This window comes from Triturus cristatus, chromosome 2_1 (assembly GCF_964204655.1).
Source record: "Triturus cristatus chromosome 2_1, aTriCri1.1, whole genome shotgun sequence".
Taxonomy (NCBI): Eukaryota; Metazoa; Chordata; class Amphibia; order Caudata; family Salamandridae; genus Triturus; species Triturus cristatus.
This window is the reverse complement of record NC_140581.1, coordinates 132,069,064-132,213,242: the sequence shown is the minus strand read 5'-3', so window position 1 is coordinate 132,213,242 and position 144,179 is coordinate 132,069,064.

Below are 144,179 nucleotides of genomic sequence, written 5' to 3'. Positions count from 1 at the left end.
TTGGACAATTGATGTGTGGTTCGAGTTATCTACTGGCCGCAGCTCTCTTGAATAAACGAATTTGGCAAATCACTTACCAGTGGTGCGGTGTCTTCCTCAGCAGGCAACTCGTGCGGTGTTTGATGTTGAGCGGCTGGCCTGAGCCGCGGAAGACGCTCCGATGCTGTTCCAGCATTCCTGTTGGTCCGGCGGACTGGCTAATGGCACTGGCGCTGTTTTTCACGAGATCCAAAGCTGTGACAAGGACAATAACTTTGTGCCACGATCCACTGGGATGAGATTTTATGAATTGATCGAGTTAGCAGCGGGCAGCTCACTTGAGAAGAATAGCGGCACTACAAGTACCAGCAGGCCTTCGTGTGAGGGCCACGCCCACTGAGGCAGGGTATTTGAAAGACAAGAGTTGCCGCCAAAAGTGTTCTGCTGCTCCACTCGAGTCCAATGCCCCTGATGAAGTGCATCACGAAACGCGTCGGGTTGGACTATTGATGTGTGGTTCGAGTTATCTACTGGCCGCAGCTCTCTTGAATAAACGAATTTGGCAAATCACTTACCAGTGGTGCGGTGTCTTCCTCAGCAGGCAACTCGTGCGGTGTTTGATGTTGAGCGGCTGGCCTGAGCCGCGGAAGACGCTCCGATGCTGTTCCAGCATTCATGTTGGTCCGTCAACCGGCGGACTGGCTAATGGCACTGGCGCTGTTTTTCACGAGATCCAAAGCTGTGACAAGGACAATAACTTTGTGCCACGATCTACTGGGATGAGATTTTATGAATTGATCGAGTTAGCAGCGGGCAGCTCACTTGAGAAGAATAGCGGCACTACAAGTACCAGCAGGCCTTCGTGTGAGGGCCACGCCCACTGAGGCAGGGTATTTGAAAGACAAGAGTTGCCACCAAAAGTGTTCTGCTGCTTCACTCGAGTCCAATGCCCCTGATGAAGTGCATCACGAAACGCGTCGGGTTGGACAATTGATGTGTGGTTCGAGTTATCTACTGGCCGCAGCTCTCTTGAATAAACGAATTTGGCAAATCACTTACCAGTGGTGCGGTGTCTTCCTCAGCAGGCAACTCGTGCGGTGTTTGATGTTGAGCGGCTGGCCTGAGCCGCGGAAGACGCTCCAATGCTGTTCCAGCATTCCTGTTGGTCCGTCAACCGGCAGACTGGCTAATGGCACTGGCGCTGTTTTTCACGAGATCCAAAGCTGTGACAAGGACAATAACTTTGTGCCACGATCCACTGGGATGAGATTTTATGAATTGATCGAGTTTGCAGTGGGCAGCTCACTTGAGAAGAATAGCGGCACTACAAGTACCAGCAGGCCTTCGTGTGAGGGCCACGCCCACTGAGGCAGGGTATTTGAAAGACAAGAGTTGCCGCCAAAAGTGTTCTGCTGCTTCACTCGAGTCCAATGCCCCTGATGAAGTGCATCACGAAACGCGTCGGGTTGGACAATTGATGTGTGGTTCGAGTTATCTACTGGCCGCAGCTCTCTTGAATAAACGAATTTGGCAAATCACTTACCAGTGGTGCGGTGTCTTCCTCAGCAGGCAACTCGTGCGGTGTTTGATGTTGAGCGGCTGGCCTGAGCCGCGGAAGACGCTCCGATGCTGTTCCAGCATTCCTGTTGGTCCGTCAACCGGCGGACTGGCTAATGGCACTGGCGCTGTTTTTCACGAGATCCAAAGCTGTGACAAGGACAATAACTTTGTGCCACGATCCACTGGGATGAGATTTTATGAATTGATCCAGTTAGCAGCGGGCAGCTCACTTGAGAAGAATAGCGGCACTACAAGTACCAGCAGGCCTTCGTGTGAGGGCCACGCCCACTGAGGCAGGGTATTTGAAAGACAAGAGTTGCCGCCAAAAGTGTTCTGCTGCTTCACTCGAGTCCAATGCCCCTGATGAAGTGCATCACGAAACGGGTCGGGTTGGACAATTGATGTGTGGTTCGAGTTATCTACTGGCCGCAGCTCTCTTGAATAAATGAATTTGGCAAATCACTTACCAGTGGTGCGGTGTCTTCCTCAGCAGGCAACTCGTGCGGTGTTTGATGTTGAGCGGCTGGCCTGAGCCGCGGAAGACGCTCCGATGCTGTTCCAGCATTCATGTTGGTCCGTCAACCGGCGGACTGGCTAATGGCACTGGCGCTGTTTTTCACGCTATCCAAAGCTGTGACAAGGACAATAACTTTGTGCCACGATCCACTGGGATGAGATTTTATGAATTGATCGAGTTAGCAGCGGGCAGCTCACTTGAGAAGAATAGCGGCACTACAAGTACCAGCAGGCCTTCGTGTGAGGGCCACGCCCACTGAGGCAGGGTATTTGAAAGACAAGAGTTGCCGCCAAAAGTGTTCTGCTGCTTCACTCGAGTCCAATGCCCCTGATGAAGTGCATCACGAAACGCGTCGGGTTGGACAATTGATGTGTGGTTCGAGTTATCTACTGGCCGCAGCTCTCTTGAATAAACGAATTTGGCAAATCACTTACCAGTGGTGCGGTGTCTTCCTCAGCAGGCAACTCGTGCGGTGTTTGATGTTGAGCGGCTGGCCTGAGCCGCGGAAGACGCTCCGATGCTGTTCCAGCATTCCTGTTGGTCCGTCAACCGGCGGACTGGCTAATGGCACTGGCGCTGTTTTTCATGAGATCCAAAGCTGTGACAAGGACAATAACTTTGTGCCACGATCCACTGGGATGAGATTTTATGAATTGATCGAGTTAGCAGCGGGCAGCTCACTTGAGAAGAATAGCGGCAATACAAGTACCAGCAGGCCTTCGTGTGAGGGCCACGCCCACTGAGGCAGGGTATTTGAAAGACAAGAGTTGCCGCCAAAAGTGTTCTGCTGCTTCACTCGAGTCCAATGCCCCTGATGAAGTGCATCACGAAACGCGTCGGGTTGGACAATTGATGTGTGGTTCGAGTTATCTACTGGCCGCAGCTCTCTTGAATAAACGAATTTGGCAAATCACTTACCAGTGGTGCGGTGTCTTCCTCAGCAGGCAACTCGTGCGGTGTTTGATGTTGAGCGGCTGGCCTGAGCCGCGGAAGACGCTCCGATGCTGTTCCAGCATTCATGTTGGTCCGTCAACCGGCGGACTGGCTAATGGCACTGGCGCTGTTTTTCACGAGATCCAAAGCTGTGACAAGGACAATAACTTTGTGCCACGATCCACTGGGATGAGATTTTATGAATTGATCGAGTTAGCAGCGGGCAGCTCACTTGAGAAGAATAGCGGCACTACAAGTACCAGCAGGCCTTCGTGTGAGAGCCACGCCCACTGAGGCAGGGTATTTGAAAGACAAGAGTTGCCGCCAAAAGTGTTCTGCTGCTTCACTCGAGTCCAATGCCCATGATGAAGTGCATCACGAAACGCGTCGGGTTGGACAATTGATGTGTGGTTCGAGTTATCTACTGGCCGCAGCTCTCTTGAATAAACGAATTTGGCAAATCACTTACCAGTGGTGCGGTGTCTTCCTCAGCAGGCAACTCGTGCGGTGTTTGATGTTGAGCGGCTGGCCTGAGCCGCGGAAGACGCTCCGATGCTGTTCCAGCATTCCTGTTGGTCCGTCAACCGGCGGACTGGCTAATGGCACTGGCGCTGTTTTTCACGAGATCCAAAGCTGTGACAAGGACAATAACTTTGTGCCACGATCCACTGGGATGAGATTTTATGAATTGATCGAGTTAGCAGCGGGCAGCTCACTTGAGAAGAATAGCGGCACTACAAGTACCAGCAGGCCTTCGTGTGAGGGCCACGCCCACTGAGGCAGGGTATTTGAAAGACAAGAGTTGCCGCCAAAAGTGTTCTGCTGCTTCACTCGAGTCCAATGCCCCTGATGAAGTGCATCACGAAACGCGTCGGGTTGGACAATTGATGTGTGGTTCGAGTTATCTACTGGCCGCAGCTCTCTTGAATAAATGAATTTGGCAAATCACTTACCAGTGGTGCGGTGTCTTCCTCAGCAGGCAACTCGTGCGGTGTTTGATGTTGAGCGGCTGGCCTGAGCCGCGGAAGACGCTCCGATGCTGTTCCAGCATTCCTGTTGGTCCGTCAATCGGCGGACTGGCTAATGGCACTGGCGCTGTTTTTCACGAGATCCAAAGCTGTGACAAGGACAATAACTTTGTGCCACGATCCACTGGGATGAGATTTTATGAATTGATCGAGTTAGCAGCGGGCAGCTCACTTGAGAAGAATAGCGGCACTACAAGTACCAGCATGCCTTCGTGTGAGGGCCACGCCCACTGAGGCAGGGTATTTGAAAGACAAGAGTTGCCACCAAAAGTGTTCTGCTGCTTCACTCGAGTCCAATGCCCCTGATGAAGTGCATCACGAAACGCGTCGGGTTGGACAATTGATGTGTGGTTCGAGTTATCTACTGGCCGCAGCTCTCTTGAATAAACGAATTTGGCAAATCACTTACCAGTGGTGCGGTGTCTTCCTCAGCAGGCAACTTGTGCGGTGTTTTATATATATATATATATATATATATATATTATCCACTGGTGGTCGCCAGTAGATAGTTATAGTTAGGACCGTGTTTCCATAGGAAATCTGCAACATTCTATTTGGAATAACTTTGGCGCCGGTTGACGAATCCTCGCAAAATTTTCAAAATTGGTGGGGTGCTCCGCTCCGCTCCTACCCTGAAAGTCTCGGGGGTATTTGTCAAGCGGGGGCAGAGAAAAAAGGGGGGTCCCAAAACGCGTTTTCACCATGCAGTTTTCCATAGGGACCTTTAGTCCAAGGTACAGCCCGAACGGCTGAACAGAATTACTTGAAATTTGGCAGAGAGGTAGTCCTCAGGTCAGGGATGTGCCTTTTGCAGGTCTGGTGTCAATCTGTTCAATAGTTCCTGAGAAAATCAAAAGTAAAATCATATATATATGTGGGCGGAGCCTAACCACACATCTGAGATCCTGAGATCTGATTGGCTGTCAGCACTTCATCCAAGAAGTGTTGGCAGCCATCTTGGGACCAATATACATGATAGCACCTCATTAAAAAGCATTGCAGTTAATAGAAGGTTTTAAGACTTTAGTTACATTATAAATCATTTGTTGATGGTACCATACTCATTTTAGGAATTGTGGTATGTTCTAAGGTGATTTCACCATGTGAAAAAGCCTTCTGCTAGGATATCATGATTTTTTTTTTATTTTTTATTTATAAGCATTTATTATTTAATGCAAGCAAGGTACAGCAATGTATAATGAAAAAAAAGAAGCCAGTAATACAGTCCACAAATACACTTGATGGTACAGAAAAAAGAAAAAACCAAGTACATTACTTAGGTCCAATTCTCTAAAGGACTCCAGAGTTCTTCACCCAACCTTCTCTTTTTCCTACTTTTAACACGATATATGGCCTTTTCCAAATTATACTTAGCAAGTAAACATGCTCTCCAGGTAGGAAAAGTGGGAGAATCTGGGCTCAACCAGGCTTGAGTAATGCATGCCCTCCAAGTGGACATACAAATAAAAAGAAAATTTGTCTGTCCCACAGATAGCTCAAATGGTGTCAGACCTATTATTATTAATTCTCCTGTCAAAATAATTGTCTGATCCATCAATATTGTTAAAAATGTTTGGATTTCTGACAATACAGGAGACAAACGGGGGCATGCAAAAAACATATGGAGAGCGTCTGCTGCGTAAAGTCCGCATCGACTGCACAGTATACCTACAGTAGTTGACCATTTGCTAATTTTGGCTGGTGAATAATATAGATCGAATAAAGCCATATAGTGCTGTGTACGTGATCTCCCAGTTATTAGTATTGTGTTGGCCAAATCTATTGATTCTTGGATTTTGGTATTTGTTAACCCCAATTTTTCATTCCATTTTTTTTGACATAGCAAAATATCATCAGGCAATGAGGCCAAAAGAAGATTATAATATGTGCCGATCTTTTTTTTAGTGAAAAGACTGTCTATAAGAGGGATCCTAGTCAGCCGTGTGCGGACTGACGGGCAAAGGGTATTAAAGAAACTATGTATCTGCACATATTTAAAATAATCATTACAGGTTAGGTTGTATTTGGTCTCTAACACTGAGAAGGGGATTAACTGACCGTCCTCACAAAGATCGCATATACAGTTGATACCTAAGTTACGCCAACGTATCATGACTGTATCCTGAAAAATTGCAGGAAAGATATTAAATGACTTGAATGGTGTATACACCAAGATTTTGCCGATACTCATTTGCTTTTTAATTAGCCGCCAAGTACCGAAAGCCGCACTCAAAACCTTGAACTTTGTTTTTTTAAAATAACTAGGTTCGACAATTCTCAAAAAACTACCATGACAATCTGTACCCATTGCAAATTCGTAAATAGAAGGTGTGTGGCTAGCTGGAATACGTAATCGTGGCCCTATTATCAAAGGTGAAATAAACTGTAGCACTGCAGCAAGATAATAAAAAAGAAAATGTGGGATTCCCCAGCCTCCTCTTGATTTGGGAAGAATCATTTTTTTGTATGACCTACGATGACCTCTATACCCCCAAAGAAATCTTGCCGACATCCTTTCCAGCTGTTGAAAAAAAGTCAAGGGAAACGGTAGTGGGATTGTTCTGAACATATATAAAAATTTGGGTAAAATCAGCATTTTCAGAACGTTGCATCTGCCAAATAAAGATAAATGGAAATGATCAATACGTTCTAAAGATGACTGCGCTTTTTTAAGTATGGGCGTAAAATTAATTTCAGGAATGGCGCCAACTGGGGATGTAATTTTTATACCCAAATAAGTAGCAGCTGAGACTATATTTAGCTGTTCTGGGGGATTCGGCCCTACAAATAAAATTTGTGTTTTTTGTACGTTTAATCTATAGCCAGAAAAGTTACCACATTGCAATGCAAGGTCTTGTATTATTGGCATTGCCCCCTTAATATCTGTTGTCAATACAACAATGTCATCTGCATATGCAAGGGCTCTATATATTGTGGCAGACACTTGAACTGGTTTTATGTCCTCTGTATTATTAAGTCTATTTAGAAAAATATCAATATATAGGGCAAAGAGAAGAGGTGAAACAGGACACCCCTGCCGAGTCCCGCGGTTTATACTGAAAGGCAAGGATTTCTTCCCAGCAATACTAATACAAGAAAAAGGGGCAGCATAGAGTGCTTTTAGGGCTGTAATCATTTTAGGGCCGAAGCCTTTTCGAATGAGAAGATCTCAGAGATATGGCCAGGCCACCCTGTCGAATGCCTTTTCGGCATCCAACAGGGTGATACCCAAATCTATGCTTGAAGCGTGGGCCCAGTCCATCAAAGCAATCACTCGTCTGACATGATCAGAGGTATCTCTATTAGGAATAAACCCGTGCTGGGAGTGTGAGACTAATGTAGAAATAACCCCCGAAAGGCGTGTTGCTAATATTTTAGAGTAAATTTTGCTATCGGCATTTAAAAGAGATATAGGTCTATAAGAGGATGGTTGTAAGGGTGGTTTCTCCTTTTTAAGGAAAGCCATAATGATGGATTCACTCCAAGAGGGGGGTGTAAACCCTTTCTGTGCTTCCAAGCATGTTAAGAATAGTGCCTGCTTTAACACATGTCTGAAAATTTTATAGAATTCAAGAGGAATTCTGTCCGGTCCCATAGCCTTACCCGCAGGTAGAGAGAGAATAGCTACTTCTATCTCCTCCCAGGTTATATCTTTGTCTAATGAAGCTTTCAACATAGGCGACAGCCTGGAAAACTCATTATTGACGAGAAAATTTGAAAGTGATTCCGTTGAGTACGTGGTCACCTCCTCCATATACAAATTTTTGTAAAACAAACGAAACACCTCCAATATTTTGTCTGGCTGATCATACACCTGACCAGATTCATCCTGTATTTTATTTATAGTGTTTAAGCTGGCTTTTTGCCGAATTTTCTTTGCCAAAAGATGTCCAGACCTCTCGCCCATCTCATAAACCTGTGTTTTGAAAACAACAAGTTGTTCTGCGAGTTTTGAGGCAAAATTTTCATACAGCCGAGACTTAGATATAGCTAAAGTGGCATTGATTTTTTTGGTATCTAAGGAGTTCTTAATAGCATCCACTAGTGCTACCTCACAGTCCTGTATATCATTATAATAAGTTGTTAACTTACGCTGGTATTCCCTTTGCTTATTGATTGAATAAGATAGAGTTTCTCCTCTCACCCCTGTTTGAAGGCATCCCATACCATCTGAACAGTCGTTGAACCCATATTAAGTTCAAAAAAATCCTTAATCCATCTTTCCATATGTGCAATGTAAGATGGATCTACTAACAACCTCCGTTCAAATGACCATGTTGTTGCTTTGCCAGATAATATAAAATCTGTTTTAAATTCTGTTACTATGGGATTATGGTCCGATATTATTTTTGGAAATATCTCATACTTACAGTTGGATATTAATATAGATGATATGAAAAAATAGTCCAACCGAACAAATTTTTTGTGGGGTGCCGAGAAGAAAGTATATCCCGGAAGAGTACTTCTTTTACTGAAGCCCACATCCTGAAGACTAAATTCGGAGACCAAACCATGTAATGCTTTAAAGATCTTCCTTTTTGAACCTGTATAGACTACTTCGTGAGTAATATCGTAATCAGGTTCCAAATGAATGTTTAGATCCCCGCAGAGAAGAAGAGTAGAAGGCCAGTCAGTAAGCTCTACACTTAAAAAATTCAGCAGATCAGGATCGTCCGTATTTGGACCATACATGGAGCAAAGAGTCCACGAGGTACGCTCTACTATAATTTCGGCTATTACCCAACGACCATATTGGTCGGTCTTGATTCGTTTCAGAACAGCCTGATTTCTTCTACTAAGTATAGCTACCCCTTTGGTAGTAGTGCCTTGATTAGTGCAGCCGAGCACATACATGCCCAAGTCAGCCAGCCAAGCTCTATTGTCCCATTTAAGATGAGTTTCCTGTATACAGAGGAAATCTAGTCTCATACTCTGGATTATTTGTGCACATATACCACGTTTCTTTTTATTATTAAGGCCACAGACGTTCCAAGAACATACTCTGATGCTAGTCATCGCGACAAGTTAGTATCTAAGCAGTAGATTGTCATTTGACATATGGGATACATTGAATACTGAAGAAAAATTGAACCATCAAAAAATAGAAATAGGTACAGGCATAGATCAGAAAGTCCTACAAAATCATGCTCACAGTAATTCGTAAAGTAACTAGAGCTGTCCTTGCTTGCCCCCCCACAAAACACCGCAATCACCCACCACCCTTTGAACCCCCTCCCCCCGCCCTTCCCAGCACCCACCCACACGGGGTATAGGGACTGAGCAGTCCCTAAGATGATGATGAAAAGAAGAGCTAGATGTAGCTCACCGCATGTTTCCATCTGCCTAGGGTATCACAAAAAAAAAAAAAAAAAAAGGGAGAACAGATGAGGATGGTCTATATATCACCTAAGGTACGATCCTTCAAGAGTAAGGGAGAAGAGAAAAAAAAAAAAGGAAGAGCAGACTTATTTCTCTATCCATCTCGTTGCATCGACCACCCTTCTGATTCTACTTAACCCTTGTATGCTTTGCACATATCTACTCAATTCATCTCTAAACAAAACATAAAATACATGATACCCATAATAATCACATGATGCCCCTAATATGCCAGATAATTGACTGTTGTGATGAAGACTTTATAATAACATCAAAGTGAGTGTAAACAGTCTTTAGCAGTTTTCTCAGTAGTCAAAAAATATATTTTCTCCTTATTAACCACTTTAAGCTTTGAAGGGTTAAGTAAATAGGCCTGGGCGCCTTTGGCTTGGAAAAGGGGAATTAATTGGCGTAGCTGCCAACGTAGTTGAACTGTGGCGTGGCAGTAATCTGGTCGAACAAAAAAATCTAAATTTTTCCCCTTGCGTTTTCGATCTGGACGAGCCAGATTATATAGAGCCTCCCGTGCCAAAAAATTATTGAGAGTTATTAAAATAGCTCTAGGCATCGCTTTTGAGGCATCCCTAGCCTTCCTCTGCGAAAAAGGGAACCTATGTGCTCTTTGTATCTCGACTTCCCACTGCCACTGGGAAAGTTCAGGAAATGCTTCTACAAAGAGCTCGACTACAAACTGCCGCACATTTGTCCCTTCACTGGATTCGGGAATTCCAAGAATTCGCAAATTGTTGCGCCGAGACCTATTTTCCAAATCGGTCAATTTCCAGTTAATGTCATCCTTTAGCGTGTTGAAAGTGGAAAGTTGAGATTTCTGTTCTACTATGACGTCCTCAATAGCCGAAATTCTTCCTTCTGCTTCCAGGACTCTTGCAGATGTTTCATTGCAAGTTCTCACCACTCTCCTGAAGTTATTCTGGAGACGTCGGACTGCACCTTGTATCCGCAGATTCTCGGTTTTGGACTCCTCTCGATGTTGCAGCATGAGCTGGTATAGCATATTGAGTGTAACCTCTGGGTTAGTTTGATCAGCCATGGCGCCTGCCGAGGAGACTGCCAGATCTTGAGAAGCCGGAGAGGGTAGCGTTGATGTTGAAGCTACAGGAGCCCTACGTACTGTGTGTTCTCCCTCACCCCACTCCCTTCTATCAGACAAAGGGGTTTCGTTGCAGTCCTCCTCTTCCATAGACGACTCCTGATCCTGGTCCTGATCCTGATCCGCATCTTGGAGTGAGAGATTCAAGCTGGTATCATCTCCCCAGTCCTGGGCCTCTACATCCATACTCCCGAACTCCAATGCGTTGAAGAGGTCGGACATTGAGTAAAAATTGCCTGCTGAGTCAACAGATTCAATATCTTGGTTGGATTCTGTATTTGGGAGACCCTCTGAAGCAGTGGATGCGGGATCCAGCAGCACATCAGGAGGTGCTAGAGAGGTGTCGTACGGAACCCCACCTAGGTCCGGGCGCTCACTCCCCAAACTGTCCCCCGACAGGGCCTCCAGTAAAGAAGCGGGTGAAGTCTCCCCTTTTTGCTCCGAGGTTTCAATGATAGTGTTACTATTATCGCTTGGCTTGACAGGTGGGTCAGATCTGTTAAGTACAGTAGTGAGAGAGGCAGTCTTGACAAGAGAGGAGCGCCGGGACTGCACCAAGGTCACATCTTTAACTATTTTAAACATACCTGGAATTTTCGGGGAAGCGCCAGAACTACATGCCCCAGAATGCACCACTGCAGCTCCGGTTTGCTTGGGAATATCCCGCTGGTGTGGTATAAGCAAAGATCGATGTCCGTTATAGTGGGCATCAAATGAACCTTCATCCCCGTTTTCTCCACGCATATTAGGTACTGAAGACTCTAGGGGAGTGACGGATAATGCCGCTCGTTCTGCAGCAGCGGTAGAGGCGTCCAACTTGGCTGCAAGGATATCTCTCTCAGAAGCTGTTTTCTGGGCTACAGCAGGAGTGGTGTGCGTCTTCGGCTTTGATTTTGCCTTCTTCGAGGCAGCAGAGCATTTCGGCGGCGGCATTATGCAAGGAGCCGTGAGGAGGCGCGAGGGGACGCTGTCTCGGAGTTGCAACAAAGAAGCGTCCGGAACAAGTGAAACGCTGACTGCAGTCCGCGCTGGAAGGGGAGAGGTAAGAAAAGTTCTTCGGCGGTCCACTGAATCGTTCTGCTAGATAACACTTAGGTAGCAGCATGTATCGCCAGACGTGTTGAATAGCCAATTTCTGGTATAACTTGGAGCGGTTTTCTTAAGATTAACAGCGTATGGAGGCCATAAGCGGTGAGCACATCACAGCTGCTCTAGCGGACAGAAAGCACGTCCGCCATCTTCCCCGTGCCTCCGCTCTAGTTGGGGCATGGCGGGCGGACATGAGGGCGGCCGGGCGGGGGAGGCAGGGGGCACTTTGGTACGCCACGTTACCCCCTTTGACTCTGGACTTCCTGATCTTCCTTGGAAGATGGACTTTTGGTACGCTTCATGGTTTTGGGGTTGGGGAGAGGGGCTGTACGGGGTTAGTTGGGGTTTTCTGTTTCTTTATTTCCTTTCCTTCTTTTCCTTCTCTTTCCTGTGTCGGGTCGGGGGGCGGTGGTTGGATGCCGGGGACGCACTCGGGTGGGCACGGGGATGCGCATAGCAAGTGGGTGCTCGCTGATGGATAGGAATGCCTCCAGTGACACTTAAGATCCTTACGCTCAATGTCCGGGGCCTGAACAACCCAATTAAGCGCCGTTCCATCATCTCCCTTCTTGCACAGTCAGGGGCGGAGATATGCCTACTCCAAGAAACACATTTACTCATGCGAGATACACATAGGATGCAGTCCAGGTCATTCCCCGTGCAGTTTTTCTCCTGTGACTCCTCGAAGCGGGCGGGGGTGGCGATCCTTCTCGCACCAAGATTTAGGGGGCTCTCAGTGTGCAAGGTGGCGGAGATTAAGGGCAGGCTGCTGGTCTATCAATTCCACATGGGAGACTACACATTTACAGCTGGTACGATTTATGCGCCCAACGATGGACCGGAGCGGTTCCTCCAGACAGCACTGACGAACTTATCGGCCTCCTCGGACCAGAGGTTGTTGCTTGGGGGTGACCTAAACCTGGTCTTCGACAACATGATGGACCGGTCGGCCCATCGCACGGGGCAGGTGGGGGCCTTGTCTCCGTCGGGACACACAGCGCTGCAGGAACTAGACATGGTGGACCTCTGGCGGCTACACAACCCCACGGCCCGGGAATACACACATACGTCGGGTGCGCACGGTTCATATGCACGCCTGGATTATTTTCTGGCCACCCGCGCGCTCGTTCGGGAGGCCTCGGGGGTGGAGATATTGGCGGCGTCCCTCTCCGACCATGCGGCGGTGGTTATGACGCTGACGCTCCCGCCTACGGGCGGGAGGATGCGCCAGTGGCGGTTGCGGGATTCGCTCCTGCTTCGCCCCGCGGTGGTCACACAGCTACAGGGGGTCATTGAGGAATACCTTCGGTTCTATGACAATGGAGCCACAGCCCTCGCCTCGTGCTGGCTTGCCCTGAAGGCGGTGGTCCGGGGTGCCATTATAGCCCTCTCTGCGGCGGAAAACAAAGAACGACAGGCGAAGCGTGCGGAGCTTTCGCAGAAAGTCCGGGAATTGGAACGTATGCATAGCCGAACGGGGGCTCCGAGAGTCTGGCGGCTGTTGAAAGCGCAGAGAGCACAGCTAGAAACGCTAGACCGCGACAAGGCGGAGTACGCAGCACTGCGCCTCCGGCACAGCTATTATGTGGGAGGTGATAAATGTGGCGGCCTTCTGGCCCGCTGCCTGCGGGAGCGCCGACAGCGAGAGGGCATCAAGGAGATAGAGGACTCCCATGGGGCCCTGCATACAGACGATGGGGAGATTGCCGCGACGTTTCGGGATTTTTTCGCCCGGCTCTATGACGCGCAGCCCCTCGACGGTGGCGGGATGGACGCGTATCTGGAACATGCGCGGGTGGAAGGCCTGTCCTTACTCCAGGCTGAGCTGCTGGAATCACCGATTCGGCCGGAGGAGGTGATCTCGGCCATAGCGAAGCTCAAGGTGGGCAAGTCCCCAGGCCCGGACGGCTTCTCGGCCATATTTTATAAACAATATTGCTCACTGGTCACTCCACTCCTCACGCGCCTTTTCAACTCGTTTGACACGCTCGGGGAGCTGCCCCCATCCCTACTGGATGCGGCAATCGTGGTGATCCCCAAGCCTGGGAAGGACGGCAAGCAGTGCGGCTCCTACCGGCCTATTTCCCTCCTCAACGTGGATCTCAAGCTGTACACGGGGATCTTGGCGGCTCGTATTGCGCCCCACTTGCCGAACCTCATAGACCCGGACCAGGCGGGCTTTATCCCAGGCCGCCAAACGAGCGACCACACGAAACAGGTCCTGCATCTTATAGAGAAGGCCTCCCGCTTCCCGGCCGATTACGCCCTGCTGGCGGTAGATGCCGAGAAGGCATTCGATTGGGTGCACTGGCCCTATCTCGAAGCGGTCCTGTGCCGGTTCGGCTTCCGGGACAAAATGAGGGCACGGATACTCAACTGCTACCGCGACCCCCACGCATCGGTCCGAGTTAACGGCCACACGTCATCGCCCTTTCGGATCTCCCGGGGAACTAGGCAGGGCTGTCCCCTCTCCCCGTTGCTCTTCGCCATGTACATGGAGCCCCTAGCGCAGCACATACGCCAAAACGGCCAGATCGCCAGCGTCCAGTTCGGGGGGGACACCCACAAGATCTGCCTTTATGCCGACGATGTCCTACTGACCTTCAGGGAGCCCTTGACGTCCCTAGGAGCGATCTTGCAGGAGCTTTCGGTGTTCGGGGATATATCAGGCTTCAAAGTTAACATCGCTAAGTCAGTGGCGCTCTCCCTCTCTCTCGCGCCGGGCACGGTGGCGGACCTCCGCACGAAATATCCGGTCCCCTGGGCGACGGGCCCTGTCCCTTACCTCGGGGTGCAGCTGGCGCCCACGATCCCAAGCATTAGGACCATGAACTACGACCGTCTTTCCTCCGCCGTTAAGGCGGACCTATACCGCTGGCGCCGCCTGCCGATCTCGTGGCTTGGGCGGATTGCGGCCATTAAAATGACGATTTTGCCTAAAATCCTGTACATGTTCCACACGCTCCCCATATATCCACCGAAAGGATGGATCAAGCGGGTCCAATCCGACCTGGCACAATTCATTTGGCAGGGCAGGAAGCCGCGACTCAAACGCCAGATTGGCGCGCTTCCGCCGGAGCACGGGGGCGTTGGCGTCCCGGATCTATTGCTCTACTTCCAGGCCGCCCAGCTACGGTACCTGGCGGAATGGATGAAGCCCGTGTCCGAGAAGCATTGGCTGTTCCAGGACTGGGCGGTGGCGGGGAGGGCCCTGGCCGCGGTCCCGTTTCTTCGGCGGGACCAACGGCCACCTAATCTGTATGCCTCGTGGGTGACCCAGGCAACGGTGCGGATCTGGGACCAGACGGGTGAGAGACAGGAGCTGACGTCCTTCCCCTCGCCTCTCACCCCTTTGTTTGGTGATTCCGACTTCCCGCCGGGGCTTCCGGAGTCAGCGTTCCCGGGTTGCCGCTACTCCGGCTGCAGAGCGCTGGGGGTCCTCTACGACGCCTGGGGGTTTATCCCCCTAGCACAGTTGGCAGCCGAATATGGCATTCCGGCCACGGACCGGATCGGGTACCTGCAGGTTAAACACTGGGCCACTCGGCCGAGGGAGAAACTGGCAGCGCAGCGCCGGCTCACCCCGTTCGAGCGCTGGCTGATCACTCGCCAGACTGACAAGAAATTGACATCAGATCTATACAAGATGCTCCTGTCGACACACTACCACTCATATCACGCAGGGAGGGCACGATGGGAGAGGGATTTGGGAAGGGACCTGCTGGCGAAGGAATGGGAGGGCTGTTGCTATAGGGCCAGCCACACAGCTACACACACAGGGCTCACCGAGACATTTACTAAACTGGTGACGTATTGGTACTACACACCGGAGCGTTTACACCGCATGGATAACTCATATAGCGGGGTCTGTTGGAGAGGGTGTGGTCAACTGGGCACTCTAGCACACATCCTTTGGGATTGCCCCTTGTTATCTCCCTACTGGCGTCAAATTCTGGATGAGGTGGACAAATACTTTGACACGGAGCTGCCCAGATTCCCTGCATACATCATACTGGGGGTCCCCAATGCCCTGCCTCCTGGCTTGTTGGAGAACACCCCGCGTACCCACGCATCTAGAATGGCTGCATCGCCTCTGGCACATCTTGGGGATGGAACGCATCTCTTTGACACTGGCGGGGAAGGGCGATGCTTTCCCGGAACTGTGGCAGCCGTTCAGGTCATTGCTAGCGCAGGACTTCAGTGAGCTGACGTGTCCCCGATACCTATGCCTCCTACGGCTCAGCGATGACCCGGTAGATGGGGCAGCCGCATAGCCGCCTTGTTTGGCCATCGGGTTTGGGGCAGGGCGGTGCATTAGCCTTCTTGGTCCCTTCGTTCCCGGGGCAGGGTCTTTACTCCTTCATTTCTCCCTCTTTCCTTTCTTTCTTTGTCTCTCTTGATGGTGGGTTGGGGGGGGGGGAGGTTGGGGAGTTCCGGCGGGAGGGGTGTTGCGGGGGGGGGATAGGTTCGGGGGGGGGGTGTAACTGATAGCGACTGTAAGGGCCTGGAAGTGCTTCTTCGGTTTCCCCTCCACCTGTGGTGGGGGGGGAGACCTCAGCTGCAGCTGCTCCCGCCTGGGCCGGGAAAGTGTAATGGCTTGCCGTTATTGGTTCTTTGATGAAAACCTTTAATAAAAGATTTAAACCTAAAAACAACTAGAGCGCTTACTGTCTTCATTGTGACAAAAGTATGGCACACCTGAAGCCATCTTGATTGGAATAAACTGGTAACACTTAAAACATTTAATTTAAAAAGGAACACAATGAGGGGGTTCATTTTGTCATAGAAATTATGAATAATGCTGAAGAAAGAAAATGAGGGCACATTTTGAGTGACTTCTCAAATCCTCTTCTATTTCATTAAAAAATTCTGACATGCAGACTGAAACATGCACTTTTAATACCAGGAGCAGACTTCCATGGTGAACAGTAGTTTTACTACAGTGATCTAATGAGCAACTAGAGTGCTAACATTCAGAATTTATGGCAAATGTGTGACATATCTGAATACCTTCATGATGGAATCAAAGTTAAAAACTGAAAGCATTTACTACTGAGGAGACTGCAGTACATGAGGAAATTAGGAAACTTCATAACAAATAAATCTCCCAAGATGGCCACCGGAGACAAAAGAGCCCAAATGTAGCCCAAAATCACCCAGATGTAGCCCAAATATAGCCCAATGACAGAAGTGTGCAACACACTTATTATTTTGTGTTTTTGCAGTGTTATATAGTGCAGACTTGTCAGGTATTGGAGTGCTTTACATGAGCATTGGTTACATCACAAAAGAACAAATTCATTTTGGTTGTAGACATGGGGAGACTAAGTGATTTGACCAGAATCACAGAATTTCAAGCTGAAGCAGAAACTCCAACCTGGTTCCCCAGCTGCAAAGTCTGCAGTTATGGAAGTAACACCACATCCTCTCCCCTAAGTGCAACATTTAATCAATCGGTCAACTGGATAAAAAAACATAAAGGTAACAAATAATTTAAAAGTGCTTTGTCGCTATTTGAAAACTCAGAAAATATGTCCTTATTTTAGTCTTTTAGAGCACTAGCCATAATTTTGATGCCAATAAGACCCTCTCATGTATGTAATTTCTAAAGGAAATGCTCTAGGTATTACAGTTTTGATTACATCAAGATGACGTCAGGCGTTCCACACTTTTGTAATAAATATAGAATGTTAGCAATCTAGTTGTTCATTAGGATACTGTTGAGAGGCAGAGGCCAGGGGCACGGACTCTGAAAATTGAAGGCAGATAGGAGGGTGCAAAGGCTACAATTTAACCACACTGAGCAGGCAGGAAGGGCCGTGGCAGCACAACAGACTATGGAGGGCAGTGGAAAGGGGGGCAGGGGCAACAAACCAACAATACAGGACTTGCAAGAGAGGCTGTGGCAATGTAATAGACCATTGTGGGCAGAAGAAAGAGACAATGGTAGTACAACCATACATGCCAACAGACCCGATTCAGCCAGGAAACGGCCAATGTTTTTAAGCTCAAATGGGCTTTATTTGATCTGTCTCCTGTCTACAATCTCCTCTTTTTCAATGTACCTCAAAGGGGAAAATCAATACCCCAGTTTTTTTTCAAAATCTCCCTCTTACCAAGTTCAAAATGTTCGCAAGTATGGTACATGTGATGTCATGAGTGATGTCACTGACCATGTCATGAGTGATGTAATATGTGACGTCATCAGCAGTGCATTGCGGGCGCGCGAGTTATAGTTAGCTGAACTAACTATAACGGGGGAATTTCAATGGTTTTGTACAAGTGAAAAGTCCAGCTAACTATAACACCCCTGAAACCTATGTTTTTTTTAGTGAATTTCTGAGGTTTTTTAAATGCTAATTCCTAGCTATAACGTGCCTGAAACCTATGTTTTTTTTTGTGAATATATATATATATATATCCAACGAAAACACCGTGGCCCAAACTTCCTTCAAGCGTGATTTTATTTACAGCAAAGTCACCCTACGCATTTTGGAGCGCCCGCTCCTTGCTCACGAGTAGTGTGAATGCAAAAACAATAAAGTTTTATAGGAAAATCATGTCACATTAGAAAATCATAATAAGTGAAAACAGACTTCCTAACACTTGTCTTTTAGTTGTACATCATTGGAAGATCATACAAGCTTATCTGCCACAATCAAATCCCCATAACGTTATTGGCAACATTACCATTCTTGTGTTTACGAATGTGATATTCTCATTATTTACAATATTTACAACTTTGCGATCGCAAGTGTGTGTCACGTATTCAACCGGAAATCCCATTGGCCAATCTCTCATCTATTGAAAAGAAGAAAATAAGCATATATAAATCAATTTAAAAACATTTAAACTCACACAAATAGCTAGCAAAAATAAAGCTAATGGCCTCAATCTCTGCAGATGACCAGAAAAGTAACATTTAAAATGAAACTTACATTTTTTTTTATCCAACAGAAAAGAAAGCACCTGCTCCACATTAGAACACCTCCACAGGAAAAGATGCAAAACTGTGTGAAACATCTAAGCAGAGCATACATGCAAGTGTACCAAATAAGATGAGTTGTATATTTTTACATGTAAATAACAAACATACAAATTTCAAAATATTATAGATATTTATACTATTACACTACTTTCAGATAGAGTGGCAGAGGCTGCAAAGAATATCACTTCACAGAACGGAAAGCAGATACAAAATCAGATGGGCTACACCCACAGCCAAGAAGGTGCATCATCACAAAATATAACCAGAAATGAACTAAATGTTATTCTGATGCATGCTATGGGAGGGCAACTACAAAAGATGAGAGAGATAATAGAGCACAACCATGCCCCAAATGTGACAGAAATAGAGGGATATCGCAGGATATAAGAGGCAAGCACTGGTTCCCAGGAACCCCCTAACAAAATTCTTAAAGGTATACTTCCTAAAGGCCCCGAACACATAACAAGCCAACAACCACCTATACCCACTTTAAAATGTTTAAATGCACGAACTAAAAAAGCCACCAGTGATACCCCAGCTGCCCCTAGAAGATACTAAAACATACACATACTTGAACATTTAATAGTTATACATAACAAGGAGCCTTCCCTTTTACATGACAACCTAAATAATTAGAAATGAGTCCTACTATTCTCTACAGCAGATAACTTAGTAAACCTTAGCCAGTGTCAAACACGGATGATAGATGGGACCTTGAAAATGTGTCTCAAACCATTCACACAGATACACACCATACATCATGAATATCAAAACACAAACAGCCCTTTTATATACGCCATACTACTAAATAAACAAAGCAGCACTTACTACGACCTCTTAAACCAAATAAAACATAAAACAAATCACTACTACATCCAAAAAACAACCATAGACTTTGAGCAAGCCTTGATTCAAACCATTCTAAAAACGTACCCCCACTAAGGCATACAAGGCTGTTACAATCAAAGCATATGGAGACATCTTAAAAAATCTGCACACAGTGTAGAATATTCTAAATACAGCCGATTTGCCATTGAGATTAAAAACAAATGGTAGCACTGGCCTATGTCTCTGTCAGAGAAATAGCAAACAACTACAACAACTACAATTTACTAATGGAAAGCCCTTTCTACTGACAAAATGAAGACAAACTTAGGGGACAAACTTACAATGCGTTGCTACATGGCGATAGGATCTTCTCGCGTCCGCAAATGTTGACGTTAATATTTGTGTCATGGTGATAAAAATCTTGCTGTTAATGTGAAAAAAGTGGTGCCCGAAAAGTCAGCGCCCAGAAACACATGTTAGTCAGTGTCACATCACTTTTTTCACGCTTCGTGGGAAAAATAAACCACAAACAGCCCGCAAAGCACAAAAAAAAATACCTGGAAGCAAAATGTAGCAGCCTTGACCCATCTCAGTAGGAGTCCACAACCGCCCTAACCCGTCTAACAGCCAGGAAGACCAGACAAAGTACCAGGGAAAGAGGAAGTGGAAAATAGGATTGAGCCAGCAGGAAAATGAGATTCTGATTGCAGAGGTGACAGACAAAACAACACCACCTTTTTGTCAGCTCCAGGGTGTCATTGGGGATCAAAAATGCCATTTGGCAGTCCATCGTGACCAAGATGAATGCATTAGCAGAAGTCAAGAGGACAGTGGCCAACTGCAAGAAGCACTGACATGATACCAAGCACAAGACCAACTGCAAACTGTCCAAAAATCGGCAGGCAGCACTGCAGACAGGAGGTGGGAGTTCAGTCCCACATGAGCAGCTGGATGAATTGGAAGAACAGGTGTCCGCGATCATCTGTGAGGAGTCAGTGGTTGGAGTTGAGAGACAGGATAGTGCTGAATATGACCAGCTACATCATCAACAGAGTAAGTAACAACCAGGGGTAGGGGGTGGGGGGTGGTGACTAATGTTGTTTTTGTCCATTGAAGTACGTCACAGTGCCCACCCACACTGTGTGCAGAGCAAATTCCACTTGCATAGGTACTTGGGGGTATATCCACATGTCACTTCAGCTACTAAATATATATAAAGACACATAATGGTGGTGTAAGTGACTCGTAATCCAGTACACATGCACATATAAATATGTAAATATATAAACAATTGAACATTCATGTGTCACATACCTCTGGTCTACATGAACAAGCAAAGGGGCATATTGACTAGAGAAGTGGTGGGGCGCTGTATTACCCTCCCTGGCTCATCACTACTCTCTGCAAATTCTGGAACACAGGGCTGCATGTCATTGACAACAATATGATGCAGCCCTGTGTTCCACCCTGCACTGGGCAATAGGTTAGCAACCCACCACCAATGCAGGCACCCTTTCACCATAGTGCAAGTGTGTCTGTGTTTTGGGGAAGATTGTTCATATGGCAGAAGAGGGGCCTTCCTGCACATACACAATCTTACCCACAACACAGGGACCCGTGCACAGTGGAGCAAGGGTACCTGCATTGGTGATGGGCTGCTAAATTATTGACCAGCGCAGGGTGGAACACAGGGCTGCATTATATTGTAGTCAACATGGTGCAGCCCTGCGTTCCTAAAGCGTGGTGTTATCCCTCTTGGCTTAACAACACACATCACCACTCATTTGTAAATCAGTCACCCTGTGTCTATAATGTAGACATTTCCTATTGTCAAAAATGAAAATACTGGAGGTCAAAAGTGCTGTTCAAATATGCAGTGATAAGTACAGTGTAATGTATCTGCTTTTCAGAAATGTGATCCCTAAAATCACAACATGTATGTTCTGTTTGCCATGCTCCATGAAACACTAATTCAATGACACAATTTATTTATTTATTTATTTATGCTCTTGTATAGCGCTGGAAGTCAACCCCCGAAGGGGTATCTCCGCGCTTATGCGTAACCAAGAAGCCAAGATCTTAAGCTGAACAGAGAAATGAAAGGGGGAGAAGCCTAGCAGGCGACAAATAAAAACGTTTTCAGGGACTTCTTGAAGGATTGAAAATTGGTAATATTTTTGAGAGCAGGGGGCAGTGAGTTCCAAATGATGGGGACTTTGTAGGACAGGGCTCGCCCTCCCTGCCTAACTTTTTTTGTCCTAGGAACCTGAAGTTGTTGCTGACTGCTGGAGCGCAGGGTTCGGCTGGGTTTATAGAGTTTAAATATTTCTTTTAAATATTTAGATCCATTGCCAAACAGACATCTGTGGATAGTGCAGCAGATTTAAAATTTTACACGCTGTCTAATTGGCAACCAGTGGAGTTTTGTCAAGAGGGGGAGTGATGCAGACCTTGGCTGGGCATTGAGAATTAGTCTCGCAGCAGTGTTCTGGACCACCTGTAGTCTCTGTAGTTGTTCCTCGTTTGCCGAGACCAACAGGCCATTACAGTAGTCCAGTCTACTTATAACCAAGGCCTGGACGAGAGTCTTCCTATAAGGGTCTGATAGAAATGGGAAGATTCGTCGTAGCAGTCCAATGACCTGGAAGCAGGAACCTGCTACTTGATTTGTGTGCTCTTTAAACAAAAGTGATTTGTCTAAGCACACACCGAGATTTTTGACAGTCTGTTTGGGGCTTGGGGTTGGTCCTAAATCCGGTGGCCACCAACCCAGGACCACAAAAGTGTGGCTTCCCCAAACAGCATTACCTCAGTCTTGCCTACATTACACTGGAGGCGATTAGTGGCCATCCAGTAAGAAATTGCCCTCATTCCGTCCGCAAAAGATTTTTGTATTGTGGGCGTAAGGGTTTTAAAGTGGAACAAAAGCTGAGTGTCGTCAGCGTACGACACAGGGGTGAACCCATGAGATCTTACAATATTTGCCAAGGGGGCCACATACACGTTGAAGAGTGTAGGGCTTAGGCATGAGCCCTGTGGCACTCCCTTGGTGAGCTCCCTAGAGATAGAATGGTGGGAGCCCAATCTTACCTCTTGTTAGCGATCCGAAAGAAAGCTTTCTAGCCAAGAAAGAGCCACACCTTCTATTCCCCTCTCCCTCAGACGATCGAGAAGTATCTCATGAGACACAGTGTTGAAGGCAGCGGAAAGGTCTAACAGCACTAGAATCATTGAGTTTCCTCCATCCAGTGACATCTTGATGTTATCAGTCACTGAGAGGAGGGCAGATTCTGTGCTGTGATTGGGCCTAAATCCAGATTGAGAAAAGTCTAGGCCCTCCGCTGCCTCGATGTACTTAGACAAGTGAGTGTTTACGTGTCTCTCGGTCATCTTGCTGAGAAGGGGTAGGAGGGAGATGGGTCGGAGATTGGAAAGGTGGGTCCATGGAATTGTAGCGTTCTTTCGGATTGGGTTCACCACTGCTTTTTTCCATTCTGTGGGCACAGATCCTTCCCTAAGAGAATGGTTGATCAGTGTTTGAATATGGGGCCTAAGCAGATTTTGCAGAGAGGCAGTTATTTTAGCTGATAAAAAATCGTCTGGAGATCCAGATTTTATATGGCTCATAAGGGAGGTGAGATCTGAGTCATTGACTGCTGGAAATATCATAAGTGTGGTTTTACTCCGTGTGGGCAGGATGAAAGGGGAGAAAGAGCTGTAACTATTTTGATTGGAGACCAATAAAATTTTGTCGTAAATCAAATTGATTTTATTTTCAAAGAACAAGGAGATTTCATCGCATAGTTGTTGGGAAAAGTCATCAGGGCTTTTGCATGCGGATGGTTTTACAAACTCCTGAAGAATTTTAAATAATTCCTTGGATCGATTTCCGGCTTCTGCGAGTTGTTGAGATTGGCTATTCCTCCGAGCAAGTTTGATGTTTTTGTAATATTTATTCTGGGCCTCATGATGTGCTACCTTGTTTTCTTCGCGTCGTGTTTTTCTCCACTTCTTTTCCAACCTCCTACATTTTTGTTTTTCTGTTCTAAGCTCCTCGGTATACCATGTTTCCTGTTTGGTGGCAGGGTATTGTTTGTGTAGTTTTAGAGGTGCTATTTTGTCAATTGCTTCTTTGAGGGAATTGTTAAATTTGGTTAAAACAGTCTCTATACTGTCTGTCTCTGTAGGAATGGGCTGCTTCCATTCCTTTTGCAATTCCTCTACGGTGACTTTATGCCACTGTCGACGCCAGACAGGTGGTAGGGAGTTTTTATTGGAGGGCTTATCCACCTTAGATTTTACAAATTCCACGATGAGGTGGTCAGACCAAATTATTTGAACCGGGGAAAGACATTGTACCTTAGGGAAATTGGTGAATACCAGGTCAAGAAGGTGGCCACCTATATGGGTGGGCTCGTGGTTTTGCAAAGTCAGACCGAGGGAAGATAATTCAGAAACCAGGGAGATTGTTTCAGGGAGTGCGGGATTATCAACGTGGACATTAAAATCGCCAAGAAGGAGGAAATCTTCTTTTGCTTTAAAATGTGGGGCCAAGAGTTCCAATAATGCAAGGGAGAAACCTGTAGAGGGCCCCGGGGGATGATAGACTAAGGCTTCTTTCCAGAATCTGTTTGTGGCATATTGCATTTTAAAAATTATTATCTCAAGGAGAGGGCAGTGCTTCTGTTCTAGTGTTGTGATCTTCAGCTGTTCTTTATGCATGATGGCTAAGCCACCACCTATTTTCTCTGGGCGGTCAAAATGAACAAACTTGTAGCCAAGAGGAACCCCCACAGCAATAGCAGGGACCGTATGGGGTTTCAACCAGGTTTCCGTTAGGAAGCAAAGATCGGGTTGAGTAGTATGTATTAGGTCCCATACCTCAAGTTGATGTCTAGGTAGGGAGCGAACATTTAGGAGAAGACACTTTGTCCCCTTTATCCCTTTGGGTGGAGTTAGTTCCCATTTATCTAACATCTCAGTGCTGGGTTTTGTAGCAGAGGCTTGGTATTTGCAATATATGCAGGAGAAAGGCCCCTCAGGGCATGGCCGGGAGTCTCTGGAGCAGTCTGTAAGAGGGGTTGGTCTGAGGTGTAACAGAGTTTGTGCCGAATACCTGGTGTGAGGGGCCCTTGCAGAAGTGATAGGCGTGGGTGTCGGGCTCATGGCCCCTGGTCCCGTCCTGTCACGGACTGATGCAGACGGGCAGGACTCTGGCACGACTCCGGCGCAGATCCGGCGCGTCCACAGTACGCGTCCGCTGCGCGGAGTCATAGCCGTTCTTTTTAAAGCGCTGCTAGAGCGCGTCACCCGCCTGACCCACACCCAATTTGGCCGCCAAAAACCGGGAACCCAGCCCTTGGCGTCGATACTCGGCCGAGGGCGGTCCGGAGGCAGGGGAGGGGGGAAGGAACACAAAGCGCTTAGGAGCGCTATGGAAGTCTCTAAATCTCTCACGCTTATTAGTCAAGCGATGAGAGTCACACAAAGTTCAAATTCAGGTAAAATGCTAAATGCACAAAGTGAAGGAAAGAGACCTCCCGGCTTCCGCCTCAGGAGGGGAAAGGTTGCTTCTGTTGGTAATCACTGGAGCAGGCACACTATTTCCCTTTTAAAGCGCTGCTAGAGCGCGTCACCCGCTTGACCCACACCCAATATGGCCGCCAAAAACCGGGAACACAGCCCTCGGCGTCGATACTCAGCCGAGGGCGGTCCGGAGGCAGGGAAGGGGGGAAGGAACACAAAGTGCTTAGGAGCGCTATGGAAGTCTCTAAATCTCTCACGTTTATTAGTCAAGCGATGAGAGTCACACAAAGTTAAAATTCAGGTAAAATGCTAAATGCACAAAGTGTGGGAAAGAGACCTCCCGGCAACCGCCTCAGGAGGGGAAAGGTTTCTTCTGTTGGTAATCACTGGAGCAGGCACACTATTTCCCTTTTAAAGCGCTGCTAGAGCGCGTCACCCGCTTGACCCACACCCAATATGGCCGCCAAAAACCGGGAACACAGCCCTCGGCGTCGATACTCAGCCGAGGGCGGTCCGGAGGCAGGGAAGGGGGGAAGGAACACAAAGTGCTTAGGAGCGCTATGGAAGTCTCTAAATCTCTCACGCTTATTATTCAAGCGATGAGAGTCACACAAAGTTAAAATTCAGGTAAAATGCTAAATGCACAAAGTGAAGGAAAGAGACCTCCCGGCTTCCGCCTCAGGAGGGGAAAGGTTGCTTCTGTTGGTAATCAACAATGCATGTTCAATTAAGTATGACAATGAGTCACATTCACAATGGGGTACTAATGCATGTCATTTGGCCATGTGTTGCCCTGACATTATCCATCAAAAGGCAGTCATCCACATCAAAGTATCTACATGTGTCGCACAGTTAGCAGTATGTCAGTGCCATCATGTTACTGGTTTTGGATGTGCAAGACACGCTGACATGCATGGAAACTGTCCTTTAGTTAAAGTCACAAGTAGCAGTGAACATATGCATTGCTAGTGATGTATGGCAATATCCTTCCACTTAAAAAGGCATCCAATTACCCGGAGTACAACAGCATGTATCACTCATCCCTGTGAAGCACCAAAAACGTCTGATGTGCAACAATGCACAAATTTCATAAGCCTGCCGCAGAAACCTATGTCCTCTGGCTTGCAACAAATTACCATTGACAATGCACCAAAGTGAAAAGTTGAATGGTTAGAGGGAATGACTGACAATGAACAAGAAGGTGTCCCTCCCTGCACATCCACTTACTTCCATAGAAATGACATGTGTCAATGTGATTTCTCCTCCTTCAAACACATAGACACTTGGCATAGTATGGCAAATAAAGCACATCTACGTGTCATATCATGGTGTACATCACTGCTGGCCTGATTTTAAGTGCATGATTGCCATCCTCATGCCAAACAAACAATTAGGTGGCAGTGCCAACATCAAGGTGGTGTGCCACTTAATCTATAACTCAAAACATACGGGCATATTTACAAGCCCCTAACATTCCTGTGGCAATAGGGTCTTTGCCTCATTTACAAGGCAGTCTTAAGCCACTTAACATGGTTTAACGCTGCCTGGTAAATAAGGCACCCTTTCATTCTATACTTAGTGTGAAGTTGGAGGGCAATGGGTTTTGCAGTGGGCGTTCCACTGCATCACCCATTGATTCTGACCCTGCCACCTACTTACAAGGGTAGTGTAAATTGGAGGCTGCACCAGAATAAAGATCAGGGAAGAACAGGTCTTACCCTGGCGCAACAAAGAGAAATGTTTCCTTTTTCCTTGCTTCAGCTGTTTTCATGTGCATTGCGTTGTGCAGCACACATTAAAACAGCAAAAGGCCAATGATTGTTTATGTACAGGAATGTATGTTGCCTATGAGCATTGAATTAAAGACGTGTCAAAAAATGCATGATCAGTCTATTCATCAAAACGTAACCAGAGGGACATTTGAAAAAAGGTCATGTTGAGTCTATGTCCCTGATAGGCAGTTAGATACAGGGTATGATTGAAGTAGCCAATCCCTCACATCTCAAATACAACATTCTTGAAGGTAGTCAAACTTTCCCTACATTCCGGATGGGGAGAGGCAATTGCTTCAATGTTCAAGTCAGGACCCTTGACCCTGTTTTAGGCAGTGCGCTCCCCACGCCGCACAGCGCCACCTGTATGTCCATGTCCTCCACTGCTGCAGCCTGCTGAAGTGCTGAAGTTCGAGGCCCTCCTCCACCTGCAGGCTACCACCTGCGCCTCATCCCTGGTGGCCAGTGGTAGGCCATAAGCTCTTGCGCTCGCTCTGCCCTTTTTTCCTTGTCAGCCCTGCTGTGACTATGCTTCTGCTCCCCTTCTGTATTTAATTGTATTTCGGCTTTTTCCTTTTTGTACTGTTGTAGTGTTATTGTGCCGTTTTTGCCTTCTGTATCCTCTGCCCGCTCTACCCTCTCATTTTCCTGCCGCTGTGTCCCCTGCGGCCCCGCCCCCCTGCTCGCCCATTCGCCACCCTGCTCCCGCCTCCCAGCTGCTCCTCCCTCCCACCTCCCTTCATATGGTGGCCACTGCGCGGCTGCGTGCAGAGGGCACGCCACGAAGGTGCATCTAAGGCAAGCCCGTCTGCGCCACACCAAACGCCGCCACTACACCGCCAGCACCCTCCACGAACTCAACATCGGACGACAGCACACCTGCTTCCTGGCCGCCCGAAGCACACCAAAGGACCCTTCTCCAGCCAGAGCTGCAGCTTCACCAGCCTCCAAGCCACCAAACCGCCCACTGTGACAGGACGCAACCACCTCAGATGCATACTACTGAACACCCGCTCTGCACACAAACATGCCGTCGAATTCTGGGGCCTGCTTGACACATCCTCCCCGGACGTCGCCTTCCTGACAGAGACCTGGATAAACGCCTCCTCAGCACCCGACATAGCCATAGCCATCCCGGACGGCTACAAGATCACCCGCAGGGACCGCACCAACAGAGTAGGAGGTGGAATCATCATCAGCCACAAGAACACCCTCAGGATCTCGACCAGCACCAACGACACCCTCAGCACTGCCGAACACCTGCACTTCCAGATCCACACTGATCCCAACACCACCCTCATAGGAACTCTCATCTACAGACCCCCAGGACCCTGGCCTCAATCCTGAACTTCCACCTCGAGAACACCAACGACACCAACTCCACCACCCTGATTGACAACCTCGCCAACTTCGGTCTCAGACAGCTTGTCATAACACCCACCCACTCCGCCGGCCACACGCTTGACTCCATCTTCTCCGCAAGCCCCCATGTCCCTTCAGCCACACCACCGAACTCCACTGGACCGACCATCGATGCATCCACTTCACCTTCCAGAAACCCACCACACACCACTGCACTCAACAGATCCCCACCGCAGCTGGAGCAAAATCACCGAAGACCAGCTAAACTTTACCCTCGCCCGAAGCCCACCTGCCGACCCCACCGACACCGCCGCACGCAACCTCAGACGCTGGATCGACGACTGCGCCAACACTCTCGCTCCGATCAAGAAACCCTCCAAAAAATGCACTAACAAGAAAGCCAGCTGGTTATCTGAGGACCTCCAGGCCTCCAAGCAAACCTGCCGAAAACTAGAGAAGAAATGGCACCATGAACAGACACCGGACAGCTACGCAGTCCACAAGAACGCCATCCGAAGACACCATCGCCTTATCAGATCCGCCAAAAGGGCCTCCTTCAAGGACCGCCTCGACAACAACGCACACAGCAGTAAAGAGCTCTTCAACATCGTGAAAGAACTCTCCAACCCCAGCTCCAACACCAACGACATCCCACCATCCCAAGACCTGTGCGACTCCCTTGCCACCTTCTTCCATCACAAGATCACAGACATCCATGACAGCTTCAACAACCTGACTGCCCCGACATCCACCGACACCTCAGACCCCATGGCCACCACCCACATCAACCCCCTGCGCACCAGGACTAACATAAATGACGACGACACCATCAAAATCATGAGCACCATCAACTCCGGCTCTCTGTCAGACCCTTACACGCGCCAAAACTTCAACAAAGCTAGCGCCACCATCGCACCCCATCTCCATTAGGCCATCAACATCTACTTCAAGACCGCAACCTTCCCGGAAGCACGCCGAGATCAATGCCTTACTCAAGAAACCCAAGGCTGATCCGAGGGTACTCAAGAACTTCCGACCCATCTCCCTGCTCCCGTTCCTGGCAAAGGTCATCAAGAAAACCGTCAACATACAGCTGACCTGCTACCTCGAGGAGAGCAACATCCTGGACCCGTCCCAGTCTGGGTTCCGCAGCAACCACAGTACCGAAACTGCCCTCATCGCCGCCACCAATGACATCAGGGCCCTGCTGGACAATGGCAAAACCACGGCCCTCATCTTCCTGGACCTATCAGCCGCCTTTGACACTGTCTGCCACCGCACCCTATGCACACGCCTCCACAACGCAGGGATCCGAGACAAGTCTCTGGAATGGACCACCTCCTTCCTCTCTGCCAGAACCCAGAGCATCTGCCTCCCCCCTTTCCGTTTCAAAGCCTCCGAGATCATCTGCGGCATACCCCAACATGAGCCCAACATTGTTCAACGTCTACATTGCTCCGCTCGCCCACGTCGCCCGACTGCATGACCTCAACATCATCTCTTATGCCAACGACACCCAGTTGATCCTCACCCTCACCAAAGACCCCCTTAATGCCACAGCCAACCTCCATGAAAGAATGAAAGCCGTCGCCGAGTGGATGAAGAACAGCCATCTGAAGCTGAACTTGGACAAAACGGAGATCCTCATCCTCAGCCCCACCCCCTCAGCCTGGGATGACTCCTGGTTGCCGACCACACTGGGAGCAGCACCAACACCCACCGACCATGCACGCAACCTGGGGTTTATCCTCGACTCAACACTCTCCATGCCCAAGCAAGTCAACGCCGTCTCATCCTCCTGCTTCAACACCCTCTGCATGGTCCGCAAAGTCTACAGGTGGATCCCCACCGAAACAAGAAGAACGGTCACCCAGGCCCTCGTCAGCAGCAGGCTGGACTATGGAAACGCACTCTACGCAGGAGCCTCGGCCAAACTCCTGAAACGTCTACAACACATGTTATGTTATGTTATGTGAGATATTTTTGTATAGCGCACAGCTGCTCCAGTGGAGAGGCATCCCGGTGCTTGCGGCAGTGACCGTAGAAAGCTAAGGCTAGACCTTAGGGAAAAGGGAGGTTTTAATGGCCATACGGAATGATAGTAGGCAGTCAAGCCGCCAGATCCGGACAGGGAGGGAGTTCCAAAGTTTAGCAGCAAGAAGTCGGAATGACCGGCCCCCTGCTCTGAGACGCTTCACCCGGGGAATGGATGCAAGGAATTGCTCAGCAGAGCGTAGCTGGTGCGTAGGCACATACGGGACTAGCAGATTAGAGAGGATTTCGGGAGAGGACAGTTTTAAGATTTTAAAAGCCAGGCAAAGTACTTTGAATTGGATCCATTGGGGAACGGGTAACCAGTGAAGGCGTCGCAAGGCTCCTGAAGCTGAGCTGGTTCTGGGGAGCCTCAATAGGACTCGGGCGGCAGCGTTCTGTACTCGCAGGAGGCGGGTAACTTCAGCCCTGTTGGCGCCTAGCATGAGTGAGTTAGCATCGTCTAATCTAGACAGGATGGTTGCCTGGACAATCAACTGTAGGGTTGGGGGATCAAAGAAACCCAGCATGGGCCTCAAGCCCCGAAGGAGCCCAAGGGTGGAGTCAAACCATATCCCTAAGTTCTTTACTGCCGATTTAGGAGTAGGTGGAGGGCCCAGGGACTCCGGCCAACAGCTTTTACTCCAGAGCCCCATGTTCCTCCCAACCAGCAGCACTTCTGATTTTCTGGCATTAAGTTGAAGGCAGTTCGCAGTCATCTAGCGCGCAACTGCTGCTAGGCCACTCCCAAATCGCACGGCTCCCTGAGAGTGCTCATCGGAAAGGGCTACGACTAGCTGCGTATCGTCGGCGTACGAGACCATGGTCAAGCCATGATCTCTAGCCACCGCCACCAGAGGTTGGACGTAAAGAGTGAACAGCACGGGGCTTAACGCCGACCCCTGGGGAACCCCCTGTTTGATGGCATGGGCGTGTGAGAGGAAGGGGGGCCGACACCTGAAATGATCTGTCCGAAAGAAAGGAGCGGAACCATTCTAAGGCCAGACCCACCACCCCTGCCTCCTCAAGCCGATGCAGGAGGATCTGATGTAATACCGTGTCAAACGCGGTGCTAAGATCGAACAATATGAGCGCCGCAGTTTGACCCTCATCCAGGATGGTACGTAGATGTTCACTTACTGCTAGAAGTGCGGTCTCGGTACTATGACCGGGACGGAACCCATTCTGGGAGCAATCTAGGGCGCCAGTGTTGTTCAGATAGCCTGAAAGAACAGTATTGGTGTGGGCCTCTGCGATTTTAGTGACCACCAAAGTGGAAAATGAGGCATTGATAATCTGACGTAGGGGCGTCATAAGAGCAGGTAGTGAATCCCTGAATTGGGTCGGTCTCATGGGATCTATAGGGGAGCCTGATTTGTCTTTTTTGCTTGGAGAGAGGAACTCATCCTGGGAGATAGGGGGAATTGCTACCAGGGTATTGGTGAGTTGAGGATCTGCAGGGACCATGGGGTCCATAGGGCAGGTAGAGAAGGATTTATAAATAGCTTCAACTTTCTGGACAAAGAAAGTGGCCAGGTCATTGCATTGCTGCTCAGACGTGATCCACAGAGTGGAGGGGTCCTTCCTGGACATACAGAAAGCCTTGGTATGCCTGACCCTCGAGATTCCCCGTAACAGCCACATCACCCCCCACCTGAGAGACCCGCACTGGCTTCCCGTCAACAATAGGATCACCTTCAAGCCACTCACCGATGCACACAAGGCACTCCACAACACCAGGCCAGCATACCTTAACAGACGACTCACCTTCTACAACCTGAACCTCCAGCTCTGCTCTGCCGACCTCGCCCTTGCTGCCGTCCCCCGCATCCGAAGAGCGACCACCGGCAGCTGATCGCTCTCCCACCTCACCGCCAAAACCTGGAACACCCTCCCCATCCTCCTACGGCAGACCAAGGACCTACTAGCCTTCAGGAGGCTGCTCAAGACCTGGCTTTTCGAGCAGTAGCAGCACCCCTCCCCCCAAGCACCTTGAGACCCTCACAGGTGAGTATGCGCTTTACAAATGTATTGATTGATTGATTGATTGATTGATTGATTGATTGATTGTCATGCCACAAGAAGTGTCTTCACCTAGCTTTGCTAACAAGTCTTACTTGGCAGATCTACTCATAGTCAATGGTGTGGACAATGGTTGTAGTGATGGGTGTCATGCCATGAAACATCTCAAGATAGAGCACTCACCATATTCACAAAGATGATGAAGCATAGTGGTGCATATTTACAAGCCTCTATTGGCACCACAATGCCACTTTAAGTGACATTGTTGTGGCAATACGGTATTTTCCTTATTTACAAGGCAGCATTCAGCCACTTAACATGGCTTAACAACGCCATGTAAATAAGGCACCCTTTCATGCTAAATTTAGCGCGAAAGGGGAGGGCTATGAATTTTGCGGTGTGTGGTGCACTGTACCATAGATTTCAATGCTGCCCCATATTTCCAAGGGTGGCATGAATAGGAGGCAGTGCCAAAATTAAGGGAAAACCTCGTCTTACACTGGCATAACAAGGATGCCTGCATTGGTGCTTGGCAGCTGGCCTCTGCGCCAGTCTTAGGGGAAATGCAGGGGTGTGCAGCATTGTTTTGAATACGGCGCATACCTGAAGTTTCAGAATGAAGAAGTGTTGCTTTAGCAATGGTTGCTTAACGCCACCCTTCTCCATTCTGTTCTAAATGTGCACCAATGTCGCTTACAACTCTGTCAATTCCTCATAAGATGCTAAATATATCAGCAGACTATCCCTATGCAAGGGCATAACTCAAATTTTCCATCCTGAAATTCATTCGTGTTTCCTGAACACAAGCCAACAGCATCATGACAGTAGCCATTCCCTAAAAGATGATGTCATGACCACACTTAGACATTCAAATGATTGTTGTGTGATTGAATATGTTGTATCTAACTTCAAAATCACCACTCCATCAAATCACTTCAAACATAAGTGGAACCACAATACAAAACACAAATATTTTATTAAAACTCTACAAAATTACCTGAGTTAAACTAGCACTAATCCCTATAGCTAACCTAATCTAAACTTACTGATACTAACTAAATGTTACACTAAACTAACTACCTTATCTTACACTAAACACTCAGCAACATATATGAAACATCAATCCCCCTCCCCCTTAAAGCACATCATCAGATGGGACAAAGGCAGATTAATCTAACTATACATGTATCGTAGACAAATATATATATATATATATATTTATTTTTTTATACAAGAAAAATACATCAACCCCCCCACCCTAAGGAAAAGGAAACGTTGCCCATAACATTACATAAATAGAATAAAACATCTAAAACCTTATTTAAAACTTACACTAACTATTACTACTCTACAACTACACTTAGGGGTCCATTATGATGTCGGGCAGATCGCCACTGCCCGACCGGCGGTGGCGATCCGCCCGACATTTTTCCCCGCCTGCCCTCCATTTAACCCCTGCCATATTGCAATGGCGGGGTGACAGAGGAGGACAGAAAGACCATCCGCCACATTCTCGCTGTTCCGATTGCCTGCCGGGCGGAACTCATGCCTTATATTGTGGTGGTGTCTGGAAGACACCGCCATCCATATCAGGATGCCTGGCGGAGAAGGCCTTTCCATGACGGCAATGCCGCCATGGAAATGCATGCGGGAATTGCTTTGGGACCCATTGCGGGCCCTCGGGGGTGGCTGCACTATGGTACCCCCCTACATTGGCATGCACAAGGTGGCAGGCCCCGCACAGTGCCTGTCACATTGTGCATGCCAATGCACAACATGCACATTTAACATTGTGGCGGGTGCTGCTTACAGCACCGCCCGCCACAATGTTAAATGTATGGGATGCGACCGCCAGGGTGGCAGCCGCATCCTAATGGGCACAGCGGGACTACTGCACCTCTGGAGGTCGGTCCCATTCACCGTTACAGTCGGCATCGAAATGGGCCCCTTAATAGTTAAAAACCTAGACTAATAATGAAACTGTATTCTAAAAGGAATCGGGGGACTGTAGTAAAGGGAGAAGGCTCACAACCAGGGCTGCTCAAAATGGGAGCCCCAGGGCACCCTTGATGTCCTGGTGGTGGGTGTTGATTTTGGATACTTCCCTCTCCACTTGTGCCAGTTGCAGATTTATGTCCAGTAAGCACCGACAGTCCCTGTTCGTGAAAGTGACATCATGTGTCCGGGGTGCAGATGGTAGTGAGCCAGTCCCTTGTGTGGGTGATCGTGAGGTGGCACCTGTTTGTGTGCCTGAAGCAGGTGCAGCAAGTTGGCTGTGTGGTATCTGACTTGGAGTGGCAGATCGTTGATGATGTGTGGACCGACATCTGACAATAGAAGGGCCTGGTTTGGCCAGTGTGTCCCTGTGTAAGCTTTTGCATGCAAATTGGGCAGAGATTTCCATCTTCCAGTTGCCCGGTCCTTTCTATACCTCCCCACCATTGCATAATAGCCCTTGGTTACACGCGTATGTGCAGGTATCGTGATTTCCATATTTGGAACACCCGTGCCTCCTCAGGTTACATGTTATCTGACAAATAAGACAAAAGACAATATGTAAGTCCAGCTTGACAGGACCATTGCAGAGCCAGGCCATGCCATGACAAAAAATACATAGATGCATCTTCACAAGGTTGTGGCAGAGCATTGTATTGGTCCCCATGGCGTAATGCAACTCCCTGTAAATTCAGGAATGCAGTTCTACATTATATCCTGAACAGTATGGTGCAGACCTGTATCTGCCCCTGCACTGCTGCTAAAGTTTGGCCTCCTTGCGATTACGCAGGCACACTTGCACCATGGTGCAAGGGTGTCTGCGTTGATGTGAAGCTTGATCATGTTTTGGAGGGTGGCCCTTCCTGCACATAAACAATTTTGAAATGTTTTGTCACTCCTACATGTGCTGCATAATGCAGCACATATTGAAGATACAATGTGTTATTGATATCAAAGATTGGTCATGTGGTTTAAGGCGCACCTTCCTGCACAAGACCAATCAATGGTGTCTTGCTATTTCCATGTGTGCACAACGCAGCACACATTGGAACAGCAGAGATGACAACGAAATAAACCAATCTCACTACAGGGCATTTTCATATAAACATTTTGGGAAGGGTATCACACAACACGCACACCAACGTGTCCATGCAGGGCAAGTAGATTGTGGTCAGACCGCCCAAATGTTGGTTGTGCAGGTATACATTTCCCAACACTTGCACCCACAATATGGTATGAAAAGGTGATATAAAGCACTATTGGGCATCAATCAGAGTGAGCCATCTTAACACAGCATTGTGAATTAGGCAAAGCCACTCTTGATACCACAATGTTGTTCCAGGTAACGTTGCATAGGCAAATGGGTCCTTGAAATATGCACAAACATGTCAAAGATACAACACATCAGTGGAAAGACAGTGAATGAAGACTGGAATTAAACATTGGCACCTACCTATCTCTTATAGTGATGTTGACACCTCCAAAGAAGGTGTGACTCTGGCTCCTACAGCACTAACTATTTAATCATGTACACCAGATATCATATTGTGTATGTGACTGACTCTTTGTCCTAATACCAGTAACTCACAACTGGTGCTCAAATGAATTGATCATCATTAAAAACTATCAGTCCAGGCTGTATACGCATTACATGTCTGGTCATATCCATCACATGTCTCCTCTCCTGTATGTACATTGTGTGATCCACATGTATCGGCTGGAGTGGCATAGCCCTTCGGTTTATTTGTTATTAGTGAAGGTGTCAGTGTAACTTGACAGGTTTCATTTACTGAATCAGTCAATACAGACTGAGCAAATCACATGTCATTTAGCTGTCAACAAGCACTGTGAGCCTAAGCTGTCACATACACATGTTTCAATGCCAAGAAGGCATCTACACTTTGTGATTTGTACATGTATTCACACCTGAGATCACGGTATAATGCATTTCTTCTGGCACATTGTTTGACAGTTGCATACAGCATTTATCTGGGCATGAACCGCCACAGCACCAGCATGCAAAAAATTGAGGAAATTTGGGATGAATGAATTCCATTGCACCACACATCTGATGGTACAAAACTCAGATGGTCAACCTTAAGAATGTATGTTGTATTGTATTGACATGACAACATCTCAGGAATAGGGGCCAGACATGTTGCTAATGCATGTTGGCAAAAAGGGTGCCATGCTTAAAAGGAAAAATTGATTCGCATACACAAGTGTCCATTTGCCAGAGCAAGCACCAAAGCAGGCCCACTTGTCCATTTGTGGCAGATTGCCTACATTTTTGGCATGCCCATGATCAAGCCAGTGATAAGCAGGATATTTGCTAATACAGTGTGATTATGACTTTCACTAACTGGGTATGTGCACAGTTACATCAAGAAGACAAATGCCGTGCTCAATCTCAACTTCATAAATGTGTGCATACATCACACTTTTAAGATCCATCATCACACTAGAGGCGAAGCCCAAGTGATACACACCCAGACTGTACTACAACTACATACAGGAGCTTTTCCAAACATCAGAAAGGCATTCACCAGTGGCGTGTGGGTCCATGAAGACATTGATGTCTCCCTGAGTTATCAGTGGTCTTCCAGCTGTGAGACATTAAAAGAAACATGCGTTAGTATCAGACATGAATTTATACCTGTGTGATGTTCATCATCAGATTCGTCTGTATCCAATTCAATGTCCTGTAACAGTCCTGTCTCTGTTCATGTTGCATACATGACTGGATCTGCTTTGCCTGTCTGGCACACAAAACATGATCAATGCAGCCTTGTGCAACACAAGACAATCCTGCTACTATATGTGCTCATTTTGCGCACACTACTTGCGTGACACATTCCCATGGCCACATTTCCAGCCACAACATCATTTTCTCTATTTTGTGTAGACAATATTTGCTCAGCAGATTTCACAAGGGTGTGTTGACACAATTTATGTGATCTAATCCCACATTGTGTATGAGACAGACTGACACACCAAAAAATTTATAGGAGTCCCAATGCAAATTTATTTTCTCATTGGACCTTACACAAAATCAGCCATGTCATATTGCAATTTTGAATTTATAAGAGTGTGGCATACATGTGGTCCTTCACATACATTGGGAACTGTTAACAAATTATTAGACCCTTGCACAATGGGGATAGACACGTTTGTTCATCAGGCAGTGTGTTTTGTCATGTGTCCTGCATTGTGCAGCTCAAATGGCCACTTCATACACATTAAGGGTCCACACACATAAATCTTCGCATACACTATCTTAATATGATGCACTGCGTAGCACACATTGAAACCTGACACACCACTTCATTTATTATGTGTAGACATTTCTGCACATGGTCATACCTCATCATCAACACTGTCACAGTTGCACAATGGTGCAAGTGTGATTGTGTTTGAGCTGGCAGCTTGAATAAAAAAATGAATAACATCATCCTGTAGCATTTATTACATTGTATTACAGACTACATTTTTGGAGATGAAAAGAAAACTGTGATTTGATTAAACTTTTGTCATGTACTTACCACCTTGTCTGCCAACGATGACTCCTAGGTGGTCCATCATGTCACCCTCACAGCCCACGCAATCCTGTCATTGGTGCCTTCATTGGTGGACAGTCCTGTCCAACCCGAAGATCTTCATCTTTGACTGCGGATATGCTCCCACCTCACATTACAGACATAGACAGCATATCCCTGCAGGATCCGTCCCCCACTCTCAACCATCAGTGGCAGGTACAATTTAGCAAGCCAGAGGAAGCCTCCCAATGCCACCTCTGACATCCTGCCCTCCCTATCCACACCCTACATCTCCCAACACCCACCTAAACCCACTATGTAAAAAAAAATCCCCAAAAGGTTGCCCTGAAACAGTTATTAAGGAAAATGTATCCCTTGGACAGACACCCGACAAGATTTATGACAAGAAGCAAAACACAAGTAAAGACTAGTACACAGGACTTTACAGGGACAGTTCACAGGACACAATACCACTTTCTTCTCCAACCAAACCAGCACACAACTCAATCCACCTCCAACACTCTCCACAGACACTGACAGTGTGCTTGAAAGAGAAAGTGAAAGTGTAGTGTACTCCTCTATTACACAGAATGCATACTGACATCACTTCCTGTTTGTTTGTTGCCCAGTTTTGTACTCTGCGATAATATTGTACCTGCTAAGGGCTTTGCAGTAATTTTCAGTGCTGTAGCATGTATTTTGCGATTATTTTCAACGGCGGTTAAGAAAAAAATTATCGCTTTCGTATTTTAGCTGCAAAAGGTTTAATGCTAAGTGCAAGTTGTTCATCAGATGTACTAGACTTAATGAAATAGCATGACTGACACCATTTGTCTATGGGATGTGATCTGTGTTGTGTATGTGACTTCAGTCATTCTGATATGTCATGATTACAGTTATATATAGCTGTGAACATGCCATTGCTCCTCACATTGAAGCCTATCCACATCATGTGTGATAAGACATGCATGCATCGGTGTTAGACATTATGGTTGGCATAGGTTGTATGTGTGACAACATATGCGACTGTCACATTACACATTGCTCTGATGTCTGCACCTGTTTGACAGGCTTGCAACACACATGGAAATGAACATCAGGCATTCCCTACTTGTAAAACATATTTCAGATGCTGCAAACAATGCGAAGGCTTGACCACAGATTCACATTTGAGTATGTTCTCAGATAAAATTACAGATGTGCACATTTTCAATGCGCTGTGCAAATTCACTCAAGTGCTGGATTCAAGGAGGGTGTGGGACGCAATGTAGATTTAGCTAATCTGATGATGTTTGCTAAAAGTGTAGATCAGGCAGCTTAACCCCTTGCATGCTCCTGACGGAACCACTCCGTCATGAGCCACGGGCGCCGTGTGCTCATGACGGAGTGGTTCCGTCATGCTGCGGCTGTTGGCGGCCGCTCCACCCACGCGGCGCTGTTTCCCCGCCTGTGCCGGCGATCAGCGCAAGTGGGTGGAGTCATGACGGAACCACGTCGTCATGAGCACAGCTCGCCCGTGACTCATGACGGCGTGGTTCCGTCATGAGCATGGCGGCGCCGCGCTCACCCCAAACCCCCCCAGCGCTGCGGCGGAATTCGCACCACAGCGAAGGGGTTAATTGTCATGTTAGCAACATAAACACAATACAGTCTTACATGGCATGCTGAACAGTTTGTGTCAGGCTCAACTTCACATCCGTCTAGTGTAACAGCGATACACAGCTTGAAGCTAGGAGGGTAACAATATGACTGCTGAACAGGTGAAGAATCAACCATTTTCTGTGAGTAAGCACTGCATCAGCCTCTGTAGGCGACATGAGCTTGTGGTAGCAACGCTGATGTTGTTTGCAGAAATGTATGCACCAGAATGCAGAATGTAACAGCTTGGTGTAAAATATGCAGAGCTCAACAAAACACACAAAGACGTGTGAAAACATGTTGTAGAGCCTGAGTCTCAGGTGGACAGGCCATTGTTGGCTGGACACAACAAAGCAGCACTTTACATTGTGCACTACTTACAACAGCATGGTGTCCAATGGCAGTAAGCACAGACAGTCCCCACTGACTTGACTTAACACTCTTTTTATATTTAACCCATAGTGTTAGACACAGGTACTGCAGAGTTACTGCAAAATGACTTTGAAGGCTAGGCCTGTGTCATGCACAATCCTGTAGGCAGTGGCAGTGGTCATTGATGCATCAGCAATGACACTTAGTCGTTGGCAAAGTATGGCATGCCAGATGTAGACCCAATGCTGACAGGAGAAGCAAGCATGGTGCACCTTCTAGGGGTGAACAATCAAGGTGCTCCTGATTAGGGGTGGGCGGAATTTGCGGAATTAACCTTCGCAAATTATCGCGAGAATGTTTAAAATTATCGCAAACAAGCAGAAATATCGCGAAGATGCGGAAGTTTTTTTCCGGCATGTTCGCGCGATTTTCTGCATGGTTGCGGGTCGCCAACTTACCCATGTGGCTGCTTGCGGGCGCGGCCATCTTGTTTTGAGTTGTTCTCGCGGTGCATGATCGCGAGAAGAAAGACGTGATCGCGCGACGCATGACGTCACTGCGGGCGCGAACTGTCGCGAGACAGCGCAAATGGCTAAAAACAATACAACATCTCATGGAGAACGCGACCGGATCAAGAAAACTTGTCGGCGAACGCAGGGATTCAGGTAAGGCGATCGCGCGCGCGCGAGAATGTATCATTTTACAGCGCGAGCAAGAAACAAATTATCGCCAAGCTGCGGAAACCGGAATTTTTGACATTTTCGCGCTCTCCGCGGAACGCAAAAATGTCAAATTATCGCAATTTCCGCGAACGGAACGAAATTTTTGCCCAGGCCTACTCCTGATCATGTACAAAGGGCAGTCTGTATTGCATGGCACACACCAATACAACAGTGGGTTAACAGAGAAGACATCCTATTTTGTGCTGCCCCTTTTCACATCATCATATATGATGTTTTTTGTGCTGATCGTTAGCTGTGGAGGGTGAGGCACATGACCTTGACAAATCTTGTATGCAGGGGCCTGTGACTGAGTAACTTAGAGGGGCCATTTGCTTATCCAGCACCTGTGTGTTCCCCGGCACTGATTCTGAAAGTGCATTGTGTTTAGAGGCATTGTGCCATTGTCCATGGTTGTGAGATGTTCTTTTTTGGATCACTGACACAACATTGACTCCTATAATATCGAACTACAAAATTATTGAGTCACTAATATCGTATACTAAAATATAGACACCCAATACACAAACCTAAAATACAACAAACATCAATAAAAAAATCTTTAAATAAAATTTAGATGACAAAAATATCAACAACAAAAAAGGCCACAAAAAAATCGATAAAATTAAAATAACATATATCACAACAAAAACATTGATATATATAATATTGGCAACACAAACATCGATAAAATACATAAAAACTATATACAAACATATATAAAAAATAACATTTACACATAAAAATAAACTATTTTCAATAATATAATCAGATAACATATATCAAACATTAAAAACAAACACTAAATTACAAAATTCATAAAACTAAAACACAAACAAATACACTGAAAAATCAAAAACAAATAAATAAACAAACACTACAGCATAATAAAATATCACAACTATCAAAAAACAAACTTAAATATTACATATATAAAAAATATAACATTTATTTACGCATACATTTTAATAATACTACTAAACAAAATAAAAACAAATATTAAATAAACATAATTAACATTAAACAAATTAAATCATAACTGCAAAAAATTCAAAAAAAACTATCTAGACCAATAAATTTAAACTACACCAACACAAACCAATATAAAACTCTAACTAATTCAATAAACACTATAAAAGCAATCAAATAATTTACACAAAATTTACCGTAAAACAGATAAATACTCAAGATGCACAAAACTTTGTGAGACAGAAAACAGAAGGAAAAAGAACTACACAAACAACTAATCAGAAAAACTCTCATTAAAGTTAAGAACAAAACTTTTTAAATAAATAAATAAAATTAGCTTAAAAGAAAAATATATAAACAAATTAACTAGAACTATAATATGTTTTCCTTTATACTTCACAGATTAAACTTCACTAAAACTCCACCGAGGAAAATTCTAAGGGGGATATTCTCAAGGACTTATCGCCGAGTTAATGGCACTTTATCGCAGCCAAAGTGGTGATAAATTGATCGCACCATCCTCAAGCTGGTGCTAACAGCCAATAACACTGGTATGCCTGTGATAGCCGTCGCAAAAATTATCACCACAGATGATACTGCCAGCTAACGCTAATGATACACAGAGTAGGCGTTCCCGTGCAAAAAGCCGTGAAAAAACCACTTCGCAACATTCTCAATGACCAGACAGATCAGCGATAAGAACACAAAACATGCGATAAGGCGCGTTAGCAGTAGGGATTTAACACCTGCTCCGACCTGGTGTTCAGTCGGACGACACCCTTCACCATAAAGGGAGTCAAGCCCACAGCCACACCTGAAGAACAACAGATGCCATGGAGCCACTCATCATGCAGCTCGGAGCCCCAAGAGGGCCACAACACCCACTGCCACCACCCCCAGGACAGGCCCCCTGGACCACCACAGAGGCAGCACAGACAAAGACAGCGGACCTCCAGAAAACGCACCAGCCTCACAGACTGAACACCAGAGGATTTCACTGCCCACTACAGGCACAAAAGGACAACCATCCTACGCATTCTGACCATCATTGCCCACAGGCTGATGGTTCGAACACAGCGGACAACCAACATCCCTCTGAAGACAAAGCTGCTGGCTGTGCGGCACATGTTGGCTTCTGGGACCTTCCAACCAACAACTGCCAGAGTCGGAGGAGTCTCACAGCCAGGCTATCTAAGTTCCTCACACCTGTCTCTGATGCCATCATCAGCTTGGAACCCCAGTACATTCACGTCCCACACACTGCGCATGAACAGCTGGAAAGTAAGCAAGGCTTCCACACCATAGCTGCCTGTTTGCACATGTTGGGGGCAATCTACTGCACACATGTACTCCTCGTGCCCCCTGCCGCCACTGCACAGAATTACCACAATAGGAAGCACACGCATTTCATCAATGTGCAGGCAATAGTAAAACACTGTGGACCTTTCACCAGTGTCGTCGCCAAATACCCAGGCAGTGTGCATGATTCCTTTACCTTCCCACAGTCCATCATCAACCAGCGCTTTGAGGCTGGCACCTATGGGAATGCATTGCTTGTTGGTAAGTACAAAATGAACACACCACACACCTCAACTCCACAATCATGCAACTGACAACTCTGGGAATGCACACATTACAAACTCACACACAACATACCAAACAACATGCCCACCTACCAGACACAACAGCACAACTTACTGTGGTGACCTGGGCAAGCGATGTACATGAGACATCAACGGCATGGCACCTCAGCCACACAATAGCAGAATGTGTTGACAGGTGGGAACCAGACATGTGCGAAGGAGGCAAGTGACACACGAATGAGAATGTACACAATGACAAGTGTGGCGTGGATGTGCTGGACAGACTGCAGTTTGCAGACCACAGACATGTGCATGTCGACATGTACTGCTGGTGTCTGGAGTGTAGTGAACAGTTGACACAACCATGTAACGCCAGGCAGTGGGGAAGAGCGCAGATAGTAGCTCATTACGTTCCCCCTGCAAGCGTGAGTGGAGTGGGCTGGCCCGGCATACGCCAGGCAGCATAGGGGTGTGAATAAAAAGCCTGGGGCTCTGGGCATGGTTCTCTTCAGGAATGGCCAACATGTCTGCCAGGGTGGCGCCTCCAAGCACACTATGAGGCCGACGCCGTGAGAGGCGGTGCCTGTGACCATGTGCACCTGCTGCACTCCAGGCCGCAGGTCCCCAGACCCATCTTGGCCGCCCCTGTGCAACCAGGCCACACTGCTCATCTGCCGACACTGGCATGTGTGAAAGAGTGCCCACCACGTGCCTGTGCAAGCTCCAATCCTGAGGTCCGCGACCTCGGCAGCCTCCTCAGACCATCGCCGTCCTCCCCGAGAAAGGCCCGCAGCACTCCTTTCTCGTTGACGTTCTCTACCGGCCCACACAGTGGTCCAGTCGGTTACACATTTGGAACTGAGTCTTGATTATACAAAGGCCGAGTACACATATTAATGCAGCGTTTAAATCACAATACTCCCTTCGATGTGGGGACACCAAGTCTGTGTATGGTATTCCAACCAAACGTGTCTGTGGGCCCTTTATGACTACGCCTTCGACCTACACTGTGGTCAAGTAGGTCACACATTTGGAGCTGAGTCTTGATTATACAATGGCCGAGTACACATATGAATGCAGAGTTTACATCACTATACTCCCTTCGATGTGGTGACACCAAGTCTGTGCATAGCATTCCAACCACACGTGTCTGTGGGCCCTTGATGACTACGCCTTCGGACTACACTGCGGTCCAGCAGGCCTCACACCAATCCAAACCAGTCTGTACCAGGCATGACACGGCATCATCGCAGGCTGCACACCCGCTCAGCTCTGGTGCTTCTACCTCCGTCAACCACAAGTCATCTCCACATGCCATTTCAACATTGTGTGTTGGAGTTCCAGGAGGAGCTTGCCGTACCGCGATTGGCCCACGATGACTGCAGCCTTCGGTCTACACAGTGGTCCTGTAGGTCACACATTTGGAACAGAGTCTTGATTATGCAATGGCAGAGTACACACTTTATGGCAGAGTTTATAACACTGTACTCCCTTCGATGTAGTGCCACCATTTCTGTGCATAGCATCCGAACGACACCCATCTGTGGTCCCTTGCTGACTCTTGCCCTTGGCCTACAATGCGGTCAAGTAGGTCACACATTTGGAACTGAGTCTTGATTTCTGTATGGCAGAGTTCATATCATTGTAAGCAAGTAGAGGAGTAAGAGGAAGACGTGGTTCAGTCCTGAGGGAAAAAGGATCCTCGTTACGGAGGTGATCAAACACTACCAACAACTGCTCTGGTGCCACTAACTCTGTGCATCGCAAGCCAATGACATGTGGCTGTGGGCCCATGCAGACCGCTGCCTCCGACCTACACAGTGGTCAAGTAGGTCAAACATTTCGATCTGAGCCTTGATTTATTCATGGCAGAGTCTACATCATTGCACAGGCCTCATCACAGACTGCATCCCCTTTCAGCCCCGGTGCCCCTGACTCTGTGGCCCGAAAATCATGGCCACTCTCTGGTTGAACTTTGGTGGAATCTGAGTATTTGGCCTGGGGCTTGTCTTCATCATCATGTAGCTGATACAGACATTGTGGTAAAAAGGAGTCTATAGCATTCTACTCCTCCATTTGCCTGTTTCGGCTTGCTCCTGCCCTCTGCATCATGCCCTGGAAGGACACCTTCCACTGTCCCCCGTAACACTTCGCGATATTCACCTTCGACATCGACGAGGACCCGCTCAGTTCTCGTGGCCCTATCTCAGTGCACCACAAGTCACTTTTCCGTGGCAGTGTGCCTGTGCCGGCCGCGGTGCATCCGGGGCCACTAACTCTGTGCAGCTAAAGTCATGGACCCTGGCTGACTGACTATTGGATGGCCTCTGAGTCGATGGCCTGAGGGTCATCATCGCCATGTGTCTGTGGCCTTGTGCTGACCACTTCCTCCAGCCTCAACTACGGTCCGCCAGGGCTCCCACATCAAATCGTCCTGCGCTGCCTGGACGACGCATCACCGCAGGATGCACACTCCACCACCGCCAGGACCACCTCTGACCAACAACTGCCAGAGTCGAAAGGGTCTTTCAGCCAGACTATCAGAGTTAATCACACATGTCTTGGTACCCTGCTCAGCTCTTCAGGTGCCACTAACTCGGTGCACCACAACTCATGGACCCTTCCTAATCGATTGTTTTGCTGTGGACAGCTCACGCAACAATGTCACCTCAGGCAGTGAAGAAGAGCTTGGAAGATGATGTAGAAGAGGAGGCAGGTGTGCGGAGGTGTGAAGGCACAGACAATGGGAGGGCAGGAGGCAACAAGCAGAAGGCAGCAATGCAGACTGGTGGTTGTAGTCCAGCTACACACCAGAAGCTATGATTGAGGTACGTGCTGTGGACTGCGTACGCAACTATGTCACCTCAGGCAGTGGGGAAGACCTGGGACGATGATGGGGAAGATGTGGCCGGTGTAACACACCCTACTGCAGCTGCAGCATGATTATCCCCTAGGGACACAATCTTGGACAATTTCTTCACATGAGCACGGTCCGCTCTGGTGCCCCTACCTCAGTTCACTGCAACTCGCCGACCCTTCAGATTGAATATTGGGTGACCTCTGTACATGATGCTTCGCAGTTGTTAGTGTTATGTTGGTGTTTCCTGTCTCCGCTTTAATGGTGATCACTGTTTAAGTTGTTGCCAGCACCAACCACTCCCTGAGGGCTGGCTCACACTCACCCCACACCCATCCAGCATAGGTGTCACTGGTCAGGTGACCCTGGTAATAAAGAGTGGCCGGGCACACATGTGCATAGCCAGTTCAACTGACTCTCAAAGTGTGTCCGTGTGCTCATTACGTATGCATGATGGCCGCGGGCCCTACCACATTACATTATGCGTTGTACAGCGGATGCAACAATGTCAACCCAGGCAGTGGGTAAGACCTTGTACATGTAGCTCTGTCGTCCCCCCTTCATACATAAGAGGAGTGGGCTGGCCCAGCGTATGCAAGTCCAGCATAGGGGTGTGAATGATTGTCCCGGGGCTCTGGGCTTGGTTCAGTACTGGAAATGTGCAAATGCATGTGTCTCTGTCGCAGTGTGTGTGTCCGTTGGTGAGTGTAAGTGGTCCCTGATGGGAATTTGACAACCACATGTGTAATCAAGTTTGGCTGCCATGATTTCTAACACCAACGCACCTGTTCAGCCACCTTCTTCTGGCAGTCTGACACCTGGCCGTGGAATGCGATGAGTGCTTCGGTGAGTTGCTGGGAGCCAGCTGTGGTAATGGGTGCTTCCTGCTGTGTGGTCTGTACAGGGGGTGGGGTCTCCTGGATGCAGCTGGGCTGCACTGCTCCTGGAGGTGGGTTGCCTTAGATGTCCATGAGCTGTTGTAGGGCGTCGGTGTCGAAGGTGTGGAGGTCCTCTTCATCATCACTGATGAGTTGTCTGCTCTGCAGGAGGTGTTGATTGTCCCTCTGCTAAGTGAAGGGGAGATACATTTTAACATTGTGTTGAAATGTCTGTTGACGCATTGTTCATGTTTGCATCGGTACTGCATGACAATGTACATTGTGACTGTTTGGGAGGGGCTGACTGTTTGATGAGGGACAGTGGACATTTGTACTACATGACGGATGTGAGGCTGTACACGTACATTTTCATTTCACAGTTTCCTGCTATGCCAGATGTGATTGGCCAGTTTCTACGCACCAGCAGAACCAGTTGTGTCCTCTGTTTTGTGGTGAAAGTGTTGCAATTTGTACCTCATTGTCATCGATGTTGATGTGCCGTGTTTGCTATGTGTGTGTGCTGTAGTGTGCATAGGGGATCAGGGACATGGTCCAGAGTCATTGTGGGTGTGCTGTACTTATTTGTGCATGTGTGCATTTGTGCCCATATCCACCCGTCCCCCCAAGTCCCTGTTCGGTACTCACCCTGGTGCTGTTGTGTCCGTTCATGTCGAGCAGTGCCCGGACCCCCGAATCCTGCCACCGTCTCCCCTCTGATGACTGTGGAGACCATTTCCTCCATCTCATCCAGCTCCTGGTGTTCCGCTGGACTGCCACCTCCAGTCTGCATTGCTTGGTTTTGGCCTTCACATCCTTCCAACGCCTCTTGAGCTCTTCCATTGTCCTCCTCAACGCTCCATCTGCATTCACAGGTTCCAAGATAGTCTGCCTTAATTGCATCTTTGCTGCCATTGACACGTTGGACGTGACGAACAGTTGTTAGTAGTGTTCTGTCCCCTCCGTAACGGTGATCCTGTTTTCCTGTGGATTGAACCGCATCTTCGTCTTCATCTTGGCCTTACCCGACCCCAATATTCCTTGCTGGTCATCTGTGGGGCTTGTGGGGTTCGCGTTGTCCTCTGCACTCGGTCTGGGTACATCCATGTTACTACGCAGTTTATTTTTTTATGCTTTATTTTTTTGGCTTTTATGGTGCATTTTCCCGCATGATGCATTGGGATTACAGGCCTGTCGCTGCTTATCACTGATTTTTGTATCGTGGTTGCCCACATCGCCACTTTTTTCGCATTTTTCTGGCATCGCGTTCATTTCAGAGCGGTCATTTGGCACGTTATCTTGGGACTATCTCATGGTGCCGCCGTGTTGAGAATACAACGTCAACATGTTGTTATTTTCCTGCGATAGACTGCGATGTGCAAAGATGCGTTAAGCTAATTTTGCGATAGTTATCACAAGTACTTGAGAATTTCCCCCTACATGTTTACTTCTAAAACAACTACAAAATCAACATTAACGAAAAATATATGAAAACTAAATCATTTAATAAGAAAGCAAAACATGACTAACAAATACTTCTATTTCAATAGCTTCTACAGACTTCAACAAAACAACATCAATAAAATAAACATCATTAACTAAAAATAGTAAGTATTTTTTTTTACAACTGAATAACATTTTCCTTTCTAACCAACAGAAAAAAAGAAACAAGTGAATAAAACACGAACATTGAAAAAATATCCAACAAGAAAAGCAAAACAAGATATATGTCAGTATATTTTCAAATGTACTAATTATAAAAACATATTTACCCTTCAATACTTAATAATTAATAAATACATGTATATATAAATATATTCACAGATATACCAAAAAAAATGACAGAAGGAGTGAAGTTTTTCACCTCACAAAAGGTAAAACTACTTCTGTGCTACTTCTATGCTACATGGGCTATACTTACACGCAAGAGACAATAACAGGAAATAAAACCCATTGGAAATGTAGTAAATACTACTCCAATTCTTGCTATGGGAGAGCAACAACAGTTGAAACGAATGTTATTAATGTCAGGGAATACAACCAATGGTACATTTAAAGTTTGCCCTAAGCCTTTTTACCAACTCTATACCATCCATGGCGAATATGAAGACACTAACATCCCTTCATATACGCGCTACTGCCAACAAACAGAATACTACCTACATAGAACTCCTTACAATAATAAAACAACAGACCGACAAATACTTCCCACAAAAAATAATAATCGATTTTGAACAAGCACTGATTAAGTCAATTTTAAAAATATACCCACACACTGCAGTACAAGGTTGCTATTATCACTTCAACCAAAGTATCTGGAGACATCTCCAAAAATCTACTCTAAGAATAGATTATGCCACAAATAGCAACTTCGCTTACCAAATCAAAAAACAAAGATCCCTGGCCTATGTACCAACATACTGTAGCCAACCAGTATAATATACTTCTTGAAAGACCTTTCTACCAAGCCAATGAAGCAAAACTAACTCCCTTCCTTGACTACTTTGAAGACACCTGGGTAGGAATACTACATAGGTCAGGGCACCGAAGGCAACCAAAGCTCCAAATCCACTGGAGGAACGTCTATGATAGCACACTAACTCAAAGAGCTAAAACAAATAATGCAGTGGAAGGATGACATAATGCCTTCCAAGCCACAATAGGAAGAAGACAACCAACTTTACACAAACTAATCGTAGCCATCAAAAAAGAACAGAGCTATCAAGAACTAAGGCTAGAACAATCCCTCTCTAAAATAGGTCCTAAACTTAGAAAGCAAACAAAAACAATGTATAAATACCTAAAACACAAAACTCAACTCTTCCCAAACACCAAAGGACTAGAATACCTAGAGACAATAGCCAAATCTATACTTTAAAACAATAGCAAACATCATGCAGCATTTTAAAATGACAAAACATTTAAACAACATAATTCTACTGTTTTTTCAACTATTAATAATAATTATGTCATTTAAAAATTAAAAACGTACATAAGAATATATGACAAAATATAATTATTAAAAGAAAAATGAAACAAGCAAACCAAATGTTACAAAAAACATTTCCGACCCATAATAATGAAAAATAACTTACAGTTATGTTGCAGTAGATGGTCCTCAAAAACGATGAAATCCTTAGTAGATAAATCGAAACACATATCCATTCAAACAGAAGGCCTAAAAAAAATGTGATGAAGCAAACTGTAAAAAATCTATTTTTTCAAAGTTGTGATCCTGCACGGTCTTGTGGGATCATAAAAAATGGAAAGGGGTAGTCTATCTCTCTGCCTACTTTAGTATGCATACCTCACACTATAACTAGGAGTCTGAGCAGAGAGGTCAGACTGTCATCATACCCTACTACGTACACTTATCACCATGTTCAGTATTGTCAGCAGAGAGGCTAGCACCTCCCGTCACCCAACTACGCTCATCTGTTATCAAAGAGAGAGGTCTCAACAGAGAGGACAGTCCCTCCCCACATGCTGCTACACACACCCATCACCCAAGAGAGGTTTCACCGCTCTGCACCCAATACTATGCATGCCCGCAACCCTGGGGAGAAGTGTGAGTGGAGAGGCCAGTTTCTCCTCATACCCTACTATGCACTTCTGTCACTCTGGGGAAAGGCCTCAGTGGCGATGTCACTCCCTCCCCACACTCTAATGTGCATTGCTGTCACCTTAGGTAGAGGTGTAGAGGTGTCAGCAGAGACCAGTCCCTCCCATCAACCTACTATGCATGACCATCATCCTGGGGAATGGCCTTAGTGGAAAGACTAGTCCCTCCTACACCCTAATATGCATTACTCCTACATTGGAGAGACATCTCAGCAGAGAGTTCAGTCTCTCCTCAGATCCTATTATGTATGCTCATCACCCTGGGCAGAAATTTCAGCAGAGAGGTCAGTCTATCCCCACACCCTACTACACATACCTATCATCCAAGAGAGAGGTGTCAGTAGAGAGAGCAGTACCTCCCCACACCCTTCTGCCTACACCTGTCATCCAAGAGAGAGGTCTAAGTAAGGAGGCAGTCCCTCCCCTCACACCACTACACACATCCGTCTCCCAAAAATGAGGTATTAGCAGAGAGGCTAGTCCCTCCCCACAACCTACTACCCATATTAGTCATACAAAAGAGAGGTATCAGCAGAGAGGCCAGTCCCGCCCCGCTCCCTACTTCGCACACCTGTGAACCAAGAGAGGTCACAGTGGAAAGGCCAGTCCCTCCCCTTACCCTACTATGCACATCCGTCATCCAAGAGAGGTGCCACTCCCTCCACACACCATACTCTGTATTCCTGCCACCCTGAGGAGACGTCTGAGTGTAGAGGCCCCAGTCTCACCATACACTGCTATACACATCTGTCATACTGGGAAAAGGTCTCAGTGGAGAGGCCACTCCCTCCCCGCACTCAAATACACACACCTACCACCTTGGGTAGAGGTATCAGCAGAGAGACTAGTCCCTCCCTGCAACCTACTATGCATGCCTGTCATCCTGGGAAAAGGTCTTAATGGAGAGACTACTCCCACCCACACCCTAATATGAACACCTGTCACATTGGGGAGAGGTCCTATAGGACAGGCCATTCTCTCTCCAGATCCTACTATGCATGTCCATCACAGCGGAGAGGTCAGTCCCTCCCCACACCCTTTTACACATACCTGTCATCAAAGGGAGAGGTCTGAGCAGAGAGGCTAGTCCCTTTCCACACACTACTATACATGCTTATCATGCATGCTGCACTGGGGAGAGCTCTTTGAAGACAGGTTAGTTTCTTCCCATAACTTGTATTGGACAGTTCTCAGGCAGCCTGTATGGATAAGAAGTGTGAGTTCACAGACTCTTGGGGGAGTTGAACAAACAGATAAGGAGAAGGTGATGTTTGTGTGCCACCCTCTCCCATGATAGCCCCACGGGTGTTTAATTTAGGGAAAAAAGGAGTTTTAACCAAAACAGCTGTATACATACAAGTGTGGAGGTTCTTAAAAGAGCCTTTGTGTTTGTATTGTATAGTGTACAGTTAGATGTACAACTGGTTGCATGTCTTGATGTTATTAAGGAAGATCATGTTTCCTTCTGCAGTGAAGTGCACATCACCCTTCCTGCACACACCTGGCATATTTCAATGGATATTGTTATGATAAATGTAGCTCATGCCATAGTCACGGAGAAATGCAGAAATTGTTTTATTAACATGTTTGCTGGACTTCTTAATCTTAGGACAAAATTGATTTGACCATTGCCATGTTTGCCTGTGGAATATAAAAAGGCTGTGTGAGGAAAGAGACACATCAATGGAGAAAAGTTCTCCATTATTTGGATTTCAAGTGAAACCCCAGTGATTGTGTCTACTTCATTGTCACGAGAGTGCAGCATTCATGAGGCATGGGTGCTCACATTCCAAAATGTTCTGACTCATTGCTAACAATTGATGCCATCTTATACCTCAGTGGCCAATCCAAGTGATGTTCAAGTTTAGAAATACAAGATCTTTGTCAATACCACAATTAATGGCATACTCTCTGGCCCAGTGGCTAAAGCTGTGTACCGAAATCCAGAGTTAAACCATGATGTACTATGAGGTTGACAGTCACAACAGGAGTGTGCAGCAGGATGAGTGGCGTTGAAGAGGAACATGGAGTTAGATGAGAATAAATAAATGGGAGAGTGCCAAAAGCAGACATTGTACTGGTAGATTTTTATCTGTTAAAAGTATGTTAAGCTGTGAGAAACTGTTGTTTGTATAGTGTATATTTATTGGTTTCGAAATGTGAGTTTCATACAGGAGTGTGCATTTGGATGGTTGTCAAATTATATTACGATCTCGAGAGATTCTCGCAAGAGTAGATTGTAAGGTTCTGTAAGTGAAAATTGCTGTGCAGGTTTGTACAATCCCACAAGACTATCGTGAGAGTCACATGGAATATTACCGAATGACCCTTCCACGAGGTAATTTGCAATCCGGTGACAGTTTTGTGCAATCGGTTGGAGGAAACTAGAAAAAATGTCACACCAGCAGACATGTCATAAAGTGAATAAAACAAAAACAAAACAAAAGAAAGCACATGCTTTCAAGGTTAAGAATGACATCTAATTAAAAGGTTACGAAGTTCATCACAGTGGATTATGTGACAAGTAGTACATGTTCTGTGGTAGAGATATGTTTTTTTGTGTGATGAATGCAAGACTCAGGTAATATTAAAGTCAACCAATAGATGACGTTCCCATTACATGATTCGAAAAAAGCTAAGATGTGATTGGCTGCAAGGTTTGAAGGTTAACATACTTGTATCTCTTGTATAACCACAGTCCCCTGAGATTGCTCATGTTTATTTGGAGTTGAAGGAGGTGTAATCTCTTTGGCTTGTGCTCAGCAGAGGTCATTTTTTTTGGGAAACAAAATACATTGGTTTTTCAGTTGCATTTAACATACAGCTTCATTTGCAGGTGCTTAAAACATAGTGTAATGAAAGTATGGAGTCTGTGAGTAAATATTTCAATAATATGATATATTTGTTTAAACAATTAAAAATGTGTGCTTATTATGTGAGTGCTGATATTTTTGACAGTTAAAAAGGGATTGCCAAAATCTTTTCTAATGGAGAAATGTAAAATAATGTTACAAAATGAATATTGAAAATTAAAGAGAAATGTGGCTGTTCTGGTGGCAATTGGACGTTTGTCTTTTGATGTTTTGCATTTGTTTTTATTATGTTTGTTTCTTACAGAATTAAGTGCCATATATAAATCAACAGTGTTTCCTTAGCTGATTCTATATGTGGTATGCAGTTGAGTTCATAGGTGGTGATTGAGATATTTTAGTCACGATTTGCGGGTGTCTTTCAAAAGTGTTTGATTTATTTTGGAAGCAGTGTTATAAACTCTGTTCATCAACAAAAAAGTTGTTCTAAGGGGAGAGAGTACACAATGAAGCTTATAGCACTCAGGCATCACTCAGTAGAGAGGTGTCAGGTGAGAGGATATATTCACATAAATCTGAAGTATTCATGCTGTATACAGCACTAAAAAAGGAGCCAATGTTGTATGAAAGTGCAGTATAGCGATTGTGTACCCTAGTAAAATGTGAAAACAGATGGCATAGTGACTCTGTTATTATACCTTCTACATAGAGTCTTTGTAGTGATGCGTTACTGTAAAGGCTGCTTTTTACAAACCCCATTATGAACTTTGTTTACCAAAAGAAAGGATGTTTGCAGAGAGTTCAGTTTGCAACTAATGATTTTCACACCCATCCGTGAATCTTTGGACAGTAGATAGGCTGCTCTTCGTAAGCCTAATAATAGATGTTATTCACACAGAGTAAAAACCTTTGCCCAGGGATATGTTCAACTCTAACCCCCTTAACATCCAGCTTTTACCCTGTAGAGAGGTGTTAGTAGAGAGGGTATGTTGCCATGAAACTGAAGCATTCACCCTGTATCGAGTTGTATGAGAAAAAGTCAGTCTTTCATCAAACTCCACCGAATCTGCACCATGTTGAAATGTGAAAAGACAGGGCTAGTGTTTCTCTTAAAATCTTCTACACAGACCCTTTAGCCTGTTTGAAGGTGTCACTAGAGAGGCTGCTCTTTGTAAACACAATAAGATACCCTGTTCACTCAGAAAAGGTCTTTGTAGAAGGATACATTCCTCACTAAAGCCTTTCACACCCAGCCTTTACCCTGCAGAGAGGTCTCAGCAGAGGGGCCATCTTGTTATATAACTGAACCATTCAATTTGTATAGATTTGTAAGAGAAGCTGTAAGTCTTTTTTCAAACTCTACCATGCAGAATCTGCACCCTTTTAAAATGTGATAACAGAAGGCCTAGTGTCTCTCTAAAAATATTTTAAATGAACGTTTAGAGACCTCCTTTCCGGCGTCTCCAGAGAGGGGGCTCTTTGCCAAGCCAAGCATACACTAAGGGGCCAATTACGATGATGGACGGAAGCCCATCCACACTGGTGGCGGTGGCAGAAAACGTTCATTTCCCCGCTCTGGATGCGGTCACTGCGACCACCGAATCACAATGGTCCAACAGAGGCCATTTTCCATCCACCGCGGTCTTTCAGGTTCCGCACATTTTTTGCGTACGCAAGGGTGGCGGATGGAGCCAACAGAGCAAGACCTGTGTGCAGAAACACGTTTTGTCCGCCAACCAGATTACGATGTTGCAAACAGCCCTTCCCACTGTCACGTAAAAACCACCTTGTTGCAGATGGCGGAAACACAACAACGGAGAGGAAGAGCCGATACAGAACCCATCTAAACCACCAGAGCCACCATGGATCCTGCACTACAGGCCTTCGTGCTGCTCTACCTGCTGCACCACTGGCAGAGAAGACACTGTCGAGCTCAACAGCAGAGGTGCGTACCAATCATCTCCAAGCATGCAACCCCTGAACAACTCCAACTCCCAGCAAGCGTGGTGGTACCACGATGAATGTGGCAACCTGCCAAATGCAAAGTGCGAGGCCCACCCAATCCTCATGTGTGACCCTCAGAGCTCCTGAAGGCAATTGGTTCCAATGACGAGCCCCGCAGTTGCAGAGCGCGCACACCGCAATATCAAAAAACTTAAGCCGCCGAAGGCTCACATTGGCTGAGGGCTCATTCGCATAGTGTGTGCAACACCGCGGCGGGCTATATGCTGCGACCGCAATCCTGCAACATTCAATTGGGGCCAATGCGTGAAATCGCTGTGGATGCCAGCTATCGCGCATGAAAACACATACTGCATTTGCATTGTCGCCATGCGAATTGAATCACTCATCACAACTCATTCGCCTAAAGTGATTGGTGCACCCTGTAGGAGAGTAGGATCTGCTTCTTATAGTTACCCCTACTTTTTGCTGATGTGTCACTGTTTTCAACTTAGTCTGGCTGGGCTCCTGCTATCCAGGACCCCAGCCTAGCTGCGTTCTCTCCAAATTGATTACATGTACTTTAGGTACACTTCAGATTGGATTCTGGGGTACCCTTATAAGTCCCTAGTATATGGTATACTATGCACCTAGGGCATAGGTACCCCAGAGGCCTCTCAGGGGCTGCATCATGTATTATGCCACCCCTGGGAGACCATGCAAAATGACACAACAGGTCTGCTACAGCAGCCTGTGTAAGGTGGTGTATGCACCCCTTAATTAGATATAGGTTCCCTATATCTACCCATATCACTGCACATATGTTCTGTTCTGTTATAAAGCACTTGTATCGCATACGGATACTCAAGAGTGTCCTGGCGGGGAAGACAACTGCGGAAAGCACAGTTTACGGAGCAAAGGGGGACCTTCAGTCACCCCTATGGCAGACCTTATCAATCCTGAAGGCAGGGTGCTGGGTTTTATGTGAGAGCATGCCCATGCATGAGCAGAACCCCTCTGCAGCTTTCGGATCCTCTATTCCGTGGTTGTTTGTGATGCAGTCAACCATATACTCTTAAGTGCATTATAACCTCACGGTAAATTCTAACTTTAAAACGGCTGCATGGAAACATGTCATGTTTGGTGTCAAACACCTTGGAATCATAGCTCCACACCAGTAACTGGTGTGGGAGGTAAGATTACACCCTACTAGAGGGAGAAATATGACTACACCGGTAGATCCGGTAGCAGCTTCACAAACCCTGGCATCACAAAATGGATGCTGCCAGCCACAGAGACGAGTCTGCCCTCCTGCTGCTGGACAAAACTCCAGGAGGAGACACCTGAACAATAGGTTTCCTGTCACAGGGAGGTGTGACCACCTCCCAGACAGGCTTTAGTGTATTGGGGCTGGGTGGGTGCACTTTGAGAGTGCTTTGATGGCTGCACTGGGTGCACATTTGGTGTCCCTGTGCATAGTCCAGCTCAAACTGGTTGCAGGGGCTCTCAGCGTAGCCACCCCTCTGTCCTGACCCTCCCATAGGTGGGTCCGCAGAGTTTGACCCACCCCTTCCTTGGGTGTAAAGTAGGAACCCCTGACTACAGGACTTTAGATTTACCTGGATGAAACTCTGCTACAGAAACCAAGTACTTCAACTATCTACACTACGTTGGATGACCGAAGAATCTCTCTTGAGTAAAGGAGTTACTCCCCTGCAAGGCAGGCACCAAAGACGCATCTGACCAGCTTCCATCTACGCAGCTTCGAAGATTTTGCAACACAGGAGGTGGGCTCCTAAGCTTCCCCAAGGCCGACCAGTGCTCTCAGCAAACCTGAGACCCGCAGCCCTCGTGGGAACCGTGCAACCTGAACCCCTGGACACGTGCACATTTGCAGCAGCATATGCTTTTTGGCAATCCCTGAGGCTGTGCTTTGGGCTACTTGTAGTCAAAACTCCAAGCAGTGGTTCCACCAAAGGTTACTGGCCTACACTCCAAAAGTGTTCTGTGGGCTGGTATTTAGTGCTTCCTCTCGAGGTCCCTTCACACTTTGCAACATCACACCATTGAAAATGACAAAGATTCCCGACACCTTTGACAGCTATGCACCCGGCTTCCCTGGGTGAGGTAACACGAGTACTCTGGTGCTCACGTGAGTGCTGGCCTTAGAACCTTCTAAGTTTGAAAGGGTTTGCTCCAAGTCCTCTCCTAAGTGTCCTTAAGCTTTAAAATTCCAACCGCGACTTTCCCATAGGATTGTACAGAGCTCGCGGCTGTGTTCTCACACTGCACACGTCCCCCGTGGGTCCCGTTTCACTACCTTGGGTGGTTCCTTGGGGTCCCAGCGATTATATGTGCTCTAGGCACTGTGTCAAGTCAAGTCATGGTTGTTATACCACTTTCTTAATATATGGTTTGGTCTAGCCCTGTCTATTGTGCAATTTACTGTCGTTCTAGTGTATTAATATTGTGTGTAACCCAGGGTGTAGTTTGCATATTAGCACTACATGTAGCTACACTCTACGTTAAGCTACTCCTCAAACTGCGTAGTGTGTAGCTGATAGCACTGTGTGCTTCTCTGCTCTGAGCAATAATTGCAAACAGCAAAATAAGTATTTCTGTCTTTATAAGCTAAAATGCATATAGTCATTTTACAAAAGGGAAAATGATAAATTAGCAAGCAGTGAGAGAGGTGATGATTTTGGGATCCTCCCTAACATAGGGAGAGAACCAAGCAGATGCCTTGAAAACAAAAAGCACATCTTCTTGAACGATTCGGAGGTGGTCCCATCCTCTGAGGACCAACCCAAGCACAGTTATTGGCAAAAAAACAATCCCAACCAAGGGCCCTGCAAAGCATTATGGGACAAGATTAGCAGTGAGCAGGGAATATTTTAGTATCCAATATCAAAATAATTCTACAAAGAGCTGCAGTTCAACTAGTCGTTACTAGATGTCCCTCACGAGTCAGATGCAAAAGCATTGAAATTATTGTTACATCAAGTTGCAGTTTCACTCATCATTACTAGATGTCCCTCACAAGTCAAATGCAAAAGCTTCATGAAAGGGTTTCAATGCTTTTGCATTTGACTCGTGAGAGACATCTAGTAACGACTAGTTGAACTGCAGCTCTTTGTAGAATTATTTTGATATTGGACACTATAATATTCACTGCCCACTGATAATCTCGTCCCATAATGCTTTGCAGGGCCTTTGATTGGGATTGTATTTTTGCCCATAACTGTGCTTGGGGTGGTCCTAGGAGGAAGGGACCACCACTAAATCGTTCACCAGCATGATATGCTATTTGTGTTCAAGGCATCTAATTGGTCCTTCCCCTAGGCTAGGGGGGACGCCAAAATCATCACCACTCTCATTGCCTAATATTTTCATTCACAGTTCACTTTTGTGAATTGGTTATATGCATTTTAGCATGTAAAATTGCTTTATCAAAGCATAAGCATCTGTGGGTATTGTTGATATTACTGCTACACTATGTGTTGTAGCTGTGCTACGTGCGTAGTAGTGCAAACTACGCATGCTCCGTGTGCGATGCGTAGTACTATACCCAGGGTTAGTTGTGTGCTGTGTTCTCTAATGTCATAAAGAGGTTAGTAGAGAGTGCTTACTAATAAATACATATATTTTATATATATATATCTTTTGTGGTTCTCCTCTCATTTGGTCATTCAAGAGTTTATAATCTGGTAAACCAAGCTGCTTTACATTCCTTCGAAACTTAGCCTGAAGGCTGCTCTCCATAGCTACCACTAGGATAGCTTTCAATAAAGGTTGTCTTTAACCTAATCATCAATAAGGGTCGTTTGGACTATCTAATCATCAATAAGGGTCGTTTGGACTGGTGCAAGTGCCCACTATAAGTAGTGGACAGCATATACCAGGCCAACTTCTCACACACCCCATGTGTAATGTTGTGGGGCACGAGGCCCACATGCATATCAAGTAATCACACACACAGACACTGTACTTGTATGGGACAACTGGCCCAGGGCATGTGCGTCCGGCCCCTTTTGTTGGCAGGGTCACATGTCCAGTGACACCAGTGCTGGGTGGCTGTGGGGTGGGGAGTTAGCCAGCCCTCTGGGAGAGGCTGGTACATCAGAACAACTAGAACAGTGACCAGCTGGTCACTACATCATGAAGGTATGAGAGAGTGTGATCTTTGAGTCAAGTTTGCACACACATGGTATGTCCAAGAAAGGAGAGTGAAATTACATACATTGTCTTGCGTCATTGCAAGCATGGACTGAAATGAGGGAAGGAGTCAAAAAGGACAAAGGTCTCTCGCACTGTACCAATGTTGTATAATGAAACATCCAACCTCTGGACATCGCTTGTACATCCCTTGACATCTGACAGGCGTCTCTTGGCCAGGGGTCATCTTGTGAGGGGCCAGTGATGTAGGCAGGCAATTAGAGGTGTCCATTCTCTGCAAATCAGACATACTAGTAATCCCTAGCACTTCCAACACACGCACTGGTGTAGCGTGCAGTGTGGCTAGCTGCCATTGCCTGTAAATGTTCTCACACACATCATAGGAGTGCACATGTGGAACAAACGAATATAGCTCTGACCGACATCATCAGTCACTGGCAGCCATGTGGGCATGTATACACAATACATGTGCATTTGTGTCTCATTCAGGTGAACATTGCAAAGTCTGTTACGCAAAATCCTCACACACTCACGCAGGACTGACCCCATGATGTCCACATCTGTCTTTCCCCCATGCTGTATATTCATGTTGCGTTGTCCAGATGACACTCACTGCCCTCATTCCGTAATGTTGTTGTGTATTGTGGGACTAAAGCTTGCGGTCGTGCAGTGACAGCAGCTACATGGAACTCAGCATTTGGTGCTGGGAAACACAAGTGCTGTGCCATCTAACCACAGGCCAGCTCATCCTTGATGTGGCAGTGTACAATATGCCATACACATTGACTTCTTTGGATTTTGTATTGTCAGTATGTCGAGTGAGTGAAGAAAAACGTCTGAATGCAGGTCACTTGTGCATTTCACATGACCATGAGTCCTGTCAATGTTGTGGTTGTGTGAGTCTCTGGGTAAGCTATTCACCACATCTCATCTATAACTCATCTCATGCTCCTGTACCCTGACATACGTAGGAGGAGACCACGCATCTTTTGACCTGTCCCCGACCTAGCGACGATGGAGGACATGGAAATCATCCAGAAATTCCATTTGGATCGCCACACACTACGAAACCTATGTGCCCGCTTGGAGCTCCATTTGAAGCCCAAAAGAATATATCCGGCTGCATTGTCTGCTACAGTGAAGGTTATGACTGCATTACTTCACTGCTGGGTCTTTCCTGTACACTGTGGCCAGCTCCGGTGGGATGTCACAGCCCATGTCCAGCATGGTGTTGCGTGATGTCCTGTCAGCATCGATGCTTTACAAGGACAGACATGTCCACTTCCCAAGGAGGGATGAATTTGCAGCTGTGAAGGGGGGAGTTCTATGACCTGGGAGCAGGCTCAGTTCTAGCGGGTGGGCCAGGCCCACCCAACATGAGCCGGGCCCACCCAAACATGAGCCTTGGCCCTGGCAGTGACGGCAGGAAGGCCAGTAGTAAATGGTCACTTTCATTTAAAACGTTCCACCGGACGTTGTTTATCTTCCTGTTCTGGGAGTTACGTGATTGGGCCTGAGCTCTCTCTCACAGTCACCCCCAATGACACATCTCCTTTTAGAAAGGTGGGCCATGTCCCTCCTAATCGTGCAGGTGAAATATGGGCATGGCGAAGGGGACAAATCCTCTCTTTGGCACCGGGTAACCTTAACCGTTCTGCTGTGTGGATATTTTATTTCTCCAGATTCACCTTAGTTACAATCCTATCATCGGACAGTGACCTATGAACTGTCATCGAAGAGCTGCATGCTAACCTGAATGATATAGTGAGAACTTACCTTTATTTTTGTGTTGTAATATAGTCCGAACTTCCCCAGTCTTTCATTATCCTAATGTTGCCAAAAAGAGTTTGTTCGGGCAGATATACATTTTTATCAGTAAAGCCAACCCCTAGCAACTAGGGTGTGTTTAAATCCTGAGTTTGAGCTTCTCTAGACCATGCAGTCTTAAAATATATACTGCCCACCAGTATGGATGACATGTGATTCCTACACCTTGTAATCCTCATTGGCTTTTGTGACATTCCCTGTAGAATGATTTACTTACATACTTACATGATTGATTGTCTCTGTATAATGTGTGCCTGATGTAAAGTACTGTGACACCCTACACTGATATTAGTAGCGCTATACAACAAATGAAATGCATATGAGAGTGTGGCTATGGAGAGATGAGGGGCACTGGAGGAGGGCAGCAGTGAGGGAATCCAAGGAGGATGTCAATAAGGGGAGGGGCTACGGAGAGATGAGGGGCAGTGTAGGACGGTGGTAGTGAGGGAGTTTGAGGAGGAAGTCATAAGGGGGAGGGTCAATGGAGAGATGAGGGATACTGGAGGAGGGTAGTAGTGAGGGAGTTCTAGAAGGCGGTCAATGGGGGGGCTATGGCGAGATGAGGGGCACTGATGGAGGGTGGCAGTGAGGGAGTCCGAGAAGGAGGTCAATGGGGGCTATGGAGATATGAGGGGCGTTGGTGGAGGGTGGCAGTGAGGGAATCCGAGGAGGAGGTCATGAGAGAGAGCCTGAGAAGTGTCACTTGCCTGATACTCTCACATCAGAAACCTCCTCTTCCCATCAGAAGGATATTACATGGGAAAAACACTTTTTGAGAGGGATAACATTTAGAAAGAGATTTGGAAAGAAAAGAATGCTTTTTACAGGCCCTTGTAAAACTAAGGAGAGATAAAGGAGGGCCCTGAAGTAGGCCTGGCTAGATATATAAGTGACAAATTGGGCCCGCAGTGGCCCACCCGAATGTATCCTTGGTCCACCCAAATAAAAATTCCTGGGGCTGGGCCTGCCTGGGAGGCATTCCAAATGTTGTGGGAACCATTGATGGTACCCACAGTGCCCTTGTTCCACCACAGACAAGCGAACACATCCATAGGAACCTAAACACTACCACTCCATCAACATGCAAGTGGTATGCCAGGCGGATCAGATCATCTCACACGTGTGTGCAAAGTAACCTGGTCTGGCACATGACTCCTACATCTTGCGGAACAGCACCATACCCCAATTGATGGCCAATCTGCACCCCGAGCTGGCCTGGCTTGTTGGTGAGTGGGCTGTTTTAATGGCTGTGGCAGATTACACTGTTTGCCTGTTCGTCTCACAACTAGGTGACTCTGGGTATCCCAATCGTCCATGGTTGCTGACCCCACTGCGGAATCCAACAACGCGGGGGGAAGTCCAATACAATGACGCACATGGGAGGACACGTTGTGTGGTGGAACGCACTTTTGGACTGCTGAAGTCAAAATTTAGGTACCTGGACAAGACTGGTGGTGCACTTATGTACTCACCACAGAAGGTATGCCAGATGGTAGTTGCATGCTACACAACCTAGCCATGCGAAAAAGGATCCCCCTGATTCTGGACGACGATTAACAGCACCATCCCCTGCCCCGAACCCACTCATGCCCAGTGATGATGACAGTGGTGAGGAGGAAGGCCCTGACCAGCGTCAACAGCTCATCGTCAACTACTTCCATTGAGTGTAAGTTAACAATGAGCGACTATGACTGTGTCTGTGTGGCTTGCTGTTGTTTCACAAACTTTGAGAATTGTTGCTGAGATTTTGTCCACATACAGGACTATGCGCAGGATTAGAGAACTTGGGTATGCAGGGACTGAGCACCCCGAAGCACAGGACACAATTGCTATACTGCCTCACTAGCTCAACTACTCACTCAGAGGTATTAAAGCGCCTGTAAAAAAGTAGATGAGTTGAAGACAAGAAACGGTTTGAAATGTGCAGTTTTTACTACAGTGTCAAAACATGCAACATACGTGCCACAACAAGTTGAGAATGCATGAGTACCAAACCAGTTACCATAGTGACATATCCATTTACCAGGAAGCAAGATGTCACATCAATAATCCCTCTGGACGAAGACCCACGAGCATATCCCCCCACCCTTTGAAGGAAGGAGTTGTATGGGATGTCCCTGGTCTATGGGCTTTGTCAGCAAACCCCATTCCTTAGCCTATACATGGTGAAATGCACATCACATGTGCTGTGTCGCTCTCATAACTGGATGGATCACTCTCCAAGTGTGGGGCATCTAGCCCACCTTCCCATGACATCTAAAAGGCACCCGTGTCCTCTAGTAGCTGTGAGACTTTGTTGGTTCGGGGTGCTAGGGCCAGACCAGAACAGAATGACAAGGGACAATGTTCTCCGACCACGGACAGAATGTTCAGACAGTACTCCTGGATCACGCAGAGAACAAGCTCTGCGAACACTTCTCATGTGACAGACATATACTAAGGTACAAGCAAAACAACTACGCCATGTAATTTTCATACGCTACAGCTGCATAATGGAAGCTGGGCTCATGCCAGTCAACAATGTCCACGATGTTCAGATGACAGCCTCCCCTTGCTCAGGTCTGTGGGACCAAGCAAAACAGACCACAGAGGTCAGCATAGTCAAAGCCAATGCAGACAGGGCTAAAGGCAGAGAGCAGAATGACAATTCATGTCAGGAGGTGTGAAAAAGGCAAAAGAATATAGAATTAGTCACCAACAGATCCTGTTGCTGTTAAGTAGTTACGAATCCAAGAAGGGACAGGCAGCTTCAAAGGCAATCAGTTCCAAAAGACGATCCAAATCACCCTCAGCAAAAAGGACCGCCATCCAATCCAGCAGTATGAAGGAACAGATGTGCTCCTCGCACCAAGAGGTTGAAAGGAGCATCTATGGCAACCTGGGAGAGGTTCTATATAGGCATAGCACAGGAGCCATTGCGCAAATGCACAGGTGCAGCTGGCATCCTGTCTGACACATTGAAGGGCATCCCATAAACGTGTATCACCAAAGCAGTCCTGGTCGTGGACCATCAAAGGACTCACCACAGCTTATGATCCTGGGTAGCAAGGGATGTGTTGGAAAGGTAGACATCCATGGGCCAGTGAAAGGGGCATCGCCAACAGTGGAACACAGGTTGCACCCAGGTGAAATAGGCATAGCGGAAGGTTAGCAATATACCTGATGTGTAGCACAGCTAATGGGACACTTCCAAAGAGAAGCTGCATGTGGTCACGATACAGTTGCAACTGACCGGGGTTGGCCGGGAACACAGGATGGTCAGACATGCAAAATCAGCGCTCAGCTGTACATCCAAAGTAATGATCTAAAACCGCTAAATGCAGTATGACAATTGGAGTAATGACACCCGGTGGTACTCCAGAAATAGCATTAAATGAAGGGACAAGGCCAGAGCCCACAAGTTTGAAAAAAGTGTGCAACAGCCTTCAGTATCAGACGCTATCAATAATTTGTGTGTCAGTTCCCCGAAAAATAGTTGGAGTGCCGCGTTCAGCAGTGAATGAATCGCGCGGGACAGTCAAGACACCTTGAATTCGAAGGTCTCCGGGCTGATGTGAGAGCGACTACTTGTCTAAACGGAGGCCCATTGTGCCGGCACAATTATTGAAGGATGCTTTTGCTGTGGGAATGTGAGGCTACAAATGACTATCCACAAATGGGGGTGTTTGGAGAAAATTGCTACAACAAGGAGCACGTTGGGCAACAGTTCCTATATACGTGATTTTTTATCACTAAAGGCAACTGTTGCCTGAAACTGTGGAACCTCCAGGGGCTACAGTTTTTTTCGAGAAATTCCTACGATATTATCTCTGTCAGGTGGAATATCAAAGATATTGAAGGAAAAGCCTCACTCACATAATAGTGACATGCTTCATCATAGGCGTTTCCTCCACACCCAGACAAGATGATACTACCTGGGCGGACTCGACCAAAGATATAATGGGAGTTCTTATATAAGTAGGTTACTGGTTAAGCAGGGAACCAGATATTTTATATAAACTAAAAATACCTACAAGTGTACCCCGTCTCAATCCTTTATTCTGAGGCACTTGTGGTATCCTTAAAATCCAAATGTTGGGGTTGTTTTGAACATTAGTATATTCAAATATACCCTCAGATAATTGCCAACATGTTTCGGCCCTCTTTTAAATAGCCCAAACGGGTCTGGGGCCTTCGTCAGGGCGTTATGTTTCTGTCCCTTAATTTAAGGTCCCTGCTGTGGCTTATAGCATGTACTTCATGCACACCAAACGTGAGGCCTAGTGCGCTCACCTGTATTTCTTGTATTCGTACTCCAGTAGTAATTTCTACTGGTGGATGCTATTAAGCATCATGCAGGAATCGTGTGTCAGAGGTGGCATCCTGTAGTCACACATTCGTCAAGGTACTGCCACTGCTATTTCGCCTACTCGACACATCGCCTGCCGTCGAATATATACGTGATACCTGCCCTGTGACCGCAGCAGTTGTGCTCATTCAGGAGAAGATGACTTCATTTGGAAAATAGATTTAGCGTGGGTATGTTGTCAGGGACTGGGGTTCATGTGGGTAAACATGCATAAATCGCACGTCAGATGAAAAGCCCTGTGCAACAGAACTTGAGTGTGTGAATGTGACAATGTCACCATCGTCCACATGACAGGATGTGTTGTGATACTGGCTCTTGTGGGCACACTGCTAAGGATTTAATTGTTCTGCGCTATGTGATCTGTGACAACTTCCGTCATGTCCATGTTGATGTTATTAGGAGGATGGGAGCACACTGCTTCACCTCCCAGCACAGTTCAACCCTTAGCATTCTGGTAAATGAAGTTCAGTCATAATGCTTACTTGTTTAAATACAACTGTGAAGTGCACCACCAAAGAGAATAATTAAGTCCATCCACTCTGGAGATTATAAAAGTTGATCTTTATTCTTCGTATTTATTAAAAGCAACAGCAAAACAGCTGGCACGTTTCGTCCAACTGGTGTGGACTTCATCAGGGCTTAGAGCTAATATGAAGGTCTAATGGTCCCTGGATCCAGGAGGGCACAGCTGTTTTCCAGTACATATACAGCATATCATTTTTCTTCGATATTTGAATAACGACTTACTACTCCTAAGAACTTCATATTCACTCTAAGCCCTGATGAAGTCCACACCAGTTGGACGAAACGCGTCAGCTGTTTTGCTGTTGCTTTTAATGAATACGAAGAATAAAGATCAACTTTTATCATCTCGACAGTGGATGGACTTAATTATTCTCTTTGGTGATGCACTTCAGAGTTGTATTAAAATTTGTCATTGGTCTTGTAAACTGCTCCTTGGAAATGGCAGGAGCAGTGAAGATGCACACCGTTTGAGCTGCAAGGCTCACAAGATGTGGACTCTTGTGTAAGCCTGGGCGTTAAACTACGCTCCGTTCGCGGAGCTTGCGAAGTTTTGGTAACTTCGCGCTTCGCGTAGAGCGCGAAGTTGCAGATTGCTACGCAATCTAGCGCGTAGCGTAGTAAATTTGCTTCCTCGCGCGCTCAATATTCATTCTCGCGCGCGCGGTAATGTCTTACCTTGATTCTGCGATCGCCAACTTGCTTTTCTGTCTGTTTGCGAGCGCCACGAGATTTGTACTATGGCTGCCCAAGCCCGCGAGAGTGTGCGCCCCCGAACACGTCATTGGTGCGCGCGAACTGACTTCCGGCGGCTGTTTTGGTAAGATCGCGATCCCGAACATGGAAAAACTGCAATCTGGCAAAGAATATCTCGCGAGCTTCATAAAACCTTCTCTAAAATGATCATTTTGCTCAGAAAACTCCTCAGATTGTGATCTTGCTGTAGTCTTTGTGTAAGAAAGAGTCCTTTAATTTTTTTAACACTTTTTTTTCAAGAGGAAGGAAGTGCCCCTGACACTACAACTTCCTGTTCCTGTCCAGCAGGCTCCTCCCACGTGCTTTGTGCATGTGTTGTTCACTTTCATTTGGATTTGGAGCTGGAAGGATCACTTTTTGTGTCTGTCTGCTGCATCACACCATTTTTTTGGATTTATTTGAGGAATTTTTGATTTGAGATTTAATTTACGACAAGTAAGTTGGAGAATTGGTGTTTTTGTTTCATTGGGGCTTGTTTGTACCTACATTTTTCTGGGATTTTTATTGTTTTTAAAAATTATTGTTGTGGTGGGTGGCCTGTACTACTTTCAATATGGGCCTAGTTGTTTTTCTCTGCAATTTCAGCCAGTAGGGTACCCATGGGTCCATGTTTTGTGGTGTCTGTAGAATTTCTACATCATGTAGGGCATGGATGGCATAGGATTGAAATGCTAAACGTGGCTGTGGTGTATTTCACTGTTGGTGTGTGTGTGTGATTTACCTTTGTTGGATGTGTGTGCTTGTGGCTTAGTAGTCTTCCACTAGGCCCAGAGGTAGTCAGCCTCCAAGCTGTGGTGCGTGATTTTAAATGTACAGTTGGTGTTGTCTGGTGATTTTCCTTTACTCCATGGATGGCTTTGGATTTTGTTGCAAAAGGTGTGTTTGGGGTGCAATAGCATTTTTTGGGTGTGTGCTAAACAAATTGGGCTATTTTGGCCTGCATTTAAGGCAAGGGATTCAGCTCGCGAACTTTCGGTAACTCTGCACAGCGCGACAACGCGGACTTACAGTTTTCGTCATTTTTGCGCTCGCAATATGCGTGTTCGCGCACGCGAGAAAGCCTTTTTGTACAGTTCGCGATCCCGAACACGCAGCTTTTGCAATCTGGCAAACAATATATCGCGAGCAACATAGACCCTTCTCGAAAACGCTTTTTTGTGCATTTCTGCACAAAAAACTCCTCAGGCTGTCATTGAGCTGTAGGTTTGGAGCAGGGAGAAGCTGTTATTTGTCTGGAAAACATTTTTATGAGAGGGATTAAGTTCCACAGACACTACAACTTCCTCTTCCTGTCCTTTCCAATCACTTTTTGTGTGTTATTGTGGTGGGGGGGCTGAGCATGTGTGTGGCGGCCATTTTAGGAAGGCATGCATTGTGCCTTTGCCATAGGCGTCCATTGACTGTCTCCCATTTCTTGTGGTTGTTGTGGGTGTGTGGCGGCCATTTTGTGAAGCCATCCAAGCAGTGTGCTTGCTTTTGCCATCCGGTTCCAAGCTTGTGGCCTAGTAGTCTTCCACTAGGCCCAGAGGTAGTCAGCCTCCAAGCTGTGGTGCGTGATTTTAAATGTACAGTTGGTGTTGTCTGGTGATTTTCCTTTACTCCATGGATGGCTTTGGATTTTGTTGCAAAAGGTGTGTTTGGGGTGCAATAGCATTTTTTGGGTGTGTGCTAAACAAATTGGGCTATTTTGGCCTGCATTTAAGGCAAGGGATTCAGCTCGCGAACTTTCGGTAACTCTGCACAGCGCGACAACGCGGACTTACAGTTTTCGTCATTTTTGCGCTCGCAATATGCGTGTTCGCGCACGCGAGAAAGCCTTTTTGTACAGTTCGCGATCCCGAACACGCAGCTTTTGCAATCTGGCAAACAATATCTCGCGAGCAACATAGACCCTTCTCGAAAACGCTTTTTGGTGCATTTCTGCACAAAAAACTCCTCAGGCTGTCATTGAGCTGTAGGTTTGGAGCAGGGAGAAGCTGTTATTTGTCTGGAAAACATTTTTATGAGAGGGATTAAGTTCCACAGACACTACAACTTCCTCTTCCTGTCCTTTCCAATCACTTTTTGTGTGTTATTGTGGTGGGGGGGCTGAGCATGTGTGTGGCGGCCATTTTAGGAAGGCATGCATTGTGCCTTTGCCATAGGCGTCCATTGACTGTCTCCCATTTCTTGTGGTTGTTGTGGGTGTGTGGCGGCCATTTTGTGAAGCCATCCAAGCAGTGTGCTTGCTTTTGCCATCCGGTTCCAAGCTTGTGGCCTAGTAGTCTTCCACTAGGCCCAGAGGTAGTCAGCCTCCAAGCTGTGGTGCGTGATTTTAAATGTACAGTTGGTGTTGTCTGGTGATTTTCCTTTACTCCATGGATGGCTTTGGATTTTGTTGCAAAAGGTGTGTTTGGGGTGCAATAGCATTTTTTGGGTGTGTGCTAAACAAATTGGGCTATTTTGGCCTGCATTTAAGGCAAGGGATTCAGCTCGCGAACTTTCGGTAACTCTGCACAGCGCGACAACGCGGACTTACAGTTTTCGTCATTTTTGCGCTCGCAATATGCGTGTTCGCGCACGCGAGAAAGCCTTTTTGTACAGTTCGCGATACCGAACACGCAGCTTTTGCAATCTGGCAAACAATATCTCGCGAGCAACATAGACCCTTCTCGAAAACGCTTTTTTGTGCATTTCTGCACAAAAAACTCCTCAGGCTGTCATTGAGCTGTAGGTTTGGAGCAGGGAGAAGCTGTTATTTGTCTGGAAAACATTTTTATGAGAGGGATTAAGTTCCACAGACACTACAACTTCCTCTTCCTGTCCTTTCCAATCACTTTTTGTGTGTTATTGTGGTGGGGGGGCTGAGCATGTGTGTGGCGGCCATTTTAGGAAGGCATGCATTGTGCCTTTGCCATAGGCGTCCATTGACTGTCTCCCATTTCTTGTGGTTGTTGTGGGTGTGTGGCGGCCATTTTGTGAAGCCATCCAAGCAGTGTGCTTGCTTTTGCCATCCGGTTCCAAGCTTGCGGCCTAGTAGTCTTCCACTAGGCCCAGAGGTAGTCAGCCTCCAAGCTGTGGTGCGTGATTTTAAATGTACAGTTGGTGTTGTCTGGTGATTTTCCTTTACTCCATGGATGGCTTTGGATTTTGTTGCAAAAGGTGTGTTTGGGGTGCAATAGCATTTTTTGGGTGTGTGCTAAACAAATTGGGCTATTTTGGCCTGCATGTAAGGCAAGGGATTCAGCTCGCGAACGGCCATTTTAGGAAGGCATGCATTGTGCCTTTGCCATAGGCGTCCATTGACTGTCTCCCATTTCTTGTGGTTGTTGTGGGTGTGTGGCGGCCATTTTGTGAAGCCATCCAAGCAGTGTGCTTCCTTTTGCCATCCGGTTCCAAGCTTGTGGCCTAGTAGTCTTCCACTAGGCCCAGAGGTAGTCAGCCTCCAAGATGTGGTGCGTGATTTTAAATGTACAGTTGGTGTTGTCTGGTGATTTTCCTTTACTCCATGGATGGCTTTGGATTTTGTTGCAAAAGGTGTGTTTGGGGTGCAATAGCATTTTTTGGGTGTGTGCTAAACAAATTGGGCTATTTTGGCCTGCATGTAAGGCAAGGGATTCAGCTCGCGAACGGCCATTTTAGGAAGGCATGCATTGTGCCTTTGCCATAGGCGTCCATTGACTGTCTCCCATTTCTTGTGGTTGTTGTGGGTGTGTGGCGGCCATTTTGTGAAGCCATCCAAGCAGTGTGCTTCCTTTTGCCATCCGGTTCCAAGCTTGTGGCCTAGTAGTCTTCCACTAGGCCCAGAGGTAGTCAGCCTCCAAGCTGTGGTGCGTGATTTTAAATGTACAGTTGATGTTGTCTGGTGATTTTCCTTTACTCCATGGATGGCTTTGGATTTTGTTGCAAAAGGTGTGTTTGGGGTGCAATAGCATTTTTTGGGTGTGTGCTAAACAAATTGGGCTATTTTGGCCTGCATTTAAGGCAAGGGATTCAGCTCGCGAACTTTCGGTAACTCTGCACAGCGCGACAACGCGGACTTACAGTTTTCGTCATTTTTGCGCTCGCAATATGCGTGTTCGCGCACGCGAGAAAGCCTTTTTGTACAGTTCGCGATCCCGAACACGCAGCTTTTGCAATCTGGCAAACAATATCTCGCGAGCAACATAGACCCTTCTCGAAAACGCTTTTTTGTGCATTTCTGCACAAAAAACTCCTCAGGCTGTCATTGAGCTGTAGGTTTGGAGCAGGGAGAAGCTGTTATTTGTCTGGAAAACATTTTTATGAGAGGGATTAAGTTCCACAGACACTACAACTTCCTCTTCCTGTCCTTTCCAATCACTTTTTGTGTGTTATTGTGGTGGGGGGGCTGAGCATGTGTGTGGCGGCCATTTTAGGAAGGCATGCATTGTGCCTTTGCCATAGGCGTCCAAACTTGTGGCCTAGTCGTACAGTAGGCCCAGGGGTACAACTCAGCAATCATCACGGCGGGTTTTTTTTCCTTGCTATTCTTCTTCCTAAGTGTACACTACACAGTACAAATACAACAGGATCCCTGGCCTTGTCAGTCTCTTAATGGCTGGCTATACTGTTGATGTTGTTCACTGACTGCATGAAATTTAATAATTGTGATGACCACCCACGAGACACTAATAAATTATATATTATATTATGGATCTTTTGACTGATGTTCTTCTGGCTTTTTTGCTTTTAGGTGCACAAAAGACAGAGGTGTGTCATCATCATCCACTGTTGTGGTGCCAGACCGACGTCCTGCTGCTGTAGTGTACACAACGTGACGTGTCAGTGACCTGACCAGGCATCTCTGCAACTTGTGCAACTGAGTGCTGTTTTGACATCTGTTGAAGATGCCCCCAAAGAAAGCAGGTAGCAGGGGGGAGGAGCCAAGATGGCGACCGGGACGGCAGCGTAGGCTCCCGGCTCCGTGAACCTCCACATCCCGCACAGATATCCTGCATGTGATCCTCAGCCTGCGCTACATGCCCGTGTTGGTGATCGAGAGCGGCAACCGATCGTGTGATCCTGAAGCTTCCAGCGGCGGTACCGCCCGAGAAATGCTCATTTGAAGTTTGCGGCCTGTGCAGCCCTGGGGCCGGGACCTCGGGTGGACAACATGGCCGGGCGGCAGTTTAACAACAGCGGCCATTGGTGACCGAGTGGAGTCGGACTGCCGAAGCGGCGCGAATATTGGCCTGAATCTCGCAGTGGTCGCTCCTATCACCGAGAGTAGCGTGACGGGTGCATACCCGGGGTGACGATTCCAGGGGTTTATCAGCGATCGCCTGGACCCTCGCCAGTGAACTGATCGGACGCGGCCTGTGGCTCGTCCCGATTTGCGCGGGCTGCTCCCGGTTTTCGCGGACCCTGGCCCAGGGGGAGAACGACTGTTACCTGTGGCCGCACACTGTATACACATTTTGCCTGCCTCCGGACCTTTGTTTGCTGGGATATGGAACTTGCTGCGCCCGTGCCTGAGACCCGGTCCCCATCTGGGATGGCCCTGCCCTGCGGCCATCTTGATGGGATGGACTCCGTCATCCTGTACACTGGGCCACAGCAAGATTGGGAGTGTGTGGCGCAAAGGAGCGTGGCGGAGCGAGCGCGGGGGACCGTGCTGGGGTACGGTGACCTTCTAGATGCTCTCGGAGCCCTTCATTCCACCCTGGTCCACGGCGTCCTGGTATTGGGGAGGAAGCTGGATGGTATTGCGTCAGCGTCGGAAAAGTTGCGGTCTGCCTGTCCCCAGGTACATAAGGCTCTGTCTCACCTTCCACAGGAGGAAAGTACCGTGACCGCCTCTGTGGATAAGGGACGGATGGAAACTTTGGACACTGTGGCAGCGTGTGGTCGGCTGGCTGTGGGGTCGGTCTGTTCCGGAGGTTTTGGACTTGAGCAGACGGTGGTGACTTTGTCCCATGCGCGGCCTCCGGCGACCCAGGCAATCTTCACGCAACGATCGCCTGCTCTGGCCGATTTCTCCTTCCTGGACCTTGAGTGCGGCGCGGGCCCTGGGGCAGTACTGGGAAAGGTGATCTTCCATGACGATGACTGTGCTGATGTTTCGAAACGTCCTCCCCACATGTGTGTGTCCCTTCCTAGTCTTCTCTGGACGCTCCTCTTCCTTGTAACTTTGGACATGATGGTGGGTCGATGGGTATGCACTGGTGGATTCGCAAAGAGTGGCCAAGGATAAGGCTGATCCTTCCGAGGTGGTCAATTAATAGGCGGGCGGGCGGGGGGGTTGTGTGCTTTCACGACGTAACTAATAGTGTAGCCAGTGCATAATGCTCCCCATTTCTCTTAGATATGGCCGAATTTTTGCTGTTTACTGTTTGCGCTGGGGAGGAATATATTGTGCGGGAGGGAGAAGCCGGGGGCATGGTTGAAGGCCCTCCTCCAGTTTATTATTACTCTCTCCCCTTTTCTGTTAGGGGGGGTTTCCTCTCTTTCCCCTTTTTCTCTGTTTCTTCTATATTTCGGGTCTGGTTCTGGGGCGACAGGCACGCTGCGGGGGGGGGGCGTAGTCATCTGCAGAGGTGCAGGGTGGGGCGGGTGGGGGAGGGGCTTCTTTAGTCCTTTACTTTGTTTCTATGGCCTCCTTTTTCTTTTCTTATCCTTCTTTGTCTTTTTCTGGGGTCAGTGCGGTTGGTGTCCTTCGTGGCCAATCATTGTTTTTTCAGTTGTGCCTCATTTCAGTGGGGTTTTCTGGGTCCTAGGGCAGGAGACTGCAGGCGCAAACGGCTCGTGATATTCCTCCACATCCTGAACCTTCTGTTTCTGCGCCATTGACTTGATAGCTTGCCATTTATTGTTGACGTTCAATATCCTGCTTGCCTTTTTTCGCTGCTGAGAACTTGATTGGCACCTGATCCTTCTATCCCTTATTGTAAAATGAATACCTTTTATATCCTGGTTCCCCTCTTGGGCTATTCGGTGGACAAGAGAATACTAGCATGGAAAATCTGCTTCCCGAGGTGCTACATGTGATTAAAATCTGTTTGCTGTTATTTTCACTGCTTAGCGGCCGGCCCCGAGGGTTGTAGGCCCATACTTGTCTTTATTTGCAATGTCAATAAAGGTTTTCCAAAAAAAAAAAAAAACAAAAAAAAAAAAAAAGAAAGCAGGTAGCAGGTCCTCCGGTACCAAGAAAGTTGCCATGGAGAAGAAGGAACAGAAGAAGAAGGAAGTGTCACTTAAGTCTGGTGTGCCTCCCAAAACCTTTTTTGGTTCAACAAAAATGAGGCCTGCAGCAGCGGTGTCGGGGGGGCAAGCTGGGGGCAGCACCTCCACATCAGTGGGCCCAACCCACCAACCCATGCCCAAGCAGATGAGTGTGGAAGAGGTAGCCAGCCTTATGGTAGAAAGCAGTGATGCTGAGCCTGAACTAAACTTATCGCTATCTCAAAGTAGTACACAATCAACGCAGGAGGGAACATCATCAACACAGCAGATAAGTGGTCAACAGCCGCAGCTACCGCCCGCAATAGTAGCTGTTCCTCCTGAAGTAGGGGCAGTTCAGGAAATTGAGCCTCATGCAGAGGAAGAAGAGGAAGCCACTCCTTTAGAAGTTGCATTGGCTTTTAAATCCCCAGCAAGGAAAAGGAGGGTTAGTACATCAAGTTCTTCACCAAGCCCCCCTTCTGATGATCTAGATGTCACTTGGAAGCCACAAACAGAGTCTGAGAGGCAAACACATCACAAGAGCAGGCATGGCAAAAGGAAGGTTCCAGAAAGCCTTACACTTATGGATGTTGATGTAGAAGAGCAGGTTGATGATGATGATGATGATGAGCCAGTCATCACAAACATCACTCCCGGGCCTGAGGAGATGGAGAGCAACATTTTTACATTATCCAAAATGGATGCGAGGGATGTAGCACGCATACCTCCAACACAGGTAACACCAACACGACCTCCAGCTTCCATATTTACATTAGCAAAGGGCCGGCAGCGTCCTACATCCAGCACAACAAGCACCACCTCAGCAGAAGTAGGTAGTGGTCCTGCACAGAGTCAAATTCAACACACACCCTCCAGTTCATCCGGCATTGGAAGTGGGAGTGGCACCTCCAGCAGGAGACAAAAGTTAAGCTCCCCAGTGTGGGACTACTTTACGGTTAGCCCAAAGGAGGAGAACATTGCTGTATGCTCCGTTTGTCATTCCTCTGTTAGCCGTGGAAAGCTTGGTACAAACTATGGTACCGGAGGCCAAATGACCCATCTGAAAAAACACCACGCAATCCAGTGGGAGGAGCACCTTAGGCTCATCAAAACTGGAACCATTGCTGTTGGGCATAAACGAGTAGAAAGTCCGCTCACGGTGGAACAGGAAGAAGAGGGAGACATTCTCTGTGCTAGTGGTACACAAAGTAGCCCTGTCCCCAGCACTGCAGTGGTAACGCCCACATCCTCAGCCACATCTCATTGGCACAAGAGTAAGAGCCAGCCTGAGACACCAAGGAGTACTGCTGGGCCAAAAAGTGCGACGTCGACCACAGGAAGGAATACCATGCAGCCTACCATTCTTAGCATGTTTAGTAGGCCGGAGGGGCAGTGCGAACGCAATCACCCAATAGCACGTTTTTACAATGCTAAGCTGGCAAAAATGTTAGCACTGGACCTTCTCCCTTTTTCTTTTGTTGAAGGGGTGGGTTTTCTTGAGTTTGTGACCACCATCTGCCCAAAATGGAAAGTTCCCAGCCGCTACTATTTTGCAAGAGTTGCTGTTCCAGCACTACATCACGACGTGCTGGAATTGCTTGGAAAAGCCTTAAAACAGAGTGCTGTTCAGAGTATACACCTGACAACAGACATGTGGACCAGTTGCCAAGCCACTGATTACATGTGCATCACTGCACACTGGGTCTCTTTTTCGGGTGTTAAAGATAAGATATCTGACAGCGTTGTTGACACCGCTGAGATTTTTAAAGACACTCGCAAACATGCAACTGTAGCCATGTTTGCAATGGAGAAATCTCATACTGCTGCTAACATTTTGGATGAGTTTAACAGCAAGGTGTTGGAGTGGCTGCGACCAAGAGGTCTTACCATTGGTTTTGTTGCCACGGACAATGGCAGTAATGTAGTTCGGGCCATGAAAGATGGTGGGTATTTCAGGGTGCCATGTTTGGCACACTGCATTAACATTGTTGTGCAAGACTTTCTGAAAAATGAAAGCAAAGTCAGCAGCTTACTGACCACCTGCAGAAGAATATGCACACATTTCAACCATTCTTTTAAAGCCCGGAAGGAGCTGAGGGTGATTCAAAGTGAGCATAAAATGCCAGTCAAAGCACTCATCCAAGAGGTGCCAACACGTTGGAACTCAACGTATTACATGCTTGAGCGTCTGTTTGAGCAGTACATACCACTTAATGCTTATGTCATGAAAAGGTCAGGGGATCCTACAGTGAAAGGCATGAGAGTTGAGATGACCCAATGGGACCTTGTCAAAAGCCTGACAGAGATGCTACTTCCTTTTGAGGTCTTCACCCGTGAAGTGAGCCGGGAGGACTGTACTATGGGCCAAGCTATCCCATTGTTGTACATGCTAGAGCAACAGCTGAAGGATGTGGCAGAAATGTACGCAGATGTGGATGACAAAGTAGAAGCACATTCTTTGGCAGACACCTTATCCACTCGCTTATCTCACAATACAAGGCTTCAAAATAACATTCTGTCAGATCCACATTACATTACTGCCTCAATTTTGGATCCACGTTACAAATTATTGCTGCGCAGTAATGAAGTCATTCCTTTTTCAGAAGTGAATGTTGCCCAGTACAAAACTTGGATAGCTGAGGAAGCCACTGAGTTTGAAAACGAAAGGATCTTCATTAAAGGCCCGCCCCTCCAGGTCAGAAAAAGTACTGCAGGGCACCCAGAACGAAGTTCTACTTCAGAAGCCAAGAGCAGTGCGTTTGCCTCCCAGCAGTCAACACTGCCAGCAGCAATAACATCAACAGCACCAACAGGATCATCAGGCACATTTCCAAAAACGGCAGGTGATTGGTTTCTACGGAAAGGGTATTGCACATCAATGACTGATGCAAAGGCAAAAGAGGCCCAGGAAATCGGAGCACCCCTGAACATTGAGCGGATGGTTCAGGCCTATCTAGATGACACAACAGAGGTCTACATGGAGCAAAGCCCATTGGTGTATTGGTATGGGAAAAGAAGCCAATGGCCAGTGCTCAGCAGGCTGGCGATAAAGTATGTGGCTTGCCCTGTTGCAAGTGTCTCTTCAGAGCGTGTTTTCAGTGCTGCTGGTGCCATTGTTACTGTCAAAAGGACCAGTCTCTCGCCCAAAAGTGTTGAGAGGTTAACCATGATCAAAATGAATCAACACTTTATACCACCGGAGTACAAAATACGTGAATCACAGGAGGAAGAGGAGAGTGACTTTGATGACATAAGTAGTGGATTGTTAGACGTACTGCTGTCCGAACCACCAGAGTTTGAGGATGAGCTCCTCTTCCCTGACAACTAGGCTTTCAAATTGTTCTCCCTTCCTTTATTTGTGTGTGACTGTGTGTATCTGTTTTTCTGGTTCAAAATCTACATTCACAACAAAGCCATCAACAGTCTCCTTTTTTTATTTCCCTATTGGAGTTGCACGTCTGTGCATAACTGTCCACTCCACTCCTCAGGGTCCTGCTCCATGTTCCTTACTCTCCCTAAGTACATTTCAAGCAAGTCAGACATTGGATGGAGATGGAGAATAGTACAATACATGTTGCCTCTAACAGTCCCTCCATAAGAAGTGAAACGTGACTCCACCTATATTCCATTTTGTTTCCAATCCGAAAGAAACTCATCACTGACTGGCAGAAGGCTAGGCAGGCATCAGATCAGACAGCCAAAGAGAACACCAAGACAGGTAATGAGTGATTATTGTGAATGATGGTGGCATGCATTGCATTGGATGCTGGCTGACTACGAAGAATTGTGCATGCCATGAAGTAGAACTATACTAGTTTACCGACAAAGTACAAGTGACTCAGGTGTGGTGACAGTTAATGTTTCCTTGCTGTTTAATAATGACCACATTGTACTCCTACCACTGCAGGTGCCGGCCAATATCCGTTGCAATTTGGTAATATGGAATATATTATAAACTTAATCAGTCACTACAGACTGAGTTGGTGTTGGAGAATACGTACCACACGGTCACCATCATTGAGGATGCTGAGCATACTATCTTTGCACACAGTCAGTTGGATTGGAGAAAATTTATGGAATAACGGCGTTTCATGGGCTGACATAAAAGGTAAAAAGTTTGAACAAGAACCACAGCAGACCTAGGCTAGATGTCCGTGTAGTGGTGTGGACTGGAGTAGAGTGTAGTGGTATGACGGACAGTGGCGCATTGATTTAGTCACTTCATTGGGAAAATTCTAGGTTGCTGCAGTGCATTTGACATTTCTCTGGCTCGGTCAAAATGTAAGTAAGGGGTAGGGTGCCTGGCCTGTGCCGCGGTTCTCCTGTTCTGTGGCTGTGCTGGCTCCTGAATCCTGTCCCGTTGTTGTTGTACCTTAATGCTTGCTGTAGAGTAGACACACTATGTAGCCTATCCAAGCTGCCTCAGTCTGAAAGTGTTCTCTCCAGAGTGTTGTCTTGCACTCCACTGTAATTGAGTTTATTGTTGTAAAGGCTGTGATTTTTCAATACCCCGTTTGTTTTTCCATCTACACTTACAGGCCGGCCTTTACCCTGTGCTACAGTGGGAGAAACGACTCACACGTACCTTACCAATACGCATCAGGCTTTTCATGGGCTGACATAAAAGGTAAAAAGTTTGAACAAGAACCACAGCAGACCTAGGCTAGATGTCCTTGTAGTGGTGTGGACTGGAGTAGAGTGTAGTGGTATGACGGACAGTGGCGCATTGATTTAGTCACTTCATTGGGAAAATTCTAGGTTGCTGCAGTGCATTTGACATTTCTCTGGCTCGGTCAAAATGTAAGTAAGGGGTAGGGTGCCTGGCCTGTGCCGCGGTTCTCCTGTTCTGTGGCTGTGCTGGCTCCTGAATCCTGTCCCGTTGTTGTTGTACCTTAATGCTTGCTGTAGAGTAGACACACTATGTAGCCTATCCAAGCTGCCTCAGTCTGAAAGTGTTCTCTCCAGAGTGTTGTCTTGCACTCCACTGTAATTGAGTTTATTGTTGTAAAGGCTGTAATTTTTCAATACCCCGTTTGTTTTTCCATCTACACTTACAGGCCGGCCGGCCCTTTACCCTGTGCTACAGTGGGAGAAACGACTCACACGTACCTTACCAATACGCATCAGGCAGGCAGTGATACCCAAGATTGATGTGCGGAGTGTCCATGGAAGGGAGGACCAAGAAGAATGACGAGAATGACGCAACTCCTCATTTGGACCAGGATAATACAGTAACTTTAGTATCATCATTCGTCTTTACATTTATTTGCTTGCTTTTTTCTCTTTAATCATTACGACTGTGTGTTGTGGTTTGTTTGTTAATTGATCCAACTTTTTTTTAGTTTCCTTAGCTAGCTTGAAAAATGAAAGTAAGCCCGGTAGAGCAGGTAATTGGGTTCGGTCTGAGCTCTGAGGGCGTCAGACAGGCAAGGCAAATTTCAATTTCGTCCCTGACTGTACTGTCTCATTGGGTCATAGTAGTTATAGTACAACTCATTATCTCATTAACCATCAAGTTATCCTTCTCAGCATGCATGCATTTGCTTTCTCTCACTTCATACTTTGATTTCTTTGATAATGGATCATGGTCGTCTTACAAGATTGTGTTTTACTTTTGTTGTGTCCATGCATATTGTCTGTTTTTCTTTCTCAAACCTTTCCCAAAACCCCACTTCCCATCCAATCATCAATCCCTAACCCTCTTCCCCCGGGCTGTGTGATTTATATTGAGGTGTGATGTGATGACTATGTACACCAATTGATCACACGCTTGCTGGGGCAGATGTGGTGAAAGCAACACTAATTGAATTTCAACTAAGGCAGGGCAAGGATCTTCTTCTGCTTGACCACCCATGCTGTAGTTTACTTTGTGTTCTGTTCCACTCCTCCTTCCTGAGTCTCAGTCAAGTGACTTTCTCTTTCTTTTTTCAAACGCTATTGCCAGTGTCTACTACTACCACCACTATAATGGCATCTACTCCGTCAATTTGGGAAACCAACCATGCAGCCATCAGTGTGCCGAACTTCATCATCAATCACAGGTAAGATAAGTTTGGTGGGAGGTATGGACTAGGAGGAGAGACTGACAGTACTATGACAATTAAAAATAACTCAGTGAGGGGTACTGCATCTATCGGTTTGTGTGTTACAAAATCGGCAGATCTTTTAAATCAAACAGTGGCTGTGGGCATGCAGCAGCACGGAAACAAAGTAAACAACCATGTAACTTACATTGAATTCGGAAAACTGTAACCCACCACAAAAAACATTAACATCATATAAATAAATAGTAAGTATATTTTTAATATCCCCTAACAAAAATAAACTATCCCGCTCTGACCTAACCCACCCCCCTCCCTAACCCCAACGAAACGAAAGTCCAAAGTCCCAATGTCCGTTGAAATCCCCAACGCCCACAAACCCACCCACCAACAAAAGGAATTAAAAAAGGGGCAAACGACGAGGTCCTCTATTGTCGGCGGGCCTTAAGGTGTTTGTCCACCAGGATCTTGACCCGCTCCTCCATGTTCTCCTCCCAGCGGGCCATCCGGCGGAGCAGCTGGCGGCGAAATGCCCTAAAGTTGCTTCCAGGGTGGGGGGCAGCAGTGCTGGAAATCGAGGCGCGGCGGCGGGCAAATGCCGGACCACGGCGCCGTGAAAGTGGAGGCCGGGCCTGACTGGGGCCCGGGGCATTGGAGGAGGCTGCAGCTTCAGCCGCCTCCTCCTCCTCCTCCTCCTGAGCCACCAGCCGGCGATAATGCTCGCAGATGGCCTCCAGTTTCCGGCGCCGGGCCCTAGCGGCCAACTCCTTCCTTGATGGTTTATTGGAAGGAGTATCATCTATATCAAAAAAGAAAAATAACATGTTGGAGCCAATACTCTTAGCAAAACAGGAACACTAAAATCATTCAACACATAGTGTCACAGTATCACTAGCAAGCACAGTTCATAACATTTGGGATTTGGTGCTGGGGTAAGTATCTCTAATCCTACTTCCTTGGACTCTAACATTTGTGACCGTTTCAGACATTATTTATAAATATAATCGTACTATGTATGTACTGCGGTACACCAGTCGTGCTGTTCTTATCTGTAGTTTAGCCCAATTACATAACCTTGTTGTAGGCGGCATGCCAGGTCCATCAGCTAAGCTTGCACCCAAGAGAAACAGATATGAGCCACATGATGATGCAGACTCACGTTACTTTTATTTACTACTACTGTCTGCAGGTGGGGAAGCTCATCTTTTTGTCTGACGCCTTACGGCCGTTGGCACTGGTCATACTCTGTTACATGAGGGCAAATGGCATGCACAATTTCACTTACACCCTACCATGGGTACTACAAAAAGGCTGATTATTTATTTATCGGATCCAACGATCATTGCTTATATTCATATTATAGATGCTGCTAGTGCTAATACGATATACGACATCAGGTCGGTAGCAGTCGGTGGTGGGAGTGCTGCCGGTCGGTGACGTGGGAAGGTGCAGGGTGGGGATAGTAAACGATGGATTAAGGACATTCACAGGTAATTAAAGAATACATAAAAAAAAAAACATTGCTGCACACAGTAGCACACACTGCATCGCATTCGGCGGTGCAGTGCGCACCTTGAAAATAGTTTTATTTATTTTTATGTTGATTACCTGTATTTGGCCGTAACAGTAATACACAGTTTACTCGCCAGTGCCACCCACCCGTCCCCTCCCCATGTCGCCGCCCGCCAACAATCCCACCACCAACCGCTACTGCAGAGGGTACTTTGCTTTCATTGCTTGTGTAACCAATATACATAAACATTAAACAGATAGGCCACCCTTTGCAGGCTGGCTGCCCCAATCGAAAATACATTAATAATAATAGGTAGGGAGTGGTCCCCAGAGTGGGAGGAAGGGGTTTCCGCTTGATAATATATGACGTGCTTGCAAACTACTGCAAGTGTACTGTATGCTCATAATACTACCTTGATTCCTCTAGGCTTTGCTACTGTCGCGCAGTTTCTGTTACATTTTCTTCAAAGTAAGAATCTCCAGTGACACTTTCCACCTATACTGTCTCTTGGTGATAGTACATCCAGGCATACATCCATTAAAGTAAACGTCTATCCTTTTGTATATATCTCTTAACAAACCTTAGTTGGTTTCACCAACAAACACCCATGCTTCTGCTCCTTCCTTCCTTGCCTTGGCTTTGAGTTTGAACCAAAAACACCGCTGATTCTTGCTATCTAGTACTATCCACCCATACTGTGTCGCCCACCCAGGCAGGCATTCTTTCACCTTCCACCCATCCTTCAACAACCCATGCATCTGATCTTATTACTATCAGACTCCTATACATGCTTCCAACAACATATCCTTCTCTGCCGGTCACTCATATTGTTTATCTCGCCCGTCCTTCCACCCTTAGTGCTTTCCCTCTATGTTCAACACATCCATGAAGGTCATCTGATCTGAGTTTGTCTTCTCCATAAAACATTCACAGCTGATTTTGGAGTCAAATAGAAGAGGCCATTGGTTACTCTACTCACGCTGGTAATGCTACGTAAAGGGTGTCTTCTTCAACCGTTGTATAATGTCGCACAGTACAGTGAAATAGTGAACACAGTTCCATCTAGCTGTAATGTCAAGAAGTAATGAATATAACTTACCGCCGCCGGCCACTGCTGCTGGATCCCCCCTGGGCCCTGTGTCTCCTGCAGGTGCCGCCAGTTCGCCTGCCCCCTCCGGAATGGCCGCATCGCTGGCCCCGACGGCACTGGTGGATGGTAGTGTGCCTAGAAAAAAGCATCAAAAATTTTTTAGATGCCTGTAAACCTCCCCCTATTTTAAGTGTTCACTTGGAACATTGAACAAAAAGTTAATGCGATGCAACATACATCAGCACTAGACAGTAAGTACAGTCAGTAGACAGACACTAGTAGGATATGGTTCCACTTCCTAGGGTCATCTAGTCCTACTCTACTCTTTTGAAAGTTAGCCTGAGCCATGAGTAACCCTTTTAGATTCATCATGTCGACTACTACTCTTTTGGTGCATATTATACCTGCCAGCATATTGACATGTGCAGTAGATGCCTTTAAGGCCGCTTGACTGTTGCGTACAAGTGAAGATGTCGAAAAAAAACCAACATATTGACTTTGTTTAGTTTATATTGCTTAGCCATCACACATACATGTTACACTTTTTGGCATGACTGCAAAATGCTAGCATCATTCACCAGTATACTATCTAACGGCTAACTCGCAGCGTTTTTCTCATATATCATAGGCGAAAGACTCCCTTCTACAAACCAGAGATTTACAGAGCATAGTGGATGCAAGATGATGTAACCAGTATTTCTACGTTCTACGGTGAGGGATCTTCCACAATTATAAAGATCTTGGCTCTTGTTCTTGTTGTCAATCATGCACTTGTAAATGTTTACTGTTTTAATGTTAGGCTTTTTGCTGGCTTATTGACTATGGCTGTCGTAAATTAAATTTCATATTAACGATGTACAGAGTTTGATACTTGTTTCAAATAAACCTTTTGAACTTACACATAGACTCTGTGGTATTTGGTGTGGTGGAGTGGACTTACACAAGTGTGTGAGCAAAATGGTGTTTGTTATTATGTTCTGGATTGTCTCTGTCTCCGTCATCATCAACATTGTGTATCGTCTTCGTGGGGGGGTCGGGAGTGGGACCCTAATGTGAGACACTATAGCTAGTCTGTTAGGGGATCCTGGGTTTTTCGGACTGAGGTGTGATCAGTAAGATCCAACCTCCCATCAGCACCATCCTATTTTGTTGTGCATAGTTCTGTATGTGGCTCTGCAGAATCCTAGACAATAGTAGTATCATGTACTATCCGATCAAAAATACTAGTCAAATATCTGGTTGGGCATTTTGTTTGTGGTAATTGTCAAAGCCTCAACATTGAGAAGACTTGAAGAGGACAACCCAAAGGACAGGACCCAGTGGCTAGAGCTATTGGTCAATCAGAGTTTTATTGTTGCAAAGAAAACCTTCTATTAAAGAGTGGGCAACTGTGCAAGCTTCGCTACACACAGAGTAATAATAGTAATAGTAGTAGTAGTATTAGTAGCACAGAGAGTCATAGCAGAGGGAGTTAGAAGCAACTTCGAGGCAGGGATAAACAGAATTAGTAAACAGATAGTCAAGGTCAAAGAAGTAAGCTTTTGTAAAAAAGAGATTCAGAAAGTGGAACCATAATTTAGAGTTTGGGAAAAAAAAGATGCAGTAACATAACATTTAGGGAAATATAAATGTCAATCTAACCAATGAAGGACTTACTGGGGCCAGCTGCAGGAGCCTCAGTAGAGGAGAGGTCCTGGGGTTCCCCCGCCGACTCCGACCCCGTCTTCTTGCCCCTGGGTGGTGCTGATGATCATGTAAAATATAATAAAGAAAGAGACCAACATTAAGGAGTGCTGTGAGAAAAATAATAAATCATTTGGAAAAACAATAAGTCAAAGAACATTTTAGGAAACAACAAGTGCAATAAAATTGACCTATCTAATCAGATGGATCGACTACTGGCTGCTTCCTAGTGCATTTACGGATCGTCTACTTATTTATGAACACTCCAGTGTTCCTTGATCATTCTGATTCCAAATACTAACAAAGCCTAGTAAGTACCACCTGACCTACACCACCTATTCCAGACGGGCCAATTGTTCACTAAGTCTGCACTTCAATTTTTTTCAGCCATCAAATGCATAGATGATGAGATGGAGGACACATGCATAGTTGCATACATTAGTGCATACATACAACAAATTGTGGGTTGGTTGCATAATGCTGATCTAGTTCTGCTACTGACTGACCATGCTAAGCCTACCACACACTAAACAAAGTACAAAAGGTTCGACGGAGGACTGGGGTAAGCAGCACTCAGTGACAGAGGATGCGTCACGCAGACCGCATAAAACAATTAGTAACTACTACTAACAAACTAAACCTAGTATCCAATATCCATCCACCACTATTTCACAGTAGGACAATGGAAGGACTAGAGTCTCTCTAGCAAATCGCATTACCTAACTTCAGTTCTGTAAAGTAAACTCTTACATAATCAGCATCAGCACAAGCTAGCGCAAACTACGTTGCAAACAAGTAAGAGTACCACCGTGCACCTGGGTCCTTAAATCAAAGAACATTTTGCTTTTTGGAACGTAATACCAGCAACGCTTGGCACGCAGCAGTAATCTTGTTGTTCATCTAATTTAATATACACAATCAGTTACTCACCAAGCCCGATGACCTCGACACCTAGCAGGTCCAACAGGTCCTGCTCCCGGTCCAGGATGTCGGACCACCGGTGAGCTAGCTGGTTGTGGGTGCGCCGGATCCCAGTGCACCGGAACACGGCCCGGCACACCTTCGCCCACCGACGGTGCCGCTCCTGGGTAGCGTACCCGGAGCCGGGCCTGCCGCCTGCTGCCAAGGTCAAGGGGAGGAGGCGCTGGATGAAAAAAACAAGAGCCGCCACCTCCTCCTCCCCAAACAGTTGCCGGGCCTGCACCCCTGCAGGACGCATTCTGCCGCAAGGCAGGCGGCGCTTCTCTGCGCCTGCAGGTCCCTTGCCCTTGGGACTTGGTGTGCCCTTGGCCATGGTTCTGGGGTGGGTGGGAGGCGGAAAAGAAAAGTCCGAAGGGGAAAAAAAGTTAGGGGGAAGAAGATAGAAAGAACTTTATAAAAGTAACAAAAACACAGTAAAAGTAGAAATAAAATGCAAAATATAAACTGAGGCAAACAGAGAGATAGATAATAACTAAAAAAAGTCAGGAAAAAGGCTTTAAAGACAAAGGATTGCTGAGATAAAGGGAGGATACAAAAGTAGGCCCAGAAACATGGCATAGAGTGAAAAACAAGATGGCCGCGCCCATTCGCGACCGCGTGGGTAAGTTTGCGCGATATTTTTCGCGAACATGTACAATTTATCGCGAACAAGTAAAATGCGCTCCCGAACACGTCAATGCACATCGCGAACACGCTATCCGCGACCCGGAACAGGAAATAAGGCATCGCGAGCGGGCGGGACTATAGAAAAACAAGATGGCCGCGCCCATTGGCGACCGCATGGGTAAGATCGCGAGATATATCCCCCGAGCATGCAAACAGTTCCCCGAACATGCTTACCGCGCTCGCGAACAAGAAAAAGCCATCGCGAACAGGTTGCCACAAGCAACTACGCAAGCTCGCGAAGCTTCGCGAAGGTCGCGTAGTGCAATGACATCTTCGCGAAGCTTCGCGAAGCTTCGCGAAGCGCGACTACGCGAACTACGCCCAGGGTTACTCTTGTGGAGGATTCTGAAGGGGGGACATGTGCCACAATCACACTTTGTGTGCTTGTTCGGCTTACTGTTTCTAATTTGCGAATATAATGCTTACTTGTCATGGGACTGAAGTGTTTCACCTGAGTTGAGCAGGGAGAGGTACAGAGACTTGGGTGGATTGTGGCAGCTTCCTCAGCAGACAACGATCACAATGTATCTTACCTCTACTGATGTAGCATGATAGCGCGACACACATGTGTCTAGAGAATCACAGCACCTGCACCAACCTTAGTGACACACGACAACAGTGACACAAGTAAGCATTTCAGCTGAACTGCATTTACCAGGATGCTAAGAGGTGAACTGTGTTGGGAGGTGTAGTTGTGTGCTCCAGTCCCCCTACTGTCCATGTTGATGGTGTTGGCCGGTTTTATCTGGAAGGCATATTGTACAGTGTTGCCTAGTGGTGTGCTTTTGCGGTTATTCCATAATATGTCAATGCACTGTTATTTTCTTGTGTCTTTCCAGGTTCCTCCACTCTCTTAATGGATTTTTGCTTTCACATATTCGGATACATTACAATGTGAGTTAACATGCTACTTACTGTAATGAAAATGCTTGTGACACAAAGGCATACTGTTGTGGGTTGTGTTTATTTAACAATGAGTGACAGGTGAGAGGTGAATTTGAAAGTGATGGTGCATGATGTATAGTTAGGGTAGAACACACAATGGTAGAGTTCACAAGTCCAAGCGAGCACTCCTTTTCTTGTGGCAATGTGGTTTCGGATTTAAAACACAGTCAATGCTCTGTTTTACAGTGGTGACATCAGCGGTTGCTCAGAGAACTGGTACGGCATGGTGCTGTGCCACATGATCGTCCCGGGGTGTTTTTTGGACGCCCTCTCTGCCGTTTGCCGGGGGAACCTGCTGCATGCTCAGAGGTGTCTGAGGATTCGCTGTGGTGTGACTCACCCCTCCCTGTGGCCACTGCTGAGGTGGTGTGACTATCATCCGGCTGGCAGGGGGGGCGGGCAGCTATTAGAGCAGCAGGCATGTCCCTCAGAACACCCACAAGCTGGCCCTTGTGCTCAGCACTTTGTCCCAAACAAGTGTCCATGATCCTCCGCAGCAGGCGGTGTTCCCGCAGTTCTTCAAGGACTTGGCCCATCTGTCGCTGGTTCTGCTGGTATGCACTAAGGACAGTTAGCATGGTGTCCAGGGCCTCTGTCTCATTGTCCTTCCGTGACTGTCCCCCGTTGGCCTCCCACCTACTCTGCTGTCACGGCCCTGTGGCGGGGCCTGGCGCTGCCGCCGCACACCGTCCCCAGCATCCCTGGTCTGCCTGGTGGTATTGGCAACTGCATGCACAGAGACAGTGTTGGAGGCAGCGGTGGTGATGATGTAGGTGGCTGCCACACAGGTCATTGCTGCAGGGTTCTGCTTTGGCAGTGCAGCTGTTGTGGGAGTCGTGGTGGTGACGACAGTCAGGGCCTGAGCATGGACTGTCCTGTGCACGCCGGAGGGCCCAGGTCGGTCCTCCTCCCCTGAAAAGACCAGAGAGTCTGCATCCAAGGGTTCACCTTCTGGGGGGGGGGGACTGGCTTGGCTCGTCCATGGCACAGTCACCTGCTGTTGCTAGCGAGTCACCTGTTGAAGAGAGGTTATATTGTCAGCATGTTCAGTACACAGCGCAACTTTGATGTTCATGTTTAGCACATTTCACTTGAGATAACCTGACTTTTTACCTTGGCATTACTATGCATTCATAACAGTTTGTCAGCAGTCGAACATGGTGTTGAAGTACATACAGGGCTTTAAGTGGGCCAGGTCTCACCGGTGCTGAGCACCGTCAGTTTTTTAAAAGGGGCTTCGAAACGGGTCTCTATCGGGTTCTGTTTTGTGCCCTGGCACAGGCGGTCCTTTTGTTTCTGGCCTGCAAAGACAGCAGGCACATCGATGTGCGCATGGTCACACTCCTCACTTCGCACTAGTGGAGAAGTTATGGCATGACGTCATGCCAGGTGAGCATTCTGGGGAAGTGACATCCTTTAAAGAATCATTTTCTCTCTGGATTTCCCTTCTCTTTTTGAAACTCAGGAGCAGCAACATCGTTGTGGTATCACCAGGGCTTTAAGTGGAAGCTTTTTCAATATTATATACAAGCCATAGTTGCTGCTTATTTATCTTATGCAGCTAACAACCATTGACAAAGCCAATAGTCCGGAATTGTTGTAGGTATCATGTTACTTGTTGTATTATATGTCTGGGTGCAACGACAGAAACAGCAAAATACAAGTCGGGCAGCACAATATGCTAAGCACAGATTTTTAGCTTACATTTTTAAGCCACGCCCTTAATTACATTGGCCACGTCCATTTGAGAGACCCCCCCCAGTTTTTTCATCCCACTTAAAGCCCTGGGTACATACATTGATCGTTAGCGATGTGACATGGCTAAAGGACCAATTTCATATGTACAGATACTGTATTTCCGAGGACATATACTCTGGTACAAACTTGTTGCTCATCCAATTCACTTCATGCTTGGACATTTGGGACTTTTCTATGTGTATCTAACTACTATGCTGCAAATTCATGAGTTGTGTTGTGCTTTTTGTACTTACCTCCTGTGGTTTGTGAGGGTTGACAGAGTTTCCATCCACGTGTTGTGTTGACCCGAGGCTTTCTGATTTGAGGCAATGGGACTTGCACATTGGCTTTTTGTGGTCGCGTTTTTTGTGTTTTGCTTTGCAGTTACATATGACTTCGTCAAAGACACTGTGAATCATGTGGCCTCTCGATGGTATTAGCTGTATGTGCACTGCTTACAACTTATGGGTGTTTCCAGAGTTGGCTGCCAAGTGCGGGATGTGAGGGTCATTTGGCTCCATGCTGTTTGTGAGGGAAGACAGAGGGACTTGTGGGAGTTGTGGTCTTGCTGTCAGGTCTCAACAACTCCGGCACTCTCGATGGTGTTAGCTGGCACATGACTGTGGGATGGGGAGGGTGAGCCATGCTGTTTGGGAGGAAGGCCATGGTGCATGAGCTGACCACCTACCTGTGAGGTGAAGCTGAGTAAGGAAATGCTATCCTTGTGAGCCATTCATATTGAAAGCGTGCATTCCACATGAGTTTGATGTGGGTGGGCAATTGGGGCTCACTTGTTGTGCAAAACAGTACATTGCAGTGTGATGTGATCATTTTGTTAGTACTTACCAGCCTCCAGTCCCCACTCGATTCCTGTGAGACTCTCTGGATGCATTATGCCAAGCACCTTCTCCTCCCATTCAGTGAAGGTTAGTGGTGGATTGGGAGGGCCGCTGCTTGACCCGTGCCTTGAGGTTGACCCCTGCCTCCTGATGTCACGCACAGTGCATAGGGTGGTCCCTACGGCATTAACTTTGCTGTGGATCCTTGCCCACAGCGACGGCCCGTGTAGGGCGTTTTACTGGGGCGGTGACGTGGGCAGAGGAGGGGCAGGGTGGGGGGTTGCAAAATGCGGCATACGGCAGATTGCAGGTAAGTTAGGAAAAAAAAAAAATGTTGTTATGCGCGCTGCCTCGCATTTAGCGATGCTGCGCACGCAACGAAATTCGTTTTTTTTTCCCCTAACTTACCTGCAATCGGCCGTATGCCGCATTTTGCAACCCCCCACCCTGCCCCTCCTCTGCCCCACGTCACCGCCCCGGTAAAACGCCCTACACGGGCCGTCGCTGCTTGCCCACATCTGATTCTTACGCACAAGTGGGGTGTGTTGGACCAGGTTCCAAAACAAATGTGCTTCTACCCTGATTATCTCGTCTACCATCCCTTTCAACTCTGAGTCGGTGAATTTGGGCATTTTCTTGGGGGGCATGGTGCAAATGAATGAGGGGTGCAAGGTGGTGGTGGAGATATGTGATGTGTGTGAGGTGTCTGGGTGAGAGTGGTGTTGTGTGGAGATAGATGGGTTTGATGTTGTTCTGTGTGAGTCAATGGTGTCCTGTCTCTCTGTCTCGGGTTGTGGTGTGCAAAGGATGTTTGTCCCGGAAGGGGTTGGTTTTATACTGTGGTATGTGGGTGTGTCTATATGTTTGATGACCTCCAGATGTCTCTTCCATGCTGGGCATGTCTTTCATTACCAAGAGCAAGTTGGGGAGTATCATTGTGGCGTGTGTGTTGTGATTGAGGGCAGCAGGGAGTACAGGCACACTTCAAGCATTCTTGTGGAGTTGGTTCTGTCCACCATTCATTTGGCCTATGTGCGTGCGTGGCAGTCGGACGCAGTGCTCGGTCCGCCAGCTCCGCATTCTCATAGTAATTAGTCTGGCGGTCATACCGCGGCAGGAGCGGCCTTTTCAGTCCGTTGAACAGCTTTCCCCGACCGCCATGGGGAAATGTGGGGGGAAATGCTGCGGGTCATGTGGGGGGATTTTTTCCAAAACCATTGCGGACGGAAGGCATTTCCGTCCGGCATCGTAATTGGGCTCTAAGTTCACTCAGAGTCTTTGTAGAGGACTGAGTTTCTCACTAAACTCTTTCTCGCCCAGCTTTTATCCTGTACAGACATCTCAGCAGAGATGCCCTGCTCCTATTAAACTGAACTATTCACCCTGTATAGAGTTGTAAGAAAATGATCCACATTTTAAGAAACCCTACCATACATAATCTGAACCCTTTTATAACATGACAATACAAGCCATAGTGCTTTTCTGAAGCCTTTTACACTGACCCTTTGCTTTTAGTAAACTGAATCATACACTGTGTTCACTTTGTAGAGGGTTAAGGTCCTCAATAAAGCCTTTCACAGCCAGCCTTCACCCTCCGGTAAGATCTCGGCAGGGAGACCCTGTTTTTATAAAACTGAAGCAAGTTGCAAGAATGCAGCCACTCTTTCATCAAAGTCTACCATACAGAATCTGCACCCTCCTAAAATTGGATAACACAGGTTAGTGTTTCTCTTATAAGCTTCTAGACAAATCCTTCAGTCATTTCAGAGGTGTCACTAGAGATGCTGCTCTTTGTAAGCCCAACCATACACCCTTTATACTCAGAGAAAAGGTCTTTGTATAGGGATGAGTTCCTCACAGAAGCCTTTTACACTGATCCTTTACTTTGGAGAGAGTTTTTTGCAGAGAGGCTATGTTGTTATAAAAGGTGTTAAGACAGAATATTGAGTTGGAAAAGTCAAATTACACAAATATCGAAATGGAAATATTGTGATTCAGAAATATTGACAGCAAGAATATCGTGGTCAAGAATATCGAATTTAAGGTACGAAATATCGTTTTTTAAAATATAGAAGTCATTACTATTGTTTGCAAAAATACAGTTGTTTAAAATATCAATTTTTTAATTAGTGTTAAGTATTTTAGTATATATTTTAAATGTATGTGATGTATGTTGTTTTGTAGAAGTATTGTTTATATTTTTTAATATATGTGTTACATTTGTATTTGTTATGAATTTTATTTTAATTAAATTTTGCATTTGTTAGTTCCGTAGCGGGTTGTGGGTTTATAGGGGAATAGGGTGGGAAGTAATGTAATTATAATAAATTAATGATTGGTTGTTAATTAATTTTAATTAATTAATTGATAATCTATTATGCTTATTGTGTATTTGTTTTAGGTGCGGGTTGTGGGGTTTATAGGGGTAAAGGGTGTGAAGTAACTTATGTTTAAACTTGTTGATGATTAATATTGATTAATTTATTTGTATTTAATTAGGGTATTTGGTCATATTTTTTGTGTGGGGGTTTTATTGTTATAGGGGTACAGTGTGGGGAGTAAATGAATATTAATTACCTTATAATTAGTTGTTAAACACTATTAGTTTTTTATGTAAAATACGTTTTTATTGTGTAATTGATTTTTTTACAGTTTAATTTTAACCGTGAGTTGTGGGGATTATAGAGGTAAAGTGTGGAAAGTAAAATACTTGTTATGAGTTTTAATTTGTGTTTTAATTGATAATAGTTCTTTAATTGGTAATTAATTATGTTAATTAAGGAAGTAAAAAAAAAAAATTAGATGTGGATTGTGAATTGTGTGGCGTTATAGTGTAGGAAATAAAAAAAGTAAATGTATGTAATAATTAATGTTTTTGTTTCTAAATAATTTCTAATTAAAAATATGTATTTGTTTGGAAATTATGTTTTTATTTAATATAATATTTTATGTATTTGTTGTATGTATTTAACATTATAATATGTTTTTTAAATAATACTAAATATATTTGTATTTTAATTTTTAACATATTTATCTATTTTTTTATTTATATTTTTTTAATATTTTTGTTGTTACAATTTTGTTTGCTTTTAATTTTGATCTGACTGGACTGAGAATATTAATTTTTACTCCTCTGCAATCCAACACTTTCCCTACTGTTGCACTCACTGGAGTTGGAATATAAATTTTTACCCATCCGCTATCCAACACTTTCCCTACTGTTGCACTCGCTAGAGTGGGAATATAAATTTTTATCCCTCCACTGTCCAACACTTTCCCTACTGTTGCACTCGCTGAAGTGGGAATATTAATTTTTACCCCTCCGCTATCCAACACTTTCCCTACTGTTACTCTCACTGGAGTGGGAATAGTAATTTTTACCCCTCCGCTATCCAACACTTTCCCTACTGTTGGACTCACTGGAGTGGGAATAGTAATTTTTACCCCTCTGCTATCCAACACTTTCCCTACTGTTGCACTCACTGGAGTGGGAATAGTTATTTTTACCCCTCCGCTGTCCAACACTTTCCCTACTGTTACACTCACTGGAGTGAGAAATGTAAGTTTGAAGATTTTTAAATAGTTTAAAGTTTTAATTCATAACAGAATGTTTTTTTAATTAGATTTTATGTTATTGGTACACATATACATATATATATACATACATATCAGGAACCCTCCGCTTGCATCCCTTTGCCACCAATTTTAGTAACGGAGCACGGACCATATATATATATATACACATATAAATCTTCCATTACTACAATTTGATAATCCTGATGGGTATCATCTAGTGCCCACTTGGGCTTTACCATCTGTATTTTCTGATATGGTGTTTACCGTCATATACATCTAACTGCCCATTCAAGATGAACTGTCGGCCCACTTGGGCATATGTCATTGTTGATTTCTGATTTTGGGTATAAAAATGTATCTCTTGATCGCTATTGCGAGAAAAATGTATTTCTTGATCGCTGCTGCGACAAGTCTCCTTAGCAGCAAGATATTAATTATTTACAAATTACTGCACATGTTTACCTCTTTTCTGACTTATAAGTCTGTTTTCCTAGCTCTGAAAACCATGCATTTGAAGAATCTGTCTTCACTGTTTACTATTATGGTGTCACATGATGAACTTAAATGAAGCTGTTTTATGTACGCCCTTACTCGTGAACAAGGAGGTGGTCTCCGAAACGCGTAGAGTGACATAGATCGTGAAAATAAAAAAACACGCTGAGATGAATTGTGTGGCCATGGCATCGTTCTTGTGAAAAACGCCGTAACGATATTGTTGGAATTTTGGGAGTCGCTGTTCCGCCGTGGCCCGCCATTACAAGTGGCTCGGGTCTTTGCAGCGAAACAAGAGAGGTGGATATATATATATATATATATATATATATATATATATATATATATATATATATATATACATACGCAGGCAGAGGAGAAAATCAGGAAGAACATCGAACCGTCAACAAGAAACTCGGGAGAGGGAGATGGAACCGCAAATAAATGATGGTGAAGAAACTACAAAAAAAGTAATCAATCTCACTAACATTAATCTAAACAGTGCAGATGAACAACTACTTGCATTGGGTCTTTCTTTCTGCCCGGAGTCAAATTTTAGTTATGCCAATACCAGAATGGATGTCTATCGCTTCGTATGAAAATTGAAATTGAAAAAATTCCATGCCTTAAAACAGCGAAATACACGATTAGGAAAAGAGAGCCAAGGGACGACTGGCTGTCCACTTGGCAACTTCATATATACCCCTGCTGGAAACCCTAAGAGAACTAAAGGAAGAAAACAACGATGCAAAACCGTCAACGAGACTCCCAAACCAGGGCGGGGCATTATCAAGAATTCAGCCATGACATTGAGGCACGGAACAAGGACAAAAAAATCTCACCGTTCAGATCAAAGTCTACTTTTAACCCGATATCACCTAGAGACGTCATTGACATTTTTAGTGAATCAGTGACTGCTGAGACCAGGAAGCTGAATCATAAAGTACAAAATGCCAAATACAAAACAAACAAAAGAAATTTGCAGTACAAGCAATTGATGACAAAACTGCGAAAAGATAATCAAATCGTCATCAGAAATTCAGACAAGGGAGGCAACATAGTCTTATGGGCCAGAGATGACTATATCAAAGAAGCATTGTCCCAATTGAATGATAGAACATGCTACAGAAAAACCAACGCACTGGCAATAAGAACGATCTACAATGAATTCTACAGCAAATTGTTGGCATGCGGGACTCATCAGTGTCACCACAGATGAATACACATTCATCAAAAAAAAAGCCCCACAGTCCCCAACATATATTTCATACCAAAAATTCACAAAAATGCGCAAAAACGCACACGAAGCCTATAATATCGGCACAGAACAGTCTTTTGGAAAATGCCTCACAATATATTGACTTTTATTTACAAGACTACTTCCAGATGTTACCATCATACATAAAAGATACTAGTGACTTTATTTCCAAACTAAAAGATTTGGTGTGGCAAGAAAATGATTTACTAATGGCACTAGACGTGGTATCATTGTATACCAGTATAAACCACAAGGATGGAATATGAGCACTAGAATACAATTTGGGGAAAAATACGACAACATTGACCCCACACAGTGTGATGTTAGTCAAAGAACACATCCATAGGAACCTAAACACTACCACTCCATCAACATGCAAGTGGTATGCCAGGCGGATCAGATCATCTCACACGTTTGTGCAAAGTAACCTGGTCTGGCACATGACTCCTACATCTTGCGGAACAGCACCATACCCCAATTCATGGCCAATCTGCACCCCGAGCTGGCCTGGCTTGTTGGTGAGTGGGCTGTTTTAATGGCTGTGGCAGATTCCACTGTTTGCCTGTTCGTCTCACAACTAGGTGACTCTGGGTATCCCAATCGTCCGTGGTTGCTGACCCCACTGCGGAATCCAACAACGCGGGGGGAAGTCCAATACAATGACGCACATGGGAGGACACGTTGTGTGGTGGAACGCACTTTTGGACTGCTGAAGTCAAAATTTAGGTACCTGGACAAGACTGGTGGTGCACTTATGTACTCACCACAGAAGGTATGCCAGATGGTAGTTGCATGCTACACAACCTAGCCATGCGAAAAAGGATCCCCCTGATTCTGGACGACGATTAACAGCACCATCCCCTGCCCCGAACCCACTCATGCCCAGTGATGATGACAGTGGTGAGGAGGAACGCCCTGACCAGCGTCAACAGCTCATCGTCAACTACTTCCGTTGAGTGTAAGTTAACAATGAGCGACTATGACTGTGTCTGTGTGGCTTGCTGTTGTTTCACAAACTTTGAGAATTGTTGCTGAGATTTTGTCCACATACAGGACTATGCGCAGGATTAGAGAACTTGGGTATGCAGGGACTGAGCACCCCGAAGCACAGGACACAATTGCTATACTGCCTCACTAGCTCAACTACTCACTCAGAGGTATTAAAGCGCCTGTACAAAAGTAGATGAGTTGAAGACAAGAAACGGTTTGAAATGTGCAGTTTTTACTACAGTGTCAAAACATGCAACATACGTGCCACAACAAGTTGAGAATGCATGAGTACCAAACCAGTTACCATAGTGACATATCCATTTACCAGGAAGCAAGATGTCACATCAATAATCCCTCTGGACGAAGACCCACGAGTATATCCCCCAACCCTTTGAAGGAAGGAGTTGTATGGGATGTCCCTGGTCTATGGGCTTTGTCAGCAAACCCCATTCCTTAGCCTATACATGGTGAAATGCACATCACATGTGCTGTGTCGCTCTCATCACTGGATGGATCACTCTCCAAGTGTGGGGCATCTAGCCCACCTTCCCATGACATCTAAAAGGCACCCGTGTCCTCTAGTAGCTGTGAGACTTTGTTGGTTCGGGGTGCTAGGGCCAGACCAGAACAGAATGACAAGGGACAATGTTCTCCGACCACGGACAGAATGTTCAGACAGTACTCCTGGATCACGCAGAGAACAAGCTCTGCGAACACTTCTCATGTGACAGACATATACTAAGGTACAAGCAAAACAACTACGCCATGTAATTTTCATACGCTACAGCTGCATAATGGAAGCTGGGCTCATGCCAGTCAACAATGTCCACGATGTTCAGATGACAGCCTCCCCTTGCTCAGGTCTGTGGGACCAAGCAAAACAGACCACAGAGGTCAGCATAGTCAAAGCCAATGCAGACAGGGCTAAAGTCAGAGAGCAGAATGACAATTCATGTCAGGAGGTGTGAAAAAGGCAAAAGAATATAGAATTAGTCACCAACAGATCCTGTTGCTGTTAAGTAGTTACGAATCCAAGAAGGGACAGGCAGCTGCAAAGGCAATCAGTTCCAAAAGACGATCCAAATCACCCTCAGCAAAAAGGACCGCCATCCAATCCAGCAGTATGAAGGAATAGATGTGCTCCTCGCACCAAGAGGTTGAAAGGAGCATCTATGGCAACCTGGGAGAGGTTCTATATAGGCATAGCACAGGAGCCATTGCGCAAATGCACAGGTGCAGCTGGCATCCTGTCTGACACATTGAAGGGCATCCCATAAACGTGTATCACCAAAGCAGTCCTGGTCGTGGACCATCAAAGGACTCACCACAGCTTATGATCCTGGGTAGCAAGGGATGTGTTGGAAAGGTAGACATCCATGGGCCAGTGAAAGGGGCATCGCCGACAGTGGAACACAGGTTGCACCCAGGTGAAATAGGCATAGCGGAAGGTTAGCAATATACCTGATGTGTAGCACAGCTAATGGGACACTTCCAAAGAGAAGCTGCATGTGGTCACGATACAGTTGCAACTGACCGGGGTTGGCCGGGAACACAGGATGGTCAGACATGCAAAATCAGCGATCAGCTGTACATCCAAAGTAATGATCTAAAACCGCTAAATGCAGTATGACAATTGGAGTAATGACACCCGGTGGTACTCCAGAAATAGCATTAAATGAAGGGACAAGGCCAGAGCCCACAAGTTTGAAAAAAGTGTGCAACAGCCTTCAGTATCAGACGCTATCAATAATTTGTGTGTCAGTTCCCCGAAAAATAGTTGGAGTGCCGTGTTCAGCAGTGACTGAATTGCGCGGGACAGTCAAGACACCTTGAATTCGAAGGTCTACGGGATGATGTGAGAGCGACTACTTGTCTAAACGGAGGCCCATTGTGCCTGCACAATTATTGAAGGATGCTTTTGCTGTGGGAATGTGAGGCTACAAATGACTATCCACAAATGGGGGTGTTTGGAGAAAATTGCTACAACAAGGAGCACGTTGGGCAACGTTGTGGAACCTCCAGGGGCTACAGTTTTTTTCGAGAAATTCCTACGATATTATCTCTGTCAGGTGGAATATCAAAGATATTGAAGGAAAAGCCTCACTCACATAATAGTGACATGCTTCATCATAGGCGTTTCCTCCACACCCAGACAAGATGATACTACCTGGGCGGACTCGACCAAAGATATAATGGGAGTTCTTATATAAGTAGGTTACTGGTTAAGCAGGGAACCAGATATTTAATATAAACTAAAAATACCTACAAGTGTTCCCCGTCTCAATCCTTTATTCTTAGGCACTTGTGGTATCCTTAAAATCCAAATGTTGGGGTTGTTTTGAACATTAGTATATTCAAATATACCCTCAGATAATTGCCAACATGTTTCGGCCCTCTTTTAAATAGCCCAAACGGGTCTGGGGCCTTCGTCAGGGCGTTATGTTTCTGTCCCTTAATTTAAGGTCCCTGCTGTGGCTTATAGCATGTACTTCATGCACACCAAACGTGAGGCCTAGTGCACTCACCTGTATTTCTTGTATTCGTACTCCAGTAGTAATTTCTACTGGTGGATGCTATTAAGCATCATGCAGGAATCGTGTGTCAGAGGTGGCATCCTGTAGTCACACATTCGTCAAGGTACTGCCACTGCTATTTCGCCTACTCGACACATCGCCTGCCGTCGAATATATACGTGATACCTGCCCTGTGACCGCAGCAGTTGTGCTCATTCAGGAGAAGATGACTTCATTTGGAAAATAGATTTAGCGTGGGTATGTTGTCAGGGACTGGGGTTCATGTGGGTAAACATGCATAAATCGCACGTCAGATGAAAAGCCCTGTGCAACAGTACTTGAGTGTGTGAATGTGACAATGTCACCATCGTCCACATGACAGGATGTGTTGTGATACTGGCTCTTGTGGGCACACTGCTAAGGATTTAATTGTTCTGCGCTATGTGATCTGTGACAACTTCCGTCATGTCCATGTTGATGTTATTAGGAGGATGGGAGCACACTGTTTCACCTCCCAGCACAGTTCAACCCTTAGCATTCTGGTAAATGCAGTTCAGTCATAATGCTTACTTGTTTAAATACAACTGTGAAGTGCACCACCAAAGAGAATAATTAAGTCCATCCACTCTGGAGATTATAAAAGTTGATCTTTATTCTTCGTATTTATTAAAAGCAACAGCAAAACAGCTGGCATGTTTCGTCCAACTGGTGTGGACTTCATCAGGGCTTAGAGCTAATATGAAGGTCTAATGGTCCCTGGATCCAGGAGGGCACAGCTGTTTTCCAGTATATATACAGCATATCATTTTTCTTCGATATTTGAATAACGACTTACTACTCCTAAGAACTTCATATTCACTCTAAGCCCTGATGAAGTCCACACCAGTTGGACGAAACGCGTCAGCTGTTTTGCTGTTGCTTTTAATGAATACGAAGAATAAAGATCAACTTTTATCATCTCGATAGTGGATGGACTTAATTATTCTCTTTGGTGATGCACTTCAGAGTTGTATTAAAATTTGTCATTGGTCTTGTAAACTGCTCCTTGGAAATGGCAGGAGCAGTGAAGATGCACACCGTTTGAGCTGCAAGGCTCACAAGATGTGGACTCTTGTGGAGGATTCTGAAGGGGGGACATGCGCCACAATCACACTTTGTGTGCTTGTTCGGCTTACTGTTTCTATTTTGCGAATATAATGCTTACTTGTCATGGGACTGAAGTGTTTCACCTGAGTTGAGCAGGGAGAGGTACAGAGACTCGGGTGGATTGTGGCAGCTTCCTCAGCAGACAACGATCACAATGTATCTTACCTCTACTGATGTAGCATGATAGCGCGACACACATGTGTCTAGAGAATCACAGCACCTGCACCAACCTTAGTGACACACGACAACAGTGACACAAGTAAGCATTTCAGCTGAACTGCATTTACCAGGATGCTAAGAGGTGAACTGTGTTGGGAGGTGTAGTTGTGTGCTCCAGTCCCCCTACTGTCCATGTTGATGGTGTTGGCCGGTTTTATCTGGAAGGCATATTGTACAGTGTTGCCTAGTGGTGTGCTTTTGCGGTTATTCCATAATATGTCAATGCACTGTTATTTTCTTGTGTCTTTCCAGGTTCCTCCACTCTCTTAATGGATTTTTGCTTTCACATATTCGGATACATTACAATGTGAGTTAACATGCTACTTACTGTAATGAAGGCGCGCCAAAGGCAAGCCCGTCTGCGCCCGTCCGCGACCTGACGGGGCCAGGGGCCACAACCCCTGCTCCCCACACCATCCAGGCCAGGACATACAGCTCAGTCGCCATAAAAAAGATAAGACCTCCTATTATGGCGCAATGCCCGCACTCCTTTCCTCCAGACGACCTCCCTATTCAATGCCCTGGCTGCAAACATTCCTTTGACACCAGCGAGGCACCAGCCACGCCACAGGATTATCAGATGTACCTGTTAAACTGCCCTTCCTCGGCATAGCATGCAGATATGCCTACTCCTAGAGAACCACAACCCGGATGCAATCTTCTTGACGGAGACATGGCTTACGCCCCACTCAGAGCCAGACATAGTCACCGCCCTTCCCCCTGGGTTCCAGATCCATAGAATGGACCGGACCAAGGGAAGAGGGGGAGGTCTGGCTATTATTTTAAAAGAGAAATACGGCGGGCGCATTTCGACCGAAGCTATTCCGGAATGCGAAAGCATTACATTCAGAATAGACTTCTCTGCGAACAGCTCCCTTTCTGGTACCCTGATATACCGCCCCTCAGATTCAGGAAAACTGTTCCTTAGGTCCCTTCCAGATATTATCGCGAATCGGCTTCTAACCCCGGCTAACTATACAGTTCTAGGAGATTTTAACTTTCATTTTGACTCCCCCACAGATTTTGTTGCTAGGGAATTAACAGAGGACCTGGCAGCTCTGCAGTTGATTCAGTTGGTTAGGTCCCCCACCCATGAAAAGGGAAACCTGCTCGACCCAATTTATAGTAACTGCACCGGACTAACGGTCGGGCAACCCACTCGCCTCCCATGGACAGACCATTTCCTTATCCCATTCACCTGGTCTACCATCACACTTCCCTCAATTCCTCCCCGTCCTATAACTAGGAGGAATTGGAAAAAACTCTCCATAGAGCCATGGACAACTATCCTTGAAGATTCCCGTCCACCTCCCTGTACTAACCCCAACCAAGCAAATAACAACTATGAGGGTTGGATCAGGAAATCACTAGATACGGTCCTTCCTCTAAGGAAATCCGCTCCCAAGAGAGTACACAAGGCCGCTCCCTGGTTCTCAGATTCCCTGAGAGACTTGAAACGCCTCTGCAGGAAAAAAGAGAGAGCCTGGAGAATAGATTTCCTTCCAGAAAACAAAAAACACTACAAAGAGGCTATTAAGGCCTATAGAAAGGGGACGAGAACAGCTCAGTCTGCCTACTTTGCAGACCAAATAATGGCAGCAAAATCAAAACCCAAGGAGATCTTCCATCTGGTTAAAAAATGCATTACTGTCAATACTGCTCCCCCAGTCCCGAAATCACTAGAGCAATGCAATGAACTGGCAGACTTCTTTTACAATAAAGTCACGCAGATTTACTCTGCTTTCCCAGTAACAGCCAACAACTCAATTAACTTAAGCCCCCTGAATAATTCCCCCCTGCAAGGACAACCCACGCTGGATCATTTCTCCCCATTAAACCTGGAGACATTACAACAACTGGCAGTCCAAGTAAAGTCCGGGTCTCCCCTCGACCCTGCCCCACCAGAAATACTGCTCCAGGCAGGCCAAGCCATTTTTCCAGTGGTGCTAGAGCTCCTCAATTCATCCATTTCTTCTTGCACAGTACCAACCGGGTGGAAGAGAGCCATGGTACGGGCTCTGCTAAAGAAACCCACCCTCAATCCAGAAGATCACTCTAGCTACCGTCCAATCTCATTACTTCCCTGGGTAAGTAAAGTGCTAGAGAAACATATAAATACCCAGTTGACACAATTTTTGGAAAGCCATGCACTCCTGGACCCATCCCAGACAGGTTTCAGGCCAAAACATGGTACTGAAACTGCTTTGCTGGCAGCCGTCGAAGAGTCTCGAAGGATACTGGATCAAGGGGGATCAGTGGCAGTGATCCTCCTTGATCTAAGTGCAGCCTTCGACACGGTCAGCCATGCCACTCTGCTGAACCGTCTGTATAACATCGGTGTCAGATGCGATGCTTTAAAATGGCTAAAATCATTCCTGCATAACAGATCCTTCCAGATCTTCGATGGGGACATAACATCAGCCAGAAAACCCCTAGACTGTGGAGTACCACAGGGCTCCTCTCTGAGCCCTGTGCTCTTCAATGTCTACATGAAACCACTGGCTGGGCTCGTCGAACCATCAGGCATTAAAATTGTATCATATGCCGACGATACCCAGCTAGTGGTTTCACTGACGCAGGAAAGGACCGGCCACACCTCAGGAAACCTGATGAACTGCCTAGAGGATATAAAAAAGTGGATGACAGGCTCTTCATTAAAGTTGAATGGAGATAAAACGGAGCTCATGCTCCTAGGCACTGCCTCACCCACTTTACTCCCCTCCATGTGGCCTAGTTGTCTGGGCACACCTCCTATCCCAAAAGAGAGTGTAAAAAGCCTGGGAGTATGGCTGGATAAAAACCTCTCCTTCTCCACCCAGGCTACTAAACTTTCCGCTATCTGTTTTGGGTTACTCAGAACACTAAGGAAGGTCCACCCCTCCTCCCAATGGAAGCAAAACAAGTGGCAGTGCAGGGCCTGATCCAGTCTCGGCTGGACTCAAACAACGCTCTGTATGTGGGGGCCCCAGAGCTGTCCTTGCGAAAACTACAGGTCGTCCAAAACTGCGCAGCCCGCACGTTGCTGCAGATCCCGAAGACGCAGTCTGCAACACCTGCCCTGGCCGCCCTACACTGGCTCCCAGTAAAGCAGAGAGTGGCATTTAAGGCACTATGCATTGCCCATCGAGCTTTCTGGGGGTCTGGTCCAAGGATCCTTAACAAAATGGTTACTCAATACCATCCCAACAGAAACCTCCGATCTACGGAAGCCTTCCTAGCCGTAGTCCCAAGAGTGCGGAGAGCCAGGACCGGAGGAAGGATGTTTTCCTTAATCGCCGCGAAGATGTGGAACTCACTCCCGCTACATATCAGGTCCAATCCCAACCTACTCTCATTTCGAAAGCAGCTGAAAACTTACTTGTTTGCTAGATCCACCTAAGCTCGTCTCCACCACTCATCAGTTCTGTTTTTTGCCTTAGCGCTTGGACGCCCATTGGGCAGCAACCGCGCTTTACAAATTACAATACAATACAATACAATACAAAATGCTTGTGACACAAAGGCATACTGTTGTGGGTTGTGTTTATTTAACAATGAGTGACAGGTGAGAGGTGAATTTGAAAGTGAAGGTGCATGATGTATAGTTAGGGTAGAACACACAATGGTAGAGTTCCCAAGTCCAAGCGAGCACTCCCATTCTTGTGGCAATGTGGTTTCGGATTTAAAACACAGTCAATGCTCTGTTTTACAGTGGTGACATCAGCGGTTGCTCAGAGAACTGGTACGGCATGGTGCTGTGCCACATGATCGTCCCGGGGTGTTTTTTGGACGCCCTCTCTGCCGTTTGCCGGGGGAACCTGCTGCATGCTCAGAGGTGTCTGAGGATTCGCTGTGGTGTGACTCACCTCTCCCTGTGGCCACTGCTGAGGTGGTGTGACTATCATCCGGCTGGCAGGGGGGGCGGGCAGCTATTAGAGCAGCAGGCATGTCCCTCAGAACACCCACAAGCTGGCCCTTGTGCTCAGCACTTTGTCCCAAACAAGTGTCCATGATCCTCCGCAGCAGGCGGTGTTCCCGCAGTTCTTCAAGGACTTGGCCCATCTGTCGCTGGTTCTGCTGGTATGCACTAAGGACAGTTAGCATGGTGTCCAGGGCCTCTGTCTCATTGTCCTTCCGTGACTGTCCCCCGTTGGCCTCCACCTACTCTGCTGTCACGGCCCTGTGGCGGGGCCTGGCGCTGCCGCCGCACACCGTCCCCAGCATCCCTGGTCTGCCTGGTGGTATTGGCAACTGCATGCACAGAGACAGTGTTGGAGGCAGCGGTGGTGATGATGTAGGTGGCTGCCACACAGGTCATTGCTGCAGGGTTCTGCTTTGGCAGTGCAGCTGTTGTGGGAGTCGTGGTGGTGACGACAGTCAGGGCCTGAGCATGGACTGTCCTGTGCACGCCGGAGGGCCCAGGTCGGTCCTCCTCCCCTTAAAAGACCAGAGAGTCTGCATCCAAGGGTTCACCTTCTGGGGGGGGGGACTGGCTTGGCTCGTCCATGGCACAGTCACCTGCTGTTGCTAGCGAGTCACCTGTTGAAGAGAGGTTATATTGTCAGCATGTTCAGTACACAGCGCAACTTTGATGTTCATGTTTAGCACATTTCACTTGAGATAACCTGACTTTTTACCTTGGCATTACTATGCATTCATAACAGTTTGTCAGCAGTCGAACATGGTGTTGAAGTACATACAGGGCTTTAAGTGGGCCAGGTCTCACCGGTGCTGAGCACCGTCAGTTTTTTAAAAGGGGCTTCGAAACGGGTCTCTATCGGGTTCTGTTTTGTGCCCTGGCACAGGCGGTCCTTTTGTTTCTGGCCTGCAAAGACAGCAGGCACATCGATGTGCGCATGGTCACACTCCTCACTTCGCACTAGTGGAGAAGTTATGGCATGACGTCATGCCAGGTGAGCATTCTGGGGAAGTGACATCCTTTAAAGAATCATTTTCTCTCTGGATTTCCCTTCTCTTTTTGAAACTCAGGAGCAGCAACATCGTTGTGGTATCACCAGGGCTTTCAGTGGAAGCTTTTTCAATATTATATACAAGCCATAGTTGCTGCTTATTTATCTTATGCAGCTAACAACCATTGACAAAGCCAATAGTCCGGAATTGTTGTAGGTATCATGTTACTTGTTGTATTATATGTCTGGGTGCAACGACAGAAACAGCAAAATACAAGTCGGGCAGCACAATATGCTAAGCACAGATTTTTAGCTTACATTTTTAAGCCACGCCCTTAATTACATTGGCCACGTCCATTTGAGAGACCCCCCCAGTTTTTTCATCCCACTTAAAGCCCTGGGTACATACATTGATCGTTAGCGATGTGACATGGCTAAAGGACCAATTTCATATGTACAGATACTGTATTTCCGAGGACATATACTCTGGTACAAACTTGTTGCTCATCCAATTCACTTCATGCTTGGACATTTGGGACTTTTCTATGTGTATCTAACTACTATGCCGCAAATTCATGAGTTGTGTTGTGCTTTTTGTACTTACCTCCTGTGGTTTGTGAGGGTTGACAGAGTTTCCATCCACGTGTTGTGTTGACCCGAGGCTTTCTGATTTGAGGCAATGGGACTTGCACATTGGCTTTTTGTGGTCGCGTTCTTTGTGTTTTGCTTTGCAGTTACATATGACTTCGTCAAAGACACTGTGAATCATGTGGCCTCTCGATGGTATTAGCTGTATGTGCACTGCTTACAACTTATGGGTGTTTCCAGAGTTGGCTGCCAAGTGCGGGATGTGAGGGTCATTTGGCTCCATGCTGTTTGTGAGGGAAGACAGAGGGACTTGTGGGAGTTGTGGTCTTGCTGTCAGGTCTCAACAACTCCGGCACTCTCGATGGTGTTAGCTGGCACATGGCTGTGGGATGGGGAGGGTGAGCCATGCTGTTTGGGAGGAAGGCCATGGTGCATGAGCTGACCACCTACCTGTGAGGTGAAGCTGAGTAAGGAAATGCTATCCTTGTGATCCATTCAAATTGAAAGCGTGCATTCCACATGAGTTTGATGTGGGTGGGCAATTGGGGCTCACTTGTTGTGCAAAACAGTACATTGCAGTGTGATGTGATCATTTTGTTAGTACTTACCAGCCTCCAGTCCCCACTCGATTCCTGTGAGACTCTCTGGATGCATTATGCCAAGCACCTTCTCCTCCCATTCAGTGAAGGTTAGTGGTGGATTGGGAGGGCCGCTGCTTGACCCGTGCCTTGAGGTTGACCCCTGCCTCCTGATGTCACGCACAGTGCATAGGGTGGTCCCTACGGCATTAACTTTGCTGTGGATCCTTGCCCACAGCGACGGCCCGTGTAGGGCGTTTTACCGGGGCGGTGACGTGGGCAGAGGAGGGGCAGGGTGGGGGGTTGCAAAATGCGGCATACGGCAGATTGCAGGTAAGTTAGGAAAAAAAAAAAAAATTGTTACGTGCGCTGCCTCGCATTTAGCGAGGCTGCGCACGCAACAAAATTCGTTTTTTTTTTCCCTAACTTACCTGCAATCGGCCGTATGCCGCATTTTGCAACCCCCACCCTGCCCCTCCTCTGCCCCAAGTCACCGCCCCGGTAAAACGCCCTACACGGGCCGTCGCTGCTTGCCCACATCTGATTCTTACGCACAAGTGGGGTGTGTTGGACCAGGTTCCAAACCAAATGTGCTTCTACCCTGATTATCTCGTCTACCATCCCTTTCAACTCTGAGTCGGTGAATTTGGGCATTTTCTTGGGGGGCATGGTGCAAATGAATGAGGGGTGCAAGGTGGTGGTGGAGATATGTGATGTGTGTGAGGTGTCTGGGTGAGAGTGGTGTTGTGTGGAGATAGATGGGTTTGATGTTGTTCTGTGTGAGTCAATGGTGTCCTGTCTCTCTGTCTCGGGTTGTGGTGTGCAGATGTCTCTTCCATGCTGGGCATGTCTTTCATTACCAAGAGCAAGTTGGGGAGTATCATTGTGGCGTGTGTGTTGTGATTGAGGGCAGCAGGGAGTACAGGCACACTTCAAGCATTCTTGTGGAGTTGGTTCTGTCCACCATTCATTTGGCCTATGTGCGTGCGTGGCAGTCGGACGCAGTGCTCGGTCCGCCAGCTCCGCATTCTCATAGTAATTAGTCTGGCGGTCATACCGCGGCAGGAGCGGCCTTTTCAGTCCGTTGAACAGCTTTCCCCGACCGCCATGGGGAAATGTGGGGGGAAATGCTGCGGGTCATGTGGGGGGATTTTTTCCAAAACCATTGCGGACGGAAGGCATTTCCGTCCGGCATCGTAATTGGGCTCTAAGTTCACTCAGAGTCTTTGTAGAGGACTGAGTTTCTCACTAAAATCTTTCTCGCCCAGCTTTTATCCTGTACAGACATCTCAGCAGAGATGCCCTGCTCCTATTAAACTGAACTATTCACCCTGTATAGAGTTGTAAGAAAATGATCCACATTTTAAGAAACCCTACCATACATAATCTGAACCCTTTTATAACATGACAATACAAGCCATAGTGCTTTTCTGAAGCCTTTTACACTGACCCTTTGCTTTTAGTAAACTGAATCATACACTGTGTTCACTTTGTAGAGGGTTAAGGTCCTCAATAAAGCCTTTCACAGCCAGCCTTCACCCTCCGGTAAGATCTCGGCAGGGAGACCCTGTTTTTATAAAACTGAAGCAAGTTGCAAGAATGCAGCCACTCTTTCATCAAAGTCTACCATACAGAATCTGTACCCTCCTAAAATTGGATAACACAGGTTAGTGTTTCTCTTATAAGCTTCTAGACAAATCCTTCAGTCATTTCAGAGGTGTCACTAGAGATGCTGCTCTTTGTAAGCCCAACCATACACCCTTTATACTCAGAGAAAAGGTCTTTGTATAGGGATGAGTTCCTCACAGAAGCCTTTTACACTGATCCTTTACTTTGGAGAGAGTTTTTTGCAGAGAGGCTATGTTGTTATAAAAGGTGTTAAGACAGAATATTGAGTTGGAAAAGTCGAATTACACAAATATCGAAATGGAAATATTGTGATTCAGAAATATTGACAGCAAGAATATCGTGGTCAAGAATATCGAATTTAAGGTACGAAATATCGTTTTTTTAAATATAGAAGTCATTACTATTGTTTGCAAAAATACAGTTGTTTAAAATATCAATTTTTTAATTAGTGTTAAGTATTTTAGTATATATTTTAAATGTATGTGATGTATGTTGTTTTGTAGAAGTATTGTTTATATTTTTTAATATATGTGTTACATTTGTATTTGTTATGAATTTTATTTTAATTAAATTTTGCATTTGTTAGTTCCGTAGCGGGTTGTGGGTTTATAGGGGAATAGGGTGGGAAGTAATGTAATTATAATAAATTAATGATTGGTTGTTAATTAATTTTAATTAATTAATTGATAATCTATTATGCTTATTGTGTATTTGTTTTAGGTGCGGGTTGTGGGGTTTATAGGGGTAAAGGGTGTGAAGTAACTTATGTTTAATTAATTAAAAACTTGTTGATGATTAATATTGATTAATTTATTTGTATTTAATTAGGGTATTTGGTCATATTTTTTGTGTGGGGTTTTATTGTTATAGGGGTACAGTGTGGGGAGTAAATGAATATTAATTACCTTCTAATTAGTTGTTAAACACTATTAGTTTTTTATGTAAAATACGTTTTTATTGTGTAATTGATTTTTTTTACAGTTTAATTTTAACCGTGAGTTGTGGGGATTATAGAGGTAAAGTGTGGAAAGTAAAATACTTGTTATGAGTTTTAATTTGTTTTTTAATTGATAATAGTTCTTTAATTGGTAATTAATTATGTTAATTAAGGAAGTAAAAAAAAAGAAAATTAGATGTGGATTGTGAATTGTGTGGCGTTATAGTGTAGGAAATAAAAAAAGTAAATGTATGTAATAATTAATGTTTTTGTTTCTAAATAATTTCTAATTAAAAATATGTATTTGTTTGGAAATTATGTTTTTATTTAATATAATATTTTATGTATTTGTTGTATGCATTTAACATTATAATATGTTTTTTAAATAATACTAAATATATTTGTATTTTAATTTTTAACATATTTATCTATTTTTTTATTTATATTTTTTTAATATTTTTGTTGTTACAATTTTGTTTGCTTTTAATTTTGAACTGACTGGACTGAGAATATTAATTTTTACTCCTCTGCAATCCAACACTTTCCCTACTGTTGCACTCACTGGAGTTGGAATATAAATTTTTACCCATCCGCTATCCAACACTTTCCCTACTGTTGCACTCGCTAGAGTGGGAATATAAATTTTTATCCCTCCACTGTCCAACACTTTCCCTACTGTTGCACTCGCTGAAGTGGAAATATTAATTTTTACCCCTCCGCTATCCAACACTTTCCCTACTGTTACTCTCACTGTAGTGGGAATACTAATTTTTACCCCTCCGCTATCCAACACTTTCCCTACTGTTGGACTCACTGGAGTGGGAATAGTAATTTTTACCCCTCTGCTATCCAACACTTTCCCTACTGTTGCACTCACTGGAGTGGGAATAGTTATTTTTACCCCTCCGCTGTCCAACACTTTCCCTACTGTTACACTCACTGGAGTGAGAAATGTAAGTTTGAAGATTTTTAAATAGTTTAAAGTTTTAATTCATAACAGAATGTTTTTTTAATTAGATTTTATGTTATTGGTACACATATACATATATATACATACATATCAGGAACCCTCCGCTTGCATCCCTTTGCCACCAATTTTAGTAACTGAGCACGGACCATATATATAGATATATACATATATATATATATATATATATATATATATATATATATATATATATATACATACGCAGGCAGAGGAGAAAATCAGGAAGAACATCCAACCGTCAACAAGAAACTCGGGAGAGGGAGATGGAACCGCAAATAAATGATGGTGAAGAAACTACAAAAAAAGTAATCAATCTCACTAACATTAATCTAAACAGTGCAGATGAACAACTACTTGCATTGGGTCTTTCTTTCTGCCCGGAGTCAAATTTTAGTTATGCCAATACCAGAATGGATGTCTATCGCTTCGTATGAAAATTGAAATTGAAAAAATTCCATGCCTTAAAACAGCGAAATACACGATTAGGAAAAGAGAGCCAAGGGACGACTGGCTGTCCACTTGGCAACTTCATATATACCCCTGCTGGAAACCCTAAGAGAACTAAAGGAAGAAAACAACGATGCAAAACCATCAACGAGACTCCCAAACCAGGGCGGGGCATTATCAAGAATTCAGCCATGACATTGAGGCACGGAACAAGGACAAAAAAATCTCACCGTTCAGATCAAAGTCTACTTTTAACCCGATATCACCTAGAGACGTCATTGACATTTTTAGTGAATCAGTGACTGCTGAGACCAGGAAGCTGAATCATAAAGTACAAAATGCCAAATACAAAACAAACAAAAGAAATTTGCAGTACAAGCAATTGATGACAAAACTGCGAAAAGATAATCAAATCGTCATCAGAAATTCAGACAAGGGAGGCAACATAGTCTTATGGGCCAGAGATGACTATATCAAAGAAGCATTGTCCCAATTGAATGATAGAACATGCTACAGAAAAAGCAACGCACTGGCAATAAGAACGATCTACAATGAATTCTACAGCAAATTGTTGGCATGCGGGACTCATCACCACAGATGAATACACATTCATCAAAAAAGAAAGTCCCACAGTCCCCAACATATATTTTATACCAAAAATTCACAAAAATGCGCAAAAACCCACACGAAGCCTATAATATCGGCACAGAACAGTCTTTTGGAAAATGCCTCACAATATATTGACTTTTATTTACAAGACTACTTCCAGATGTTACCATCATACATAAAAGATACTAGTGACTTTATTTCCAAACTAAAAGATTTGGTGTGGCAAGAAAATGATTTACTAATGGCACTAGACGTGGTATCATTGTATACCAGTATAAACCACAAGGATGGAATATGAGCACTAGAATACAATTTGGGGAAAAATACGACAACATTGACCCCACACAGTGTGATGTTAGTCAAAATGGTCAATTTTTGCTTAAATAACAAAATTTTCATGTTTGATAAATCACACTATCAACAAATGAGCAGTGTTGCCGTGGGTGTCAGCTTCTCCCCCAGCTACACATGTTTACACATGGGTTGATGGGAGGAGCTGGTCCTGGGCAATGTACACAAAACCTAATGGAAAAGAATGTCAAACTGCTACTGTGTTTCATTGATTTGTTCATTGTGTGGGATGGGACATTCCTAGAAGCCACACAATTCGTATCAGCCATTAACATCAATGATATCAATCTGGGCTTCACATTAGTCATCAGTGACAGAAGGGTGCTCTTTCTAGATGTAGAGGTATACATAGATAACAACAAAATAGAACCAAAAATATACCACAAGAAAACGGTGGGTAATTCAGTGCTATATTCATCTAGTTTTCATCCCAGGCATTTAATTGAAAGCATTCCCTACGGGGAAATGCTTAGACTAAAAAGAGTATGCAGTAACCCTAAAGACCTAGAAACAGAGCAGCAAGCCAGCAAAAAGAGATTTTTGGCTTGAGGCTACTCCAAAAAATCTTTGGATGCTGACATTGCCAAAACCATCAGCCTAGATAGATCAAATCTCTTAATGGCTAAAGACAAAAACAGCAGTCAAAAACAAAAATCTATGAAGCTGAGATTAATTCTGGCATACAATAAACAAGACAGAGCACTTAAAAACATCATGAGGCACAACTGGCGTATAGCCCAGACCGACCCAGTCATAGGAGCTACACTGCCTCAAAACCTGGGCATTACCTACAGACGAGCTCCATCTATGAGCACTTGTTTGGTCAAGTGCAGTCCAGAAATAACAGATCACCATACCTGGCTGACGCAACGCAATGGCTTTGTTAAATGTAAGAGCTGCAGGGCATGCCAATATGGAATAAATAAAACTACATACAGAACACCATTTAGCGAAAGGGAACATAACATCACAAAACCGCTACACTGCAAAACAGACCATGCCATACATGTGCTAGAATGCTCTTGAAATCGAAATTATGTAGGAAGTACAAAGTTGCCGGCAAATAAAAGAATCTTTAGGCACACACGTGCCATAGTTAATCAGGTCTCAACGTACCCAGTGGATCGCCATTTTAAGAAAACACACAAAAACAATCTGGACCATCTAACCTACTATCTAATAGATGCTGTACCGATCAATACGAGGGGAGGGGATAGAGAGGGAACCCTTAGGAAACTGGAACCCAGATATATTCTAGATCTTGATTGCAAAGCTCCGGGGGGTCTCAATACAACAGAGGATCTGTTCACCTACCTTCATCAAAAAAAGAAATAGTTATTCTCCCTCCCCAAACAACTCTAGACATCATGTAGGTTGGGGATTCGGTCATTTACAGCAATTGTTCAATGAAACCATTATGCTTTACTATCTTTTTAGCAAAATATATATTTTTTATTAAGACAGAGAGTTAAAACATATAACACTTTTATATAAATTATTTATTGATGGTTTTATGATGACTAGGTACAGAGATTTGCATATACTTGGAGCATCAGATATGAGATATATACAGACAGAATATGTATATAAAAAATATCTTAAAAATTCAGTAGGAGGCTGCCAATCTGACCTGAACCCCGAAAATAGTGTTGTTTTAACCAATTTTTAGCACTTTTGCACTTTATTAGTATTATAGGTAATTATTATTTAATTGATGTGTTGCACTGATCAATGTTGCACTACCACTTTATTTTGGTTTCTCAAAAGCAGACTTGATAGAATAACCACAGCTAGAGTTGTACGGCAAACTAATGATGTGTATTTATACAAGCCTGAAATCATAGGGACAAATTTTAGGGGCGACATAACGCATTACGCGATGATTTGTAAAAAATGCACCTACTCTAAAAAGCACAAGACATTGTACTGACAACATTTATTCTTTTTACAGTATGTATTGCCTCTATAAGCAAAATAAAATGAGATGTATATATTTATATATTTATATGTGCAGAAATTATCAAACTTTAATTTCAAATGCATGTTTGTCTAAATCAATTGAGCGTGTGGCTAGCATAACCAGCCAGTTTTGAAGTATGTCTTTCATGTCCATGCTAACTCACTGCTTGCATCATGCACGTGTCACTATAAAAGGGTAAAAAGACTATGGCAGTGTTGTCATGTGCTCAAGGTCCGGCTGGACAGAAACGTGATATGGCTAATAAAATGAAGAAGTAGATCTTTGCACAAACCATGTGATCCACGCCTGCTTCAAACAAAGGATTTGAGTTACAGTGAGTGGGGAATTGGGATATATATATATGTATGTATATATATATCTATATATATATCCACTGAAAAAACCATAGGTTTCAGGGGCGTTATAGTTAGCTGGACTTTTCACTCGTACAAAACCATTGAAATTCCCCAGTTATAGTTAGTTCAGCTAACTATAACTTGCGCGCCCGCAATGCACTGCTGATGACGTCACATATTACATCACTCATGACATGGTCAGTGACATCACTCATGACATCACTGATGACATCTCAAATGACATCACTAATGACATCATCCTTGTAATAGAGTGGCAGACCTCCTCTCCCCCTAATATAACCTTTGATACACACATTCAAAAACTAGAAACTAAAATTTTCAAAACAATGAACATACCAATACCAGTTACAACATCCTATTCAGTAATTCTAAGATCCACATACACATACACTCATTCACCAACAGTCCTATACAGTCACTCATACATATACTCACTCATCATATGTACTCATACACCTATACATCCTGTTACACAATAGGTTATTGTAACTGGTATTGGTATGTCCATTGTTTTGAAAATTTTAGTTTCTATTATTGAATGTGTGTATCAAATGTTATATTAGGGGGAGAGGAGGTCTGCCACTCTATCACAAGGATGATGTCATCAGTGATGTCATGAGTGATGTCATTTGAGATGTCATCAGTGATGTCATGAGTGATGTCACTGACCATGTCATGAGTGATGTGACGTCATCAGCAGTGCATTGCGGACGCGCGAGTTATAGTTAGCTGAACTAACTTTAACGGGGGAATTTCAATGGTTTTGTACGAGTAAAAAGTCCAGCTAACTATAACGCCCCTGAAACCTATGTTTTTTTCTGTGAATTTTTAAAGTTTTTTAAATGCTAATTCCTAACTATAAGGTGCCTGAAACCTATGGTTTTTTCAGTGAATTTCAAATGCTAATTTCTAACTATGCCTACAGAGATAGGACATGTGAAGAAAAAAGAAAAAACGCACAGAAAGAAAAAAAGAAATGCAGTAAGAAGCAACAGAAGTCCTCAAAGACGAATAAAAGTGCAGGAAGAAGGATAACGTGCAGAAAGAACAAACAGAAGAGCAGAAAGAAGCCTTGTTGCAAAATCATCCTGTGCCCTCAACTTTTTCAGACGGATACTGGTGGTAACTGAGTCTGACTAACCAGTCCTAGAGCCAGTGCTATGTCAGAAGACACTCAGAATACAGTGAAAACACCTACATACACAAGGGAACACTGTGCGTTGTGGTCCCCCTGTGATTAGCATGACCTCCTCTGTAAGCCACTAGTATATAATAGGGCAGGGGATTAAAACTACCTCTCAAAACGCGCCACAGGGCGTGTTTGCACACGTCACCTCAGGCCCCGTCCCCTCCCTTCACCACTGTGTAAACACGACCTGTGGCCATTTTAGTTGGGAGATTAAGTTCATTTGAATCCTGAGGGTCCCTAGGGTCCAACTAGCCCACTAGGTACCTCCAGTAAGCGCCACAGAGCTGCGTTGCTGAGAGGTGTAAAAAGTGGCATGGCCTGGACCACATCTCTGCAACGCAGCTCAGTGGCGCTTACTGGAAGCACCTGGTGGGCTAGTTAGCCCCCAGGGGCCCTCAGGATTGAAGGGGAATTATTTCCCCAACTTAAAACACGCCATAGGGCGTGTTTGCACATGTCACCTCAGGCCCCGTCCCCTCCCTTCCCCACTGTGTAAACATGCCCTGTGGCCATTTTAAGTTGGGAGATTAAGTCCCCTTGAATCCTGAGGGTCCCTAGGGGCAAAATAGCCCACTAGGTACATTCAGTAAGCGCCATTGCAGAGAGGTGTAAAAAGGGGCACGGCCTGCACCACTTCTCTGCAACGCAGAGCAGTGGCGCTTACTGGAAGCACCTGGTGGGCTAGTTGGCCCCTAGGTTCCCTCAGGATTGAAAGGGAACGCAGAGCAGTGGCACTTACTGGAAGCACCTGGTGGGCTAGTTGGCCCCCAGGTTCCCTCAGGATTGAAAGGGAATTATTTCCCCAACTTAAAACGCGCCACAGTGCGTGTTTGCATACGTCACCACAGGCACCGTCCCCTCCCGTCATCAGTGTGTAAACGCACCCTGTGGCCGTTCTAAGTTAAGAGATTAAGTCCCCTTGAATCCTAAGGGTCCCTAGGGTCAAACTAGCCCACTAGGTACCTCCAGTAAGCGCCACAGAGCTGCGCTGCATAGAGGTGTAAAAAGAGGCATGGCCTCAGAACACCTGTCTGCAACGCAGCTCCCTGGCGCATACTGGAGATACCTGTTGGGCTAGTTGGCCCTCAGGGACCCTCAGTATTGAAGGGGAATTAATTCCCCAACTTACAACTGGCCAGGGGGCGCGTTTGCAGAGTGCTGCAAGGAGGGGGTGTGGCCTCTGGCGCGATACTGGTATTTTATTTATTTTATTTTTTTAAGAAGGAGGGCTGTGTGGCCCCCCTTCTCTTTCTAGGGGGGCCACACAGGCTCATGGTCTTTTTAAAAAAAAAATCTTTAGGACGGGGGCTGCGTTGCCCCCCTCTTCAGGCCACTTATGGCCCCAGTGACCTCATCCCCCGGGGTCAGCCATTGTTTTTTACTATTTTAAAAAAATATATATTTATAGGAACACCTAGGACATGCTGGACAAACCGTATATACCTGTCACCATGACGATTTGCGTGATATTCATTAAAAGGCGACTATGCATACAATGAATCCACGTGGAATGTATTTACACCGCTAGTGAAGCTCTGACGTGTCTGACGCCCTACCGTGCCTAATCCCGGCGCTCCCGCCGGTGGGTACTCTCCAAGTAGACACCATTGAAGTTTATTTATACAAACATGGGTAGCTATTGACGGGCACATTTAATACACACGCTCACCAAGCCATTCAAAGGGGATTCAACAAAAATTGGACCAAACTATGTAAGAAACCCCCCTCACGGTTAATAAAACACACATCCACCGCCGGATTTGGAATTTTTATTTTACTCTCTGGAAAGGAGACGATCCTCACTTGAGAGTCACAGCGTGCTCCTGGCTGAGCCCAATGCTGTGTTACACCCACCAGTGCCCACCGAGGGCCACACACCTCTGTGTTGTATTCCACCAGGGAGTGCGTATGCTATGACACTCTCTAGCCCATGTGCACTGTAACTAGGCCTGGGCTAAAATTCCGTTCCGGTCGTGGAAATTGCGATAATTTGACATTTCCGCATTCCATGGAGAGCGCGAAAATGTAAAAATTTCTGCAATCCGCATTTTACCGGAATTTTTTTGCTCGCTCGCGCTGTAAAATAATACATTCTTGCGTCCGCGCGATCGCCTTAACTGAATCCCCGCGTTCGCCGACAAGTTTTCCCGATCCGGTCGCGTTCTCCATGAGATGTTGGATTGATGGTAGCCATTTGCGCTGTCTCGCGACAGTTCGCGCCCGCAGTGACGTCATTCGTCGCGCGATCATGTCTTTCTTCTCGCGATCATGCACCGCGAGACAAGTGAAAACAAGTAGGCCGCGCCTGCGAGCAACCACATGGGTAAGTTGGCGAGCCGCGAACGGGAGGGAAAAACTTCCGCATCTTCGTGATATTTCCGCGTGTTTGCGGAGATTTTTTACATTTTTGCGATAATTTGCAAAAGTGAATTTCGTTAATTCCACCCACCCCTAACTGTAACACCACCCCGTGAATATGTCCTGCCACACTTGCCTTCGCACGGGTTATATTGCCCCATCTAACGTGCCTTCCTCGATGCCTATGTTACAAAGCACAGCGCTATGCCATACATATTACAATCTGGGATCCATATCTTTGTCACAGTGCATATGCAACGTTACACTCCCCAGCACATATTTTATATTACAACTTTAGAGACTAGTTAGGTTACACAACACTGCCCTGTGCATATTACACTCCAAGGAGCATATCGCATAGCACGCGCTAGTGCCTGTGCTATCTCGCGCTCTCCAATGAATCTGTCATTGCGTACAATGTATTGCATATTATATTTCACGCCCCGGTTCATCTTTTATCACACTTTTTGGTACATAGTTTATACCATATACTATATCTAGTTTTCATTTTCAATCGTGCTCTCAGGACTATGTTCTATATAACACTGCATCCACCTACCCTTTTCACGGGCATTACATTTTGCGATGGGGGTGGAGGGTCAGGGGGTGTTTCTGCCAAGTGAGCCCAGAGTCACAGTCACAAACGTCCTCTTCTTCCTGAATAAAACTGAGATTATGCTGCATACTTGTTCATATTTTAAGTAGTTCGCACAGACACACATTTTAAAAACAATAAAGTCCCTAATACCCACCTTCTCTGAACAGTTAGCTTGCTGCCCCATCCACCTCCTCCCTATCCTCTGTTGTCTGAATCCATGGACTAGCCTCCTCCCTCCTGCCATGCATGGTCTGATATGCTGCCACTGCCCTCCATTTAGCATGATGTACCAGTCCACTCCTCCTGCCCTCCATTGCCCAATTCTATGGCCCATCATTGACCTCCTGCTTAGCCTACGTGCTTAGCTTGCTGCCCCTATTCTCCTTCTCCCTGCTCTCCGATGTCTTTGTGCATGCCCCTGCTCCATCCTTTTTGCCCACCATGTTCCATGGACCTGCCACTCCTATCTACTCTGAGTGTTCTGTTGATCTGCCACCCCCCTCCCACCTGCCTAGCATTGTCAGATGACTGTAACCTGTCCCTGCCACCTCCACCCTGCCTGTCCACATGCCATGCCCCTATCCCCTTCCTTCTGTCCTCCTTGGTCCATTTTACTGCCACACCCTTCGGCCCTCCCTGGTCTGTTGTGCTGCAACTGCTCCTCCTGCCTGCCCCGCGTGGTCTGTTGTGAGGCCCCTTCCCCTGAACTCTCTTGTCTGTGCCCAGGTCCTGACCCTCCCTTCTATCGTCCATGGTCCTTTGTGCATTCCCCTGCACCCTCCTTCTTGCCCATCATAGCCATTGTGCTGCCACTAACCCTCCCGCTTGCCATGCATGGTCTTCTGTGCTGCCATGGGCCCTCCCACCTTCCCTGTGTGGTCAGCTAGCTGCCCCTGACCCCCTCCCACCTTCCCTCCATGGTCTGTGTGTATGCCATCATAGTCTCACTGTTGCTCTCCATGGAGTGTCTTGTTTCTAGTGCCCATCCTGCCTGAACTCCATGGTCATCTTGCTGCTCCTGCCCTGCCCCCTTGACCCCAGCCCTCTGTTTCCATGTGCAGACCCCTATTCCCTCCCTCCTGGCTTGTCTGTTCCATTGCAATGCCGCTGATCCGTCCCTCCTGCCCTTTATGGTCTGTTATGCTGCAGCTTTGTCTCCTGTCTGTCCATTATGGTCAGCTAGCTACCATTGCATCTTTCCCCTCTGTTTTCTGTTGTCCATGTGCATGGTCCTGTCCCCTCCCTATTGCTTTCTATGGATTGTTGTGCTGCACTCCCGTCCCGCATGCCCTGTGTGGTGTATTGTGCTGCTGCAAACCCTGATGCCTGCCCTGTAGGGTCAGTTTGGTGCACCTCTCCATGTCCCTCCTGTCCTCTGTTATCCGAGTCCATGTCCCTACCCAAATTCCTCCTGCCTACCATGATCCAATGTACCATACTTGCGAACATTTTGAACTTGGTAAGAGGGAGATTTTGAAAAAAACTGGGGTATTGATTTTCCCCTTTCAGTTACATTGAAAAAGAGGAGATTGTAGACAGGAGACAGAACAAATAAAGCCCATTCGAGCTTAAAAACATTGGACGTTTCCTGGCTGAAACGGGTCTGTTGGCATGTATGGTTGTACTACCACTGCCTCTTCCTTCTGCCCACAATGGTCTATTATATTGCCACAGCCTCTCTTGCCAGTCCTGTATTGTTGGTTTGTTGCCCCTGCCCCCCTTTCCACTGCCCTCCATAGTCTGTTGTGCTGCCACTGCCCTTCCTGCCTGCCCAGTGTGGTCAAATTGTTGCCTCTGCACTCTCCTACCTGCCTTCAATTATCAGAGTCCGTGCCCCTGACCTCTGCCTCTCAACAGTATCCCAATGAACAACTAGATTGCTAACATTTTATATTCATTACAAAAGTGTGGAACGCCTGACGTCATCTTGATGTAATCAAAACTGTAATACCTAGAGCATTTCCTTTAGAAATTACATATATGAGAGGGTCTTATTTGCATCAAAATTATGGTTAGTGCTCTAAAAAACTAAAATGAGGACATATTTTCTGAGTTTTCAAATAGTGACAAAGAACTTTTCAATTATTTGTAATCTTTATGTTTTTTTATCTAGTTGACCACTTAATTAAATGTTGCACTTAGGGGAGAGGATGTGGTGTTACTTCCAGAGCTGCAGACTTTGCAACTGGGGAACCAGGTTGGAGTTTCTGCTTCAGCTCAACATTCTGTGATTCTGGTCAAATCACTTAATCTCCCCATGTCTACAACCAAAATGAATTTGATCTTGTGTGATGTAACCAATGCTCATGTAAAGCACTCCAATACCTGACAAGTCTGCACTATATAAAACTGCAAATACACAAAAAATAAGTGTTTTGCACACTTCTGTCATTGGGCTACATGTGGGCTACATCTGGGTGATATTTGTGCTGCATTTGGGCTCTTTTGTCTCTGGTGGCCTTCTCGGGAGATTTATTTGTTATGAAGTTTCCTAATTTCCTCATTTACTGCAGTCTCCTCAGTAGGAAATGCGTTCAGTTTTTTACTTTGATTCCATCAAGAAGGTATTCAGATTAGGCCTGGGCTAAATTTCCGTTCTGCTCGCGGAAATTGCGATAATTTGACATTTTCGCGTTCCGCGGAGAGCGCGAAAATTTCAAAATTTCCGCATTCCGCAGCTTAGCGATAATTTGTTTCTTGCTCGTGCTGAAAAAAAATACATTCTCGCGCACGCGTGATCGCCTTACCTGAATCCCCGCGTTCGCCGACAAGTTTTCCCGATCCGGTCAGGTTCTCCACGAGATGTTGGATTGTTGGTAGCCATTTGCGCTGTCTCGCGACAGTTCACGCCCGCAGTAATGTAATTGGACACGCGATCACGTCTTTCTTCTCGCGATCATGCACCACGAGAAGAGTGAAAACAAGATGGCCGTGCCCGCGAGCAACCGCATGGGTAAGTTGGCGAGCCGCGACCACGCAGAAAATACTGTGAACGGGTGGGAAAAAAACTTCCGCATCTTCGCGATATTTCCGCGTGTTTGCGGAGATTTTTAACATTTTCGTGATAATTTGCGAAAGTCACTTTCGCAAATTCCGCCCACCCCTAATTCAGATATGTCACACATTTGCCATAAATTCTGAATGTCAGCACTCTAGTTGCTCATTTGGTCACTGTAGTAAAGCTACTGCTCACCACGGAAGTCTGCTGCTTGTATTAAAAGTGCATGTTTCAGTCTGCATATCAGAATTTTTTAATGAAATAGAAGAGGATTTGAGAAGTCATTCAAAATGTGCCCTAATTTTTCTTTCTTCAGAACTAATCATAATTTCTATGGCAAAATGAACTCCCTCATTGTGTTCCTTTTTAAATTAAATGTTTTAAGTGTTACCAGTTTATTCCAATCAAGATGGCTTCAGGTGTTCCATACTTTTGTCATAAGTAAGCCATTCTGTCATTGGGATATACTTGGGCTACATCGGGGTGATATTTGGGCTACATTTGGGCTCTTTTGTCTCTGGTGGCCATCTTGGGAGATTTATTGGTATGAAGTTTCCTAATTTCCTCATTTACTGCAGTCTCCTCAGTGGGAATACTTTCAATTTTTTTATTTTGGTTCCATCAAGAAGGCATTCAGATGTGTCACACATTTGCCATAAATTCTGAATGTTAGCACTCTAGTTGCTCATTAGATCACTGTAGTAAAACTACTGCTTACCAGGGAAGTCTGCTGCTGGTATTCAAAGTGCATGTTTCAGTCTGCATGTCAGAATTTTTTTATGAAATAGAAGAGGATTTGAGAAGTCAAAATGTGCCCTAATTTTTCTTTCTGCAGCACTAATCATAATTTCTATGGCAAAATGAACCCCCTCATTTTGTTCCTTTGTAAATTAAATGTTTTAAGTGTTACCACTTTATTCCAATCAAGATGGCTTCAGGTCTGCCATACTTTTGTCATAAGTAAGACTGTTAGCACTCTAGTTGTTTGTTTGAACACTCTGGGACATTCTGTCATTGGGTTATACTTGGGCTACATCTGGGTGATATTTGGGCTACATTTGGTCTCTTTTGTCTCTGGTGGCCATTTTGGGAGACTTATTTGTTATGATGTTTCCTAATTTCCTCATTTACTACAGTCTCCTCAGTAGGAAATACTTTCAGTTTTTTACTTTGATTCCATCAAGAAGGCATTCAGATGTGTCACACATTTGCCATAAATTCAGAATGTTAGCACTCTAGTTGCTTATTAGATCACTGTAGTAAAGCTACTGCTCACCAGGGAAGTCTGCTGCTGGTATTGAAAGTGCATGTTTCAGTCTGCATGTCAGAATTTTTTAATGAAATAGAAGAGGATTTGAGAAGGCACTCAAAATGTGCCCTAATTTTTCTTTCTGCAGCACTAACCATACTTTCTATGGCAAAATGAACCCCCTCATTTTGTTCCTTTTTAAATTAAATGTTTTAAGAGTTACCACTTTATTCCAACCAAGATGGCTTCAGGTGTGCCATACGTATGTCATAAGTAGGACTGTTAGAGCTCTAGTTGTTCTTTAGAACACTCTGGGAAGCTGCAGTAGAACACAAAGGAATCAACTGACAGTCTCTGCCCTTGTTGGATGTACATGTTTTAATGAGAATGTCAGACTTCATTCTCACATGACTGAGAAACATAATGTGAATTTACCGAAAATATGCTCTCAGTTTAGCTTATAGATCACCTTCCAAACCTCTGTGGGAAAAGCATGAGAAAATAGTTTTCTCTCAAACATGATTCATGATATCACAGCAGAAGGCTTTTTCACATGGTAAAATCACCTTAGAACACACCTCAATTCCTAATATGTGTATGGTACCATCACCAAATGATTTATAATGTTACTGAAGTCTTAAAACCTTCTATTAACTGTAATGCTTTTTAATGAGGTGCTATCATGTAAATTGGTCCCAAGATGGCTGCCAACACTTCTTGGATGAAGTGCTGACAGCCAATCAGCTCTCACGATGAGATGTGTGGTTAGGCTCCGCCCAGATATATATGTGATTTTACTTTTGATTTTCTCAGGAACTACTGAACGGATTTACACCATTTAAGCAAAAGGCACGAGTCTGAGCTGAGGACTACCTCTTTGCCAAATTTGGTGTAATTCCGTTCAGCACTTCGGGCTGTAGCTGCGTCAACAGGTCCTATGGGAAAATGCATAGGGAAAAAGCATTTTGGGACCCCCTTTTTTCTCGGCCCCCGTTTGACGAATCACTGTGAAATTTTCAGGATAGGAGTGGACCGGAGCTGGCCAAAAGTTTGGAAACTTTCGCGAAGATTCATCAATCGACGCCAACGTTATTCCAAATAGAATGTTGCGGATTTCCTATGGAAAATAGGTCCTAACTATAACTACCTAACGGCGACTGCCAGTAGGTAATATATATATAACGTATAACGTTCAGTTTAATTCATTTTTGACTTCAGGTTCACTTTTGCCATTATAAGAGTTTCTAAGACTACACACACATGCACAATATTTGCACTTAGCTTCTCTACATTGACTGATTTTCATATGATTTTAATATGGATATTTTATCAATATGGATTTTAATCATTTTTGTCGGTGTTCGAATTTAATCTTAGACATTTATATATATATATATTTTTTAGCACTCGCACTTTCACTATGTTTACATATTTATTATTTTAATGTAAACTGCGAATTTTGCACATTTGCCCGTATACAAATACTTATTTTGTAAAATTTCCAACAATATGCCAAATAATATTGTGTATTATGTTTACAATTGAGATTTTTATAAATTGGCGGCATTTGTAGTCTGTTTTCACTGTTTTATCACCGATATAAAAGCTCTGATTGGCCGCAAGCATGTCATGTGATCAAGACAGTTGTTTACTGTCGAAACGCGTAATGCTGCTACTAAGCCAAGATTGCTGACAACTTGAGCAATAAACTGCACTGAAACCTTCAACACGCTGTGGTCTGTACCTGTTTTTTCTGGAAATCCGAGAACAGACAGGATGGTGATACTTTATATATATATATATAAAACAAAGGTGGAGAACGTGAAAAGGGGGCAGGGTGAACAGTTCCTGACCCCCTAGCCTTTGTCAGGGGGTCACCGAAGGACCCCCAACGGTGAAAAAAACATTTATTTTTTGTCGACAATGCGCCGGGTGCGCGCACGGAGCGCGCACGGCACGCACAACGTTTCGTGGGTGCTCAGTGCGCGAAGCGCACCGAGTGCCCACAGCGCGCGCACTGTGCGCGAAGTGCACCGTGCGCGCACGGTGAAAAACCTGAAAAAAAAAAAATATTAATAAATACATAACAGTGGGCCCGATTCAAAAAACTAACTTAAGACAAAATCCTAAACTTACTACCATTTTCGTATTCACAGAAGGCACTTACTCATTTTGGTATTCACAGAAGACACTTACTCATTTCGGTATTCGGAAATGTCCAGCTAACTATAACATGTGTGAAACCTTTGGTTTTTTAAGTGAATTTCCAAGGTTTTTTAAATGCTAATTCCTAACTATAACGTGTGTGAAACCTATGGTTTTTTAAGTGAATATATATATATATATATATATATATATATATATATATATATATATATAAAGTTACACAGAGCACCCAAAAGCAAGGCTCACTCCCAGTCAGCTCGCTACAGGTAGGGGAGAAGTCAGGTGCAACCTACGCCAGCAGGGCCTGACGCATTCAGGCTCTCTACTGCTGAATCACGCCCACCACGGAGACAACTGATATTTCACCCTGTATTTATTCACAATCAAGCTCAGGTGATTAATGTTATAGCACAATGCATTCTGGGACCGGTAGTCTCAAATATTACCCCAGTGGGCTGGAAGGCAGTCAATTCAGTAAAAATCACCAACTCGATCATGGGTGCACCATACCGTTGCCTCCCCGTTCAAAACAGGAGCCTAACTGTTCCATACCGCTGATACGCGCACCAGCAATGAAGCCGCTCGATAATGTGGCGGTGCGCCTCCGGCCGAGTCAGCCGTTCAATATTAAGTTCCACAAAGTACCCAAAAGCGAGGCACACTCCCGGGGATGAAAGAGTGAGTCCAAACAGTGTGTCATATGCTGTGAAGTCATGTGCTCTGGCCGATGTACCACATCTGTCCAAGTAGTGTTAGTATGTAGTTATACCTACTCGGAGGAAGTTTTGTTTCAAACATTGTAACTTGTGTATGGTGCTTAGGTGGTGTTATACAGGGAGTGCGAAGGTAAAATTGCGCGTATCAAATCAATTCGGTATTTGTAAAGTGCAAACTACTCACTTCTACGGGTCTGATGGCACTGGGGATATAAGCTGAGATGCTGATGGACTCAGGGTAAAGCCGGTGAACTACTGACCCCTACTGGTCTGAAAGTGCTGGGTACGGAAATTAAGTGAGGTATTGCCTAGAGTGTCATGCTGCTAATTTGAGCTGCTGTGGGCGCTGTGCCACACTTGTCCAACTTGTATATGGTGCTTAGGTGGTGTTGTACAGGGAGTGCGAAGGGAAATCAATACGGTATTTGTAAAGCGCAAACTACTCACCCCTATGGGGGAGTAGAGGTGGTGATCAAAGCGAGAGCTGTGTGCTGCAAAGTCAGATGGTCTGGCCGCTGCGTCATAGCTGTGTGGAAAATAAATTTTGGCGAGGTTCCGGGAGTTGCCTTTACCTGGCCCTAAAATAGCAGGCCTAAGTAGTCAGTTATAGGGTGGCTCTAAAAAGAGCCCTTGTGTTGATTAGTTGGAGCTACATATAAGTGCGGATGCACAGCTTCAAGTTATTCAGGAAAACTCGATTTCCGTGATCTGTGAAGTGTACTCCATCACTTCTGTAGATATCAGCCATATCAAAACGTATGTTGTTGTTGTAGATGGACCCCATTTTTTGGTCTCTGAGGTATGCAGACACAGCTTTGTTGAGTTTCTTCCTAGATTTTGCAATCTGAGGACAACATTGTTTTGACCATTTCCACTTCTGTCCTTGGCATATATTGGAATATACAAAGACAGTGTGAGGGAAAAGTAACATCAATTGTCCAAAGATGTCCTTCATAAGCATTTCCAAACCTACCCCAGTCAATGTGCCTAGGTCGTTTCCACCACAGTGCACAATCATGAGGTCAGGGTGTTGGAGATGCAAACAGGTTTTAACCAAAGGCAACAATTGGTGCCACTTCAATCCTCTCTGTGCAAACCATTTAATGTCCAAATTTTGTAAACCTAGGTCTAAGTCAATACGTCTCTCTTCTGCATACCTCTTGCACCAGAAAATATAGCTATGTCCTATGATCCACACTAGCATTTTGAAGGTATGGGTGGAAAGTATGGAAAGATGTCTCTAGCTCATGCAGTTCCTTGGTAGAATAAGAGATATGTTTAAAGATGGAGAACTACTTTTTATTGCCATACAAAACGATACGTGATTAGGAGACGAAAAGCATTCTTTTTTAAAAGTAGGGTGCACATTCGTTTTGTGGAAAAGCATCTTTGTTATTGGTTAAGAAAAAGCAGTTTCAACGTGGAGTACATATCATAGGATAAAAGTTGTCAACTCAACCACACCTGCTACTTGCATCTGGAAGGCACTGTTCCAACTTAAAACAATCGTGAACTTTTAACCTGCACGGGCCATTAAATGTTCGAGAAAATGTTGCAAAAAAATATGGTTAAGTTTCAAATGATTGATGAACTTTTAACCTGTACGTGTTGTAGAATGTTCTAGAAAGTGTGTTGATAGAATACGTTGCACTTCTGACTTCTATGTGTTGTTGAATATTTTAAAAAACTGTTTATATGGAAAATTAAAAAGAAACCAAGAGAGAGAAGTTTTGAACCCTAAAAGGGTCAAGGAACTATTCTAATTTGTTCTTTACATGTATTTATGTGTGGAGCAACAAAATTATAGACAGAACACCACCAGGAAGAGGAAGAAGCAGGGAGTGGGGGGATGGGGGTAGATGGGCAGAATGGCAGACTTGCACAAATAAGTATAGCACAAGTATTGACAAACAATTGCCAAAATGAAACACACCAACAAGGAGCACAAGTCACACAACTCGCCAACATCACACCAGTGAACGAGCCTAGAAGTGAAAGCCATGCTGCATTCATAACTAAGTGTACAAAGGCGGGTCGTTGGTGTTGTGGGATGTCTGCGACCGTGGTCAACATGGATGAGATGCCCAGCACGTGGCACATGGGATAGTTCACTGTCTGTTACGTTGCAAACAGCTGCTCCTCCCTCCCACGTGCTCCCACACTTTTGTACAGTGCGCTGTTGTATCTCGTGCACTTGTACGGCACACCATTGTAATGCCTATTTGCGCATGTGCTGCTGCATTCCAACTACACCATCACAGTGCCGTTTGGAGGTGGTGCATGCCACTTTACAACATCGACTGCTGCGGCCCTTGTGGCAGGCCACACCAGAACACAGAGACACACTTACCGCACTTTCTGTACACGGAGAAGTCCGAGACACCCCGTTCCCATTGTCAGATAGGCACACTGAGCTGTGTACTCCAGACCAGCACACTACGGTTGTGCATGCAGGAGGATGCGTGCATAGCTACATGTCCAGGCTCACTGCCAATGCTGAGGTGATAGCACACTGTGATGTTGCAGGGCTGGTGCCTATCATGCTAACACAATGACCAGAGGGACACACTTGCTCTGATGTGGGTTTGGGGGGCGTTGGCGGTCCCGGAGTTGTTCAGAAAATTCTTGTGGCCCTCATGGGTATCCCTATATCATGCTCATTTATTCTATGGCATCTGTGGGTGTTCTGGTGTGGCTCTTGGCTGTGTTCTCCTTCATGGTGCAGGTAGTCGTCCTGCTTAACACCATCAGAAAGCAGGCGTAAAATCCCTGGTGCTAACGTGGCTTATCGCCGGAATTTGTTTCGCATTGCAGTTGGTGTGAAAGTTGTGATGTGATTTTTTGCGTGTGGAGGACAATATATGAACTGGGCAGTGTATCTTGTCAAGATCCAGCACCTGACGCCTGATTCCCAATCAATATAAATACAATGAGGTTTCGTAAATGATTTTGTGTGTACACTGTGAGTGCAGCCACTACGTCAGTGCAATTAAATACAGGATTTTAGAATTTAGAATAAATCGCAAAGTTGCACCTCGTGTCTTTTTGCATGGGAACGGCTAGCCTGCATTTCATTATCAGCACTTTAATGGAAGTAAAGTTGAGATAAATCTAACACACTATTCAGAAGTTGGTGGAAACTGCAGACATCACCAGTATTCCCGCGATAAGTCCTCCAAAATTTAAGATCATGGTGGACTTCATCAAATAACAGTAATAATAACAAGAAAGAGTTACACAGCAGTGAAGAAAACAACCAGAAACGTAATTAATTTTTTTTTCATACTTTATTTTTTTATTAATATATATCATCGATAAAGTAATAAACAAAATGTATAAAAAAAATACAAAATAACAAGTTGGAACACTGCTGTGGGGACCATGGATGTGGACGAAAGAGCCTGGAAAATAAAGCACAAAATAAGGACGTGTGTAAAGCGCATATCAAAGGAGAGAGACATAGAGAAAAAGAGACGGAAAAAAAAAAGCCAGAGAGGGAAGGAAAGAAAGGGAGTGAGAAAGGGAGAAGGAAGAGAGAGAGTTAGAGAGATAGAAGGAAAAGAAGGGAGAGAGAGAGAGAGGGAGAGAGAGGCAGATAGAGAGGGGGGAGAGTGAGGGGGAGAGTGAGAGAGAGGGAGAGAGAGAGAGGGAGGGGGATAGAGAGAGAGAGAGAGAGAGAGGAGAGAGAGAGAGAGAGAGAGAGAGAGAGAGAGAGAGTGAGAGAGAGAGAGAGTGAGAGAGACACTGCCGCCCCTGCACATCCATGAGCAAATAATTACCTGGCGCCACCGGAGTGTTCAGCAGTGGGCACTCCACGTGCCTGTCAAAACTCATCCCAGATATGTCTCTGAGTCCTGAGTAATGAATGGCGGAGACCACATCAGGTGCTTGGAGGATCGCACAGATGTTGCTGAGTCTTGAGTCATGAATGGCGGATACCACATCATCTTCTCCACTGCCCGGCAGATCTCACACATGTCGCTGAGTCCCAAGTCATCAATGGCGGAGACAACATCAGCTTTTGGGGCCGCTAAGCTTGTGAAAGTTAAGTTCGTGCCAAGCGGTAGCGGTTAGATCAGGTGATTAATCAGCACAGGTAAGCATTTGGGAGGGATTCTAATTCACACGCGAGGTTTAAAAACCAAGCGTTGACACGGGCGGGTTAACGATTCTTTTCGAGATGAGGATGTTGACTTTTTAAAACTCCCGCGCAGGTATGTGTGTAACACGGTGAATTCTATTCAGGCACATCGATTTTAAATTGGGTAATACGCAGGGAGACCAAGTTTATTTGGGACTCTGATAGGTGTAATGCCTTTTTTGGGGAGAGGATAAATTAACACAATAGTAAACTATAGATGTTCTAATAACAACGTGTTTTACTTCGTGGTTGTTCACACTGGCTTAACGTGACTGGCTAGTTATGAAGAGGGTTTTCAATCACCGTAAGCTCACAGGACAAGTTGACAGTTAGTTTGAGAGGCTTGATAGCGTAGAAGGGGGTGGTTATTGGGGAATGATAATCAAGTGGGATGCTTTCACAATTTAATTTTGTTTACACATTGAGAACAAGCAAAGTTCATAGCACAGGAGACTATCGCTGTTTGTAAAAATCTTGCTGTATTATTTAAATGTATCATGATATTTGTATATGTTTATCAGTAACAATGAAATGTTTTACTTGTAGTTAACCCTGAAGAAGGACTCGTGTAGTCCGAAATGCATTGGGTTTTATTAAAGAACATGCCTGGGAAGATTCATGTGTTGATCGTGTTTTTGATAGAAGTCTGGATGGTCTCATCAGAAACGCAGGAAACCTGGAAAATTAGCATGAGTCTTCAACAGTGGATTAAGCGGAGAGAAGTTGGAAGAGAGCAATGAATGATTATTCAGTCAAATTTGGATTAAATTGGGACATTGTGGATTTTGCGCTTGCAGCAGTGCAACTGGCTTGGGGCGTAAATGACGCCCCTTTAATCTCATCGTGGTAGGCCCCTGATGGCCATATGAGCTTCGGGTGGCACTTACCCTGTGCATCTGAAGTCCGCGCCAAGGGGGTGGTAAGCCCCTGAGGGCATTACAGATTAGGGAGCAAGTAACCTTCTGCGCAAGTTTTGAAAAAATCTTTATGGTTGAGACACATGGAGCGTCCAGCATCTAGTCAGCACCGGCAATAAAGGATGTGACGTTGTAGATCTATCATATTTGTGTGGTCACATGGCCTGTGATGCATGTGCTGGATGGGCGTGGTGTGTGGGTAAAGCTGCCCTCAGGGAGTGGGCTGGAGATGTGGAGAACTAGACCACTGACGTGCACAGGAACAGCCAGTACGCCTGCGACAGGTAGGTATGTGGGGCCATCGTCGGAACGTAATCTGTGTGGTGTGGCGTGGTGTGGCATACAATGGAACAAGGCAGGGATAGCTACAATGGCGCGGACGGCTCGTAGTACTGCGTCTGTGAGTGGAGTGGACAGACCGCAGCTGTCCCTCTGCAAGCATGGGTGAGAACTGTTCATAACTCACACTACATAAGTATTGAAAAATCATTTTGTGATTCAGTCCATCAGCTGGCATTTGTCCGAAGTATTTGTGAAAACATATCGGAGTTCTTTCTGTGATACCCCTTTGATGCTGCCTCTCCCCACATCAGCAGGTAACGCACCCTCTTCCCACATTACCATCATACCCCCAACAACCTTCTTGGGCACAGAAGTGTCCCTGTGTGGTTGGACAAAGAAGAGTCTTAGACATGTATAGATTTACATATAAAAAAAAAATTATTTAAAGAAAAGAAGAACAAATAAGACTGAAGGGGGTCTGGTGCTGTGGTCTCTGCCACTAAGTTGGGGTGACTGCCATTCAGGATTCAGGACACAGTTACACATGTGGAATCGGTTTGTGTTAAAGAGGGTTAGTGGGACTACGTGTCGCCGTCTGGCATATTGAAATATGCCTCACAAATAGAAGGAAGTATGTTGTGTGGTTGCTGCCTCAGACTTGGGGTCACTGCCATTCAGGACTCAGGACACAGTTACACATGTGGGATCGGCTTCTGTTAAAGAGGGTTAGTGGCACCAGAAGTATTGAGAGTGTATGAGGCTGTGATGATGCTTGGTGTGGACGGGCCGCAATGGGAGCAATGTGTCTTGGCTATAGGACTAAGTCATGTGGAATCATGACTCTATCTGAATTATGAGGCCTGCTGATCGTAGTGTAGGCCAGAGGTAGCGGTGAGCAAGGGCCCACAGCCATGTGCATACGTTGGTGGCCTCACCAGCCTGCTTAGTGCAGGTTTAGTGGCACCACTTGTCGCCAGCCTTCAATATGAAAATACTCCTCACTAATCGAAGGGAGTGTGGTGGTGTGGTCGCTGCCATGAAGTTTTGGGTCACTGCATATGGAAATATATCTAACTATTCAAAGAGAGTTTGCTGCTGTGGTGGCTGCCATGGACTTAGGGTCACTGCCATTCAGGACTCAGGACACAGTTACACATGTGGGATTGGCTTGTGTTGAGCAGAGTTATTGGCACCACGTGTCTCCGCTGTTGCATATGGAAATATGTCTAACTGATCAAAGAGAGTATGCCGCTGTGGTTGCTGCCACGGACTTGGGGTCACTGCCATTCAGGACACAGTTACACATGTGGGATCGGCTTGTGTTAAAGAGGGTTAGTGGGACTACGTGTCGCTGGCCTTGCATATCGAAATATGCCTCAGTGATCAAAGGGAGTGTGGTGCTGTGGTCGCTGCTGTGGAATTGGGGTGACTGCCATTCAGGACTCAGGACACAATTACACATGTGGGATCAACTTGTGTTGAACAGGGTTAGTGGCAGTACATCTACATTCCTAGTTTGAATTTTATAATTAGTACATTGGCAATAAATATAAACATAGTTGGGATTTTCACCAGAAACTACTTTAAACTTTGTTATTTCTTATTCAAACTTCACAACAGTATTATCTTCCATTTGTTGATCAAGATATAGACATATCCAACTGTTATTTTCTATACAGTTCTCTTGACTAGAAAAGAAACCTAAGTCTATATTATCTCAAATTTGTTTTATAACATTTATATTAAAACTCAATTTCGTGCTGCAGGAAAACCTAGACTTATCCAGATGGTTCCTGTTGACTTTGAATATAAACTTGCAGATGTCTATCAATCCGAACATTGGTAGGATCCAATTTCTCGATGTGAAAGTATCTTCAAACTGAAGCTGTACATTTTTTTCCTAAGTGTCTTCTGCTGTGAAATTTCTTCCCACATTTCTTTCAATTCTGTCTTCTCAGAGTTGGTAATATATGACGTGACATAGTGAGAAACAGCAATTGAGTTATGTGCATCATATTGTATGTTCATAGTTGCATTTCACATCTTCAAAATCTCTGTATTGTAATCATTATTGTACTTCGATGCTTCTGTTCTTTTGATTTTCGAGTGATGGTATGTCTCATTGCTGACATAAAACTGTTCACTCTTCCTTTGGAAATTACTGGACGTGGAAAGGGAAATCGACAGTTTGTGTAAAATGTATCTTTTGCGTTATCTTTTCGTTGGCAATACTTTCCACATTCATGACTTCGATTTGCAAATACGCCACACTGATCAAAGGGAGTCTGGTGCTGTGGTCGCTGGCAAGTTGGGGTCACTGGCATTCAGGACTCAGGACACAGTTCCACATGTGGGACTGGCTTGTGTTGAAGACGGTTAGTGGTACCATTTGTCGCCGGTCGCCTACAGTGTAGGGCAGAGGTAGCGGTGAGCTAGGGTCCATAGCCACGTGCATACGTTGGTGACCCAAACAAACCTTGCATAGTACAGGTTCAGTGGCACCACGTGTCAACGGTCTTCCATGTGGAAATACCCCTCGGTGATCGAAGGGAGTCTGGTGCTGTGGTTGCTGCCATTGAGGACTCAGGACACAGTTACACATGTGGGATTGGCTTGTGTTGAACAGGGTTACTTGGCACCATGTGTCACCGGTCTTCCACAGTGTAGGCCGGAGGCAGCGGTCAGCAAAGGCCCACAGGCAGGTGACGTTGACTTGAGCTGCACAGATTGGGAGCATTTGGTCTTCTTAACGCATTATAGTCTCTTACACAATTTGCGTTGCTACTAATGTTGAATTGTGAACCTTGTAACTCCAGTGTAGGGCGTAGGCAGCGGTCAGGATGGGTGCACAGCCACGTGGCGTTGAGTTGAGCTGCACAGTTAGTGGCACCTGGAGTACTCAGCGTGTGTGCACCCTGCGATGAGACGTGGTCCCGGCGGGCCGTACTGGGAGCAATGTGTTTTTTCTAATGAATTTTGCGTTGATAAGGCCACGTGGCGATGACTTATGGTGCAGTGAGCTAGTAGTGCCTGAAGCACACAGCGTGTGCGTACCCTGCGATGATGCGTGGTCTGGGTCGGCCGCACTGGGAGCAACGTGTCTTGCGAACTGGACTGCGATATCTGCAATCGCCCCTGCATCTGAATTGTGAGCCGTGCTGTTCGTAGTGTAGATCGATGGCAGTAGTCGGTACAGACATAAGGCTGCGGTGCTGTGCCGCTGGGTTCGCAGGGGCCCTGTGTCGAGGAGGCCCGCGGTTATGGCTGCTGCCACGTGCCAGGGTGAGGGCTGCCGTTCTGACAGACTCGTTGGTCTTCCTACAAGTGAACCTCGCCTAGGGCCTGGTTTATTTATTCATACTCCTATGCTGGAGTGACGTACATTGGAGCAGCCCACTCCGCTTCCACTTCCAGGGGGGGACAACACAGCTACATGACCGAGATCTTCCCCACTGCCTGAGGTAACATGTTTGCGTCCACTGTGCACTACACTATAAGTATCAATAGTATATCTCCACATGGAGAGGTTTGTGCTTTGCATAGTGAGGTCTGTGCAGCACATGGGCGTTATAATTGGCATTGTGTGCTTTATTAGTGATGGGTGACTTACCTCCTTCATATATAGTTGGTTGTTCATCTCCCAACATTCAGCTATTGTGTGGCTGAGGGGATGGCGTTTTGGGAAGCCCCGTTGTTCTGTTTTGTGCTGCCTTGTGGTAGTAGGGGGGTTCCGGGGAGAGGTTCTGGTGGTGGTGGGGCTGGGTGTTGTGGTGTTGTTGGGAGTCAGAGCTGCATGATCAGTAGCTGTGTCACATGTTGGTCTTTAGATTTAGCTGTGAGTTGGGTTGAAATAATGGAGAAGATAGTCGACCTCCTTACAGCAGTTAAAGGTTGATGTTAATTTGTTACTGCTAACTCCGCTTATCGCCTGCTTTTTGGATTGCATTGCAGATTTGGCTGGTCGTTGAAAATATGGGGAGTGGTGTTTTCGTGGGTTTTTTTTGCACGGGAACACCTACTGTGCATTTCATTAGTGTTAGATGTGGCTCTTGTTTGTGGTGATTTTGTTGGTGTAAGGTATTGATGGAAGAGTGGTGAGATTTGCAGTTTTCACCAAGTTGAGAATGGGATGATAATTAAAAAAACACAGAAAAAAAGATAGGTTTAATGAACGTTATAAATAGAAAATAGCATTTAAAAAGCCTTTGAAATTCACTGAAAAAACCATAGGTTTCAGGCATGTTATAGTTAGAAATTAGCATTTAAAAAATCTTTGAAATTCACTGAAAAACCTATAGGTTTCAGGCACGTTATAGTTAGAAATTAGCATTTTAAAAAACCTTAGAAATTCACTGAAAAAAACCATAGGTTTCAGGGACGTTATAGTTAGTTGGACATTTGACTCATATAAAACCAGAGAAATTCGCCTGTTATAGTTAGTTGAGCTAACTATAACTCGCGCCCCCGCAATGCACTGCTGATGACGTCACATATTACATCACTCATGACATGGTCAGTGACATCACTGATGACATCACTGATGACATCTCAAATGACATCACTGATGACATCACAATTTCACTTATCGCCGTCTTTTGTGGGACAAATAACTCTCTGTTAACGTCACATTCTCAACAGGGCAGTAACATGCGATAGTTTCCACATAACGCTTCAAATGTCCGCGATAACATTACCAGGATGGCGATACAAATCCAAACCCGAACACGAAAAAAGTTGCATTGGGCCCAACTGCGACAAAAAAGTCAGCGATAAGCAGCGCCAGGCCTGCAAGTCCCACAAGTCAGACAGCACAAATCAGTATAAAAGCGGCAACAAAAAACACGTACAGAAGACAAACAACTGCCAAGCATCATGGAGGTAGCCGGAGCAAGTACAGAGGACAACCAGAACCCCACAAGTCCGACGGAGGACCAGCCTGGGACCCCAGGGTCAGGGGAAGGCAAGGAGAAGAAGAAGAGGAAGACGCGGTGCAGTCCGCAGGAAAACAGGATCCCGATAACAAAGGTTACACTGCCACCATCTAATTACCATTGGTGAAATTGTCAGCACTAAATGTTGCACTTACACTTGTCAGAGTGATGTGCTAATGCAGAGGAGTGACATGCACACAGGAAATGTGTCTTGGAATACATTTATTTGCACATGCGGTGCCTGTGGTCATTTTGTCCTGTCCCATGATTGCTAAGGACAGTCCCAATTTGACGTGCTCATGTGAAGAAATTCTAAATGATAGTGTCCCTTCGGGCTATTCCTGCTGCTGCTGCACTGGGGTGTGGTCCACCATCCTCATCATCTTCGTCCGGCGCATCTGGCACATGGATCCATGGGGCATTTGTGCGTACACATGTTGTGTAACACACAACATACAATGATCATCTTGTACTCTATTTGCTGGTGCCAAATGAGCGCTCCACAATGCCCCTGGTGCATTTGTGGGCCGCATTGTACTGCCTATGGGCCTGGGTGTTCGGGGCTCGGAGGGGTGTCATCATCCACGGGCATATCCTTGATCACCTGTGACAGGGGAGAGAGATGTGTCAATCAGTGGTTCTGCATTCTGTGTTGGCAGGCTTATTAGTATATTGGTATGTGATGTGTGGGACTTTGGGATTCATGTTTGACATGTCTTGCATGTGGCAAATGAGAGGCATCCATGTATATTAGGTTACCTCACAGCTGCTCCTCACTCCCCTGAGCCTATTTACTTGTGTGCGCTGCGCGCTTGCATCACTTGCACTCCTAAGACACATCATTGTAATGACTGTCTGCGCATGTCCACAAGCCTGACAACGACACTGTGATATTGGCCATTGAAGGTGGCCATCCATGTGTGTGTAGTCTTATGGTGAGAATATGGCGGACACAGAGAGTTGCTTTGGTGGCCATCCCAGAAGTGAACCACACCCTGAGCCCCGGGCTATTAATTTGCATTCCTAGGCTGGCCCAGCCCACTGTGCTTATGCTTACAGGGGGCAACATAGCTACATGTCCAAGGTCTACCCGACTGTCTGAGGTAACATGATTGCATCCACTGTCTACGACACTACATACACCAACAGTATATCTCCACACGGACATGTCTGTGCTCTGCATACTTGAGTCTGTCCAGCACATCACCGCCTCACTTGGCATTGTGTTCATTCTGATTCATGGGTCACTTGCCTCCTTCGCACATACTTGGTTCCCACCTCTCACCTCATCCTGCTATTGTGTGGCAGAGGTGTCATGAAGTAGATGGTTTGTCTACATGGCTGGCCCCTGTTACCACAGTTCCTTGTGTTGTCGTGTATGATAGGTGGGCATGTTGTTTGGCATGTTGTATGTGATGTTGTAATGTGTGCATTCCCACAGTTGTGAGTTGTGATTGTGGAGTTGAGGTGTGTGGTGTGTTCATTTGGTACTTACCAATGAGCAGTGCATTTCCGAAGGTGCCATCCTCGAAGCACTGGTTGATGATGGACTGTCGGAAGATGTAGGAATCATGTACACTGCCTGGATAGCTGGCGACAACGTTGGTTAATAGTCCCCGGTGGTCCACTATTGCCTGCATATTGATGGAATGCGTGTATTTTCTGTTGCGGTAATTTTGTGCAGTGTCGGCAGGGGGCACAAGTAGGACATGTGTACAGTCAATTGCCCCAACACGTGTGGGAAGCCAGCTATGGCGTAGAAGCCTTGCTTGGTCTCCAGCTGTTCCTGCGCAGTGTGGGGAAAGTGAAGGTGCTGGGGTACCAAGCTGATGATGGCATCCAAGACAGTTGTGATAAACTTTGATAGGGCTGGCTGTGAGTCTCCTCCGACTCTGGCGGTTGTTGGTTGAAAGGTACCAGAGGGCAACAGGTGCAGCACAGCCAGCAGCTTTGTCTGCAGAGGGATGTTGGTTGTCCGCTGTGTTGGTACCGTCAGCTTGTGGGCAATGTGGGTCAGGATGCGGAGGATGGTTGTCCTTTAGAGCCTGTTGTGGGCAATGACTTCCTCTGGCATTCAGTCTGTGAGGCTGGTGCGTTTTCGGAAGGACCGCTGTCTTATTCTGCGCTGCCTCGGTGGTAGTCCGGGGGATGGTCCAGGGAGGGGAGTCCGGAGGGGGGGGCTGGGGGTGGTGGCGGTTATGGCCCTCTTGGGTCTCCGAGCTGCATGATCAGTAGCTCCATGACATGTGTTGGTCTGCCGATGTGGCTCTGGGCTCGGCTCCCTTTTATACTGCAGGTTGTCGTCCTGCTTAACACCAGTAAAAGGCAGGTGTTCTTTTCCTGCTGCTAAAGTGCCTTATCGCCTGTTTTTGGATCGCTTCGCCAATCTGGCTGATTGTTGAGAATATCGCAAAGTGGTATTTCATATGTTTCTGCACGGGAACGCCTACTCTGCATATCATTAGCGTTAGTTGTTGCTCTCAACCATGACAATGTTTTTTGCAGAAGCCATCGCTGGAAAGCTGGCGATTTCAGCAGTTTGCACCAGCTTGAGAATGGGACAATGAATATTTTGCCACTTTTGCAGAGCTAAAGTGTTGATAACTCGGCGATAAGTCCTTGAGAATATGCCCCATAAAATTGAACTCCATTTCCACCCTTTAAAACCAGTAATTCCACAATTTAAAACAATCAATTGAATAACTGACAGTATTTAACAACTAATTATAAAGTAAAATTAATTTACTCCCCACCCTTCACCACTATAAACCCAAACCCCAAACACAATTTTTTTAAAACATTTATCCTAATTAATTATCAAAAAATGTATTAATATTAATTGAAAATCAATTACTTCCCACCCTGTAACCCTAAAAACCCCACAACCCGGAACAAAAATTAATTACACAATTTCCATATTTAATTGTCAATTAATTAATTAATATTAATTAACAACTAATTATTAATGAATTCAAAATAAATTACTTCCCACCCTTTATCCCTATAAACCCCACAACCCCCCACCTAAAATTAATTACACAATTACCATAATTAATTGTCAATTAATTAATATTAATTAACAACTAATTATTAATTAATTACAAATAAATTACTTCCCACCCTTTACCCCTATAAACCACACAACCCGCACCTAAAATGTACCCCAAAAAATTACAAAAACACTCACATTATAAAATCTCAATTAGATAAATATTAATATTTTAGAAATATTCATTAATTTATTATAATTAAATTACTTCCCAACCTATTCCCCTATAAACCCACAACCCTCTATGGAACTAAAAAATGCTAAATTTATTTAAAATAAAATTAATAACTACTAAACATTTGGCACACATATTAAAAAAACATAAACAATACTTATACAAAAATAAAATCAGATACGTTTAAAACATATACTAAAATACATAACACTAATTAAAAAATCGATATTTTAAACAACTATGGGCCCCATTAGGATGGCGGGCAGACTTTAGTCCACCCGCCACCCTGGTGGTGCTGGGACCAGCCGCCAGGGGTGTGGCGGTCCCGCACCGCCAATTAGGATGTGACCGCCACCCTGGCGGTCGCATCTCGCATCTTTGCCATTGTGGAGGGCGGTGCTGTAAGCAGCTCCAGCTGCAAAGCCAAAGAGGCATGTTGTGCATTGCCATGCACCGCACCTTGCCTGCCACCTTGTGCATGGCAATGAAGGGGGGTACCTTAAGTACCCTCCAAGTGCAGCCCCCATTGCGCCCACCTCCCTAGGACCCGCAACGGGCCCTCATATTCATTTCCTGCATGCCTTTCCGCCATGGAAAGGCATACCCACCGCAACCATCATAATATGGATGGCACTGTCTGCAAGGCACCGCCACCATATTGTGGGCATTTTCCTGCCATGGTAATATGGCGGGAGGTAAATGTAGTTGTGATGGCAGGTGGATCGCCACCGCCGGCCAGGCGGTGACGTTCCGCCCCTCCATCATAATAGGCCCCTATATTTTTGAATACTATATTAATGACTTCTCTATTTTTAAAATTGATATTTCTTACCTTAAAGTTGATATTCTTGACCACAATATTCTTGCTGTCGATATTTCTTTGTCAAGATATTTAAAACTCAAAATTAGTCGACATTTCCAACTCAATATTTAGACTGAATAAAATCATTTTCTTAATTGTCTCCTTCAAAAAACGAACAAATTATCACTTAAAGTTTGTGACGCAGGTATAGAATGGTTCTTACACTCCAAATTGGACAATTCTCGCATAATATTAATCACTTTCTTTTCGCTGTTGGGTGCAGCCAAGCAAGCACTAAAAAATGTTCTGCTTTTGCTTTCAAAATTTCGATCTTATTCTTTGACAGAGCCTTTTTGAGGTCTTTTTGTCCTCTGTCTTATAGGACTTGCACCATTTTCTCTCAGCTTTTTGCAGATCATTTTATGAGCCTTAACGAAACATTATACCATAGCAGCACAGGGTCTCTGTGGGGTTTTCAGTACCTTGAAAGGAATAACTTGGTCTAGAGTAGTTCTGATACTATTTTCCAAATCCAGATAATTTTCTTCCATCAATGTGTTCAAGTCAATTGAAGGGGCAAAATTAAAACACTGGTTATCCCCAGAATGTTTACTGAGTTTGTTCCATACCCTACCGAGATGTCTGTCTTCTAAACCGATCTTTTGCAGGGCTGATTCCCTACCTCATAGGGAGAAAGACACTAAGAAGTGATCTGTCCAATGGAGAGTGGGGATGTTCCCTATGGTAGCAAGGTCATGAGTGGAGAAAAAAAGATACAGGATGTGTCCATCCTGGTGAGTTTTCCATGGAACAATCTGTTGCAGTCCTACATTTTCACATGACCCAAGAAGATCTTTCAAGGCAGGTCCAGGGTCTCCCACAGACCACATATTGAAGTTCCCCAAAATTATAAATCTTGAGTGACCCAGGGCCCTGTTACTAAAAATGTCAATAGGGATTGTCGATAGGAGCTGGATGGTCCTCAAGAGGGCACTAATGCACAATACCTGAAAATATGTCACCTTTACTATCCTTAAGGGAGATCCCCAGATGCTTAGGGCCTATATTCTCATCTTGACTAAGTGGTACAAATTCCCACTTATCCTTCTTGATTAGGCCCACTCTGCCCCCTCTTCTGGGGCAAAGCTTTGTAGAAAATCTTAAAGCCTTGCAGGCAGGCAAAGCCCTGATCAACGTGAGTCAATTGTAGTCCAGGTTTCAGTCAAGAATAGAACATTCCAGTCCCCAGACTGAAGTAACAAATGTACCTGAGCTGAGTGTTTCACCAGAGATCTCACGTTGAGAAGTCCACATCTTAAAATACTAAGATCAGGGATCTCAGTACTACCAGAAGTACATGTAGTGACTCCCACAGTAGAATTAATTACTGGGGTGCAGAGCGCCATATTACCTAGTTCGAGCAGCTGCTCTCTAGTATACCATAAGCTTTCGCTATCTTCAAACTTTGCACTGAAACTGGCAGCATGGCTGGCGCTGTGCACGGCCGATGCACAGACGGGTGAAGACAGGCACAGATGGGTGCAGACAGACATGGACGGGTGCATATAGGCTTGCCTTTGGCATGCCCACGGCCGCATCAGTATAAGTCTTTTATAATCTCCTCCTGGTGAGAACAACTAGAGTGACAACCAAAATTGTGGCTGGTGGTGTCCCGTTGTTACAGGCGGAAATACCCACACTATCCCAAAAAATTACAGCTAGTGTTCCCCCAATAAACATTCCCAGACTGTGACTATCACTAAAAACAGGAAGTAGAATACAAAAAGAGGGACAAAAGAGGCCTTTTCCATTCACAAAGGAATGGGAGGTCCAGTAGGAACAGGGGCCCCTAGTGCAATGATAACAAAGCATGTTCCTATAGTTCCTCAGAAATAGAGTAGAGTCAACGTGAAGGCTAAACCAAACTAAGAACACCGTGTAGACCTGGTTGGAAATCCATATGTTGGATTTAAATGCCCTCACACACCTTTGCAGGTGTCATGCTTCATCATTTGGGCTGCTCCTCGTCAGGCCGGCGGTGCAATGTCTGACGGGCTCCCTTAAAAGGGGCACTTTGGCGGAGATCTTCTATCCAACTGCCGTATAGGTGAAGTGCGGGTGTGGGGCCAGGTTAATGTAGATGTATGGAAGTGTGGTTAAAATAAGGTCAGAAGTGCCTGGAGAAAATGAGTTTTATTCTGATGGCCTCCTAACCTCAATTTAAAAGTGTGTAGACATGGCAATTATTTGAGTATAATGTCTCATATTAAGGTGGCATGTGATTATAAGGAGTTGGTCAACATGTTTCTCGCCTTGAGTAACTATACTCGCGATTCGTCAGGACCTTTTAGAAAAAACTATCTACATATAACAACCTAATCAAGTTAAGGTTATTTACAACCTAATTGTTATGTTAAAACACAATACCTGTTTGTGTCGGGGCTACCCTAATCAGTCATCGTCCTGACATCAACAGTACTCGGTGGACTGTACATGAGTGTAGATTCCTCAGTGTTTGGGAATTTCTCCTCCTCAGGTAGCGCGCTTAGACCTACCCTCTCCACCGAGTCCGGAAGGTCACTAAAAACAGCCTGAGACAATTTAAAAAAACAATTGTGCCGCATTAAGGAGTTAGCAGGGCTCTAGCTGTAAAAAATACTAATTTCCAGGTGATTTAAAAAAAATGTTTGCTGTTTAAAAAGTTCCCCTAAAACAACAATTTAGTAGCAAAATTGTATGCTCACTGTGCTCTCATAATACCTATTCATATGTCAAGGAGTGGACGTAAGCTCAACCTCCCTCATTATACTGTAACCATGTGGGGTGGGATGATGGCTCCCCTTATCATGAAATACCACTGAGGTCGACCTCACAACCTCAAAAGGCAATACCCAATATAAATGAGGTTAAAAAACAAGTTACGAAAATTCTCCAACAACTTGAATGCCAGGGTGTAATAGAAAGTTGCACCTCTTCAATGAATAATGCCATGTTTCCCATGATGAAACACGCTCATTCAAATTGCCTGGTATTAGATTACAGATATTTAAACACAACTACTTGCACATTTGCAGTACAAAACGTTTATAGTGTGGCAGTAATGAATAACATAGGGCCTGATTCATAAAGGTAAACGTCGGCATTTATCCTAAACTTAGACCAAATGTCTAAGTTTACAACTTTAGGAATTCACAAAGGGCATTTCCGAGTAGTATCTTAATATCCGTACTTGGGGCTGAGATCCACCCCGAGTGCAGACATAAAGATAGCACTCTTAAATGCCCTTTGTGAATTCCTAAAGTTGTAAACTAAGACATTTGGTCTAAGTTTAGACTAAACGTCCAAGTTTACCTTTGAGAATCTGGCCCACAGTGAGGAAAAAATACAAAACCACACTAGATAACTCAAATGGATTTTTAACCAAAATATAACGCCTTTAGCAAATTTAGTGCACTGGGTTCTCAGAGACAATTCGGTTGATTATCTCAGGGGTATGAGAATAGCCCTGGCCTTTTTTTCTGCTCGCGTGAGAGAACCTTTACAACAATTTGATGAAAAGCTATTGTCCTATGTAGATTACATATATTTGATAGGTGAGGACATTCCCATACACTTGACAAGAGTAGATCACATACTTCTTGGATTTTCTCATATGGGCTATAAATTTAACTTTAACAAATTAAAAACTGTCCACCTCAGTATCCTGTTTCTGGGATACAAACTATCATGTGAAGGCAAAAGCCTTGCAACACATTTGTTAGAGAAGTGTGTGCCTTTACAACCTCCAACTATGGTCCCGATTCCGATGCGGTTAGGAATCGCTCTGACCCTCGGTTGGAGCCATCCTAACCGCATCAGACTTGTCCTTTTAGATTCCTTTCTGACCGAGCCATTCCGATGTGCTCAGTCAGAAAGGAATCTAACTTGGTTTTCCGGATGGCTTCCGACAGGCTCCGAGGGCCCTTTCGCCATCCTAAAACCCTTCAGTACTCTCCTGGCCGAGGGAGTATGATGGCAGTTTCCCACTTCCTTTCTGTGCCGGCCTTTCCGACAAAGAAAGGCATTGGGAAACTGTCTTTGAGGCCCCCTAGTAGGGCACCCATGGGTGCGAGGCCACTGAATGGCGGCCTGTGCCCCCCTGTTGATCCCTGCACCCTGTGGCAGGCACCCCAAGGGTGCAGGGATGAACTGCACCTCTGCACCTCAATGCATGCTCCCATTGTTAAGTATAGGATTGCCCTACTTGCAGGTCTGGAGCCGATGACAAGAGGTCGTTTGGTTCCAGTTCCTGCCCGATGTCGGACGGCCTCCGGTCCGTCCGACATCGGAATCAAATCCTTAGTTGAAGAGGTTACGTCCACATTGAGATTCCTAAATCTAAATTTTGGCATAACCTACATTCCAAATTATGCTGAGCGGATTCAACCGTTCTATTGCTTAATTTGTGCAGACTTTTCAAGCACACACTGGACAACTGAACACACAAATATTGCATTCAGTACAAGCTGACATGATAGCTTCAAAACACGTACACGCACATGTTAGCACAATAAACCTAGTGATCAGTGTAATTAGAGGGGCATCAGGGTACACCTTCATTACATTCAATTAAGGTGACACTGTGCCAATTGCATATACATTGCATTTATATAACAATGCTGGAATGTGTTTTGCACCAACAGAAAAAATACTGACAGCAGTACAAACTGCTGTGCTGAGCAAGAGAGTCCTGGCTCAGGTTAAATGAATAATTGTCGTGACCCCGGTACCAACCTGAGAGGCTGTCGGAAGAGTTCCAAACGTGTTACATCCAAGATGAATACAACGTGCTAACTCACTCACCGCAACAGATGTAGACTACAGATTTGATTCTACACTACAAACACAAGCTTTTCTGTGATATGAACATGAATATCCTCTGCCTTATAAAATCATGCCTCTTAATCAGTATAACATCATCTATACTGATGGTTCTGCCCAGCCTGCCGTAAGGACAAAGCACCAATACTCAGCAGCCTGTGTAGCCATAAAATTGGATATGTCCAATGTTTTAAGCGCGTGCACAGCTAAGTATATGTTGAGGTTGTAGTAAATTATGCAAAATTTGTTCCGTGCTCCTGGGTGTCACTTCTCTGAGTAGAAGTGCATATGAAATAATCTTTGGTAGCTAACCATGAATGAGGGTGAGTCCCCAGGGCACTGGTAAGAGATGTATCTTTAAAGTTTTAATAAAGTTGCATATACTTTCAATTGGATAAACGTTCGTTTATTTCATCACGACGTTTGTTTTCATTTTTTTCATTTTTTAATCGAAGATCCAGATTTAAACAAGTGCCACGATATTACAAATCCCAATGCATTTCGGCTAGGTATTAGCCTTCGTCAGGGTTTTTTTCTGAAAAAAAACGAAATATGTATACAGTCTTAATGTTTGCTGTGTGGTTGTATGGGTATGTAAAAGAATAAAGGTAAACCACTAGTGAATAGTATATCCGGGTGGTTAAAAAATCCGGTGTTGTTGCGCGTACATGCGTGCTTAATTTCGTACTTGTTAGACGTGGTGAAAAAGCTGGAAGAAATTATCCCCTGCGTGCCTTGATGAATGAAAGGAAACCTATACGGGCTTGTAAGTGGTGAAAATTTTGTGTGTTATAACGCTTCCATGTCTGGTAAGTAGCGTGTATAGTTAAAGGGCTGGTATTCTAACCTTACTATGCTCGAGTGCTTTCGCATCC